This window comes from Tiliqua scincoides, chromosome 2, assembly GCF_035046505.1.
Source record: "Tiliqua scincoides isolate rTilSci1 chromosome 2, rTilSci1.hap2, whole genome shotgun sequence".
Classification (NCBI taxonomy): Eukaryota; Metazoa; Chordata; class Lepidosauria; order Squamata; family Scincidae; genus Tiliqua; species Tiliqua scincoides.
This window is the reverse complement of record NC_089822.1, coordinates 210,409,263-210,535,732: the sequence shown is the minus strand read 5'-3', so window position 1 is coordinate 210,535,732 and position 126,470 is coordinate 210,409,263. Positions and strand designations below refer to the sequence as shown.

The 126,470-nt window shown below is 41.9% G+C and overlaps 1 protein-coding gene and 1 pseudogene across 1 annotated transcript; both read right to left on the bottom strand.

The window, feature by feature from the left end:
- Nucleotides 1-11,494: 11,494 nt before the first annotated feature.
- PRKCD (protein kinase C delta) lies at nt 11,495-107,956 on the bottom strand. Its single transcript, XM_066613518.1, has 18 exons — nt 107,882-107,956; nt 48,369-48,505; nt 44,443-44,642; nt 42,131-42,191; nt 35,236-35,392; nt 32,958-32,989; nt 32,424-32,509; nt 29,896-30,025; nt 29,374-29,474; nt 27,114-27,210; nt 26,063-26,184; nt 24,771-24,944; nt 23,014-23,105; nt 20,799-20,861; nt 16,451-16,589; nt 15,528-15,716; nt 14,819-14,947; nt 11,495-12,753 (listed from the first exon to the last, which is right to left on the bottom strand). The coding sequence occupies exons 2-18, from the start codon at nt 48,481-48,483 to the stop codon at nt 12,595-12,597; spliced, it is 2,046 nt and encodes a 681-aa protein (XP_066469615.1). The 5' UTR covers nt 48,484-48,505; nt 107,882-107,956; the 3' UTR covers nt 11,495-12,594.
- LOC136638935 (uncharacterized) lies at nt 55,725-57,036 on the bottom strand (annotated as a pseudogene).
- Nucleotides 107,957-126,470: the final 18,514 nt, after the last annotated feature.

The following is a 126,470-nucleotide window of genomic DNA, read 5'->3' as shown; positions in this document are numbered from 1 at the left end:
TCCACAGTTCCCCCAGATCTGGTTTGTACCAATTGGAAGTTGGTTACAGCTGGGGCCTTGTACTCAGGCCTAGCAACATGGCTGCAAGCAGAAGCTTTCCTTATTCAGAGGTTACCTGATCACCAATATTCACTTTCCTATCAGATCACCTACCTCACAGGATTGTTGTGAAGACAAAAGGAGAAGAGGGATTATGTATACAACTCTGAGCTCTGAGGAGGGGTGGTGCAAAAATAAAAAAAAATAAAAATTAGTGTAGTCACTATTGTTGCCACATGCCTGCATGGTGGAATGTTTGCCCATGAGCCACGTGCAGAACACCAGTCTCTTGTATATGAATATTCATTATCAAGTGAACAGCTAGGATTAGGTGGCAAGCTTAAGCCTCACAACTTCTGGACAAGCAAGGTGGTACTGGATTGTGCTGGGCTGAACGACTGTGGGGAGCATAACATCCAGGACATCTTACAGTCCACAGACCTTCAAAGTGCTTAGATATGAGCGAAGATAGGTATAAGTGAAGGATAAGTCCTGTGCTTAGTACCAAGACTAGTCACGTGAAGAATTCTGGGCATGTGCTGAGTGCCTTTCACTCTGTAATAAACCAGTGGTTCCCAAATTTTTTAGCATTGGGAGCTGCTTTTTAAAATGACACTCTTATCAGGACCTATCTAGATTTACAAGACTAAGAAAAGGAGATCTAGAAAGAAATATTATTTACTTACAAGTAGTAATTTTTTTTACAAAAAAATCTATTTCTCATAATGAAGCAGCCCTAATGAACTTCAATTAATGTTTTCCTTCCTTTCCCACTTTTCTCCCCAGAAACAGCATAATATCTTCTGATTTTTTGGAATTCTATATTAGGGGGAAATCAACTAAGTGACATTTATTTCCCTAGTTTTACACATGCTTGCAAACTGCAGGAATTGAGCTCTTTGTAGGGTAATTAACTGATTTTTGAATAGCTTGGGGCAATTTGTTATCTGATCTTTCCATTACTTGTGTTTACATCAGAGGCTCTATCCAGCTCTTTGTGACCCACCATAAATTGGGTCACAACCCACCAGTGGGTCCTGAACCACAGTTTGGGAACCACTGCAATAAACACACAGTCTTACCCTATCAGTCTGGACAGTTCTTAATAGGGAAAGCATAGGTTAATAAGGATAGTATCTGTATAAATAACAGAAGCTCCACATACCCCATGTTTTCATTTCAAAAGAATTTTGTATTCTTTGTGCTCATCCAGTATTTAAACAGGGGTGCCAATTTTGTTTTTCAGAATTTAAAAATTGCTGGCAAAATGTGAGATCAAGGTTCCATAGAAAAGATATAGAAATATATTGTGTAGCTTGAATAAGGTATTGTTGGATAGATAACATAACATAATATAATATAATAACAGGTATTTATATACCGCCTTTCTTGGTCTTTATTCAAGGCGGTTTACATAGGCAGGCTTTATTAAATCCCTTATTAAATAGGAATTTTTACAATTTGAAAGAAGGTTCTTTCTTTCAAGAACCACTACATTCAGGTGTTTCATTCCGATCTGGCTTCACATTCTGGCCTCCATCCTCCCACGCTCAGAGCAGATGGAATTGCTCGGCTTCAGCTTGCCAGCTGCTCCAAGGTCGCACGGTGCCGGTGGCCTCGAACTGGCGACCTTGTGGATGTTATCTTCAGGCAGATGGAGGCTCTACCCTCTAGACCAGACCTCCTGCCCATTCTAGTGCCGTGCTCATCTCTTGCCCTGCCATCCTCCTGCTTTCCTTCCCATTCTTTTAAAACTTGAGCTCAGGTGCTGTTTTCTGCTGTCCCTTCACTGAGTGGCCGTAACCCCCCCCCCCAGCACGTTCCCTGGAGCTTCATAGGTTACCCCAGGGGTGCCCAATACGTCGATCGCGATCTACCGGTTGATCGCGAGGCAAAATGAGTCGATCGCACGACTTTATTCAATTCCTGCATGAAGATCATTAAGTGCAAGTACCGTTCCACCATGACTGATGAACATTTGGAAGTGTGCTTGAGGCTGGCTGTCAGCAGCTAGTGTCCGAACTATGCATTCTTGGCTGATTCACTTCAGTGCAAGTCATCAAAGTAAACTCAAGTAATTACAAAAAATGTTTATGGTTAATTATGTTGTGTTTTGCAATATTGGCTCATGTGGTTATGCAAGGTACACCAACATACATTGTACACATAAATGTTATATGTTATGATGGCGTGAACATTGTAAAAAAACTTTGGTAGATCTCCAGGCCTTGCTGGGTTTCAAAGTTGCTCTCGAGCCAAAAAAGTGTGAGCACCCCTGGGTTACCCTGAAACACTCCTGGTCCACCAGGATACAGTAGAGGGAGACACTCTGCTCCCCAACCTGCATTGTCTAAATTGTCCAAACCCCTTAATATATTTTAACTAGGAAAGAGAAACACTAAAGCAGTGGTTCTCAAACTTCCTTGTGGCCATTGGCCATGGCTCCCCATTGCAACACTTCACCTCAGTTACCCCCAAATGGGGATGAAGGTGTTATACACTGGAAACAAAAAAAAGCTGCCAGCAGTCTGAGGCTGCAATCCTAACCACACTTACCTGAGAGTAAGCCCCATTGAACAAAATAGGACTTACTGCTGAGTAGACCTGGTTAGGACTGTGCCATGAGTTTGTTAGCAGCACACCTGGAGGGTTTTGGAAAGGGAGGGGGGAAGAAGTGATGAATTTGCTGGGGGAGGGGAAGACTTTGTTTTGTGTGCATCTGCTCCTTGCAAACTGAGACCCAGAGACTGTTTGGCTGCAATCCTAACCTCACTTTCCTGGGAGTAAGTCCCATTGAACACAATAGGACTTACTTCTGAGTAGACGTAGCTAGGATTGTGCTTTTTGTCTTACAGTAGCAGCTAACATGGGAAGTAACCCCCCCCCTCCTCAAAAGGAGGCAGGAGGAAAAAGGAGGATGGCTGAAAAGGAATGGGTGTTTTTATTTTTTAATCAATTTTTGGAGACAGCTTGACTGATCAAGAGTGGCTTTTTTTCTTTTTTGAAGGGGGAGGAAAAAGAGAAAGGTGAGGCTCCTTGGTTAACCTGACACAGACCCCAAGCCTATGTAGGTCTACTCAGAAGTAGGTCCCATTTGAGTCAATGGGGCTTACTCCCAGGAAAGTGGATAGGATTGCAGCCACACCCAGCAAGATTACAACTCACCCCCGAAGTAGATGGGGGCTGCTCACACATATACACCCCAACATGCAGCTGCCACCCCTGTTCCCCCCAGGCAAGACGGAGGGATGCAGGCTGGGCATTTGAACATCCCTCCCCAAGAGCAGGCTGGGCTCCCTCTTTCCCAAGTGCTGCTCTCTCTAGGTCAGGTTTCCCTCCCAGTTTGAAGCCTGCCAGGAGCGCGCCCTGTGCTGATGAGATGCAGCACCTCTGAGCTGCCCAGCCAGCCTTCTCTCCCCCCTCCCCCCACCACGCTTCACATGCCCTCCCCACCTCACACTGCCTCACCCACCTCATTCTCAGCCTCGGAAAAGCAGCACGTGCAGCTGAGCTGAGCAAAGCAGGGCATGTGTGGCCACCTCTCTCCCCAGATGCCTGGCAACGCCCCTGGAGGCTAGCCACACCTCACTAGGGAGACAGAACACACAGATTGAATACCTCAGCAGGAAAGGATAGCTTTGCCTTCCAGTGCATGTTTGGGGTGGCAATTTGTGTTAGTGAATGAAGTTCTGGTGGCTTATTCTAAATATTTGTATAGCTTTGGGTAGAGCACAGGGCAGAGAACCATGTATTTTATCAATGGGCTGTATCAATGGAAGCTTAGTATATACAGGTTGAGTCTCATTATTCACAAGGGTTCTGTTCCCAGGACTCACCTGGAAAATGCACTAAAGCAAATCAATCTAAAAAACAAGTGCTCAGGTGATTTAAAAAATAGCCTTGCTGACATTTTGAAATGCACCCAGAGGCACTCAGTCTCTCTCCAGGCACTTGGACTTCACTAGGAGGCAGTAATCCCTCCTTCAGCAGGAGTGCAGTGAGGGGGAAAGAATGGAGGAGGTGATAATAACTGCCATTGAAGCCAGAGAGAGAACAATTGATGGATTGTCAGCCAGCTGCCCTCCCTGGCATTAATGAGGCTATTGTTAAAGGACTTTTCCTTTAATTTAAAGGGTACTTCTCATCACGTTGAGAAAGAAAAATCTGTGGAAAATTAGGTTATTCCTGTAATCAATTGCATGACTGTCTCTCTAGTTGGCAACCTTCAGTCTCGAAAGACTGGTATCGCGCTCTGAAAGGTGGTTCTGGAACAGCGTCTAGAGTGGCTGAAAAGGCCAATTCGGGAGTGACAATCCCTTCCACACCGGGATCAAGTGCAGTCTGTCCCTGGCCTGTCTCCCTGGCTATGGGCCTTTCTTCTTTGCCTCTTAGCCTCAGACTGTTGGCCAAGTGTCTCTTCAAACTGGGAAAGGCCATGTTGCACAGCCTGCCTCCAAGCGGGCCGCTCAGAGGCCAGGGTTTCCCACTTGTTGAGGTCCACTCCTAAGGCCTTCAGATCCCTCTTGCAGATGTCCTTGTATCGCAGCTGTGGTCTACCTGTAGGGCGCTTTCCTTGCACGAGTTCTCCATAGAGGAGATCCTTTGGGATCCGGCCATCATCCATTCTCACAACATGACCGAGCCAACGCAGGCGTCTGTTTCAGTAGTGCATACATGCTAGGGATTCCAGCACGTTCCAGGACTGTGTTGTTTGAAACTTTGTCCTGCCAGGTGATGCCGAGAATACGTCGGAGGCAGCGCATGTGGAAAGCATTCAGTTTCCTCTCCTGTTGTGAGTGAAGAGTCCATGACTCGCTGCAGTACAGAAGTGTACTCAGGACGCAAGCTCTGTAGACCTGGATCTTGGTATGTTCCGTCAGCTTCTTGTTGGACCAGACTCTCTTTGTGAGTCTGGAAAACGTGGTAGCTGCTTTACCGATGCATTTGTTTAGCTCGGTATCGAGAGAAAGAGTGTCGGAGATCGTTGAGCCAAGGTACACAAAGTCATGGACAACCTCCAGTTCATGTGCAGAGATTGTAATGCAGGGAGGTGAGTCCACATCCTGAACCATGACCTGTGTTTTCTTCAGGCTGATTGTCAGTCCAAAGTCTTGGCAGGCCTTGCTAAAACGATCCATGAGCTGCTGGAGATCTTTGGCAGAGTGGGTAGTGATAGCTGCATCGTCGGCAAAGAGGAAGTCACGCAGACATTTCAGCTGGACTTTGGACTTTGCTCTCAGTCTGGAGAGGTTGAAGAGCTTTCCATCTGATCTGGTCCGGAGATAGATGCCTTCTGTTGTAGTTCCAAAGGCCTGCTTCAGCAGGACAGCGAAGAAGATCCCAAACAAGGTTGGTGCAAGAACACAGCCCTGCTGTGTTCCATCGGCGCAGCTGATGGAACGCTGGGTGCAGCACTACTCTGAGCTATATTCCAGAGAAAATGTAGTCACCGAAGAAGCGCTGAACAACATTGAGTGCCTGCCTGTGCTGGAGGAGCTTGACAGTGAACCAACCCTAGAAGAACTTCACGTGGCCCTGGACTCCCTTGCCTTTGGCAAGGCACCTGGAAAAGACAGCATCCCTGCTGAAGTCCTAAAGTGCTGCAAAGAGATCATCGTCACTGAGCTGCATGAAATCCTTTGTCTCTGCTGGAGAGAAGGTGGAGTACCTCAAGACATGAGGGATGCAAACATCATCACGCTGTACAAGAACAAAGGCGACAGGGGTGACTGCAACAACTACCATGGCATCTCTCTCCTTAGCGTTGTAGGAAAGTTGTTTGCCCGAGTTGCACTAAAGAGGCTCCAGGTACTTTCAGAGAGCGTTTATCCAGAATCGCAGTGTGGATTCCAAGCCAACAGGTCCACCACTGATATGGTATTCTCCCTTAGACAACTGCAGGAGAAATGCAGGGAACAACGACAGCCACTCTTTATAGCCTTCATAGATCTCACGAAGGCTTTCGACCTAGTCAGCAGGGATGGCCTCTTCAAGATTCTCCCCAAGATTGGATGTCCACCCAGGCTCCTCAGCATCATCAGATCCTTCCACAAGGACATGAAGGGCACTGTTGTCTTTGATGGCTCCACATCACACCCCTTTGACATCCGAAGCGGCGTGAAGCAGGGCTGTGTTCTTGCACCAACCTTGTTTGGGACTGTCTCTCTAAAACAGTAAAAAGCAGTTTTTTAAACTGATTTGAAAGGGATGCATTTTTCTCCTCCAGGGATCAGCACATTCCTCCTCATTTGCAGGGATCATTCATGCTGAATCAAATCCATATATTAAAAATCCATGTATAACATGGTTGGACCTGTATATTCTTATAAACATTTTAGTTATTAGCAGATTTATATACTGCTTTTCCAGAGGTAACAAAACATGGTGCCCAGTTATGTTGCATGTATGTAAACGTTGAATGAGGGCTTCAGAGAGGTGGTTGTGGGAGACACCGTTCATTTATACCAGGAGTGTCACACTCCTTTTATACAGTGGGCCCAATAGAATTCCTGATGCCTGCTGAGGGCTGGAAGTGATGTCATTAAACAGGTCAAAACCACAAATAAGCACACTGTTCTCATTAGCTGAACATGACAGAAAATACACAAATCTTGATCATATTTCAAGATATGGGAGAGCTCAATTAGCAGGTGGGCCACCCTTTCAGCAGTGACACCTCAGCATTGCTTTAGCAGCTGAGATCCCGAGGGCCAGATAAAAAGCTTCTGCCAGCTGCATCTGCCCTCCAGGACTTATGTTTGACACCCCTGATCTATACTGTCTGATGGTTCTCCATTTGTAAGGAAGCTTTTCCTCCTTAGCACAAACACTTCCATCTTCTGTGCACAGACCAAGTTCTAGCCTGCTAAATCGACTATATTTAATAAGCACTGTAGTTTGCCTTGCTGTCCACCAGGTGGCACTTAAACAGAACTAGTGCAAATCAAAAAGTCAATCATGAAGCTATTTGCTCTTTGTTAAGCTGGTGTACTCCAGTGGCCTGAGGCAAAAATGGCCAATAACTATAGTTAAAAATCTTTCATCTCTAGAGACAGACCAGAACAGACTGCTCCATTAGGAGAGCCAGTGCTAATGGGTTATACTTGTGATGAATCTAGCATACATTACTACACAAGCCATACTTAAGTTTTGCTTCATTAGGACTCTAATCCTGGCAGTGTCTTCTTGCAGTCCCATTGTTTTGACCAGGGCAGTATTATGTACTTTATCAACAGCGGCAAAAACAAGAAGGATCTTATGATTTGTGCACAGTTGCTCGCTTTGGAATGAGTTTGGCATAATGCTACAATACTGAAAATTATTAAATGATTGACACTTCATACATCTTGCCTGTGCAAGCTTGAGCTTTCAGAACACAGTAGAAGGCTGATTTCCTGGGTTTTTGTAATCGTTGGGATACTTCGAGGTGGAGATCCCATCCCCGGCTAGACTAGAAACAGCTGTAATTGCCCCTTTGTGGAAATGGGTAGCTTTGGGGTCTAAATATGCAAATATTAGATATCAGTAGCTATAACCTCAGACACATCTGGAACATGATGAGGTAGAAATATAAACTTGACCCTTACGCCCATGCTAAATTAACACTATGGTCTAACCCTGAACTAAAGATCCAAAAAGAACCTTTTTTTTTGAACGAGTGGGCCAATAATACAGTTATGTCTTTAAATCAACTTATTGATAATAATAAGTTTTCTACATTTATGACATATATGGATTATCTGATTCAGCCAAATGGCAATATATACAACTGTGTTATGTTAGCTTCTAAATATGGCCCCGCAGTGGTATCCCCCTCACAATCTCTACCTCTTTTGGAGATACTTTTAGAATCATATACAAAGAAGTCAGTTGAAATATTTGATGTTATTAAATAAATATGATTCACAGGTGCTTAGAGATAAGTGGAATGAAGAATTAAATTGTCCCAGTCTATATGAACAATGGAGGATGGTGGTGGAAAACATTACAACCCTATCTATGGATCTCAGATTTCGCTTAGTCCAACAAAAAGTTTTCAGGGTGTATTGGACCCCTCAGAGGTTGTATAATAAGAGGTTGTATAATAAAGGCCTTATTATGGAGCCTAGATGATGGCGCTTTGGATCATCTGAAGCAACCAATTGTGGGCAATTGTGTAATTGTGGGCTTTTGGTTTGAAAATGAGATACATACTGTGTTACAACAACACTGAAATTCACTGATACATATGTGATATTAAATTATATACCTGCAGTCTGGAAGGTGAATAAATGGTAACAGAAATGGACTCTATATGCCCTTACGATAGCTAAAACATTGATTTAATAGAGAATGTTTCGCTTGATCTTAGCCAAAAAGCTGAGAAGTATCACTAGAAGGATCAATGCCCACTCACAATAAATCAAGAGAAAATCTATTGAACCTGTTGTCTTTTGAGCATATGGCTATCGACGGCAATCATTATTAGATGTATTTGAAAATATTTGGCAGCCATTCATTAGTAGATTTGGCATTAAGTACTACCTTGATAAGTACATTTTTTTTGTTCTTTTCTCTTTTTCCTCTCTTTTTTTGGGTTGTGTGCTTCTGTTGGGTGTCTTGATACACATTTCTGTGTTAGTTTATACATGCTTATATGTATTTTTGTCAAAAAAATGAGAAAGTAATTAAAAACATGGTAAAAGAAAATTATTCTGAGGAAGTTCAACCTACTGAGGTCCTAATGATTAAAGCAGAGTTGGTTCTATTCAGTCTGGCATTTAAATTTCAACTGTTTTTGCTTTTAGGTTTTTATTCGTTGTATGAAGATAGGAAATACTGTATGTAACTTTTTAAAAAATTGATTTTAGTAGCATTATATTCCTTTACTGTCTTCCTCCCAAAGGGTAGAAAGGAAACATCTTGCTTATCCATAACTTATCCTCTAGTGAGACTAGAGGCAATTTTGACCTAGCTGATGCCTATCTGGGGTTAGGTATATAGTGTAGAAAGGGGACATTCCCTGCATGACCGTGTGTATGTCCTATTCAGAAATGAACGGCTATGCAATTGTGTGTGTGTGTGGGGGGGGAAGGGAATGGTGGGAAGCAGAAGCTCTTTAAGCCAGTGTTTCTCAAATGTTTTTGCACCGGGACCCACTTTTTAGAATGACAATCTGTTGGGACCCACCAGATGTGATGTCATGGCAGTGACATCATCAAGCAGGAAAATTTAACACCACCATACAACAAAATCAAATCAAATTAAGTAAATGAAAAGTTTGCAGTAAGTATAAATTTTACAATATATAAAATAAAGAACCCTCTAAATACTCCCAAGCAGTTACGGATTTAAAAATTCCCTAAGCATCCCAAAGGCTGCATCCTGTCCTCACTTACCCAGGAGTAGGACCCCTTGACTATCATTATTAAAAGCGTACACAGAGTAACCTGTTAAAAGTACAGATCTGTAACATTTCCCCAAATTCAGCAGCATAGCATGATAGCATCAAGTCTAATATACTAAAAATACACATTAAAATGGATGGGGATCCACATGAAATTGGTTCATGACCCACAGTTTGAGAAACACTGCTCTAAGCAATTCTTATTGTAGGTGCTTGCTCATTTCAGGAATTTTAACAAACCTTGTAGTTAATGCATTTCACTATCAGGCAAATATTTGCTTCAGCATAATGTTTTTCACAGTCCTTTGTGGTATTGCTACATAGTATTAAAACTTCCAGGGTATATTCATAAGGGAACATGGGTGTTTTGAGTGAATTGTCTGTTTTTGCTGTAGTTAATAATATAAAGAAAAGTGAGCAAAAGGAATTTACTGCATTTAATAAAATGTTAGTATTTAAACAGTGATATGTGTAGAATCTAGTGTTAAAGCCCAACTCTCCACAGTATTAAGGGTCCATTCATTTCAGTGAATGTAGGCACCACTAAGCTGCAATTCCACTTCTGTGGGCTTCAAGAAATGTCATAATAAATGCATTGCTGGTTGTATTACCTTGTGATAAGGAAGGCTGTTAAACTGAGTAGCATCACCAGTTGGAATTCATAATAATCCATTTTTCAGCTAATAAGGGAATTAGTCATAACATGAATGTTTCTGCAAATAGGCAATAAACTGGCCATGCGCTGCAGATAAAGACATAGAATTGACTTGAAACTAGCAGAATCATGATGTGCTTCAGAAGGCAGTCAGACTGCCTGTTTCTGGTACTTCATTAATGCTAATTAGATAGGGATCAGTAAAATAAATGATAGAAGTAGTAATGAAACTGAAATGTTAATGTTGTTGCTTTCAGCTGTAATGCCAGAAGAAGTCTAATATGTTCAGAGATAGTAATGATAGTGGAAGATTCACACATTGTTGTTACCCAGCATGTTGCCCTAGGGGACATCTCTTGTTATATGAGCTGAGTGGGGAAACACAAAAGTCCCCTTTAGAATCCTATTAAACTTCCTAATTGCATGGAATAACTGTAGTCAGCTGCACTCCAGGGCCTGCTAAACATGCCTAATAACTGTAAACTAGCAAAACCTGTGTTTAACTTTGTATATTTCCTCATTTACAAATACTGTACATAGTAATAGTAACAGTTGTAGGAATGGAAACTACTTCCTAAGAATTGTGCTCTTGTATGCTGAAGTACAAGTCTGATTCTCCAGCCAGAGTGTCTTATGTTGATGCCTAGAGAATAAATATTTTTTTAGTAACCTATGAAACCTAGAATATGGGAGAGAAGTCTTGCAGTGAGTTGGAACTTAACTTTATCCAGCATCGTGTGACTTTTTCAGCTACTGAAATGAAAACAGACTTTAGATATTTTAAGCTGAAACCTGGTAACTTCTATCTTAAAGTATACCCATGTGTCAACAACTATTACCTAACCTAAACATACTGTACAGCTTAAGATTAACTGTTAAGCTCTTTCTGAAGAATCACCTAAGCAATTTAAGTTGAACAAGACCAGGACTTTAACAACAACAAAAATCGTTATCTCAGGGGTCGACCCCTTCAATCTGTTTGTATGCTTACTAGCCTCAAGCATATGTAAACCTTGAGGATTTCACATTTGTGTAGTTGTGGATTCCATGCCTTACCATCTTCTTGGGCTAGGAAGTAGGAAGAGGACAGAGGCCTACAATGGCAAAACTATAATCCACTGTAGCCAACCAAAGATGCAAAGCCTTATGTAGAGCAGTATAGACTTCATCGTGCCTCCCTCATTCTGCAGCACTCAGCCAAGTTATAGTAGCTAAATCAATGTTTGAGCACCCCTGATCTAAAGGCTAGGATACCCATTCCTGCTAGTTCCTTTGCTGTGGAAGAGACTGCATATCTGTAATACCTAAGCCTTTTGCACCCAGCTAGTGAGAAGCTGAAGGAAATCAGGCAAAATAGGGAGGAATAGAGTTTCACTGAAGAACAGATTCATTTTTATTTAAACTAAATTCTCTTCCTCATTACACATGACTAATCAAACAACAATTTAGGAGTAATGCACTTTTTACAAGGTTTCTTTCTTCCCCCACCTGTTTCAACTTCCTGTGCATATTGCAGACTTGGGTGTCTACAACAGTTAAATATAAGTTGTCAAGATACAATATAACAGTTAACAGTCATCTTTTCCATAGAAGGTGAATATTTACATGTTCCTACATAAACCACTTTTTCTCCCATAAGTGGTAATAAACCTTTGACCTGACCTGAAACAAAACTGGATTCATACCAATACATACATTAGAATTCCCTGTAAAGAACCTGATGCAGTGAGATGAGATTGTCCTACAACCCAAGATTTGTCAGGTAACTGTCATTCTTCATTAAAGATATGCAGCCTGATTCTTGTACTCAGAAGCAAGTCCTGTTGAGTTTAATGGGGTTCCTATTACATAAGCTTAAAATCACACACTAACATTTTGAGGTTGATAATAGTCTAACAAGGAGAAGGCACATTCCTTTTTAAAAACTACAAGACTTCTGGAGTTTAATATGGGTCTATTCACAAATAAAACAGGTGCACTACTGAATAAGTTGTAAACTTAATGGAGTCAGGCCCCGTAAAGCACCATATCAAGTAATGGCATTTTTATTAAAAAGAATAGTAACTGATGCTCAAAATAACTGAATAAAAATTCAAGTTACTTCATCTGATGTTGCAAAAGAATTGGTGAGCTGTTCCACTTTATTTAAAAGATGCCCCTAAATGAGCTCTCTTTCACCTCTTGAGCAAAAATATACAACGTGTGTGTGTGTGTGTGCATATCCCCAACAGATAACTACAGTACTTTCAAGTAACCAGACAAACAATTTACATTTTTCCCTGCTAGAGAGAAAATTATTTACACATGATTCACAAGGATGCTGATAAACCCAACCATGCAAGATAAAGCTACTGCCAACTGCTGAAGAATTAGCCGTATAACATAACTAGACAGTACCAAGTATTATTCAGAGTGAAGGCAAAGAGATGATGGTATCCTTTGATCACATTTCACATGGAGTGGTTGAAAGCTTCCATTTACAGCTGTATCTCAAGAGTTCTATTGTGCTGAAGAACTATTTCTCCAAGATCTTTTCAAATTTAGGATTGGTAAAAGAGAATCCAGCAAATGCAGACTGATCCATAGAGTCCATCAAATTTTTGTCACTGTAGGATAGTTTAGGCTTCTCACTTAAAAACTCTCTGTCAAAGTTGTTGTAATCACTTGCTGATTTCTGTATGAGAAGCAGAAAGTCAAAGTTAGTTGAATTAGCATTGAACAGTCTATACCAAGGGTCTCAAACTCTGGCCTGGGGGCCAGATGCAGCCCGTGGCCAGCCTCTATCTGGCCCGTGGCCAGCCTCTGGCCCAGCTGACCAAATACAATCGGAGTTGTGCTTGTGGGGTGGGGGAATGGGGGTCCATTTAAGAGTATGCCTTATTTCTTGGGCTGAGTTGGTGCTTGGAGAAATCCTGGGCATTTGAGCATATTGATTCATTTAAATTCGATCTATAATGTATTTATATAAATTTTATATTTAATTTTTTTTCAGCCCTTGATACTATGCCAGATATTTGATGTGGCCCTTCAGCTGAAAAGTTTAGAGACCCCTGGTCTCTACTATTGTCCAGAAGAACTGGCAGGTAAACCAAAGTTTTTGAATACAGGGAGCTCACACAGACAACCATAATATCCCAGGTTTAGTTTGGTTGTCCTCATCATCCTGCCAAATAAGGAGAAATGTGCCACACCTCAGGTGGTGATTGTGTGGTAATTATCCATTTAAAAAATCTTGTTACTTGAATCTTCCTGACCTCTCTCAAGTCTGTGAAATTTCTTGCCATAGGAAGCTGTGATGGTGCCTGGCCTATTTGGCTTTAAAAGGAGACTGGGCAGATTTATGGAGAAGTCCATCAGAAGTTACAAGTCATTATAACAGTATACAATCTCCATGTTTTAGAGCAGGGGTGCCCAAACCCTGGCCCTGGGGCCACTTGCGACCCTCAGGGACTCCCAATCTGGCCTGTAGGGAGTCTCCAATCTCCAATGAGACTCTGGCCTTCCTGAGACTTGTGTTGGATCAATGCAGGCTGCAGCAACTGCTCTCAGCATGAGGGCAACTGTTTGACCTCTCGCGTGAGCTGTGGGACGAGGGCACCTTGCTATTTCAAGTCTGTGATGCAGCAGCGGCAGCAAATAAAAGGTCGGCCTTGTTTTGTGCAAGGCCTTTTATAGGCCTCGAGCTACTGCCAGAGTTTGATTCATTCATATAAGTTCCTCCTCTAATATTTTCATTTATGTCAATTTATTCAAATTTGAAGTGTACAGTGGTGCCTCGCAAGACGAATGCCTAGCACACTGAAAAACTCGCAAGACGAAAGCGTTTTTGCGATTTTTCTGGTGACTCGCAAGACGAATTTTTCTATGGCCATGCTTCGCAAGATGAATTTTTAAAATTAAAAAGTTGAAGTTTTGTGCTTGAAATTTTTGAAATCCTCTGTACAGTATGTATGCCTTTAAATAGCACTTAATAAAAACTTTGTAAACCAAATTGACTTTGTTCTGACTTTTTTTGCCCATAGGAATGCATTAATTAAATTTCAATGCATTCCTATGGGAAACCGCGTTCGCAAGATGAAATTTTCGCAATACGAAACGACTTGCGGAACGAATTAATTTCGTCTTGCGAGGCACCATTGTACATTAATTTTTTTTTTCCTGGCCCACAACACAGTGTCAGAAAAATGATGTGGCCCACTTGCCAAGCAGTTTGGACACCCCTGTTTTAGAGCAATGGTCTCCAAACTGATTTGCCAGTTGCAACCTTACCTGGCAATGCACTTTGTTTATGTCAATTATATTACTTTTCAGAAGGGCACCACAATTGAGGAATTCCATCCTTGGATATATGTTTCAGGCCTCCACCCCATCTACTTTTATATGAATCCTGAAGACATTTTATTGTGATTTATTTAACTAACTTTTGAATGACTGCTGGTTTTCATTCTGGTTTCAGTTGAGTTTACCCTGTTTTCCAAATGTTTCTTGCCTTTAAATTTTTTTTATTTTAAAGAGTTTGTTTTTATTGTCTTTATGAAATGGTATGAAAAGTGGTATACAAATAAGTTAAACTTTTTCTCAGCCTAACTACCAATTTCACAGGGACATTCTGAGGATACGCATGGAGTGATTACATTAGAGGTTCCCTAAGCTATAAGGAGGAAAGGTAGGATACAAATACAGCAGACATCAGAATTGTACATTCTGCTGAGCAGGAAAGAGATTCAGAGGCTACATACCACTTTTGGTTTGAAAGGGGGCTCCATTTCCCTCTTCTCTAGTGCAGGCCAATTAATTGTTTTGAAGAACGAATGATCTCTGATGTTTCCAATTACTCCCAACCGCTTTGCTGGATCTCGTTCAAACAACTACAAAATATAAACACACAGCCTAATCCAGTTACTTTGCCTTCAAACTGCAACATTTTTGGCAGAAACTGACATTGTAAAATGAAAGTGTTGATGTGTTTTATAGAACTGTGGGTCAAAGGCTATCACTAAATTGCAACACAGAATTCTAGAACAGAAGCAGGCATTATCAGAAATAAATTTACCATGCTCTCTTCTCTTCCAGAAGCAGCCCTTACTGCTGCTACTTACATGGGGCATGGGAGACCCTACTTATGGGCAGCAGTTGCAAAAGCCATTTTGGTGGGGGGCGGGCGGATGGGGAGAGGATGTGCATTCATCAATCGCAGCTCATGAACCACTGTGCACATTAGATGCCATTCCAAAACTGCATGAGACAATACAGCATGGATAGACAAGAACAAGACCCTTCAGTTGTTTAGCTAATTTGTCTTGGTTCCATTTCACAATGCAATTTCTCTTTGAGTAACAGCAGTTTTGGGGAAACAGATTATTAGGTTTAGATATTATTCTTTAATAGTTTTTATTTTCCCTCTCCAGTAATTAACTGAAAACATGATTAGCCTTAGCCAGTGTGTACCTTCTCTAATAAATCCTTAGATTCCTTGGTAATCCAGCGTGGGTAATGAGGTATGTCTACTCGAATCGACTCAAATAACTCATCTTCATCATCACCATGGAAAGGTGATTGTCCAATAAGCATCTCGTACAACAAGACTCCAAATGACCACCAGTCAACAGAAAATGTATATTTCAGGCCTTGCAAAATCTATTGTCAATATGAGAAGAGAAAACATGTAAAATGCAAAGAGATTTTTTTTGTTACTTGGTTTCTTTAACCAAGCCAAAATCTTGATTTGTACTTTCCTCATTTAAAGCAACTAGGAGTGGACAATGGGTGACATCCAGAGCAATGCCTTTGTGAACAGAAGCACACTTGGTGGATGTATGCGTCCTCTCAGAATGGAAGGAAAGTTCTGCTCACTGAAAGGGAGTAGGCCTCCCACTATTTTTTTGAACTGCGATGGCATCTGAATCTCTCCTGATTCACAAACAGTATTTTATTTGTGATTTTAAAATACTGACAGGAAAATTAAAGAGTCGGTATAGAAATAATGTTTGTACAGTTTATGTTCTATATTAGCAGGTTAATTCCATGTTCTTGGATATGTAGATACATTCAATTCAATACAGTGTACTAAGCTATTAAATTCTTACATTACCAGTGAAGGAATTATGGTGTGATTTGGCATGTTACAAGAGATGTGAGTGAATGCTAAAATGTTTGTGCATATCTGCTTCAAACCTATTACATGCTTGGGAAAAGACTTTTTAAGGATTTAAATGCCATTGAGAAACACTGCAGAGGATACAACTGCACCCAGTCTTGCAACACATTTTATCATGCACATGTGGTCTTTGGGGGGGGGGAAAAATGTATTATGGGTTGGACACAAGTATGTGCTAATTTTTTATAGTTCCCAGTTCTCTTGCATCCCTCACCTCAGGCGCGATGTAGTCTGGAGTCCCACAGAAAGTTGTTGCTTTGTTCTCTCCAAACACATTCTCTTTACACATTCCAAAATCTGCTATTTTGATGTGACCTTCCCTATCAAGCATCACATTGTCTAGTTTGAGGTCTCTGTGGAAAAAGTAAAAACAAATACAGTACATCATTTATTCAAAAACAATCATACAAAATGCTCATGTTACTGTAGTAACTGCATCCCTTGGTTGTTTGTTTTCAGTTTTGTGGGATCCTTTCAGAATTACCATGCCATTCATGCCAAGATTCTACAAGAACACAGAAGAGACTAAAGCTGGCAGAAAAGTTGGAGTTGGCAGAAAAATAAATGAACACTTTGTACAATATGGCTTTACTGAAAATTAAAGCAGACTCAGGCATGCCAAAAATATGATTGATTAAAACATGAACTCCAGAAAGAAATATAAATTATTACTTTTGAAGCTGAACATACTGAATCCTTAGTGTACTGACTGAATGAGGGATGCAGTGAGACGCCCTTGAAGTACACCAAAGTCTTCTAAATATTGCAGGTTGTGTTACAAACTGAAGTAGTATTAAGGTAGATCTGTATCAACTCTATGTGCCCTGGTGGCCTAGCACAGGGGTGCCCAAACCCTGGCCCGGGGGCCATTTGTGGCCCTCGGGAGCTCCCAATCAGGCCTTCAGGAAGCCCCCAGTTTCCAATGAACCTCTGGCCTTCTAGAGACTTGCTGGAGCCCATGCTGGCCAGATGCAACTGCTCTCAGCATGAGGACAACTATTTGACTTCTCATCAGAGCTGTGGGACGAGGGCTCCCTCCACTACTTGCTGTTTCACGTCTGTGATGCAGCAGTGGCAGTGAAGGAAAGGTTGGTCTTGCTTTGTGCAAGGCCTTTTATAGGCCTTGAGCTACTGCAAGACCTTCATTCATTAATATAAGTTCCATCTCTAATAAATTAATTTATGTAAATTTATTCAAATTTTAAATTTAAATTAATTCTTTTTTCCCCCAGCCCCTGACACAGTGTCAGAGAGATGATGTGGCCCTCCTGCCAAAATGTTTGGACAGCCCTGGCTAGCACCTTGTTGCTTTCAGCCAGTTCAGATATATTAGTGAGGATTTTTAACACTTCAGCTATGATAGCTGATTGCATTTTACAATTAAAACATAGATTTAGCTATAAACATTTGACAGTAGCTTATCTCGCCAGTAGTGGGTACTTTTAAACACACTGAGATTCATGAAAGTCACAGGACTTACAGCCCAATCCTGAGCTGCTGAGCACCCAGAGGAGCTGCAATGCCAAAATGGCTGTGCCGCATCCTATGCACAACTGGGCAACTGCCAGCGTCTACTCAGGGGAAAGGCCCAAGCCGCACAATGGAGCTACTCATGTCCGTGCCACCAAAATACCTGGTGCAGAGTTGAGAGGCCTTGTGTCAGGCCAGGAAGCCCAACAAGGGGTTCTGGATCAGGGGGAGCACTGATCTGCCGGTCCCGCCACCTCCCTCCTCTGCCCCAGAATGCCTCCCCCCCGACTAATCTCTCTGCTGCCTGGAGCTTGTCCTTTACTCCATGTGCCAGGCCTCCAACTGCTGCTGGCTGAGGGTGGACAGGCACTGAGCCGGCGTCAGCACTGACTTGGTGCTGAATGTTACGGGCATGCCTTGCAGCATGTTTGTGACACTCAGCACCGATAGAGGATTGGTGCAGTGAGCTCAGGACTGAACTCTTAGCCAAAAATTGTGCCACAATTTTTAAGCCTGTTGAAGGGCAGTAAAAGAACAATGCATGTAACCAAAGAAAACAATGTTTTCTCCATCCCTCCCCACACCCTCAATTTTCAAATCTTATACCTGAATTTAAGACCTTGATATAAAACATTTAACTATACAGGCATGCCCCTGTATCTGCGGTTGTTCATTCTGGAACCCCTGCTGACAGCTGAATCCACATAAATGAAGGAATGCCCCACCACCCTCCAGAGGTGAGGGGGCTGAGTTCCATTTGGGAGAGTGTTTTGAGGCCTGCAGAGGCCCACCAGTGGTCTCTGCTGGCCTCTGACTCTAGAGTGCAAAAAACATGACTTCTAGTTCTACAAAAAAACTGGTCACATTTTTTTCCACTCCAAGAGCCATTCTGAGGCCCACAAAGGCCATGGTGGATGCGTGCAGCCTTTGTGGGGCTCAGAACACACTCTCGAGACAAAGGGAGCAGAACTCCCCTTGCCTCAGAGGGGGTGTGCAGACCCAGTCTGTGGATAAGTTAAACTGTGGATACAGGATCTGCAAATATGGGGCCCTCCTATATAGGAGACAAATATTTCTCCATTCTCTGGTTATTTTTGCATTTTTAATAGAAATGCTGCGTTTAACCTGTTAAGCTTTTTTAAAAACTAAGTCTAACTGAACAGTAGTGTTTGAAAAGAGTTTAAAAACTAAGATGTATAAGCTGCAGGTGGCAAACACCATTTTAGATGAACCCCTTTTCAAATAATGCTATAATCATATGTAAATGTACTCAGATTTAATCAGTTAAAACTTGCACAATGATTCAACTAAGATTTCTTCAAATGGGTGGTAGCATTAATCTTTAACAACTTTGTATTCAGAAGCGCACAGCGAATTGAAAGGCTGCCAACAGCTTTGTTACTGGCCAGCAATGACCTCACTGGAGTCAATATTTCATATGACATCAAGAAATTCTTTCCCTGCTGGTAGCAGGCTTCCCAACAGCAGCTATAATTGCCAAGAATCACGGCAATCAAGAAATGTAGAGAAAGGATTTTTGCTGAAGCACATAATGCAATTCTCTGTTCAAGTTTAAAGCCCCTCCTTCACTTATCCAGTGTTGTAGAAATAGAAAATGAACAATTCCTCAGAAGTAAGCACACTGAGCTAGTTAATTTGTTAAAGATTTCTCCAATCCCATTCAATTCACCAGTGCAATTCACCAGTGCACGGCACGGTGCAGCCGTGCCAATGGGGCATGTGTTGCATTTGCGGGGGGGGGGGAGCACACACAGAGGCCTTCTCAAGGTAAGGGAATGTTTGTTCCCTTAATTTAGGGGCTGCATTGTGGAAAGCTGGATAGGATTGGGCCCTAGAATGCACATCTTGAAGATGTGCCTTACTTTCAGTTTTAGAAAAATGTGCATTAATTTAACAAAAGTCCTTAGTAAAAAAAATAAATGAATCTGTAATAAATAAAATACTTATTAAAAAAAAAATTCCACCTGTATGTATAATAATGATAGCCAATGGGACTTACTCCTGGGTAAGTGTGGGTAGGAATGCAGCCTGGGATTGTTAAAAATTTTCCTGCTTGATGATGTCACTTCCAGTCATGACATCACTTCTGGTGGGTCCTGACAGATTTTCATTCTAAAAAGTGGGTCCCAGTGCTAAGTGTGTGAGAACCACTGCTTTAAAGGATTGATTAAAATAGGAATTTTGAAGAATCCCCATTTCTGGCATAGACCACTGACTTTCGCCAGGACTTTTTCAATGTTCTTGAATGTTTGATATGTTAAACTATCAAAAGGAGATATTGAAGGGATGGTTTAAGAGGACCCACAAACTGCAAACAAAAGGATATTCTCTATACTTCCAACCAAAATACAGCATTTCAGTCATTCATTAGATGATTTTGAAATCTGGTCAATTTATACACAGCAGTTACAGATTGGTTCTATCATATATTGATTTTACAAATTAACAGAATTTCCAAACTTTTTAGCCCTCATATTATAAAAGCAAAAGCCAAAAACTTCAGTCAGAAAAGAAGTTGATGCAGTTTGTTTATCTAATGTTTTTCCAGAACAGATGATGATTGAACTTTGGCCTACAGTATCCCAAGTCACTTTTGCATACTGCAAACAGAATTAATTTGAACTTGTAACGTGCACCTTTCTTTAACTTGTTACTGAAGGCTAATAACTTTTGCTACAGAGCTTTCAACAAGAGGTCAACCAGAAGAAATGCTGGCCTAAATACTATCAATCTCCTGTGCCACTGGAATGAAGACAAAGTGTCTCAGTCTTGGGCTGGGGGCTTGGCAATTACAAATGTGAAACAAAGATTCTTCTGTATAATGTAAATAACATTTCTTTATTCTGGTTGCCAGGGAGAAAAACATAAGAAAACAATTACAGACTGGTCTCAAGTGCTTACTGAATTGCCTCTTTTCAACACCTTTAGAATAAAATCAAAATTCTAATAGAGACCAGTTTCTTCTAAAACACTCTACTTGCAGGTTAATCACAGAATCCACTAATTCATCATCAAGCCATAACTTCTGTTATATTTTATAAGATTCTCAACCAAGGTCAATCTGCACTCACCTATAAATAATGCCTTTGCTGTGAAGAAACTGTAAGCCACACAGTATTTCAGCTCCATAAAACCTGAAACAGAGCAAAAGCACTTTAAAATATCAATGAAGGCTTAATTTAAGCCTGCTTTTCCCCTACTCATTAAATGCTGGAAAACCTCTCTGACATCCTATGAAACAGGTTGGAAAAGGCTATCCCCAAACCAGCCCCATCACAATTTTTCCACTTCTCCAAATTAACACAACAATGATTAAAAGCCCACTCCAGTCCCTTCAAGCCCTTACTCACATAATCCTCCTTTGATTTCATGCCCCCTTCAGCTGAAGGATTTTAGCTCCCCCTAACCTTTTCTTTTTATTCCTTTTGTTTTATGTAGTAAAAAACACAATCTACTTATTGTATGTAGCCATTTAGTTATTTGATTTTTCTCTGTAAACCGCTTTGTGAACTTTTAGTTGAAAAGCAGTATATAAATACTGTTAATTAATTAATTAATCAATTAATTAATTATACAAATATGATTTCATTTAGCTGAAGGAAAAAAATGTTCCTGAAATGTTTTAGGTCAAGGAGTTAAACTGTCCTGGAAACAGAAATATTTTAGAGATCAAATTAAAATCCTACCCAGGTTTGAGAGGGTAAGAGTCAGAACTGAATTCTATTCTTTTGCTTCTGGGCTAACTTAACTTGAAAGTAGCAACGGCCTTCGTCCTACTGTATACTGTTTTTCAAAATTCTTAGATAAGAGGCCCTCTCTCTAGCCTCTACCAATTTACCAGCTATGCGGAATATCACTGATACAAAGAGCTAGTGTAGCTTAGTGGCTAAGAGACCGAGCAGCAAATCAGGCTTCCCCAGTTTAATGTCTCTTCAGCCATGAATATGCATTTGGTAGGCTTAGGCAAGCTATTACCTCTCAACTTCAGCTCTCTACCTGCAAAATGGGGATACTACTACTTACATTACAGGGTTGTTTTAAGGGCAACAACATGATAATATACGTGAAATGCTTTGCACTATATAAAAACAGTAAGTATTAGACATACACAACTCAGAGCAGACATATCAACTCGCACATTAAACCTTACAGCTATGCCTGGAGGGCTAATTTACCTGAGTGATTCGAAGACAAAGCCAGGACCTACTCAAAGGCTTCATCCACACATGTGTTGCTTCATGATTCCTGGTAAGCCTTTTAACTTACTTTGGACTCTCTCTCATTTGGAAATTTCATAACACTAAAAGGATGGAGTTGCCAGTAGCCAAAGAAAACAAATGAGGTGGAAGCCCTTTTACATGTGTACTGATGGCTCCACATTAAATAACGAGCATAGCCAGTACTTTGGACAGAGGTAAAATTAAAGCCCCAGACTGTTCTTTCACCATCCTGCCTTCAACATACAATGAGAAAAATTCCTGTCTTATACCCTAGAGAACTACTGCCAGTCAGCGTTAGCAATACTGAGCCCAGTGGACCAATGGTTTTGACAAGACAGGTTTCCATGGACCTATAAATCTAGAGAACAGAAGTAGAGAAATGTTTCAGCACAGAAAAGTGTTTGCTGATCAGCTAGCAAAAGTATGAAACTTGCAAATTTGAATATAAAGTATTTCTGACATGAAAAGATGACCAGATGGCAGTACTGGGCTATTATAAAATCAGGAAAAAGACACTGCATGTGCATGTACATTTGTAACACATTTTGTAACCCTAAGATATAGAAATAAGGGTTAGAAGACGTGTTTAAACAGAAACAAGTACTTTATGCATTTTACCAGTGTATCCCTCTTCTCAGGATACACCTATATATTTACTCTTATGAGAAAAAACACAATTCTTTTGCAGTAAAAACAGTATGTTATTATTACACTTCTTCAGTGCAGGCAATTTTTGGAATGTTCATCCAGGCAAGCAAGATGTATGGACATAAAGGCCTTAATTTTTTTTAACCCACAAAATAAATTTGAATTCATTCTTCTGTACTGCTTGCAGCTTTCTTAAAATAAGTCTCTTCTTTGAGTTTCATTTACTGTCCTTGGTTTCTTAACAAAACCAAGCAAGATACAGTACTTCATTCTTTACCACTTGTAATTCTGTGCTATGAAAACATCCAATCCCACAGAATGTGATAAACGTAGCTGAGGCATCCCACTTTAAGCAATTCGGCTAGTGCAAGCAAGTCTTAGGACTGAGCAAACACAAATTTATGTTACCAATACTTACGTAGCTCTGAAGAGTTCAAAACGCCCCTTGTCCTGGATGTGGAACATTAGATCTCCACCATTAAGAAACTCCATAACAAAGAACAAATGATCCTATGTACAAACAGGAGAGAACATGATATTAAGTCACAGATATAAGTAGCCACAGCACAAATGTGTTATTCTTCAAGTGTCCAGTCACATATTTTTAACTCAGACTGAAAAACTTTCCAAACAGCATCAGGCACAAAGAAAGATTCCTCTCTTCTAAAACCATATCTTACTCTCACACATCAGTTCCCTCTCAGTTTTATTTTATTCTGTAAAGATGCTGCATTGCACAGACTCCCCTGCTGCCCCATCCCATCTGAAAAGAGGGCGGGAGGAGGTTGGAGGGACTGCGAGAGAGCAGGGACAGAAGCGGCAAGAGGGAGGAGTATGATGTACAACAGCTGCAAGGCTTACCAGAATGACCCAATCCTTGGCAGCTCTGCTTGGAAGTAGTACTACTGTAGCTGGTCATTCAATGAGGCTCCTCCCTCCCAAGTAGCAATGGAGCTTACAACAGCCATTCTATGCACTTGGCAAGTGTGATCGCTACAATCTGCCTCCCTCCCCCTCCCTGGGCTTCTGCAGCCAATCATAAGGCAAGAAACCCCTTGGATTCCTCCTCTTGCCCTCCCTCAGCCAAAGATCCAATGACCATCTGTTCCTTCCTTCTTATCAGATACCAGCTTCCACCTCCCCCTCCACCTTCTGCAAAAGCAAACACTAACCCTTCCCTGCCTCCCAACTGGAACTCTCTGCTGCTCATCAGGTCAGAATGATGGGGCCATGAAATTCTTCACACTGTGAAAACAGTAAGCAAGCACACCCAGACACAGGTAGACTCGAGTCTGAATGCGTGGGGACGAGTGCTGAGTCAGGGTGACCCTGACTCTAGTGTTTTTCAGAGCCTACAACATGAAAATACTGCTTTCTTCAGAGCAGGGGTGCCCAAACCCCGGCCCTGGGGCCACTTGTGGCCCTCGAGGACTCCCAATGCAGCCCTCAGGGAGCCCCCAGTCTCCAATGAGCCTCTGGCCCTCTGGAGACTTGCTGGAGCCCATGCTGGTCTGATGCAACTGCTCTCAGCGTGACGGCCAACTGTTTGACCTCTCGCATGAACTGTGGGACCAGGGCTCCCTCCACTGCTTGCTATTTCACATCTGTGATGCACCAGTGGCAGCAAAGGAAAGGCTGTCCTTGCTTTGTGCAAGGCCTCTTATAGGCCTTGAACTATTGCAAGACCTTCATTCATTCATATAAGTTCCATCTCTAATATGTTCATTTACGTAAGTTTATTCAAATTTGAAATGTAAATTAGTTCTCTCCCCCCCCTCCCCGCCTGGCACAGTGGCATCATCTCAGAGATGATGTGGCCCTCCTGCCAAAACGTTTGGACACCCCTGCTTCAGAGCAACAAGATCTGGTAGGATCAGGAGATAAAAAGACACTGTATGTAGAATAATAAACTTTCATTTCACTCTGTTCACAGAGTACTGTACTGGCATCTCCTATTTGAGATTCCTGTACAATAAATATTTGTCAGTTGCTACATGAGTGTATTCTCTATCCACTATGGATTTGTTACCAGATTTTGTAGACATACAAATGGACAGGAAATTTGGAAGGGGACAGAATTATAGAAGAATATGCTAAACAAAAATATGGACCAATTGAAATTAGTAATTCACTTCACTTTGTTTTATCTAAAGTGAATTAAGGATTGTTTTGTACCTTAGTCTGGAATGTACAGTACAGGTGGGTAAGAAATGGATTTTCCCAGGCAAGTGCCAAGACCCGTTTTTCCACCATGGTGCATTCCACATCATCGTCAATTAGGACTACATCCTTTTTCAAAGCCTTAATAGCAAAATATTCATTCTTCCCTTTCAATTCAGCAAGCAGTACCTGTAAAATAGAGGATTATTTTGAGATAGTAACAAGCAAGGTTGAGTTAGGTAATTTCAGATTATAAAAACTCCAAATTTGTCCCTTTTTGTGACACTGGCATATACTTTGAGTTCCAACAGCATGATATCTAGCTCCTAAGTTAACAGATAGTCATTCTGAAGGGTATAGCCACACACGTATTCATTAAACATAGTAAAGGACACTGTAGAATTCTGAAAGCTGACATTTATTGTGGCATAAGCTTTCATTGACTTGAAACAATTTCAAGTGATGTCCACAGCCCATTAACTGTACTAATGATACAAGTCTATGATATTTCTATGCAAAATCCAACTGTAAAAAATATAAGAGCAGGGTGACCCATTCATAAGCAGTCACATATGATATTTTTCTAGCTATATGGTGCTAAATTTAATACCTGCAATGGCTAAATTAGTTGCTAGAAAGAGAAATAAGGAGAGATAACATATGGAGAAAAGCAGCCAGGTTCCCTTTGAATTTGTGTTTCCATCCCAGAAGTCAGAAAATTATGACCTCAAAGCAAACAAACTTTTATCTTCTGGTATAACCAATTATACCTTTCTTCTTGTTTCTTTTGTCCATCTAGAGCAGGGGTGTCAAACATAAGGCCTGGGGGCCGGATACGGCCCGCAGAATCTTTTTATCCAGCCCTCAGAGGCTGATCACTGCTTAGATTTTACTGCTGTAAGGGCAGTCCACATGAAAATTGGCTCTCCCATATCTTGAATGATGACATCACTTTCTGTGTAATGACATCACTTCCGGCCATCAGCAGGCATCATGAATGCTTCTGCAGCCCTTGGTATGAAACTAGTTTGATACCCCTGATCTAGAGGCAATATGGTAAAAGGACAAGATGAAGCTACCACCAGATTCAAACATTCTTCTCCCTTCTGCAGACTGACCTTGGAAGAGAGAATGCATCTTTCCTTCTTCCCTTGATGGGGTCTTAAGACAGCTGCTGCCACCACATGTCCCACTTCCATGGTGGCCTGGAGAACCATGCGACCTACCCACTCCCCCATTACAGCAATTTAACTTGCAAACAGTGAGCCATTAAAACGGAAAAGAAAAGCTTTTGCCAGTCTACCTACCTTTCCAAAGCTTCCTTTACCAAGAACTTTGTGGAAGATAAAACTGTCTATGTTGAACTTCCTCCTACTGGCTGGTCGTGATGGTGATCTTCCTTCCCAGAGCTTATCATATTCATTATTATCTGCAAAAGCAAACACTAGTGTTTTTATTTATTTATTTTTAATTACAACTACAAAACTTCTCACAACTCCAGTGACCCACTATTTTAATTTTGACCAAGTGCCAACCACACCAGCAATCTTTCCATAATACAGTTTCTACTGTGTATATGCACTGGACCATGTATGCACACATGTGTGCATGAAACTATAAATACAAAAGTGAAAAATTGAGTTGTAAAAAGAAGCTTTCTTATACCAATATAGAGTGAGTTCTGAACCAGACTTCTCTAACTGAAGTTTGGGGATCTTGTTGCACTTTTTCCTGTAAGGATTATGCTTTTCAGCTGTGATGTGGAATCCCATTAGGGGGCATGGAATACATGGAGGGTGTGTGTGATACACTTGGGGAGAAATTGTGGGAAACAATGCTTCAATTACAGGTAGACTGGATGGGATCTAGGCCCCTTACCTTTTGTGACCATCCTGTTTCAGAGGGATATTGGAGCAGGGAAGGCAGAATTTGGCTGTGATGGGAGGGATGGTCTGGAATGGCATGCAAATTTCATTAATTATCTTTCTATCCATAATTTAAGCATTGGGAAGAATCCTGTTCTCTCCCACTACCAAAAACCTGATTGGATTGAATACTTTGTTTTTCAAAGCACACCACCATTTGAGTGGGCACAGTGACACCCACAACACTGTTCATACATCAAGAATCTAATATACCAAATCAATCCATGAGCTCAGAATATAATATTTGAATTGATTCAGTACAAACCAATTTATTATGGAAATTGTTTTGTGTAAGGAGATAATTTCTAATAGATTATTTTGTGAAATGAAGCAACAGAATATTCCATCTCTTGTAATGTTGACTAAATGGATACATCATTATTGGGGCTATCCATCCACAATTTTAAAAAATACAATAAGATTTATTTCTCACCTGTTGTGTCTCCACCCATGGCTTTGGGTTTCTTATCAAAATCTTGATAAATACCAACACTTTCTACTGACCCAGATTCAGATTTTCTGGAAGATTTCTGAACAGAAATGACATACACACAAGATTATTTTGGCACTGAACAGCAGCTATTTTTCACACTACGATGTTCAAACTTCTATAGTTAGTACATTGGTACTAAATAAGTATTAGTATATTCTTTGGTACTAGGAAAAAAGTTATCCCATGTAATATGGAGCACATTTCTATATTTGTGTCTTTGGAAATAACTCAGAAGGTATTAAAGTTATCTTTTTTCCCCGACCTCATCATATTTATCACAAGGACTCTACAGAATTAGTTTCTATATTGTGTAAAGATATAATGAAACAATATGAATAATTTACAAAAAAATTAAGCAGGTGCTGCCTGTGGCACGTATGTTTCACACCAGAAGCATGTGCATCATTTTGATCTTATCGCTGTATAAGCAAATAGCAAATTTGTCTATAAGGCTTATCACATTAACAATTCATGATTTAAAAAACTGCTAGATGAAATTCATGCTTGTGAAACTTAACAATTTTGTCACTCTGGACTATGAAAGGTTATTCCACATCACCTCTACTAAGTTTATTCAAAGTCATAACTTGGAAATATACTGCTATTGGACTGCAACAAAATGGACTGTTTTGTTTTTTACAGCAAAAACTGGGAGTTCTAAAAATCTAATAGATTAAAAGTGTATACTAAATTTGAACTTCTACTCCATTATGTATAGATATACTTGCAGTCAATGCGCCAGAGTATTGCACTTTCTGACTATGAGTTGTATCTTAATGCTAAAGCAAAAGGACTTCTCCCCCCTCTTACCCATAGCACATCTAACAGCATCCAAAATCCACTCCAGAGAGTCAGGGGATCTTTCAGAACAGTATGGGATATGAAATTGCAAGAGAGATTCACAGCATGAATTTGTAAGCTTCTGGTGAGTCTCTTAAATGTGTATTGGTGGAGGGGAAATCAGCTCTCCCTTACACAGGCAGAAGTGCCTTTCTTTTGTGCAAATCAATGTTAGGATGCAAAGTCATAATGCAATTATATAATGCAATTATATTGCAATTATAATGCAATAATAAAGCCATTCACTTAAAGGGAAGTTGCATTAAAAAAACAAAAAACTTCATTCCAAGAATGCATAAAAGTTCAACCCAGATTGTTACTGAGATGTAGAGGGTGGTATCTAAAGAAAGTTAGACATGACAAAGCATCACTGAAATCAGTGAGGAAAGTTAGATGTGACTCACAGCCCAATCCTGAGCTGCCCAGAGTGCCCAGCTTTGGCAGTACCGAAAACAGCTGCCTCTGCATCTTACATGTATTGGGCTGCCGCAGGCGCTGCCTTGGGAGAAGGGGACTTTCGTTCTAATCTCTCGGGTAAGGGAAACAGTCCCACAATGGGGCTATTCAAGTTACCGCCGACCAAAAGGTCGGTGGTAAGGTAAAGGTGTACGTGTAGGGCACCGAACCCTACATGAATGGACAGGATCCAGTGGAATGGTGCTCCACTGGACGCGCCTCTCTGCCTTCCCGCTCCCTCCCCCCAGCACGCCTCCGCCTGTCCTCTCCATGCCCCCGGCCACCTCCCCCCTCCACGTCACACCTTCTCCTTGCCTCTGCCCCACCCCTGCTTTCCTCTTCATGGCTTGGCAGTTCATGAGACCGCAGAGCAGCGGAGGCCGGGCACTCGCCCCGCGCTCGCCCAGTGCCAGCCAGTGCTGGGCTAGCACAGGTGGTAGCCCGGCAGTAAGCCTTGAAAACATGCCTTACAGCACATCTGCAACAGTGCACCCTGGCGGAAAGCCGGAGCGACAAGCTCAGGATTGGACTCTAAGTTAAGTCCCAGAAATTTCAATGGGACTTCAACATGACTAACCTTCTTTGATACAAAATTAATATAGATAATACAGTTAAGAGACAATACGGATGATCACTTACTAAGTGATGATTACCATAATGTAGAAGTAATAAACTCAGAAATCTGGTTCACACCAGATTTGTATTATTTTGCCAAGCAAAACAGAAAATCTTTATATAGGAGGCATAGAATTGTGGTAATCAGTGCTAAGATTAGTCCTACCATTTAGCAAGATAATATAGATATGGTTACCAAATGATTACAGCAATAGTGCTGCAAGTTTTCATGTGGTAATTAAAATTAGGAAGGGAAATATAGTATAATAGTAGTACCAACCAGACATACCAGACTAACTTGAGTTAAAGCTTCTGCCAATAGTTTCTGATTGATTCCACATAGATTTGCCACTTTCATTTGACATTTATGGTGCACATTCATTCCACACTCTAAGAAATAAATTAACAGCATTAGTAGGAATGAACACAGATTATAAGCATCATTACTAACTCTTTTATTTTCAGTAGGACTGCACTGATAGAATGTGAGTACTGTAATTCACTGAATGAGATCTGAACAAAATATAAAATTTATCTTTCCTCTCCTTACTCTCAATATTAAAAAGGAGCAAATTGCTCCTAAAATGAAAAACAGCAGAATAGCACTTGGTTTGCAGACCATACATCTCTGTTCCACTTTGAATACATTTGATAGATCAGGTACCCACCTCAGCCTGAGAAGTGTGTGGAAAATTTAGAAAATAGCTATGTAAAGAACTGTAAACATAGAACTCAGCCCTTCCCTTCATAAGTCACCCAAGCATTGCTCTTTTGTCCATAGTCAGTAGTAGTTCAGAAAAACAGACAGTACCTTCACACTTTAATCCTTGTTTAACTAGTCCCCAGAGAAGACTACCACAATGATCGCAAAAGGTAGGGCTCATGTAGTTATACACTTTGAATCTGTGAGGCATATCGATATGAAAGCGCTCCTTCTGAAACTGCAGGTTTTATACAAAAAAAGTAAAACAAATGTTTAGAATTCCTTCACTCATGTGCATGTTAACCAGTGCAAAGTTAAATTTAATATATGTGATCATTCACAGGGTTCAAAAGAATTCAAATCATGTACGAGAGGAAAGTAGAAAAATTACTATTTCTTTATCTAATACAGTAATACCGCTTAACACTGAGAATATGTTCTTGGAAAACACAATGCTGTTTGAAACAGCATTACAAAAAGTATTTATAATACTGTTCTAATGTAGATGTGTTCACAATGCTGTACTAGGCTGAGCCTGCAGCATAACTGACCCCCTGCTGTCACTCCTCCTACATGGCATCTCATGGAAGGTGATAGGATGAGCCAGGTCATGACTCATCCTTGGAACTGCAGAGGGATGTGTCCCTCTTGTTGAATAGGCATCTACCCACAGTTTCTTATCCCAAAGCATTTCCTGATAGCAAACAATTGGCCTCATGCTATTTGCAGCTCCCATTGGCTAAAAAGTACAGCTCAGATATTTTTAAGTTTTGAAGTTTTATGGATTTTAACTTTTTTAAATACTGGAAAATTTAATTCTAGGATGAAGACTTGTGTAACAAAACAATGTTATAGGAAGCAACTTTCTAAGAGGTAATACTGTACTCAGCGTACAGACTTGAGATGAGTAACAAGCATACATACGTATCTAATTAAAATAATTTTGACACATTAGCCACATCTTTGAACCCATCATCCATATTAGTATAACCCTTATTCGCCAAATAAGTGTCAAAATTATTTTTCAAAGTAAAGAAGCTACTAGTCCCATTGGATCTGGGAGACTATGAAATGCAGGTATAATTTATTCAGGTAATAGAATTCAGTTTTTCACTGGCACAGAAATTGGAATTTTGAGTGCAAAGTGTATAAAGCTCTTCCCATTTGGGACAGCAGATAAGGACACCCACATGTTCCCTATTGCCTTAGTATGCTGCTCATATATTGATCTAAAGAAGGTGCTGGTATCTGATCTTCGATCATGATGTGCTCTATGTTATTAAGACTTTGTTCCAAAAACCATTTTAATACTGACATTCAAAAGAAATAAACCTCAAGGTACTAATAAGACCCTGATAAATGATACACATTAGAATGGAAGTTTCAAACTTCACATAACTTTCTATCCCTTCCCAAACTTAGAGCTCAGCTAGAGCTCAGTCAAAATAAGCAATTCAGTTTTGGTTTTGCAGTCATTAAAAGTCACCTCTGCTTTTCATTATGCTTTTGAGTGTCCCCTCAACATTTCATCTACTTCATCTGTGTATTTTTTTTTTTTTTTGCACAAAAACCTGCAGCAGCAGATTTGTATTGCTCTAAGAACTGCAGGGAATTCAATGGCTTATAGGCACTCCCTGCATATTTTCTGTAACCCTCCAATAGCTACCCAAGTAAGGGCCCAATCCTATCCAATTTTCCAGTGCAGCTCTGCCAATGGGCCATGCACGGCATCCTGTGGTGGGAAAGTAGTCACAGAGGCTTTCTCAAGGCGTGGGAACATTTGTTCCCTTACCTTGGGGCTGGCGTTGTGGTTGCAACAACAACAACAGTATTTATATACCGCTTTTCAACAAAAAGTTCACAAAGTGGTTTACAGAGAAAATCATAAATCTAATGGCTCCAGTGCTGCACAGTCAGAATGGGCCCTAAGACTCCTGCCTTAGGACTCAATCCAATCCAATTTTCCAGTGCCGTTGCAGCTGTGTCAATGGGTTGTGTGCTGCATCCTTTGGTGGGGAGGCAGTCACAGAGGGCTCTTCAAGGTAAGAGAACATTTGTTCCCTTACCACAGGGCTGCACTGCGGCTGCACCAGTGCTGAAAAGTTGGATAGGATTAGGCCCTCAGCCCTCTCTTAGCCCCTAACAATAATAATGGTGGGGAAGGTTTACACAGTATCTAAAATACACTTGTGTCTAACCTTTAACTCATCTGGTTCAGATAACTTCCTGAAGCATGGTCATCTAAATTAACCACATTTTAGAGGCTTTTAAGTCCATTCCGTCTGAGCTCTGATTAGTGCCCAGAGCTTGGACAAAAAAAAATATAACATTTTTGTATGATTTGCTTAGTTGCATTCTTGTTGAAGGAGTAACTTTCATCAAGCAAGTTTTCACATGAAAAACAATTTGATACATGACATCTATCCCTGCTGTCTTATTCCTTTGCTTCTTCTATTCTTCTCTCTCCTTATGAAAGTCAAAATAAAGTATATTAGGATAACTTGCCTCTTAGAAATCAAATATTTTGCACACTTAAAGGTAAATAAGAACACTCAATTTGCATATGTAAATATGTGGTTTCCTTGAACACTAATTTTTTTTTTTGCCATTGAATACATAATGATATTATTGCTTACCATTGTGTCTCTGCTGTTTGCGGCAGTGCCAGTACATCTCCCAATAATTTTATCGATGCATTTTTTGTGAATAGCAGCATTGCATTCTTCAGAAGAGCAATTATAGAAAAACACAATTAGATTTATTTTCCAAACATGAAATGTAACACGGTTTGCATGTTATAATCTCAAATTTAAAATGAAATGTTGCTAGTTCAGAGAACAGAGGAAGCTACATTGGTTCTCTTCCACTTTCATTGAGCATTTTTATTATTTATAATTTGCTTACTTCACTGACAATAATGCTTTATAAAGCTTTTATTATTAGAATCATACTTTGAGTAGGGATAATGAATCACACTATATTTGTTAGTAGCAGGAGATACTTCATTGGTTTGCTGCAACATATTAGCATGGCAATGCTTGCACCTGAAAACTGAAGCCCAAACCTATGAACATACATCAGCTGCAGCAGTGGCAAAACAACAGCTCAAACCACATCAGCTGAAGTCTCACACTACTTAATAATAAAAAATTTAAAGGCGACAAACTTACGTCTACATTTGTATCCCTGCTTGTTGAGCCCCCTGTAAAAGAGAGAAGGGTAAATGTAAGCAATAAAAAAGTCAGACTCCATACAAGTCAATATATCAGCTCAAAATCTTTGACACAATGCTGCTTTTCTTCCCATGAAATCTTTATCTTTCTTCCTTTAAACTGAAGTTCAGTTTTGAAAGTGACATCAATACTCAGCCCCACATGGAAAAAAATTAAATTCACTTCATGTAAGAAGGAAGTAATATTGGTAGATGACCCTAGATCTCTTAAACCAGTGGTTCCCGAAGTCCTACTTGGACATTGAGACCAGTGTGAGTTGTTGCAACAGTGGGATGGGAGTGGCCCCAACAGCGCCGCAGCAATTTCAGTGCTGCAAGAACCCAGGAACATCCCCATGTACCTGGGGGTGTCCTGCAGCCTCCCAGAGGACCTGGAGGCTTGCAGCTGCCTCCACCACTCTCCATGCAGCTGCAGCGAGTTCTGTTCTGCTCTTGGAGCTTACTACCAGTTTACATGATCACAAACCACACATGAGCAACAAGAGCAGAATGAAGCTTGCTGCTGCCGTGCGGAGAGTCATGGAGGAGGCTGCAAGCCTCCAGGACCCCCCAGGAAGCTGCAGGACACCTCCAGAAACGTAGAAATGTCCCTGGGTCCCTGCAGCCCCACTACTGCTGCAGTGCTATCAGGGACCCAATCCTGGGCCACTCCCCTTAAGGAGTTTTGGTTCCTAATGGTGGGCTACGACACACATTTTGGCAACCACTGTCATAGACCAATGGGTTAATGAGTCACAGGCAGGGCTACATTATTCTTGCAGGAGGAGAAAGTTTGCAGCATGGGAGCACTTCAGGACATGACACTCATTTTCGAACCATGAGTACTGTCCAGGAATATATTATTCACATCCAAGGCACCAGAAGATAGGGCCAACCAACCTTCTTACCTATAACCTTGATTGACTACATTTATATTATACTTTTCTTCCATCATTGAACTCAAGGAAGCGTACATGGAATTTCCAGGTAACCACCCATCCAGGCACTGACCAGACCCACACCTACTTAGTTTCAGGAGTGTGGCAGTATCATGGACTCAGACCATGGACTATTCTATCTCAATCTGCCTTGGAGATTATTTAGAAGCTTCAGCCAATACAAAATGTTTCCATATCTGTTGGTTGGATCTGGAAAACAGATACAGACAACCAATTCAGATTCAATTTATTAGCTAACAGGATCTGAACCAATTCATGGTTTTGCTGTTAAAGCTATGAATGGTCTGCATCTAACAAATATAAGTGTGCCTCTCCCTAGAAGGAAGATCCTGCACCCATTATGAACTATAATCTTGATTTAGTTTCTTAAAGACAGGCAACTAGTCTTTTCTGCAGTAGACACATAGAAAAGAAAATTGCAGGAACTGGTGTCCCAATGTATTTTGACAGTATCTTAATTATAGGAAAATAATACACCTGTAAAAGCAATCAAAAGAAAGCATTAGGCATATTACAATATGCAAGCAATCAAATTTCTTATAACCACACACATACTACAAGACAACTAATTTAAAAACTATCCAAACACTTCAATATATAAAAAGTATCAAAATGCATTGGGAATACCATCTTTGCAGCTCTCTTTTTTATGTTTGTGCTTTTATGTTTTTGTACAATTGTGTATGCATGCTGCTTTTTTTTTTTTTACAGTTGATCTTTTTGTTTGTTGCTACCATTTTGTTGCTCTTTTCTGCAGTGCAGATCCTTGCCTAAAGAAGCCTACCTAAATCCTGTAGACCTTCAGGAAGGCTGCCAAAATCTTCCTCATCAGGTCCTTCAAGAGATAGAGTGAAATTATTCTAGAGAAGAGTTAACTGCACATTAGGTTTTTGGGTGTGTGTGTGTGAATTATATACAAAGATTGCTTTAAAGAAAGCAATGATAAAGAAAGCCATTATTTATTAGTTTCCACACTAAACAGCAGAAACCAAGGTTAGAAATATCTAAATAAATCCAATACCCAATGTCTAGAATAATCACCAAGGCAGAAGATGCTGTAAAAGGCTCCTTCCTGTTCTAACAATGGCATAACATGGAACATAAAGGGATGAAATAACTGATGGACTTCAAAACAGCTTCCTTCACATCTAAACTCCAGAATAATTGCTTTGAATTTCTTCAGTTCCAGACTGAAACCAGAGCTTACTCTCTCTCTCTCTCTCTCTCTCTCTCTCTCTCTCTCTCACACACACACACACACACACACACTTTCCTTACCAGACAAAATCTCTACAGACAGAGCAAAATGTAAGCTGTCCAAAGAAGGTGGCAATAAACTCATGGTTTTTGATGTAGTGGATTTTGGCCTGCTTGATTGCACCTCTTCTGTTTATAGTCACAGTTCCCTCATCTTCCCTCATTGATTGTTTGGAATCTGGAAGTAATGACATGGAGAGAAATTGTGGAAGGAATAGTTGTTTCACTCTATAGTGATATGTATGAAAACCATTTGTTCTTTTCCCTTCCCACTCCTGAGACTTTTATTATAGTTCTTTATTGCTGTTGGAGTAATCTGAAATCCACAGGAACAAACAAGGACATATACAGGCTCAGTGAAACTCAAAAACTCAGTAAAACCCAAAAACATGGGATGTAGGCCAGACACCCTAACTGCAAACAAAGTCTAAGAGAAAATACTATACATAGCAATGACAAGCACAACTACGGCATAAATGACCCAAGTTATGTTAAAGAACTGTAAACTGAACAAAAATTTTTTTAAAAGCAAACTCTCCCCATCATGCTTATCACAAAATTTCAGATGTTAGAACACTATAATATATTAAGATGCAACAGATAATTGCTTAACATGTTGTTAATGCTACTTTTCCAGCATTTTTTCTTCAGAAACAGGTATTTGCTTAATCAGTGTTAATCATCTAGGACAGCCATTTTCAACCACTGTGCCGTGGCACACTAGTGTGCCGTGAGTGGTCCACAGGTGTGCCACTGGTATTTGGGGAAGGTCATTTATTAGTAGGGCCAATGGAAGTTGTGAGCCTCCCCCTCCCCACCACTGGCAGCATGGTGTACCTTGTCAATTGTCAAAAACCTGGTGGTGTGCCTTGACCATTTTTTATGCCTTGACAGTGTGTCCTGAGGTGGAAAAGGTTGAAAATCACTGATCTAGGACAGGGGTCTCCAAACCCCGGCCCAGGGGCCAGATGCGACCTGCAGCAAGCCTCTTTCCGGCACGCGGCCAACCTCTTGTCCCCAGAAAGCCTCTGGCCCACTCAACTGAACATGACCAGAACTGCGCTCTGATTGTGTCTGGAGGGTGTTCTGAGGGCCAGAGAGGTTGAATGAATGAGCCCATTCATTCATTTATTCACTCATCTAAGTTCTATCTCCAATTTATTTATTTAAATTTTATATTCAAATTTTTTTTCTGGCCCTCCAGACCACGCCAGATATTTGATGTGGCCCTCTGGCCAAAAGGTTTGGAGACCCCTGATCTAGGAGGATAAAATTACTAGTATTTACCTCTCAGCCCAACTTTTCAAGTTCAAGACATAAAAGATGGTAATACTGCAGTGTAGTGGGTTCTCTAAGGGCGCAATCCTAACCCCTTATGTCAGTGCTTTCCAGCACTGACATAAGGGCAATGCAGCTCCGAGGTAAGGGAACAAACATTCCCTTACTTTGATAAGGTCTCCATGAATGACACTCAACTGCAGGATGCAGCACATGTCCCATGTATGGCAGTGCTGGAAAGCGGTGACATAAGGGGTTAGGATTGTGCCCTAAGTAAATGAAAACACACTACACTGAAGCAATATCACCGTTTAAATCTTGCTAATTTCAAAGCCCCCTGACTTCAAAATATCCTTAAGTGCTTGTCAAACTATACTTAATGACATACAAAAGAGGGAGCCAAACTGTGTTTCAGAAACCACCTGCAGTTAGTGGCATAGTTGGCTCCCATAACTTGTGATGTCATCCCCCTGGAAGTGCCCGAGCTGGAAGTAATTGTAGTGAAACATTGACATCACTACCAATTACTTCTGGGTTATGGTGTGCGCAAAGCAGTTGTGTGCTGCTCTAAGCGGCTGATGGCTTTTCTTTTTTTTCCTCAAAAAGGGGGGGGGAAGGCAAAAAAGCCTTTGGCCATTCAGAGTGATGCACAACCACTCCGAGTGCCTGGTTTGACACCCTTCAAGGTGTGGTACCCAGGGCCCTGTATGCCCCTGGATCTGCCTTAGCTATGCCACTGCTTGCAATTTCCATATTTTATTTATTTACAAATTTAGGTGAGGTGGGATCCCGAGGCCACCGAGCAGAGGGCGCACCACCGGCCCGTCTCGCCCGCCCCGTCAGGGAGGTGGAGCATGAATTTTTTTTTTTTACATATTTATATCCTGCTTTATTTCCCTAGTAGATATTCAAAGCAACTTACAAAGAGTCAATATAAAATACAATATAAAAATGTAAATATAAATATTAACAGTTCCTAAAAACAGTATACAATCTAAAAATCTCATTAAAAGACAGGAGCAAAGAATAGAAAACCAGCATGCACTAAAAACACAAACCCATAAAACTTATGCACAAGAGTCTTAAATATCTGTATTAAAAAGCCCGAAACTCAGAAGGCAAGAGTAAAAAGAAATGTCTTTAAGCCACATGGTTCATTTTCAATGGGCAAAAATACAAGAGAAATGTGAGATGGAAGCAAGGAAGAAATTGACATTGTAGGGACCTGGAAGACTCAGCTGGGGCTGTTACAGAGAGAGAAGCAGCATCAATAAAGTGGGGTGCTGGGAAAGAAGAACTGACAAAGAGGATAGTTGACCAAAAACAAAACAAAACACTAGTAAAAAATACAGTTCTCAGTCAAATGAAGATTTTTGAATATGGCTCATAGCATGTGAAACTAGAAAATGGCCTTTTATAAAATCTTTCTGAAATATCATTGCTTCATAATATAACAATTGAACATAACATTTAAAATAAGTTGTAGGTCAAGTGATACACTATTCCAAAATAAATGACAGGTATTACAAACCGTTGAAACAAATGCTAGCAGCCATAAGAACTGCAGCAATAATTGCTACATTCAAAACAGTTGCTTTTGGGTGAATAATAATAATGGTTCACTTCCACACTGAACTGCTGCATCTACCAAGTGTATTTCACTGCACCTTTCATTTTACTGTAAGCGTATCTCAATCACATTAGGAAAGTGGCATATTTCAATAGAGCTACATGCTACTTTCAACAGGAACTAATGGTTAGCACCATGTACTACCACTTTCCTTATTCAGTGACTCATGCATGGCCATGAGTTTTCTGGATGCCAAAAAAGATCCATGAGGAGGACAGGAAAGAATTCTTCTATACCAGGACCCCAGCAATGCACAAACTTAATTTTTGAAAAAGACCTCAGGCTCCCCACAAAAACAAAATGACAGAGGGTTCCAATGGTCAGCGTTTCCTCTCTGAATGCTGAGTTCATGCATCAACTTCCAGTTCGGCTGCAGGGCAAATGGCTTTGTACTTGCTTCCCTTTAGCCTGGGGGGAGAAAGTTGAGGCTTTCAACTTTCTCATAAAAAAAACTTCCTTGCATTTTAGAAAGTCAACTCTTCTCAAGTAAAGAGATAGACAAGAATTTTTTCAGTGGACTCCACACACACACAAAAGTAACAATAAAGATAAGGCTACTTTTACACAACCCACAATTATTTGTTTTGTTTTGTATAGCCACTTTTTCATACTTTACTTTGCAAATTCCTTCACAGCACCCCTTGAAAATGGATAGAGACAAGCATGAAAAAGTTGTGTTCAGCTGAAACAGAGTAGCAGCATTCCCCCCCTTTTCCCCAAAATCCAATTTTCCCTATCTGCATAAAGAAGCAATAGAATCTCACTCAGACCTCTTGGATAGTTCTCACTGAAATTACTAGGTGCCCTGAGGAAGTGGAGGACCACTGCAATTCATCCCATTCACCACTGGAGCAAACACTCCAGGATTAGGCAACAACTTTTTAGACATCCCTCTCAAAGTTATATATATATATATCCATTAAGCATTCTTCACAAAATATACACAGAAACACACACATTTGGATAACTGAATATATGGACAATCTTTCCCGTTCCCTGAAAAAGTTAAATCGCTCAATGCAACTTTTAAAAAGTTGTCCTCTACTGAACTATCAATTTTTCAAAGAAAGATTGACAAACCCCTTCTTTTTGAAGCTGATGTCAGCAACATGGTAATTCAAAGTCCAGAAAGAGAAAGTTATTCCAGCTGCCTTCAGAGCTACTTTAACACATAGAGGAGTTATGCGATGTTAAAGTAAACCATCCACCATGGTGCTAAGTTCTGTGACTGGATAAGGTCAATAACTTCATTTAAATAAACAAAGACCTCTGCAACCAGACCTGCTTTTTATAACCACCAATTATATACAATTGAAAAATGGGAAACCCATTTGTGGAACCCCAGTTCTAGTGTATGCCGACAGTACAGCTTGTACCTTGTAAATAGTATTTATTTCTACCCTTCCAGGAATATCTTTTCTGTCTGCTTAAAAAAAGAACAGTTTTAGGACCAGTCATGTTGGACATTCAAGTAGATGAAATCACACCACTTAGGTCTGTAATGTGGAGAATAAAAAACCTGAGCGCTTTGGCTGGAGATGGAAGCAGCCAGAGGTGCTTCTGCAGCATGTTGCAACTCACTAGGAAGTACTCCCTGTGGAAGTAGAGGCAGTCAAGGAACAGATCTTCAGTCAATATGTCACTAGCCTGGAGTGACATGACATTTGTAATTGTATTATAGCATGAGTTGGGCGACACATAACTTTCTCTGACCTAAACTTCGGGGATTAAGATTAACTCTCAACTTCTACAAAGCACTAAATAACTTAGATAAGAAAATTGTATCATGCTTAAATAAATCTTAAATTATAAAATATAATTATATATAATTATAATTTAATTATTTATATTTTATTTTATATATATATATATATATATATATATATATATATATATATATATATATATATATATATATAAAATATTATTTATTTTTATAATTATAATATCAATCACAATCGACCTTTATTAGGCATAGATATAATTATAATATATAGTTATATATATAACTGAGCGATTATATATAATAATTGGGCAGGAGGTCTGGTCTAGAAGGTAGAGCCTCCATTAGCCCGAAGATAACATCAGAAGGTTGCCAGTTTGAGGACACCAGCAGCTCCCTGAACGGCTGGGAATGGCAAGACCTTGAAGTAGCTGACAAGCCCAGCTGAGTGATTCCACCTGCTCTTGGTGTGAGCAAGAAGCGTTTTGGCTGCCCTCCATGTGAGGGATGGAGCTGCCTGTCAGCCTGCGTGGGAGAACTGGAGGCCAGAAGTGAGACCAAACCAGGAAGATCCATTCTGAAATGTTGTTGGTTCTTGAAAGAGAGAACCTCTATGATTGTAAAAATCCCCTTGAGGGATTTAGAAATACCTGCCTATGTAAACCGCCTTGAATAAAGTTGGAGGAGTAATTCGATGACCAGAAAGGTGGTATATAAATACCTAGTTATTATTATTATTATATAATTATAGTTATATAAATTATAAAATAAATAATCTTATTTAAGTTAAATCTTAAGTCTTAAATAACTTCTTAAAATTTTCAATGTACAACTCCCTGCTCTGCCCTTTGACTAAAACCAAACTTATAATTCATTATTAAATACGAAGGCACAGTTGTAGTTTTAAATTATTTAAGTTGCTGGGCAACATACTGTTTGAAATTGCTGAAAACAGATCTTAAACTGAATTGCTGAAAACTAAGGAAACATCCAGCAAGTATTTAATTTTAGTTTACTGATTTACTCTCCAGGATCATGTCACTAAGGGGGTGAGAGAGATACATAGGGTTGCAGGATGTTGCAGGAGGTGTAGGGAGTCCCACACATCCCTCCATAGGACTTCCCAAGGCTTGGAATATTCAAAACAAGTGATTACAAAGCACCTCCTGGAAACTGGAAGTGCTTTGCGCTTGCTTTTATTGAACGTTCCAAGCTTCGAGGAGCCCTGTGGAGGGCTGCGCGGGGTTCCCTGCACCTCCTGCAACTTCCTGCAGCCCTGTGTGAGTAAAACGATTCCTCTCACACACACACCCCTTAGCAGTGTGATCCTGGGGATTGCATTGCTGCCCTTGCCCCTTTCCCCATCCCTTAAAGGGACGGGGGAGAACCTTTACACAAACTGGTGGGTCATGACCCACCAGTTTGAGAACCACTGATATAGATGACACAGGGAAGTGAGGGCAACACAGCTTAGTAGAACAGCACATGTTTGAATAGTTTCAGGCATGGATTTCTTCCAATTCTACCTGGAGATTCCTAGAACTGAAACTAAATTTCAGTTCTTGTAACATTTCCCCATCCCTTTAAGGGGCAGGGTAAGAGGAGAGGCAGGGAAGCGATCCCAGGAATCGTGTCCCTGAGGGGTTGCTTTCACTTACTTGGACTCAATAAGGACTGCTGGAGGATGCAGGAGGTGCGGGGAGCTTAGCACAGCCCTCCACAGGACTCCATGAGGTTTGGAATCTTAAAACGGAGCAACTGCAAAGCACTTCCCATTTGCAGGAGGTGCATTGAAATCACTCTGTTTCAAGATTCCAAGCCTCGGGGAACCCTGCTGAGGGCTGCACTGGGCTCCCTGCACCGCCTGCATCCTCCAGAAGTCCTTATTCAGTCCAAGTAAGTGTAAGCATCCCCCTTTGTCCCCCTTAGGGACACAATCCTTGGGATCACTTCCCTGCCGTTGCCCCTCCCCACAGAGACTTATTGAGGGAGTAAAGCTCCCTCAGGGTTTGAGAATCACTGTACTCTACTATAGACACTATAGCATTTTGGTGGAATTGGAATTATTCAAGATTTCAAATTCTATGTAGAGGAAGAAAATACACACAAAGCTTTCAGTTTGGTTACCAAGAGCACACGTGGTATAAATACAAGGATCAGAACATCACCATTTCCTGAAAATACAGAATTGAAGAATTTGTCACTTCCACTGTGTCCCAAATTATGTGAGGTTATTTGCTATGTGCTGGAAACAAATAGTAATAATTTAAAAAAAAAAATCTTACCTCCATCTTCTAGAAAATATTGCACAGCCATCAATACCTTCCCTTGAGGTTGCAAATCAAGCTAAGATGAAAGAAAAACCAATGGATTACATGTTTGTTATAGTAAATCCCTCTAATCATTTCTTCCTACATGGCATGAAGCCATTTCTGCCCAACGTTATACGCAGCAGGCACCAAATGTGTACAGCTGTGGGTCAGATAAAAATGGGTTAAAGTGTACTCTAGGTAAAAGCTCGAGTTAAGGAACAGATAGCTTTCCTTCTCTGAGACTACTTTTGCAATGGTCAATTGGAAACTAGCTACAAGAACAAATGTAGGAAAGCCAGTGGGCTTGCACATTTTCTCTTTCTTCCTCCTCATGCACAAAAAGCAAACCATGGTTTTCTCCTGGTTCCAAGTTTGTATGTAATTCAGTGTTTTATTCTCAAAGAGAAAACTGGAGGTTTCATTCACTTCTCATGCACAAAAGGGAAAGAGGGGAAGAACATGAGCTCTTGGCTCTTATTATCACAGAGGGAAGCCATGGTTTCCTTTTTTGTTTGAACTGAGCCATAAAGAACAATGTTAATACTCTAAAGCAGGGGTCTCAAAACATTTTGGCCAGAGGGCCACATCAAATATCTGGCGTGGTGTGGAGGGCCGGGAAAAAAATTAAAATATAAAATTGAAAAAAATTAGAGATGGAACTTAGATGAGTAAATGAATGAACGAATGGGCTCATTCCTCTCTGGCTCAACCTCTCTGGCCCTCAGAACACCCTCTAGACACAATCAGAGCACAGTTCTGGTCATGTTCAGCTGAGTGGGCTAGAGGCTTTTAGAGGACAAGTGGTTGGCTGTGGGCTGGAAAGAGGCTTGCTGTGGGCTGCATCTGGCCCCCAGGTCGGGGTTTGGAGACCCCTGCTCTAAAGCAGCGATTTTCAACCTTTTTCATCTCGTGGCACACCGACAAGGCACTAAAATGGTCAAGGCACACCATCAGGTTTTTGACAATTGACAAGGCACACAAGGCTGCCAGTGGGGGGCTCACATCCCCATTGGCCCTTCCCCCAAATTCCTGTGGCACACCTGTGGACCACTCATGGCACACCAGTGTGCCATGGCACAGTGGTTGAAAATGGTTGCTCTAAAGCTTCTCAAAACATTAGAGATAAACACAACTAACTTCATGCGTCATAGGTGCCTAACATATGCGTACCCTATAAGGATTGTCTGGTGACATGGTTCCATAGCTTTTAACATCAACCCAAATATCACAGGTTCTATTTCTTTACCAGCCTGTACAAAAGAGTTTATGACAAACTGAAGATAACACTCACTATTGACAAAAATTCAGTTTTGATCAAAGGAACAGTCTAATTTATTGGCCCTTCAACTTGTCTATGGTACGGTTTGGACAGGTACGGTATGGTTTCAACTGTCTACGGTACGGTTTGGACAGGATTGGAAATCACAAAAATGGTTAAGCCCCATGTTAAGTTTTTCTTTCATAATACACAGTACAGATCAGCTTACAGTCTCATTAGTTTGAGTATTTTCCTGGCCTTGTCAGTGGCAGACAATTATATATAGCAGAAGTAGAGGAAATTGACAGGATAAAGATGTCAGGCAATGAGGCAGTTAGAACTACACACTGCTGAGGAAGATAAAAGAACTAAACATGGGCTGTCACATTCAGCAGCATTCTCATGTTTTCGCATTAGGTTTGGATAGGGGTGTGTTCTACCACTACCAAAATGTCACATGCCCAGCAGCATCAGAGTACAGGAAAAAGATTATAAAGGTTATGAATTATATCATACAATCTCTCTTAATTGCTGTTAAAGGTGATAAAACAGTAGCTTAGTTGGCAGGTTTGTTTTTATTTGAGTGAAATAAACAGCTTCTTTCTCCTCCCATTTATATTCTGCCTTTTAATTCCAAGAATTTCTAAGGCAGGTGTCAAGTGGACTCAAAAACAGCAAACAACAACAGAGTTTGTTATAAATATAGTACAAAATCTACAATAACAGTGATAAAACACAAGCATCACCATTAAAAGCTTGTACAAAGTAAACCATTCAGCATGGTACTTAAAATTTAGCAATGTACCAGCCAAATACCTTTGGAAAGGGAATTTCATAAATACAGCACCTGTTTTGAGGAAGTTCTATCTCTGTATATCAACCACCCTGCCTCTGAAGGCTGGGGTAACCAGAGATGGGCCTCTGAGGACAATCTTGATGAATGGGCAGGTTTCTATAAGATCAGATAGTCCTTTATGACAAACTGGTCCTAGAAAGAAAACTGTAACTCTTACGGCATCATACTCACCCAGAATTCTGCTTTTCCATTGCCTTTCTTACATCTTTCAGCCAAAACAGATACACCTACAGTCACCTCAGATAATGGGTCTTCAGCTGCCTTCATGAGAACAATCTGAATCACACGCCCCTCATAAATGTGGGCATCAAAGGAGGTTTTCCAATCTGGATACATAGTAGGTTTCTTTTGAACCAGCGTTTTCCCTCTCTCTAGAATGCCAGGAGAAAAGTTACCATGATTAATATTAATTTCACCACTTTTTAAAACATCAGGACACTGAACATCATTGTACTAAATCAGGGCAAGAGGTGATGTTGATGCTTAGAGCAGCTGTTCCCAAAGTGACAGGTTGCAACCCACCATGGGAACTGGAAATGGGTCATTCCCTGTTAAGATGGTGGTCCAGAAACAGGTGCCCTGATGGTGGCACAGTGATTGTGGCACCACGGGGACCCAGGATCTTGTACCCTGGGACCGGGGGGGGGAACCATTGTGCTGGCTTCAGGGAGAGTCTTGGAGGCTTGCAGTCACCTTTTGTGCCAATCAGTAATCGAAGTGCACTTCCTGTTTTCATGCAAATTCCAAGCAGCAGGGAGGCACGCAGAGAGGGCTGCAAGCCTCCTAAACCCTTCTTGAAGCCATAACCCCCCACGTAAGGGTACTAGCCCCTGGGTCCCCGTAGTGCTGCAACTGCTGTGGTGCCATCAGGACAGCTGCCTGTTTCAGTCCCTGCCCCCATCAAGACTTACTGCAATCCCAAAGTCTGAGTAGGAACCGCTGGTTTAGAGTATGTTATAATTATATATCATTGCTGCAAATATAATTTTAATACAAAAACATTATTTTAATATAGGTCAGCACATGTTTCAATCTCATTAAGTGAACCAGTGAGTTCTCTGCCAGTCAACACATATTTGCATAATTTGGTTCTATAAGTTGGAGCTAAAATTAATCAACCTTTCATATTAAAAAACCGATTTAATGAAATGTGCAGAAAAGTCAAACGATAGTCCCGATTAAGACCACCTGTTAGCTTTTGAAAGAATGTGAAGTCCTAATAATCCTATGCAAGATTGGTCTGGAAGTTTTGCAACATGGTGGAAGAAACTTCTGCTGTTGCAAAATGGATGCAGAAGGAGCACAGAGCACTTCAGCAGCAGCCATTTTGAGAGGAGGCAGTGCTCCCCATCTGTGATTAGACCTGTCTACGGATACTGGGCTGGGTAAGACCAGGAGGGGAAGTAAGACCAGGTAAGGAGGGGGCTAGGAGGCTGCAGGAAAGGATGGATCTGTCGGCAATGGTGCACACTGGATCCCATCCCCTTTTTGCAGCCTTCTTGCCCCCTTCCTCTCCTTGGACTTGCACCAGCTCAAGAGGTGGTACAGGTCCGAGGTGACCACCTGCAGAGTTGGAAGCTTATGGAGGGGTAAGATGATTAAAATCCTCTTTCCCCTCTGAAGTCTCCTAATCTGCCCCCTCCCTGCCTGGATAGAGCATGCTCCTTTTGGCACAGCTGCAACAGCAGGGGGTGGGGAAGTATAGGACTGGGCTCTTATTTCAGTTAAAGTGAATAGCACAACAGTAAGGCCCATGGACGGAGTTATTAGGCTCTTAATATCTAAAAATGTTTCTAACATGGAATTTCAGTTCATAATTGAGTTTATGTTGATCCAGCAGCTGTTTCTCAATGTGACGAACTGTCCAAACAGTAGTAAGAAATAGCACCTTTGTTTGTCTTTATAAGGCAAGGTCTGCCAAAATCAACATTATAAATTAGTTTTTTGACAAGCAAGTTGAAGTTAGCTTGCTAAATAAGTTCCTCAAATGTTCACAAGTAGCCACCTGAGGAGGTTCTACATTCTTCAGACTTCTGTTTTATCTCCTGTACCAGTGTCAAAAAGCTTTTACCTGGATTCAAATGTTTCCATTCATGAAAGCCAATTCCATCTCCTTTCTTCTCCATAATTCTACAGTGGCAATGGGTAGTCATTGTTTGTAAACCAATGTTATAGCAGGATAAATATACAAACACCACAATATTCAGCCAGACTGTCAATATTCAGCCAGACTCTTGGACATAATAGGTCAGAACAGGACATGTAACAATACTTGATTGCCACTGAAGCTTTTGTATTGAATCTGTTTGGTCTGAACAAGTGGACTCAATTTGATGTTCTTTCTGCCAGTCTTCCCTTGCTTTTACCTCTCCTTGGTAAGCCTTGCCTTACTCTCTGCACTCACTCTCACTGACCTGGCAGAAGCCAATTCGATCAGCAATTGGGCTCTTACACCAAGAAGAAACTAGCATTATTCCCAGATGTTCTGTATCTAATGATTTTGAAGGAAACCCTCATTAATTTAATCATGAGTTATCCCGACTCAGGGCCTAATCTTATCCAATTTTCCAGTGCCTATTTAGCCCTGAGGTAAGGGAACAAACATTCCCTTACCTTGAGGAGGTCTCTGTGACTGCCTCCTCTCACTGCAGAATGCAGTGCATGCTCATTGGCATGGCTGCATATCAGTACTGAAAAGTTGGATAGGACTGGGCCCTTAGTGTATAAGCAGAATATAGTCACCCCTCTAAACATCTCAGAAATTATTCCATTAAAACTGAATTACACCAGCACAGAGAACCAAAGACAGATGGCTCTTAAATTATTATATAACTTATTACAGAAGAAATTCAATATGCTTATCAGTCATCCCCTATCACAGACTATAGTTATATATGTTTTACGCAAATCATAACATTAATACATAAAACATTCAATATTGTGGAATGGCTTTTTGTACAGAGATCTAAAAGGGATCAGTGTAAGCCTATACATCCTCATTCAAAGTATAACACACAGATGGTTCTTCCCTCTTGCACTCATCAACAATCTTTTTGTAAACAAAGAATGATAGTTCCAGCTAGCTGGAACCATGAGGCATTTCCTACAAAAGACAGTATCTTTGAAAGCATTCAAAAGTTAGAAACTAAGGTCAAACTGCTCTCTTCGCATGACAAAGCTGAAACACAGTTCCTGAACAGACTTGCTAATTTGTCTTCTGAATAATAGATTATGACAATATAATAAACTATTAGGAAACAGAACAGTCTTCTAATAACTGGGCAGTGAAGTCTACTAGAACATGTAATAAACTGTACAAAAGGAATTATGCAGGGCCTGCCCAGCAATGAGGTGGGTTGAAAACTTTGCTTTAGGAAGTGGACAAAGAGGCAACAAAGAAGGTGGAAGGTACCCTATACCCTTGTACCCATTTGCCATCTCCCTTGGACTGCTGCTTGCCATACAACTGGCTCCCAGCATTCCTTCCATTTTGTTGTCAGAAGTAAGCTTTCCTCACCCTCAGAAAGCTCATGTGAAGAGGATGTGACTGCCAGGTAGGTACCTTCTCCCCACTGACACCATCAATGGTGAGTATGATAGTATGAGAGAGAGTTGGTGCATACAAGTTGGGGGGAGGGGGGTAACATTTCACCATTTAACCAATTTTTGTGTGAAGTTTCACACTTAGAATAATGCAACAATATCACATTAATCAGATTTTTTTTACATTATACTAGACTGCTTGCTTGCAAAAAAGCATACACATTTAAAGTCTTGTTTATACACATATGGGGTACTTTTATAGTTCTTTCTTCAGTTTAAATGACTCACATGCAGATGGCTGTGTTAAACTACAGGTTTAATATAATAGCTACCCTTTTCCCACTCTCTCCTGTACTGAGATAAAAATGAATGACTCGCAGCTCATCAGACTACAAACTGCATGCCTTGAAATCCTAAGGTTGAATTTTCATGCACACTTACAAGTACAGTCCACGCAACTCTGTGGCACTTACTGCCCAGTAAACATAATTAAGATTGAACTATAAGTCCTGCAGTGAAGCTCTCCATTACATAAACTGAATCAATTTTCTTACCTGTGGTCATGGCCTCTTTCATTTTTATTGCACAGAAAGGCTGTAGTTGCTCCCCTTGGTTCTGCACAGGACCCAGCTCAAATGAATTGAACGATATTCGTAAGAAGGGAGCCATAGCTCACAGCACAACTGTGAACCTATACAAGAAAGAGGAAAGGGGGAAAAAAAGGCAAACTTAATGTTAAACATTGGCCTGGGTCAACACAATAAAACCACAAAGGGCCTCCATGAATACTGCTTTAAACTAGTATCAGAAATTTTTTTATACACACCCACTGATCAGGCAAACCTTTTAGGAAACCACTTAAGAAAATGTTTTTCTTTGTAGCATAGCTGTCATTGGATGCATGACAGTATTAAACTGAATGGATAGTTTCTGGTTCTACATTCTCAGATAGCCAGCTTACATAACAGATTTTCTAAACTTGTTTATGAAATTAAGCTCTGTGTATGGGAGTCTCATTCAGTTAGACCAGGAAGAATTTCAGTTCATTTGATCAAAGCCACATACACACCCCTAACACAGATATCTTTAGACTATAAAATAGCAAGACAACACTATCTTATGCCTTTAAATGGTGCAAAAGTGAAGAAGCCTCTACCTACATTTTTTTTTTAAAAGGAAGACTTGAAATTAAAGCACTGACTTACTTTTTCCACTATCGAGGTATCAACTTAAAACCTGGCCAGTAACAGGGGAGGAATTCTTCTGGTCGATATTGTTTTTCAACTTCAGTAAAAAAAGCTGTCCATAAAACATATCCTTTCAAGAACTACTAATGCATGATCGTTGTGTACAGGATACTTTTTAAAAATTTCAACATAGTTGAATAACTGTGGAGTTTCCCTCTCTCAACCCCTCCCACCTCTATAGGCCACTGAAATGCAGACATCATTCTGAGTTGGATATTGGTTGATTTATGTCTAAATTTTCATATCACAACAAAATCTGAACAATGCCACTTGGTGATAAGGCATGTAACGTATATAGTGCTCGACAATTTTGATAGTATTCAGAAGTCATTAAATATTTAGTAATATTGATTACTAGGAATATGTTGCAGATTGTTACATTGAATATTAATAAATTCACAAATGAAATAGCTTTGGACCTAGACAGATAGGCTCCTTTAAATTTGTCCCTTTGGGGAAAGTTAATATTTTAAATGTATTAAAATTTAAGTTAATATTTTTATTTTAATGAATATCATTCCTCACATTATATAAATACTACATGCAATTCCTTTATAAATACACCATACAGATATATAAATTTTATATTTTGTTTAGGAAAATTTTGTGGGTTTCTTCCCCACCAAGAATTTCTTAAAGAGGGTGCAACTTCCATATATTGAAGGAAGACTAGAATTTCCATATCTCAGTTATATCATCAGGCATACTTTCTAACCTCCATTAATTATTGGGATCACTTTTCAAGTTCTGCTTGCATTAGCGACTTGAGTTCTTCAACAGAGAGATTTGCACACCCCAAGCAATGAATCCTACACAGCAATTTTAAACACTAAAACATGTCACTGACCCCTCAAGGCTGCTAGCTGTTACAACAGCACAGCTACACTAGTGCTAAGATGGCATGTGATTCACTATCAACAGGCAATGCTTAGAAGAGATATTTTTATTAAGAGCCCTATGCCAATGTACTTAAATGCAATTTTTAGAAAAAACCATTGTGAACAGCTTAACGATCATGAAAACTTCTTCAAATCATTAAATATGCCTTCATATTTGTCTGCTTGCTCCTCTACCTCATTCCACTAGCCCCTCCTAAATTGAATAATTTACAGCGCAATCCTGAAATTGAGTTAGGCTGGCGTCCCTTGCGCTAGCATAGGAGGGCTGCGAGTCTAGGTGCGTGAAGGCACAACAGCCTGTGGAGACTGATAACAAGCCTCCGTGCTGATGGAGATACCGAGTCTTGCATTGGCCGTGTTCGGCCGACACAAGACTCTGGGTTGGGCGGGGAGGAGGTGTTCCAGAGCAGGGGAAGTGTGGGCAGTGGGCAGCCCCAGGGGTGGGTGGGTGGGGGGACTGGGGCCTAGCAGTTATGCCAGATCCCAACCCCCGTTCCAGGGGAGCTTGGAGTGGCGTCAAGCTGCTCCACTCTCGTGAAACCTCAGGAGGTGGTGCAAGTTTGAGGAGACCCATAGGGGCCAGGGTGCCTTACCTAAAGGTAATGGGAAAAGTTTCCCCTTACCTCTCTGGCTAAGTCACTTTGGGCCCCTATCCTGCACTGGATACAGCGCAAGCCTCTTGGCTTGCCTGTTCCGGCACAGGATAAGATTGCGCCCTTAGTCAATATTCCTTTTGGAATAGGCAACATAATACATTTCAAAGAACCCTACACAGAAAGAAAAATGCGTGTCCTGTTTATAATTGAGATCCAATATCAAGAATCTTTATCAACTATACAATTTATACTTTAAAAAAATCTTACTCTCTTGCATTATTTGATATAACTGTTGATTTTCTAGATCTCCCCACTTGCATCGAGCGAGCTAGAAATCCCCAATTTATTTAAATCCAGTAGTAGTGATGCTACTTAATTTAGAACAGATTTCAGTTCATACTTCTTAGTAATTAGTAGTGAAACTAAACCCGTGCAGCTATGGTTAAATGCAACCTTTTTATCACTTCCTGTTTTGTTCAGCTACAAGTTTTACTTATATAGTAGTAACATTAACCCATTTCTGCCCAGCCCACAAGTGTACACACTTAATCCCTGTTGCATATATGCAGCCTTGGGCAGAAATGGCTTATACAACAGCTGTGTGGTGATAGAATGTAGCTGAGAGTTGCCAATTCAAACTGGGGGGAAAAAGAAGGAAATAAAGTAAAATGTTTTGTAGGGCTGACACAAGGAAGATTGGACACTATACTAGGGGATACAGAAGAAGAAAAAAGGAGGGTTCATTGGTTAATTAAAAAATAGTTAAAAGTAATGGAATCAAATATTAAAAGGGTAAATAAACACCCATAATACCATTTAGGGCAGGAGGTCTGGTCTAGAAGGTTGAGCCTCCATTTGCCTGAAGATAACATCCAAAGGTCGCCAGTTCGAAGCCACCGGCACCGTGCGACCTTGAAGCAGCTGACAAGCTGAGCCGAGTTATTCCATCTGCTCTGAGCATGGGAGGATGGAGGCCAGAATGTGCGGCCAGATCAAGAAAGAAACATCTGGTTGTTGTGGTTTCTTGAAAGATAGAACCTTTCAAATTGTAAAAATCCCTACGGGGATTTAAATTGCCTGCCCATGTAAACCGCCTTGAATAAAGTCCGAGGAGAAATCTGAGGACATAGAAAGGCGGTATATAAATACCTGTATTATATTGTATTGTATTGTATTGTATTTAAACCCTCTTAATTACTGAAATATTGCACACACTGGCAAGAACTAGGCCAAACGTTACCATTCTTCATATTTAAAGATGCAGGTTTTATTCCTATTTAAGACCTATCTTCTTATTCTTCTTCTGCGTTTGTCCCATGTGGTCGTGAGGTTCGGTATTTCAGATTGAAGTCGCCATTTCTCTTGGTCATGGGCTTGGACTGGATGTAGGCAGGTGATATTCATGTCACCGTACAGCCAGTGCTACTTTGGTTGGCCCTTCAGTCATTCGCTGGTGACCTCCAACTGAAGGCCCTTTTGTGCTAGCTTATCGCTGTTGGCACACAGAACATGACTGTACATTGAAGGAGGGCTTCTCTCAACTTGTTGGCAATGGGAGCGATGCCGTACTGTTGCCGGATGTCGTCACTGTGGACATGGTCAAAACGAGTGATACCATTGATCCAACACAGCATCTTTGTGTCCATGATGCCTAGGTGACTTTCAGTTTCTTTTGTCGTCAGCCAGCATTCTGCTCTGCTCAGATGACCATCCAGTAGATCTTTGACTTGAGATGGTCGCTGATCTTCTTGTCACAAAGGACACTAGTTATCCTGTGCCACTTGACTAAGTTGCGTTTACTAGCGCAGTGGTCTCGTGACTCAGGGTGTCATTGGCAGCGATTGTTGAGCCAAGGTATCAGAATGTCTCAGCACAAGGCAGGTTGATGCTGTTTACACAGATTGTCCCGAGCTCATTGGGGTTTGTCATCATCTACTCCACCTTCTTGACGTCGAGGTGGAGGCTAAACAATGTGAGATGGTCACTCAAAACTTGTGCTTGCTGCTCAAGGTCTTGCCTGGTTGTGGGATGCGAGAAGAACGTCATCTGCATAGAGACGTGTCCGTGATGCCACAGATCACAGGTGATGACATCTATCATCATGATAACAGCAGCGGAGAGAGCACTGAACCTTGGTGGATGCCAACGGTAATGTGGAAGTCTTTCAGTGTTCCAGCGACAGCCTGCATACAACTCTTCGGATCCTTGTACAAGAGGTTCGGCCATCAAACAAGATCTTCTGGCACTTCTTGGCTACACAGTGTATACCAGATGAAGTCATGTGGCATGCGATCAAACATCTTTTCAAGGTCGATGAAGGCAATGTGCTTTTTTTGCTATTGCAAAAACCTCCTGATTGCAAAAGCTCCTGATTTTAGAAATGGGCCATGTCAGAATGCCAGATGCAAGGGAGGGCACCAGGATGCAGGTCTCTTGTTATCTGGTGTGCTCCCTAGGGCATTTGGTGGGACTGCTGTGAGATACAGGAAGCTGGACTAGATGGGCCTATGGCCTGATCCATTGGGGCTGTTCTTATGTTCTTATGCTTTTCTTGGTGCTTTTTGAGCAGGAGATGGGAAGCGTGCACTGCGTCTGTTGTGCTGCAACCACTAACAAATCTTGCTTGGTTCGTCAAGAGCTGAATGACGTCGTGGATACAGCGGTCGACGATCCTATTGAAGATTTTCATTATGTGAGGGAGGAGGTGGATCAGCCAGTAATTTGCTCAGTCAGCAGGGCTGCCTTTGCTCTTTGGGATGGTTGTGCTGTGTTGCCAGTCGGCAGGGGTCTTCTGCTTGGCAGTGATCTGGTTGAAGAAGCACGTGAGCCAATCGACCAGGTTCCAGCAACACGATTTCCAGAGCTCGGCGGCAATGTCATCAGGACCCATCGCCTTGACCGGCTTCATTTGTTTCAGTGCCTCTGTGACTTCTTCAGGTACAAGTGGCTGAACAGGTCCATGAGTGGCGATTGTTTGAGAAAGTGGTGGGTGCGGGAATTCTTCTGTGGGGATCTACTGGAAGTGCGTACGCCACCATTCGTTGCCTCTGATTGCTAATCAGTTGCCCTCTCTTGTTTTTTATGCCTCAAAACTTTGATATCCTTGGTTTGGCAGTGCCGTATCTTGGCAAGCCAGTAGATGTCGTGCTCACCCTAACGCAGGCGTGCTCAAAACGTCGATCGCGATCGACCGGTAGCTCGCGAAGCAAAATCCGGTCGATCGCGCTCCGAGCCTCCCATCCGCCATGTTGAAAGGGGCGGGAAAGAGCCCAGGAGCTTCCCGATTGGCCTGCCATCGCATCTGGGACACTCGCGGCGCCGGGCCAATCGGGAAGCTCCGGGGCTCTTTCCCACCCCTTTCAACATGGCGGGCCAATGAAATTCAATGAAGGGCGGGAAAGAGCCCCGGAGCGCCCCCCAGCCCCGCGCTGCCGCCGTAGCTCCCCCTGCCTGGCTCCCTCCCGCCCCACTGACGCGGCCGCTGATGCGGGCTTGGTGGGCGAGGCAGGAGGAGAGCTAGCTAGCTAGCTGGCTGGCTGGGGGGCGGAGGAGCGAGCGGCGGAGCCAAGCCGCAGTGGCAGCCGGGCGGGGGGGAGGGACGGACGGACAGGCGGCCGCGGAGGAGGGAGGGGAGGACAAGGGGCTGCCTGCTCGCCTGGGCGATGGAGCCCCGGCCCTCCCCGCAGCTCCCCCGGAGATAGCCTTCAGCTGAGGAACCTCCGTCCCGCTCGCCCCCCCAGGATGCGGGCATCACTCTGCGAGGGAGGTGGAGGAGGAGACTCCCGCGCAGCAGCACCCCGTGAGCCCAGTAGGGGGCCCCCCCGCTTTACAACAATAATTATAAAAGAGTTCTCTCCGTCATGACACAATCTCAATTACCATCAGGGCAAGAGGAGAAGCAACACAGAAGTTTGCTTGGCCTCAACATTACCAAACCATGGAAAAACACGGCTGCCTGCAACGTCACTCTCTCCAAACTCTTGCCTATCTGGTCAAAGCAGTGAGAGGTCAGAATTCATCTGTCTCCAAGATCACCTCACCTCTAAGTCAGTTGTGCAAAAACACTGATTTCTGATAAAGTACCAAGTGAACAGAGACACCTTCATGCAGCAGTTTTCTGATGCGTGATTCAATAGCATCTATACTGGAGGCAGTGCTACTGCTGAGGCCGGTAAGCCGGGCGGGGGGCATCGGGCCCCCTCCTCCCCTCGCCGCCGCCTCCGTCCCCCTCCCGCCCAGCATCCGCGGGCGGCCTCGCTCCCTTCCCAGCCCCCAGCTGCATCTCGCTCTCCTTGGGCGCCGGGCGCTGCAAGGCTGCGGCCGGCGGGAGGACGAGCGCCGCCTGGCCGCTACTCCTTACCTGGGAGTAGCCCCGTTGACTCGGATGGGGCTTGCTTCTCAGTAGATCTGCCTCTGAGGCTGTGGTCCTCTCCTCACTTACCCGGGAGTAAGCCCCATTGACTAGCATGGGACTTACTTCTGAGGAGACACCATAGGGTTGGGCTCTGAGGTTGCAATTCTGTCCACATTTACACAGGAGTAAGCCCCACTGACTCTAATGGAACTTACTTCTGAGCAGACATGCATAAGGTTGACCCCAACACGTCTAATTCTGTTATGGCAAATGCTCTTATTGTAAAAAAAAACTCTGGTAGATCTCCAGGCCTTGCTGAGTTTCCAAGTAGCTCTCGAGCCAAAAAAGTCTGAGCACCCCTGCCCTAACGTATGTTAAGTTTCTTTTGTTTACTTTGCAGAAGCAAGGAAGTTGAGTGATTTTCTTATCCAGGGCATCCATATTTGAGGGGACCCATCAGCAAAGGCCACCTGTGGATCCCCAATCCCACCTACATTTGCTATTTTATAGTTCCTGGCTCTTTTTAAGGCTGGCTTGAATCTGTTTTTCTTTTTTTTCTTTTTTTAAGAACTTGTTTATTATTTTAATTACAGTGTTGAACTCAAGACAACACTTAACACAAAATTTTAAAAGACTTCCACTTATCTCTACTACAGACTTACAAACATACATAATATCTTTTATAATATTTGATGCAATAAAGATTAAACTTAATATTAGATCTCATTTATATCTAACTCTTCTATTCAATCTCCAAACCCACAGGTATATAATTCATTACAATCTAAGCTCTGCAGGAAAATCACAAATGGCTTCAAATCACGTATGTCAACTTCTTGTAGACATTGTCATAGTGTGCGGCTTTCGCGGATGCAACAGCTTTCTTTGCTTCACGATGAGCTTCCCGGTACTTCTGCCAGTTGGCAGGCATCTTGCTGTTGAGGAAGACATGGTAGAGCCGCTTTTTTTCTTGCACCTTTGCACTGACGTCATTGGTCCAGAGCCGGGTGTCTCAGTCAATTTGGCGTCTGCCAGGCTTTGTCACACTAAGTGTTACGCGTGCGGACTTGCTAATGGCGTGTCACATTTTGCCTCGTTTCTTCAACGGTCATGGCTGACAGCTGAATGCGTACGACGAGTTCGGTCTCCTCCTGTATACACCAACACTTGATGTATGTGATTCTGCTGCGCTCCTGACGTTGCTGTTTTGGCGGCTTGATGTGTAACTTAGCAATGAGTGGGGGATGTTGAGTTGCGACTGTTTCGAACAGGATTGCTTTGGTGTCAAGGACCGTCTTCAGATCGTGGGGACGTATGAGGATGAAGTCTTATCTGCGATGGCATGCTGCTGCTGCAGTAGGTCGCATGGTGTGAAGGCCTTTTCTGGAACCAGCTGCTGGCGATGACGAGGTTCTGGGCATTGGCAAAGTCGAGGACTCTTTCGCCATCACTGCTACGGTTGCCAAATCTGTGGCTGCCATGGCTACTATAGCCATCTGCTGTTTCGCCAACATAGCTGTTATGGTCACCAGCAATAACGATGTAGTCCGCTGCAGGAACCTCTTTGACTTTCTCGTCAAGCAGCTGCCAGAAGGCATCCTTTGCACTGTCGGTGCAGCCAGTCTGCAGTGGAGAAGTAGTGAACATACTGCTTTGCCACAACAAGTACGATCTTCATGAGGCGATCATCGTGATGTCCAACCTCTGTGACTGTGTCACGAAGTCGCCTTGAAACAACAGTGCCAATGCTGTTGTGAGGCTTTGGGCTGCTGTGATAAATGACCTTGTAGCCATCACCAATAGGCTGCAACGTCAAGCCACTCCAGCGGCTTTAGATCTATATTAATATTCATTTCCTACAGGCCAGTTCCTACTTCCTTCTGACCTTTCCTACAAGTCAGTTCCTACTTGATAAGTTAATGGGAACTTAACAGAAAGATTAGTGTGAATCTACTAGATCTACCTTAGCCAGAAGAAGTTAATAGTGAGTAATGAAATTGCCAGCAGATGGAATAGCATCCAGTCAACATTGTGACTCACCAATAATGGTACAAAAAAAGGTTGCACTGTACTTGTCCAAACTTTTCTGATCCAAAGTAATGCCAGGCCTTCAACTGAATGTACATGTTTTATGTACTTTTTTGTTTAATTTCATGAGGATGAAATAACCAGAGTCCTTTGTTTCATCCAATGCAACAGCAGAGTACAAAAACTGTTCGTGCCACAAAGTGCTTCAAGCACAGCAATCAATTGTTAAAAACAATTTTATCCTAACCTGCTGTGGAGTAGCACTATGCTGTCTGAAATTCTTTCCACTTGCAGAAAGAGAAAGTTGCACTTATGCAAGGACCTCTTCTATTAACGGAAGGATTCTGAGTAACTGGAAGAAACTTCTGATGACAGAACATCGCACTGCCGAAGATGTTATGAAAAGGAGCTCTGATGCAGCTTAACTAAGATGTTCACTTCACTTCTATATGTATGCCTGCCCCACCTCTTTATGTTATGCAAACAACAGAGAAACTCACAATAGTATGTGGGTACTAGAAACGACACAAACCTGAGCAACAGGCTCTTAACTATTGTTGCTGCTACTGAAGAATACAGCAGTGGGAGTTCTTGGCAAAGAGGCCTGTTGAAGTGTTCCAACAATACAACAGAGGGATGAGAAAGGAAGACCAATCTTTTCCCCCATCACAAAATCAGAAACCCAGAGTTGTGCAAACAAATGCAGACATGTTCAGTGGGGTTTTCCCATCTGCCTGCTTCTCACTTCAGTCTCCTGCACCCCTGAAAAGTCTCTCCAGAAGGTTAGTGAAACTTCTGAACTTCGTGACATAGGGCAAAATTCCCCCTGAAGTTTTTCAGAAATTTCCGGGCCTTAAATGTAGTTCAGTTTCTTGACTAAATCTGCACAATGGGCTTTTATTTAAACACAAGCTTATGTTGATATACGCAGCGCTAATCATATAATAAAATTCCAAGACAACCTATTTCCCCCAAATGTAACAGAATGTTTTCTTAAACATTTGTATGTTTTCAAATAATATTTTGTTCTGTAATGTCTCAAAATCGAATGTGAGAAGCATGAAATATTTTTAGAGAACTTGTGAGTTGTTTCTTTTATGTCTCTTAATATATTTTATTATCAAACACCCAAATCAAGTTTCTATTTCCCTGTGTCTCACAACAGCAACACATTCAAACTTCAAAGGAACAAGATTATAAAAAATATTTTCTCACGCTGCACTTCTAAGCAACAAGAATTTGACCCTTGTCAGGTAACTCTCATGTGTTTGTTTGGGCAAAATGTTTACTTTAAACCTAGTCTAATCGTTCATATAACTCTGGCTTCAACTGCATGAAATAAACTTCTTTATTACAAGAGAAACCTAGGAAAAAATAAAATTATAACATATCTGTGATGTGGGGTGTGGGGGTTGAAAGTGAGGCAGTAACACACTGCCAGTGTTCTTCAAAAAGTGCTGCCACTGCTGCTAAAGTTGTGAGTGCGCAAACATTCACAACCCATGTGTTCTGAATGGCTGAAGCATGAGGGTTGCAACTGTTTGCATGACCACAGTTACAGCAGTGGCACTTTTCAGAGAACTCCAGTGGGGTATTGCCTCACCTTCCACCCCTACACCGCTTGTCCCTGACATATACAGTACACTGAATACTATATTCAATCCTATCTGTAGGTGTCAGCTATTCCATTCCACCAATACATAGTGTATTGTGTCTATTGGTGGAATGGAACAGCTGACACCTACAGATCAGGATGTGGTATTATCTCTTTCAGGACATATATTCAAATACACAACAATTCCTCAACAACTTAGTTAAAATGTTGTACAGATTTTATAATGCTCAAATTCTTCTATAGAGAAATGAACCATTTTTCATTATTACAGTCACACTTATTCCATATTGTTCATTCATTATTGTGTCTCTCAAAGGCTTATGCAACACTGTAACTTTGAGCTAGATCTACCAGTGATATAACCTGTACTTTGCTACAGCCTCTTGTTTCCTCTGTTCCAAATACCTATGGACTAATATAGGAGACCAATGAGCAGAAATGATGGGTGGTCACACCACAATACAGCAAACAACAAAGGAGATTCTCTCAAAAGTGCCAGAAAATTAACGATGCTTAAGCCAGAATAAAGTTGGTGTTCACTTTGGGGAAAGAACATGGATGAAATTTGAAATATGGCTATACTGTTAATTGGAAATGGTCAAAACAACAAAGTGACAAAAATCAAGAGGAAGGAAGCCAAGGTGTCCATGTATAAGTGAGGAGGTAAGTTCTCCCCTGAGAATAGTGAATTTATTAAAGTGTTGGTTTAAAAGATGTGCCACATCTTGAAACTTGCTCCTTTATTATTGCAAACCAAGTCATGTCACTTCTCCATACCTTGGCTTAAGTTCCTGGTCTCTCTCTCTGCCTGTTCTAGACCCTTCAATTCATCAAAGACCTGTTTTCCCCAGGGAAACACTCCCCACACATTGCTCCTGTGTCACTGCCTTGCATCTCCCTCCCTCTTTCCAGAAACAGTGCTTGACAACCTAGTGCCATTTTAAAGGCAACATAACCACCTGAATCATTGATGCCTAATTAATTGATTGTATTCTCATTCTTTATTTTCCCTCCCTTCAGTTGTAAGTTTATCCACCTAATTAAAAAATACTGTTCATACATCTATATCTATCATCTTTTGCAAATGCTAAGGTCTTTTGAAGCGCACCATGAGCCAATGGTCAAGTTCTCAAGAATGCATGCATTTTGTTACTCATGTACGTGGGCTTCCACATGTCACTAAGCTAGTTTGGTAACAGACAGTAGCTGCAGCATGTTACACTTAAGCTAGTGCAATATCTGATCCCAGGAAAGGCATTCTAGGCCATCAGTCCCATAATAGTTTAAACTCTCTGCTTCTGCTCATGCATGGAGCAAATAACTAGTCTACTGATAACTGTTTCACCAGATATTGGAAATAGAATTGATTCATTTTAAAAGCAGCATATCACTGTTACAAAACACTTGAGAGTGAACATTGGTCAAAACTAGCAAATCAAAATACCCAAAGAACTGCTCTTTAGAACTCTGTGAAAATGAAAATACAATTCATTTTACTACCCACATTAAAAAGCATAGCATCACAGAGACTGAAATTTCACAGGCAAATTTCATATTTCAGGCGTATTGTCATAGGGACACAAGGAAAACACTTTCACTTTGCAAAAAGAACAAAGAACATACTTATTCTTAGGATGCTATAGCACTAACAGCTTGCACCAGAAGGCCTGTGCTGTATCCAGAGCAAGATTGGGGCCAGAAGTGGCTCAAACAGAGAAAAGGGGAAACACCTTCCCCTTACCCCTGGGTAAGCCACCATGGCCCCAATGGGTCTCCTCAGACATGTGCCACCTCCTGAGGTGCCACAAGTCAGAGGAGAACAGAGTGGCTTCAAGCTGCTACACGCTGCTTGCAGGGTTGGGATCCGGCATAACAGCTGGGTCCCAGCCCCGCCTCCTGCTTCCCGCCCGCCCACGGGACTGCCCTTCACCCGTTCGCCTCCCACCCAGAACACCTCCCTCCCATCTGCCCCCCCAGACCCCTGTGTCGGCTGAGCTTAGCCAATGCAACCCTCCCACCCCAAGTCAGTGTGGAGGCTGGATGCAGTCCCTGTGGGCCAGCACAATTCCCTGCGCTGACCCAGCTGACGAGGCACAAAAATGCTTTACGGCACTTTTGTGACCCTCCTGGGCCAGTGCAAGGGACTTGCACTGGCCTAGGGTGCAGTCAGGACTGCATCCTTAGTCAAACAACAGAAGCTGTACTCATGTTGTACGTAATTACTGCTGTGGTGAACCATACAGCCCTAACCACTAAGGATTTTGAGGTTTGGTTTTCTGGTCAATATATCTAATTATTCCACTTCAAAAGGTGATGGTAGAATAGTTAAGGTTATAATATTTCTTGTAATAGTACTACAAATCATAGAATTCACGTAGCTGCCAGTTGTCCTCAGACTGGACATGGTGAAAATGAGCTTCTGAAGCATTCTTGTGCTAACATCCCACTGAAGATGATCAACATTATAGCAACACTTAGTGGCAAAATGAGCTCCTTGCAATTTGGACATTATATTTTTAAAAGAATGTAAATTCAACATAAACTTCAGAAATAAAGAAGCACCTAAACAGAAGCTATCAATCTAATTTTTTTTTTTTTTAAAGAGCAAACTGGCAGAATGGTGGAACGCAAGAGTGTATACAAAAAACCAAGGAGCTCTTATGAACTCTTCTTTTTCTTCCATTTACAGTGTTGGTATCATTTTTTAAATATAATGTATTTCAGATTTTGTTTACTTAAGAATGATTACCTGAAAGCACAGGTCAAATGAAATATATTTTATTGCTTTGCAATTTGCTCTGAATAGCATATATTTTCTTTCCAGAAGCAGATCAATTTATTTTGGCCATAGATTTCAATTCCTGAAATGTGAAAAAAAATGTTTTTATGAACTGACCTTTCCCACTCCCACCCTTGTACATGTGCCAGCAAACACAAGACTGTTCTGGGAAACACTAAGAACACCTGGAAGTTGAATACTGTGTATCAAATACTGCTCCCATTGGCACTGCCCTTTTTCCTTGTCAGAAGTATGCAGACTACATTTTGCATGTCACATCATTGACATGTCACATCCAATGACACTAGCTGCTCTCTTAACAGTGGCTGATTTCTTCAGTAATAGCACCAATTCAGGTGAGAGTAAACTAAGAAGCTTGCAGCAGCCCGTGTGATTCTGCTCATGTCATCTCCTTGGATAGTGGCCATAATAGCTTAACTTTTCTACCCAACACTTCATTTATCATTTTCCAGATTCATTTCCATTGCCCAGAAGAAGTGTAGAATCCAGTTGCATTAATAAGTTCGAGATAGGAGACAAATGTGTCTTGTTTCCTTTATCCTGTTTTTGCAATCTTTGCTTTGAATCACTGTCTCCCTTTATAAGGCACCGGAATCCTATCAGTGTTTAGCAGATAAATGTATTAACTGAAACCAAGCATGCCTTAGGGTCCCTGCAGTTCTTATTTGTGCCTGTGTCAGCATTCTAAATAAATAAGTCATCAGTAAAGTATTTCATTCTTCCCCGGAGTAAATGAGAAAACAATTACTATGAATTTACTTTCTTCAAGTCTTTCATTATTTTAAATAAACAGTAGCTTCCATTTTTTTAATGACAGATGTGTATTTACGCAACTTGTGTCCAAAGCCCTCTGTGAAATACAGTGGTGCCTCGCAAGACGAAATTAATTCGTTCCGCAAGTTGTTTCGTATTGCGAAAATTTCGTCTTGCGAAGCACGGTTTCCCATAGGAATGCATTGAAATTTAATTAATGCGTTCCTATGGGCAAAAAAAGTCAGAACAAAGTCAAATTTGGTTTACAAAGTGTTTATTAAGTGCTCTTTAAAGGCATACATACTGTACAGAGGATTTCAAAAATTTCAAGCACAAAACTTCAACTTTTTAATTTTAAAAATTCGTCTTGCGAAGCACGGCCATAGGAAAAATTCATCTTGCGAAGCACGGTATAGAAAAATTCGTCTTGCGAGTCACCAGAAAAAATCGCAAAAATGCTTTCGTCTTGCGAGTTTTTCGGTGTGCGAGACATTCGTCTTGCGAGGCACCACTGTACATTCTTAAATGGAATATAAAAATGTTAAGTAACATCATTCTTTACCTGATATATCATGCATGTGTTTTTGTCTGTTAGAGCATTAGAAAACTAATGACTAAAATATTTAAGGTACTGGTATACTATAAAATTGAACTTTGCTTCATTGAAGTTTTGGCAAAGTAATGGTCTAATACAGGAGTGGCCAACCTGCAGCACGTGTACACAAGGTGGACACTTTCCGACTTGCACACACAAAATTGCCGTATATTTTTGGAAAAAACCTATTTAAATAGCAACAAAGAAAGCACCACAACAGTTTATGCTTTGCTTTATTTCTTTGCTACGTCTTACACAGCAGGTCCTCAAGTTTCCAACACTGCAGTGGGTGCACTCATGGTGGTCATACCTACTCTGCTTAATATGCTCTGGTTGGAAAACAGAAAGGCAAGAAAAGAATGATGGACAGGGGAGAAAGTCAATAGGGTAGATGCTAGCTGCATTATGCTGACTAGCAAGTCACTTGCTTACCCAAGAAGGCCTAGGATGGGTTGTGGAAGTGGTGGGGGGGGGGGGCTGAGCAGAGATGGCTGATGAATCAGCAAAGCTCAGGTGGCCCAGCAGGATGAATATACCATCTTCAGGGAAATCATCCACAAAGAGATCCTGGCTAAGATCATCTTTGAGGACAAGACAGTAAACAGGCAGAAGGGGGCTGGGCTGGGCTGGGCTGTTCAGAAGGGCAATGAACACACCTTCAGAATGGGTCTTACAGGGTCAGACTAAAGGTTCATGCAGGCCACCTTTCCGACCCCATCAGCAGTTGTGCTGTCTTTGGAAGGCTCCAAAAAGGAAACAGCACTCCTGTGTTTCTTGCTCCATAACTTCTGGCACTCAGAGATATACTGCCCTTGAACTTGGAGGCTCTATTTAGCTATCATGGTAATAGCTAAAAGCAACGTTAAGGTAGAATGGCAACATTCAAGATTCTCTACATAAAAAGTGGCACGTGGCGTGCTACAGGTTGGTCACCCCTGGTCTAATATAATCACTATAAAATAAAAATATCTGAAATATGTGCAAAGATGTGCAGCAGCAACTACATCCAGTATTTCCACTTGTCCCCTAGCAGTCACCCTTTTTAAAAAAATAGTCAGGATAGAAAGCACTCTCCCTTCATGTCAGAAACCAGATCAGAGAAACAGAAGTTATTTCTTCTTTCTCCTTTACCTTTCCCTGAAAAATTCAGTCCATTTGTAGGTTTGGATAACCTGAAGTTATCTACACCACATTCAAACAGTGTTCTCTCCATGATGTATCAATTACATACAGGGCTAGCCCAATCATGAGGTTGATTGGACCTGATGCCTCAGGCCCAGTGGGGGGGGGGGGCGGGGGGGCAGCAGGCTGACAGAAATGCTTGCACCTGCCTGCCGCCTCACTTGGCAGGTCCAAGCAATTGCCCCATCCTCAAGTTAAGGATGGGATAGGAAGGCTTAGTTCCTTGTGTGAAGCCTGAAGGTATGCTGTCACATTTTGTAGAGTGCCACGTTACAATGCACAGTGGAGGAACTGTAGGCTCCACACAAGGGGGATGAAGTAAATGTGCACTGGTGGGGTGCATGGTAGCATTTGGGGATGAGTTTAGGCAGCTGATTGGCTTGGACACTCCCCCATGCTTTTTAAGCCTGCATATATGCAACAGGGAACAAATGTGTACACCTGTGGGCCACACAGAAATGGGTTAAACTCCCACAAAGAAATACGAACTGCTTTGGGGGAGGAGGAAGAAAACCAGCGAGTCATGAATCAGCATCACCACCTCCACTTACTAAGGTTCTTAAGGCTAAACTGTTTAACTCAATATGAGTCAATTTGGACCTCTTAGAATGGCATACAAATGATTAGATAAATAAAATGTGCATTATTATAATCCATATAGAAGCTAAAAGGAATATATGAGATCTGATGCCTGTACTAGACTAGGTTACAGGGTAGGCACATATTGGTGGTTTCACTTAGGAAGAAAAAAAACAAAAACACAGATGAAGTGAGAAGCTATTTTGCATACTAAGGCAAGAACCCGGCCTCTCATTCTTTGTAAAATCTGTTCATGAACATAATCATCACTCCTGCCTTCCTATCTTAATTTGAGCTTCACAAGGAGCCCTTTGTGTATACCAAATTTCATGTATTTACAATTTAGAATACTGCACCAGTGCACTATTATTCAGGCCAGCAAGTCAGTAGGTGGCAGTCTTTCCACTGAAAGTAACTGATCCCTGGAAGATAAAATAGTACTGTACTGTACACAAAGCATCCATGAAGTTCCAGTTTGTTTCCTGCTCATAGTCAAGTTCCTGTCATTACACTATGTCTTGCCAGGTGTCCTGTTCATTTTAAGCCAGATCATAACACACATCTTTCGTAATGTGCTTTGATGTTCTGGAACGTTCAGGTAACCTAAAGGGCCATTTCGATAGATGCTTACTGTAAATGCGCAAACGTTTGTTAAAAAAAATCATAACTTCTTTTCACTTTAATGTAAAAAAAGTTCAGAAATAGGCAAATTTAGAAGTATAATACTTAAAGTAAGTATGTAAAGAAGTATTCAAAAAAGTAAAATACACATTTAGAAGTATAATAATAAAATGGTAAAGTATTAAATGAAAAATTACAATCAAGTTTTGGTTACTGTTAACCATTTCTTGCCTACACAATCCTTCAGATCCTTCAGGTCTGTTATTTGCATTTTTTCAGGGCCAGTCCACCCAACAAGCTCACTGATCACCTCAAGTAGCAGATTGGTGGAAATTAGGTACAACTCCATTGGCAGGACATGAGAAAGCAGTGCATTGTTCAAGAGGCAGATAACTCAAAGGCTATGTGTTTCATGCTTTTGCCCTCTGTGACCCATGGAGTGTGTCCCTCCATCCAACGAGCGGAATGTCCCTCCAGGAGCTATGGCAGTCACATAAAGTCAATTATGCAGTGAGCTTACACACACACACACGGCACACACGGGAGAGCTCTATGATTCCCTGCTCCAAAATTCTTCTGTATTTTGTACTTCTGCTAACAAGAGATATACATGATTGTAAACTGTAAGTGAAATTATTTCTCTTTGAAATCTTTCTATTGTCTCTGTTCCTGTTAGTAGTAGCAAACTAGCAGAAGTGACTGGGGAGTAACTGGAAAAAGGATCATTTGCTATGTGACTCTGTTTAATTTACACCAATAGATCCCTTTTTACAACAGAAAGAACCCTCTTCTGCCCACTCAGTTGCCTCTACTGCACCCCTTTTTCAAGCCCACATGTGGGAGCAGTGGAGAGTAGCCCTTCCAGTAACCCAGCTGGATGTGTGGAATGGGCCAGGAGGGTGGAAAAGATTTGGGGTGGAATGGGAGGAGGTCGGGGGGGGGGGTTGGAGGCGGGAGGGGGTAACACACAGCACAAGCGACTTGCGCCGAATGCTATTCCCTCTGGAGCAAGTAGACATGCCCTCTTTGTCTGACCGGACTTGCACCAGCTAAAAGAACTAGTACAGGCCTGGGGAGACCCGTTGGTGGTCAAGGGTCTCACAGAGGAGTAAGGGAAGATATTTTCCCTTTTCCCTCATGGGCTTCCTGATCACCCCACCACCACCATAGCATAGCAACATAGTCTGTTTTGGCATGCCTGCATGCTAAGGTGGGGAAAAGGATAGGATTGGGCTGTTTGCTTTGTATCCATGTTCCTGAAGTCCTATCTCAGGGCCAATGATGTATTGAGTTAAACCTTCCCCCCCAAAAAAAATTTAAATGGAAACTGCAGTGAGAATACAATCAGGATTATAGCATGGGGCCTTTAATACTTTGGCCATGGCATGGTCCTGATAATTTCTCTCTGCTCCCCAATGCTATTAGCACCAATGAATGCCTCCTTCCTGGGACAGGCAGAAGTTGGAGGGCAGCGTGATCAGAAATATGATAGCGCCCAAAGGTTTTAAAAAAACAACACACCCTTTTCCCACACTGCAGTCCTGACCATTGTCTGCCACCATGTCTGCAATTTAAAATGAAGGGGGAACAAGACAAAAACCTATACTGTGTGTTTAACTGTAGTTTGACCCTCAAAAAAAATCATCCTTTTCAGCAATGAGCCTAAGAGTGAAGAATTAGCAGTCCTAAGCTTTGCATGTCAATGTGCTTGCCTTCTTTGAAAAAGAAAGCTCTCAGGAGCCTACTATAGAACTGTAATGAAAAGCCTTCATGGAATTTACAACACACTGCACAACATCATGGAAAGAAAGGTGACAGAACTGCTTGTGCAGAACTCTGCTTTTGCAAAGTCAGGCTAGATCTTCTTGTAAATAGATGAAGATTTATGTTGAAATGGAAGTTTCCTGTTTAATACCCGTTTAGCCAGACAGCCTTATTTTTGAAATCCTACAGGACAATCCCATGCAAGCATACTCAAAAGTAAACCCCATTGTGTTCAGTAGGGTTTACTCCCAAGAAAGCATGTACAGGATTGCAGCCATGGTCCAATACAATACTCATCAATATGAATTAATGGCAAAGCTAACTGCTAATCATATTGAAAATGAGTTATCAACCACAAACACCGGTAAGCAGGGTGGGAGATGGGTTGCCTCACACTTTACATTTGACAAGTGCAAATAATGTGTAATATAGTGGTGCTCAAACTTTTCAGTTTATATACTTTTCAGTTTATTCTTTTCAGTGAATTCAGTAATATCTCAAACTTCAGTAATATTTTCAAACTTTTCAGCTCAATACCCACTTTTTAGAATGGCAAGCTGCCCAGGACCCACTAGAAGTGACATCATGGCTGGGAGTGATATCATCAAGCAAATTAAAATAAATAAATTGCAAATAATTAAATTAAAGGTAAAATAAATTATTAAATAACGTAGATGAGGTGGGGAATCCAACCCTGTTTCACAAAGTGAATTATCTCTGTAGCTTGCGTACAATAATCTCAATCCCCCACCCCCCCAAAAAATCACTAAGATTTTTAGTCCTACCCAATGCCCAGTTCAATTCAAGTTCTTATATTTAAACCAATTCAGTGTGATTTGGGATGAAATCAGTTTTAAATCCAGCACAGTTTTTGTTTGGACTAGACTGATAGTCAAAGCTTCCCTCCAAACAGCATTAAAACCCCAGAGTGATCATGAGAGGAAATTCGGCTGCACTGGTGGGGGGGGGGGGGGAGACAGGGAAGAGTTTGGACTATCAGGACTTGCCTAGCTTTGCAAGTCTAAAAAAAGAACCAGGGGACATCCACTAAAATTGAGTGTTGGGCGGGTTAGGACAGACAAAAGAAAATATTTCTTTACTCAGCGTGTGGTCGGTCTGTGGAACTCCTTGCCACAGGATGTGGTGCTGGCGTCTAGCCTAGATGCCTTTAAAAGGGGATTGGACGAGTTTCTGGAGGAAAAATCCATTATGGGGTACAAGCCATGATGTGTATGCGCAACCTCCTAATTTTAGGAATGGGTTAAGTCAGAATGCCAGATGTAGGGGAGAGCACCAGGATGAGGTCTCTTGTTATCTGATGTGCTCCTTGGGGCATTTGGTGGGCCGCTGTGAGATACAGGAAGCTGGACTAGATGGGCCTATGGCCTGATCCAGTGGGGCTGTTCTTATGTTCTTATGTTATGAAAAAAATTCATCTTACCAGCTGAAGCCACTGTTTTTATCGTTTTTGGGGAACTGCCTCCTGTAGTATTTGGTGAACTACACTTTATCAGAACTGGACCTGATAGTGGCCATGCATTTCCCTTTGCCTGACCTTCAACACCAGCCATGACATGCTTGTTTACTCACAAGTAAACACAACCATGAAGCTTAGTTTCATGTTCCATAGGGCTCAATACATTTGTTAGCATGGAGGGAGGGACTTCGTTCTCAGGTGTTTTGGAGAGTGCTGCGATCATCAGATTGGGACCATTCTGGTGGCATTGGATTCCTCTCAGCCTGCCCTTTGCAACAAACCAGGGCACATTCTCCTACTCACGAGTAAACACAATATGGCTCAGTTTCACTTTCTACAGGGCTTCATGCATTTGCCTTCTCAGCTAAAGCTTCATGACCCACCACAAATTATGTTGAATCCAGCAAGTGGGTCGTGACCCCTGGTTTGAGAAACCCTGGCATAATACATTTCCAACCTTGTTATACATGGATTTGACTCAACACGAGTGGTCACTGCAAATGAGAAGGAATGTGCTGATCCCCAGCAAAAGGGAAAAAATGCATACCATTAAAATCATAATTTTAAAAACAGCTTTTCTTACTGTTGTGGAGAGACAGTCATGCAAGTGATCATTACATTCTTCAGCTGAGTCAGGCAAAGGCAGGGGGTCCTTTGCATTTCTAATTGCTGACTGTCTCTCTACAACAGTAAGAAAAGCTGTTTTTAAACCATTATTGTAAAGGGGCGCACTTCTTAATTTTTTTAAACTGCTTTTAAAACATTTTATGGTATCAGCAGGGAGGCCCAAATCAAACTCCTGTGGATGTTGAGGCAAGACCTTATTCCATTAGCAGCAATGCAGGAGCAAGAAACCTGGAAGTGGTTCTTTAAATCTATTTCTCTACTTTTAAAAAATTTTTTTTTATCCACTGAGGGTTCTGGAACGGAATCGTAGTGGATAATGAGGGATGACCTGTATATGCAAGTTATATGTGTGTATAATACAGATTAATGCATCAGAGAACTGGAATTGTCTTGGTTCACGTTCACAATGCGGAAAGTACATTTGCTGCCAAGGAACTGGTGAAGTATCCTCTAGGAAAAGGCATATCATACCAACTGGACAACTCCTTGCAATCTTCCTATGGATCCACCTTGCAAACAAGAATGTAAGTAAACCGAAATAGAGGTAGGCTATTTTTAAAAGTATGTTAAGAAAATCTTACCGGATGTGAGAGATGAAACATTATTTTTCCTTTCCTACAAAATTATATCTATGGAGGACCAAGCTACACTTTCGTGATCCGCTTTCCACAATATCGGTCCATTTGGCAGTCATTCTTCCATTTACACAAAGAACAAACATAACAACTGGAGCAAATATCTCCACTGACAGTTTAGACCAGGGGTGTCCAAACTTTTTGGCAAGAGGGCCACATCATCTCTCTGACACTGTGTCAGCGGTCGGGAGGGGGAAAATAATTTACATTTCAAATTTGAATAAATTTAAATAAATGAATATATTAGAGATTGAACTTACATGAATGAATGAAGGGCTTGCAATAGCTCAAGGCCTATAAAATGCCTTGCACAAAGCAAGGTCAGCCTTTCCTTTGCTGTTGCTGCTGCATCACAGATGTGAAACAGCAAGCAGTGGAGGAAGCCCTCATCCCACAGCTCACACGAGTGGTTGAACAGTTGACTGAGAGCTGAGAGCAGCTGCATCAGGCAGTGTGGGCTCTGGCAAGTCTCCGAAGGGCCAGAGGCTCATTGGAGACTGGGGGCTCCCTGAGGGCCAGATTGGGAGTCCTCAAGGGCCACAAGTGGCCCAGGGCTGGGGTTTGGGCACCCCTGGTTTAGACTGAGTAGCAACTCTCTTGGAATTTTCATAGCAGCAACACAAAACATTTTAACATGGTGAAACACTGCAACATAATTAACACTGAAGCCCCTTCCTAACCAACAGTGGGGTTTTGAAAATGTTTGCATATTGTGCTTAGCAGAGATGCAGCATATACCCCCATGTAAGTGTTGTTTTTTAAAACATATTTTGAACAACCAACACTTTCTCGCACAAAATGTTATTCAAAATGCAACTGACTGTTAGGAGCCACAAGAGAAGAATTTTCTGCTTGCCATTTCCTTTTATTTAGTGTTTTTCTCCCTTTTCTTTATTGGCACAGTTAAAACAAACAAAATACTGAATTTAGAGCAGCCAGGCAAGGCCTTATGGCTTGTTTTATTACATTTCAGTGTGTAACCAAGGGTTCTGTAACAACTCTCACAGTATTCCAGGAAACATCAGTGGATATCAGCACAACAGTTTACTGGAATGACTCTATGTGTAAAAATTTATTCATGACATTCTCTTGCGTTATTTGCAAGGGGAAGAAAATAGGTTATTTTAATCACTGCACCTAGAAAGCATACAAGCAGTGTTCAGATCCCTATTCAAGGTATATAGAAAAAAGCACTGATGTTATCCATATCTGCCTGGAAAACAAGTTTATTTCAACACTTCAATGATAACATATTGAAAGCAGTGCACTTGATGGGCGAGTTACTATTTACTTTTGGATCCAACAATTATAGTCATAACTGAAAACAAGAACTTTTATGTGCACATCAGGATTTTCAATTTACTCCTCCTAGCTCTTTGCCAATTTTTGAACCATGAAGAAGTGATTCAAATTCTGATGCCTGGAGGGGATATGCTGTGTGGGTGGAAGGAGAAAGTGCAAAGTCCCAATGTGTGCTTACACCACTCTGTGTGCAACTAGGAGGGTTGTAGATTGTCGTCTTTAAGTTTCGTTTGACACACAGGGTAGCATCCAGACTAGTTTCTACTTCTGCAGTGGGCAGTTCCCTTTGTGAGAAGGAGGAGCTTTCCATTTGTGCAGGTGGTCCTTGCATGAGTAGAAGAGGTTCTTGTGTTCACAAAGGGAGCCCCCAACTGTGTTCTCATAAGTCAAAATGTTGACCATAACAAAATCTCAAAACAGACAACTGGGAACAGTAACCCACAAATACAGTTGCTCCCCATTTTGGAACGAGCAGTGAATTTTGTTCTTGAGATTAGTGTTTGGAAGTGAAATCTCCTAATTTCCTGGAGTCAGGTTGTGCTCTGGAGGCATTCCCAAGTATTGTACTTTGACATTGCATAAGTGGATATGATCTTCCAGCCCCCCCCCCCCCAGATTTGCAACCTGGGAAGAAAGGATGTGGCTAGCCCATGATTGCCAGTCTTTGGAAATGGCAGTCTTAATGCCTTAAAGACACAGAGCAACATTGATAAGCTGTGCTTCTAAGGTGATAAGGCTACCTCCAAATTATATTAATCTTGGATTAACCTTAGCCCTCACCTCTACTTGCTGCTGGGTTGAGGCAGAAAAAAATTGCAGCTGATCTTTAGAGGTACATTGGGCACCTCCAAAGCTCACCAAGATGTCAGAGACAATACAGTGTCCCAATGAGCAGACTTGACAATTTTGACTCACTACAAAGGCCAACCCAAATGTATGGACTCTGATTGGGAAACCAGTTCTCAAATACTGAACAGTATGAATAATAATCATAAAATGCAAGGGATTGTATAGCCACTAACAAGGCTGTGTACAGGAATGGAAGATTGTAATTATCCCATTAGGCCAGATTTCTTCAATTCTGGCTCAGTGTTTTGTTATAAAGCTTAATAGATCCCGCTCCTTAAAGCTATGTTATCCAACTCCATGCAACCTACGGGCTATTCTCTTTCCATCTCCATCTGGTTTTGGCTGACCAGTTGGGAGCAGGAACCCTGAATAGTTCTCTAAAAAGTTTTTTGCTTAGACTACAGGACATTGAAAGACAGGATATCTATACAGCAGCAGGCAAGGTTTGCTGTCCTTCTCACCTACAGTTACCAACTGTTTTTGGACATAACTCCAGATATCTATATTTAATTGAAGATCCCCAGGTTCATTATGCTTATATACTTGCATGATGCAATGTATTTCTGTTGAAGGAGCTGTATGCTAGATTGTGTAGGGTGGTGGTTGATAGATGCTGTAACTGTAATCCAGAGGATACTGGATCTTTGGTACATATTGTATTTTATTATCCTTGGTATGATGATTTATGCATTGCTTTTTTGAATACTGACCAGCTATTCAGGGACCGGTGATTATGTAATTTTGTGTTTTGTGTTCTGTGATGATGCAATTTTGTGTGCTTTCTACTTCTGACAAGTCAATTATTACCCAATTTGTTGATTATCTCTATGCTATCATCCAGAGATGCAATGTTCAACCTGTTGCTTCTCATAAAGCTGTTAATATATGAGTTTGCGGGAACCCCCATGCTAGGGGCAGGGCATTTTTTCTCTTTGTTTGCTTATTTGTATTTATGTTTATGCCTCATAGAGGTTAATGAAATGAAATGAAAAATAACCCCATTATATAGAACAAGAACATTCCAATTCAGATTATGAAATGCTGCAATTATTTTTGTTTGATTCTATTACTACCTTGGGATACGTCATCCAAGTAATTGACACATTTAAAGGTTGATAACAGAATTTTACGTAATGAAAGCCTTGTAGCTTCTGTTGAAGATTTTGTAAATACAACACACTTCATTCACAGCAATGCATAAACAGCTGCACTCCATTTATATATTCAAGGTTATCAGTTCAGTATTCACATGATCTGTGGATACTGAATATCATGATGAATGACTTTTCATGAATTCAATAGTAAATTGAAGTTGTTCTATTCCCACACACATTTTCTCTGTACTATGTTCGTGCAAAGTATAAAGGAATGCTGGATGGTTCATCCAAGATGAATAATCAGCTAAGAGGTAAAACAGAAATAGAGAAATAAATATTTGTGTAGATGGGATTTCTCTGTATTCCCATCGGAATAGCCAGCTTTTACAACGTTTAATAAGAGTTTGCCCTATTTCCATATTGCCTTTGACTGAATTATAGAACATATATAAATCTTGCATTGTTTTTCCCTTTTAAGATAAACTATAGCATTAATTAATGTCCATGCAAAAACTGCAAGTCACTTGCAAGAGGCAAGTGACTTTCTTAGCACTAAATGGCTTTCCCACATCATTTAAGCTAGTATTCACTCTCAAAGTCACATTAAAGTTAAACAAAAATATTTACAGCAGAATCAAGCAATGTTATGGCTTGGATCCAAACAGCATATAGGAGGAGGTATTTCCCGTTTCTTCCCCCTCTCACTCAGTTGCAGCCTCCCACAATGTAACACTGTCTCCTATTCTGGAAGGTCCAGGATTCTGAAGAGTGTTGCAAGGGATGAAAGGACCTGAAGCAGCAGGGGATGAGAACAGGAAAACCCCATTTCATGAGCGGAAATCTGCCTGCAGTCATTTGGATCCAAGCCAACAGTGTGCAAGTATGATGTACAGACTTTTATTAGAAGGGGGAAAGTGTTGCAGTAATAATACTGAAATAATGCGTTTCCATATTGCCAGTTCTTTAAACAGTATACTATGCAAATAATGATTAGTCAATAAAGTATTTCAGTAATAAGAAAAAGAACATATCACCACCTATGGCAAAAGAAATGTAAGAAAGTGATACAGGAGGCCAAGCGAGACTATGAGGAACGCATGGCCAGCAACATTAAGGGGAATAACAAAAGCTTCTTCAAATATGTTAGAAGCAGGAAACCTGCCAGAGAAGCGGTTGGTCCTCTGGATGGTGAGGGAGGGAAAGGGGAGAAAAAAGGAGACTTAGAGATGGCAGAGAAATTGAATGAGTTCTTTGCATCTGTCTTCACGGCAGAAGACCTTGGGCAAATACCACTGCCCGAACAGCCCCTCCTGATCAAGGAATTAAGTCAGCTAGAGGTTGAAAGACAAGATGTTTCAGACCTCATTGATAAATTAAAGATCAGTTAGTCACCAGGCCCGGATGGCATCAAGCCAAGAGTTATTAAGGAATTAAAGAACGAAGTTGCTGATCTCTTGACAAAAGTATTGAACTTGTCCCTCAAAATGGCTACAGTGCCAGAGGATTGGAGGATAGCAAATGTCATACCAATCTTTAAAAAGGGAAAGGGGGGGACCCAGGAAACTATAGGCCGGTCAGCCTAACATCTATACCGGGTAAGATGGTGGAATGCCTCATCAAAGATAGAATCTCAAAACACACAGACCAACAGGCCTTGCTGAGGGAGAATCAGCAAGTCTTGTAAGTCTTGCCTCACAAACCTTTTAGAATTCTTCGAAAAGGTCAACAGGCATGTGGATGCGGGAGAACCCGTGGACATTATATATCTGGACTTTCAGAAGGCATCTGATACGATCCCTCACCAAAGGCTACTGAAAAAAATCCACAGTCAGGGAATTAGAGGGCAGGTCATCTCCTGGATTGAGACCTGGTTGAAGACCAGGAAACAGAGAGTGGGTGTCAATGGGCAAGTTTCACAATGGAGAGTGGTGAAAAGTGGTGTGCCCCAAGGATCTGTCCTGGGACCGGTGCTTTTCAACCTCTTCATAAATGACCTGGAGACAGGGGTGAGCAGTGAGGTGGCAAAGTTTGCAGACGACATCAAACTTTTCCAAGTGGTGAAGATCAGAAGTGATTGTGAGGAGCTCCAGAAGGATCTCTCCAAACTGGCAGAATGGGCAGCAAAATGGCAGATGCGTTTCAATGTAAGCAACTGTAAAGTCATGCACATTGGGGCAAAAAATCAAAACTTCTCATATAGGCTAATGGGTTCTGAGCTATCTGTGACAGATCAGGACAGAGATCTTGGGGTGGTGGTGGACACCTTGACGAAAGTGTCGACCCAATGTGCGGCAGCAGTAAAGAAAGCCAATTCTATGCTTGGGATCATTAGAAAAGGTATTGCGAAAAGGTATTAGAAAAGGTATAGAAAAGGTAAAGGTCGCCACATCTCAAAAAAGGCATAGCGGAAATGGGAAAGGTGCAAAAGAGAGCGACTAAGATGATTACTGGGCTGGGGCACCTTCCTTATGAGGAAAGGCTATGGCGTTTGGGCCTCTTCAGCCTAGAAAAGAGGCGCCTGAGGGGGGACATGATTGGGACATACAAAATTATGCATGGGAAGGATAAAGTGGATAGAGAGATGCTCTTTACACTCTCACATAACACCAGAACCAGGGGACATCCACTGAAATTGAGTGTTGGGCAGGTTAGGACAGACAAAAGAAAGTATTTCTTTACTCAGCGTGTGGTCAGTCGGTGGAACTCCTTGCCACAGGATATGGTGATGGCGTCTGGCCTGGACGCCTTTAAAAGGGGATTGGACAAGTTTCTGGAGGAAAAATCCATTATGGGTTACAAGCCATGATGTGTATGTGCAACCTCCTGATTTTAGAAATGGGCCAGAATATGTTTTAGAAATATGTCAGAATGCCAATGCAAGGGAGGGCACCAGGATGCAGATCTCTTGTTATCTTGTGTGCTCCCTAGGACATTTGGTGGGCCACTGTGAGAAACAGGACTTGGACTAGATGGGCCTATAGCCTGATCCAGTGGGGCTGTTCTTGTGTTCTATCTGTAATATTATTTCTCTATTGCAGACTATTTGCAGATGATACTACAGTGGTGGGGCTTGTTAGCGGGAATGATGAGTCTGCTTATAGGAAGGAGGTACAGGAGTTGTTCTTGTGGTGCAAAGAAAATAATCTCTCATTTAACATCAAAAAATCTAAAGAACTTATAATTGACTTCCGGAAAAAGAGGGATGTACACACACCATTATACTCGTACATAAATGGTGAGGAGATAGAGAGGGTTGCTAGTTTCAAATTCCTAGGTATTTACATCACAGAGGACCTCTCATGGTCTATTAACACCAGCATGTTGATAAAAAAGGCACAAAAGCAGTTATATTTTCTGAGGAAGCTTGGGAGGTTAAATTTGTCACAGTAGCTGCATGTGTCTTACTATCGTTGCACCATTGAGAGTGTCTTAGCCTATGATATCTTGATGTGGTATGGAAATTGCTCTGCAGGGGACAAAAAAGCTCTGCAGAGAATTATTAAGATCGCGCAGCACATCATCAACCTTCATCTACCAGCTTTGGAGGACATCTATACATCTCGCTGTCTGTAGAAGTCACATAGTATTCTGAGACCCCCCTTCCATCCGGCGCATAAGTTCTTTGAACTGTTGCCTTCAGGTAGACGATACAGAACTATTAGAGCAGCACCACACGATTCCTGAACAGTTTTTATCCCACAGCCATAATTACGTTGAATAAGGCAATATAGTTGTTACCATGCTCCTGGGCATTATGGTCTGTTATACTGTTTTTATATTATGATGCATGTTGTATAGAATGTGTGGGTGAGTGTGTAGAGTGTGATTGTTGGAATTGTAGTATATATTTATGCTTGTATCTCAAAGGTGCATAAATTTTGTTTGTGTTGTAGCACAATGACAATAAAGTTACTACTACTACTACTATTGGCAATATCTTTTTCCAGGTGAAGTTTTTTTAACCTAAAAATTTAACTCTGTTTTCTTAAGAATGCACCAACTATTTAGAGAAATAGCTTTCCATATATCCAAAGCAGGAAGTATTAAAGGGAGTGAACTTTATAGGAACACAATCTTAGTGAGGGCAAAGTCATAGTTTCTTACGAAAAGAATAAACTTCCACACTTCTTAAAAGACATGCTGTGTAGCAAGAATCCTATGTAAATTTACTTGGAACAGAAAGGAATTGTCAAAGTTAGAAAGCAGGGATCAATGATTTGAGAAACAGGTTTTAAAAGGCACACTAGAATTCTTGTTCTCATTTCTCAACAAATAATATTAATCCATGCTACAAAAATATCTAAGAAAGTCATAGTAGGACAATAACGATGTTCACAACTGGGCAATCAGAGCCAGATGGAAACCCCCATGCACAAACACAGAATGAGAAGATATAGGCCATCAGTTTTTTTCCCCTCTCTTTTTTATTTTTAGCAGAAATGTATTCCAGTTCTCAAGGTAGAAATGAATTTAAAAGCATTACTGTCCATCAGCCTTCACTGACCAACAGTGCAATCCTACATTGAGCTTCTGCCAGTGCAGCAGCCCCTGCACTGGCTGAAGATGTTGTGAATGTGGCGTAAAGCCTGCCCCCCTTCCAAGGTTGTATCCAGGGGCCCAGCTACTGGCGGAAGGTACACCACTGAGCTGTGCATGGGCTGGGAAAGGGTAATAAGATGGTGGCCCAGAGGCAGAGAGAGTGCGTGATGGGGCAGGATTAGTGAATGCCTCCTCTGCTGTAATCTAACTCCCTCCCAGTCCAGCTTGCATTACACTGGGCTGCTTGTACTTCCACCAGCCACATAGCTGGTGGAGATTCAAACTGCCCCATAGGGCAGGCTGGGGTGTTACTAGGGGTAAGGAGACAAATATTCCCTTATCCTGAGAAGACCTCCAGCTGCCACCTAACCTACACTGGATACAGTGCAGACCATTCAGCCTGGCTGCATGAACACAGATTGAGATTGGGCTGTGATTTAAAGGGGAATTTTTCTCTGGGCTGTTGCTCTGGCAACACTGTCCAAGTAGCTAGTTAAAAAAAAGGAACTCTTATCAGATACAACTAAAAACGAAACACTATACATTTAGCTTTGCACAGGTACATTAATAACATCTTAAACGACAGATTTTTATATCCACTGGTCCCTTTATATACCTATGGGAAGTACCGTGATCCTACCTATAGTTCCTGACTAAGGTTATAAAATTGCTTTTTCTATTTATTTCCTACAGCTCCTCATTCAACATTATAATTTTTACACTATGTTTATACTTTTGGAAAGATATTATATAGGTGCCTTTGCAAAAGAGCTCGTACACATGCAAAAATCACAAAACTATTATGCCAACCTTAAATATTTTGAAAGGATTGGCTTGAAGTGTTTCAAAAGATGACAAAGGATGCAAGTTAATACCTTCTTTAATGTTGCTTCCTTTAGTGCTGCTTTGTTGCAGTACTCTTTGTATTGGATTCGACTGGCAGCTACTGCAGTCAATGGGAGCAATGTATTAGGGCTAGCATGGACAAATCAGCACCAGCATCCTACTTTAATGGTATCTCCTGTAACCCAATTTCACACAACAATTAAATTTGCAGGAATGTATCTCCTGTGTTATTGGAGGTACTCCTGCATTGGGTTGATGCAGATCTAACTAGGGGAAATCACTTATCCAAAGATTGGAATCTGGCTGCAGTGCTTCTTAGAAAACCCTAATTGTGTGGAATATATATGCCTTGTAGTCTCATGCAGCTGTTGCAATGCGAAAATTCATGTTCTAATATAAATATTTCTGGTTCTTTTCTATATTAGTGTTCAGAAATGAGTGACAAGTTATTTGCCATGACAAATTATCTAATGCCAGTTAGGTCATTAACCTTCCAGTTCACTATCATCTCACAATTTGTTCTAAGAGAAGGATAAAAATGAAATTTTGTTCTGTTTTCTTAAAACACCAAAATTGACTTAGAAGTGTTTTTCCTTGACAAATCTATAAACCTCTGAACTCAGTCATATTATTTATTTTTTTTACTTTCAGAATTGTTTTGGAATTAACTGTTCAAACAGTTTGTGGAAGCGTATAATTACATTTATTTCCCTGAACGTATCTGTTCCCCATTGGCACAATGAGTTCTTTTTTCCTTTCCTCCTTATATTTTACTCCCTGTAATGTCAACAAATTTACATTTTTTGACCATGTAATGTTAAAATTATGTTTTAATGCCTTGCTTGATGTTTTTATTTGTTGTGATACATTGTATTTGTTTATAAAGCTTTGTAAGCCACCTTGGACATTTGCTTCAGTATGGGAAAGGCATAAATCTCTTCAAACAAACAAAAACAAGCAAACAAACAAAAACAAACTTCCACTTTTCTCCCAAAGGCACCCAAAGCGGATTACAACAAATATTAAAATTGAGACAATATCAAATGATAAAATTCAAAATAAATGTTGGTAGCACATAAGTATTAAAAATATAAACACATTAAAAACAGCTAGCAGAAGACAGAGCACATAACACAATCAATAACATAATAAAAGGACCAATAAAACACGCAGGCACCAGGGACTAAAGAGTACAGTCAGATGGCATGCTGAAAAAGAATGATTTTAACCACACTAGAAGGCTTCTAAAATAAGAGCTCTTTTTAAGCCAAAGGGAGGGAATTCTATATTGTAAGTGCCACTACTGAGAAGGCTCTATTTCGACCACCCTGTTTACCTCAGTAAATTAAGGCATATCTAAAATGACTCTCTCTGAAGACTGCAGAGGCTAAACTGGATTATAAGGGAGAAGGCAGTCTCTCAAATACACACAACCCAAGCCATAAAGGGCTCTAAGCTATTTCTGCCCAATGTTGCACATACGCAAGAGGGATCAGAGATGGGCTGGGCAAAAATGGATTAAAGGTCAAAATCAGCACCTTGACTTGTGCCCAGAATCAAACCAGCATCCAGGGCAGCCACTGAAGTAGTGGTCCAAAAGAGTAAAATCACGAACCCACAGCAACCACTCAAAATATATATCTCCATTCTTTAGTTTCAGAATAAATCCATTTTTTCTTGTATTGCAAGGAAAATATTACATTTTTGCATCATCACATTTTGGTTTGCAAAACTAATCATGTGAAAATTATTGGCTGAATGAGAAGAAAAAAGCAAACTAGCATGGAGGAAATCAAAACACACTAAATACTTCCAGCTAATAGCCTACAAATCAAATAGAATGACCACTTTCCCATCTTGCTTTACTTTCTCATGCCCATGTTGAAAAGTGAATTAAAGTAGATTTGAAACATGTAGGAATAGCACATGGAGGAAGATTTTAGAATATACTGAAACAACAAACCAAAAGGATTTCCATTCTGCCTGTTCTACTAATGCAAGGCTGGTCTTATGACCTGGTTAGATTTTATGTTGTCTTCTTCCTTTTCCCTCATCAGACTGGTCTACTTTCTTTTGTTGGTAGTTTTTAATGTCTGATTTTTAATATATTTGTTCTTGGTCAATATACAATTTGGTTTACAATTGTCTTTTCCCCTTGACAGGATACCAATATAATTTATACCTTACTAATAATTAACTAACTGCATATTAATAAAAGAATACTATTGCTAACTATTGTTTTATTTACTGTTGGTATTAATATTTATATATTGTGATTAGAATTTTAAAAAAATAAAAATTACATGTAGAGAAGTTGTTTTGCTGGATTTATTCCATGTCCAGCTTTCTAAGGCCATACAATGTACCCAGTGAGTTATGTAGTTTAGCTGGATGAACTTTTTTCAAATTTGTGAGTTATGTTTTAAAAGCACATAGTACAACCCCTTCTCTTTGTCAGACTGTACGTCAGTGGTTTTCAACCTTTTTTGTCTCATGGCACACTGAAAAGATTCTAAAATTGTCAAGGCACAACATCTGTTTTTTCACAATTGACAAGGCACACCATGCTGTTGGTGGGGGGCTCATATCCCCCAATGACCTACTAATAAATGACCCTCACCCAGACTTCTGTGGCACACCTACCAGCACACTAGTGTGCCAGGACACAGTGGTTGAAAATGGCTGCTGTAAGTGGTGTCTAAAACATGGGAGGATTAAACAGATCTTTCATCTACAGTTGAAATGGTGCAATCTTGATAAAGGGATATTGCACCTTAATCTTGCATGTTTGAACTGATCCTGAGAGGGGGTATGGGGAAAAAGATATTATGCTAGGAATGGATTCACTTAGGGCCCAATTCTATCCAATTTTCCCACACCTGTGCAGCTGTGCCAATGGGACATGCACTGCATCTTGTTGTGGGGTAGCGGTCACAGAGGCCTCCTTTAGGTATGGGAACATTTGTTCCCTTACCTTGGGGCTGCATTGTGACTGCACCAGTGCTGGAAAATTGGATAGGATTGGGCCCTTAGATACTCTTCCTCCTATCTATCTTCTTCATCTATGCTAAATACGCAGTGCTCTCTCATTCCATTTTTCAACAGAACAAAAAGGCAAATTAAAATGTAATATGTTCAAGCTACCTCTGGCTGCCCAGTCCAAATACTGGCTTGAATCCAGAGCAGTCCATGTTATTCTTTGCTCATTGCATGCTGGTCTTCTGTTGTTTCGTCCACATGACAGCTCCCTGTGCACCTTGAAAACCTACTTGTTCTGGAAAGGTATGAGATGTGGGACAAGGCACTGCGGCGAGAATAAGTGGAAATCATGTCTCCCCCTTGGTAAGTAGAAGTGCCTTCTACTTCCTTGAAAAGCACTGCATCTCAGCCAACAATTGCTTCCCAGCCCTATCCTGCTGCTCTTTGGCTAGTATTTTTTCACTCTGAACTTTTAAGCACTTTTCAATCTTTGGTCAGGATATCGTTTGGAAGTCATTTTAGTTTCTCAAGGGGCAAAGAGACAGTACACCCCAAAGGAAGAACTACAGGTGGGTCCTCTTTTTCTTCAGATTTTGAACCACTGCAGGTCCCAAACCCATGGCTAAGGACCCACTTAGTCTCCCAGATACACACAGAAACTTGTTCCACTTGCGTCCAGGAGCCTTTCTGAGGCCCATGGAGGCTGTGTGCAGCCTTCCCAGGCCTCAGAACACACTTTGGATGTAACTGAAGTGAAGCTCCAGTTGCACTCTGAGGTCCAGGTGCCCTGATGCACAGATTTCATTATCCTCATGTCAGGAACCCCCACAAATGCCACTATCACCTGTATATAGGTTGAGACTAATTATTTGCTTGGGTTCCGTTCCAAGTACTCATGTGGATGGCAAAAAATGCACTATAGCAAATCAATTTAAAAAAACAAAGTTTCTTTGCTCCAGTGATTTAAAAACAGCCTTGCTGACCTTTGTGATGTAAGATAAGAGCCATTAAGAAGACAATCCATCAACCACTCCTTCTCCAAGAGCTTAGAAAATTTCACTCAGCCCCTCCCTTCACCAATGCAAAGCAATCACCTTTCTTTCATGTGCTCAGGGGGGAAGGGCCACTGGAGAGAGAAGGACTGATGGATTGTCAGCCAGCTGCCCCCCCCTCTCTCATTAAGGAGGCTATTGTTAAAGGACTGTTCAGTTTTTTAAACTGATTTTAAAGGGGTGCATTTTCCCCTTCTCCAGGGATCAGCACATTCCTTCTCATTTGCAGGGGCCATTCATGTTCAGTCAAATAAAAAATCCGTGTATAAATAGGCTGGACCTGTAGTGGAGTATTTGAGACACTAAATGATTCTTTTTTTATCTCCTTAGAACTGCCTACCATATGCAACAGAAGAGGAAAGTGCAATCCATCAAAGGAGGAAGTCAGACCATGTTTTTCAACCAATTGTGTTAAAATCTGGTATAATAGCTACTTTCTGGAAAAGCTAGTAAAGGAAACATAAATTGGTACTGTATATTGCTAGGGTTAGAGGTTATCTGCAAAGCTATAAAAATCCTTGTCCAATCTCAGCTGTGAACCTGTTACTTTGGAGTACTTCAAAGCCCAATCCTATATTTTGAGATATGCAGACATGTGCTGGTGTATGTCCACGTATACTGGTACAACAGTGGCCCCACCAGTGCAGATGTCTGGTGCAATGCCATGCCAACATAGCTCAGACACCAATACACTTTCATTGGTGAAGAGGCCAAAATGAGGAGATTGGAGTGTGACATGGGAAGTCAGCTGTGGGAGGGACAAGGAGGAGTTGGCGTGTACCATCTCCTAATCTCCTTGAGATGGGCATGTCCTTGATGCCAGAAAACACTATGCCAATAATAGAGCTGGCATAGGAAGGAGTAAACCCATAGAGAACAATGAGGAAGGGAAAAATCCATAAAATTGTGCCTCTTACCACCCCCACCCACTTTCCTACAATTGAGCATAGGATATAGTCTATACCTAGCAGCCAATCACAGCACACCAACTTCAGTATATAAGTTCATGCCCAGGAGACTACAGGAAGATGATTCAGTATGGGGCAATACTTCTCAGTCTCCTTACTGTTTTCACTTAGAGCATACAGAGGAGAACTCTGGTGATAGTAGATATAGTGAAAAGGCAGTTGGCACACTGCACAAGCTACCTCTTAAACCTCAAACATGGTTGCTTTATTTCAGAATTCTTATTGAAAAGACCGTGACCCAGGACTTCACAGAGATGCACCCGAACCTCTACATCACCACTCCAACAGGGGATGTTAGGACAGTACTCACTGTACAGGTAAGCAAAGGCAGGAGAGAATCCTATGCCACAACACATTGAAACTATACTCTGTCTCATCACTTTACTCCTGCAGGACTGACCCTTCAGGATTGTCAAATGCATCTTTGCTACAAACTGGGTTGCTTAACCATCCCTCCCTTTTACAACACCTAAGAGCAGGGTGTGTCTGCACTCACTTGATGAATGTCATCAGTCCCTTGATGAATGCCACAGACTATACTATTGGTACTGTTGGTCAAACACTTATGAAATACCTTTTGTTTTTCAGGACTGCTTCACTGCACAAGGAGCACACATACCTCAAGGGAAGCTCACAGCCTGCTAGATTGCTGACCTACTTGTTCCAGTCAGGCCTCTGCAGTTTTGTAAACTCCATAGTAGACCGTGAATCAACTTGTGCAGCCAAACCTCCCAGACACCTGCTCATTTACTATCTGCTGGATAACTTACAATGACACTATAGCCCTGCTGGGAGAAGATGGTTGGCAACTCCACTTATGTATTTCTCTTTCAGGTACTGCTGTATCACCGATACTGTTCAACAAAAACTTTGACTGGATCACACTTATTGTTACTTTGATAAAGGCCAGGGATACATTCTTCTTTATATTTCTCGCTTCTAGCCCCAGAGTGATGGGCCTCTGCACTTAGAGTCTACAGCATCCTCATTCTGTGACTCCTTGGGTTCCACTGGTGGTGAAACACAAATTGTAAACCCTTCTGTTTCCTACTGCGTGGTCACCGAGGCAGTTACAGTGGGACAGAAATGGAAACAGACTGTCAACCAAGGTGGCAGGTATCAGTGGTGGTGCAAAAGGCATGGGATGTGTGGGTGTGGCTAGCTGGCTGAGCCACTTCAGGAGGCAACCTGAGTCTCGTGAAAGTTCAATTATATCCAGCAGCATAGCTAATGATCATGTAGCCCAGCTCAAAATGATGCCCTGAAAGTGACATCACACCTGGGCTTTTAAAAAAGTGAAAACAAGGAAAACCTGTCTCCTCCCCCCAGTAGGGAGGGGACCTACTTGCTCTGCTGCCTCCCCCCCCCAGTCAGTGGCATAGCTAAGGCATCTATCTGCCACCTGGGATCAAAGAAGATTTTGTAGCCCCCTCCCCACAACAAAATCAAATTTAATTAAGTAAAGAGACACTGCTGGGGTGAAGGAGGACTGTTACTCTCCCCCTGCTAAATGTAAGAGGAGCACCACTTGATTATAAGACATGGAAACGAGAACTGACTGATAGTAACACCTTATTGGTTCCATGCTGTATCATAACACCACCTCACTTGCTCTCAGAACAGTCTCATAGGTCAGTTTTAAGTAAGCCATTTCTGCTCAACATTGCATATATGCAACAGGGACCAAATGTGTACCCCTGTGGGCCAGGCAAAAATGGGTTAAGAAAATCCACTTTTTGTTCTAGGAGGCAGTTGTGTCTTCATTTTCTGGTTAATTGGCCATAACTTTTGATAGAATACAGATGTTCCACTGTGGTTTCTTTCATTGCTTTCTGCATCTTTCATTGCTTTCTGCATTAAATTACCTTTCCTATGATATATAACATGGTATTATTCGTACATACCAAGGTTTTCACAATTTTGGCCACCAGAGTCAAGCTCAACTTGTTGCCACCCTAAAGCTTGTTGCCCTGTACAATTGCTACCTCCTGCACCCCCTTAGCTATGCCGCTGGCCTGCTTCCCCCTCCTCCTCTGTCACTGTCATGGACATTTCTGACCAGTAATGCAAAACATTAGCACCTCCTTGCTCATTAGGGTAAGTCCCCTAGCTGGGCTCAAACCTGTCTTATCTGGTTCCCAGCCTGCATTTTTGTTCCGTGATCTACCAGCATCCTGCTCTGCCAGAGTGCTGTTGCGACTCCCCTTGTGAAGGACTGGGATGCTTCTGCCTCACAGAGACTTGAGCCTTTGCAATGGAGCAACTTGTGCCTTTGTTTTACATTGCTGTCCTCTTCTACCCTTGCCCTGTCATGGTCAAAAAGGTATTCCTTGGATATGTGTGTTTGCATGAGTCGCATAATGGGCCTAAATCCTGGTGCTGGGATTCTTAAGAGCCCTGCTTCTGCCTCTGCGCTGCCTGAACCACAGTAGCTCCTGTAGGGGGTGCTGTGGCATCCTTATGTCATATCTGTGTCTGCATGGTATCCTTGGAGCATCTTCCCATGGATGGTGGTAGCGACTGTTGTGTTCCTCATTTCAACTGGGAGAGGCACCACTCCAGAAGCAGTCGCTAACTGACCCTGCTCCTGCCCCTTGCTCCATTCACCCTGGTGGTGCTTCTCAGGTCATCAATATTGGGGCCACTAGTTATGTGCAGTGATTTACCCCTTGCAAACATCAGGCTGTCACTTCATGACTAAAGGGCTGTGTTGGGGTTTCTTAGGATAATGAGGACATTACTGGGAGGGCTGTGCCAGTGTGGAGTTGCCTGGGCTGTACTTTGCCCCTCCGTGATTTGTGCTGGAGGGACAAATCACAGATGTTGTGATTTGAATACGACAGATGTTGCACTGTGTTCATATATTGTTAGTACGGCATCAGAATAGGATTGGGCCAGAAGTCTCCTCCCCGATCTGTCCCCTCCCCCACAAAACAAACGCCTATAGAAAGGTTGAATGGTAATACATGGAGCCAACCAACATACTCAAGCATGTAAGAGAATGAAACACAATCCTGCTTTGGGAAAGAGAGTCTCTGCTCCAACTCATATGTTGATATAAACAGGTCTCTCAGGCACTCTACTCCTTTGTGGAGTAAGGTGTGACCACTAAAATTAACAGGTTGGATCCTATCAAGTTTATGTGAAAGAAAGTTTACATCAGTGAACTTCCTTCTTCCCCAGGGGAAAAATCCTCTCTTAAGGTCAGGATTATGCTTTGGAATGGGGTGGGGGGGCTGCAACTGAAATTCTCAGAAAGCAGGTGAAAAGTTGGCTCCTGCACTGCAAGCATTAACTTTGCGCAAGGTGTCTCCACAAGATTTCTAAGAAATCCTTGCCTACAGCCCTCATGTACTTCATCTCACTCTCCTAACTCCGAGCAGGGGCTTTGCAGCAGAGCTGGGAGTTGGTGTAGAGTGGGAGACAGAACTTTCCTGTACCTGTTCTTAGGATGGAAACCAAAGAAATTAGCATGCCTATTATTAGAATCCATGGGGCTTGTTTTTAGATTTTTTTTTAATTATGTGCAAATGTTTTAATTATTGTTTTTAATTGCTATTTTTGTATTGTTGTACAATACAAACAATATTGTATTTTAAATTGTTGTAAGCCGCCTTGTGTGCCCATGGAGCAAAAAGGCGGGGTATAAATTAACAAAATAAATAAATAACTCAGAAAAAACCCCATAACTTTCATTTACCAAAGTGCTCATTACAACTGGAAAACTACTAGTCCTATATGTCAAGGTGCCCAAACCCCAGCCCGGGGGCCACTTGCTGCCCTCGGGGACTCCCAATCTAGCCCGCAGGGAGCCCCCAGTCTCCAATGAGCCTCTGGCCCTCTGGAGACTTGCTGGAGCCCGTGCTGGCCCGACACAACTGTTCTCAGCGCAAGGATGACTATTCGACCTCTTGCATGAAATGTGGGACTAGGGCTCTTTCCACTACTTGCTGTTTCATGTCTGTGACACAGCAGCAGCAGCTAAGGAAAGGCTGGCCTTGCTTTGTGCAAGGCCTTGAACTACTGCAAGACCGTCATTCATTCGTATAAGTTCTATATCTAATATATTCATTTATGTAAATTTATTCAAATTATAAATGTAAATTCTTTTTTTCCCTGGTCCCCAACACAGTGTCAGGGAGATGATGTGGTCCTCCTGCCAAAATGTTTGGACACCCCTGCTATATGTCAAATGGGGAGGCAAAGCCCCAGACATGACAAAGACTCTTTCATATGTAGAAAATGCAGCAAGTACAAAGCAGCTACTTTGAAAAGGATCACTATTCAGCATTCCAGAATATCTCAAATGACCAGATTTTAAAAGAATGTTCTTCCTTCATATATTCATTAACTTGTTCCTACTAATCAAGCCTTTAATGCCAAGATCTGCAAAAGAAATATCTGCTACTATTTTATTCATTTAAATATTAAATATAAATTGAGATTTTTTAAAAATTATGAATCTTATTAGAATATATATGATATTGACTTCTACTTATCACTGGTCACGTTAGAGCACTTTGACAAGCTCCTCCTGCCTTTTCCTATGTACAATTGTGCTTTGCAGTACTTTGCTAAAATGCCAGCTTCCCAAGAAGCTCCTATGCTCAACATAGCTGTGAAAACTGGAAGAACAAATTAACTACAGAGAGTTCTGCTGAATCAGTGGTCTAACAAGTGCTAGAAGTTCTCAAAAACCCATTGAGGTGGCATCAGTTTATACTCTGCTTTCCAATGCCTCCCCCAATGACCAAATGGAAATTCTGTAGACTGAGGAATTGTAGTTCTTTTCTGATAAATTGTTTTAAAACAATAAACAGTCCATTTCCATTGAAACATGGCTTTCTAATAAAGTACAATATACACAATGGAAAAGCTGTTCGTTTCCAGTGGATTCGACTAGACTGCAAGAAAATCTAACTGCATAAACATAAGCAGTAAGCATCTGGACTATATACACTTACTCTGGGAAGAATTACAGAAATGGACCAAACCTGTGCAAGGTTTGTAGCAGAATTAGCCCCCCTAACACTATATGTAACCTTGGAAGCAGGGCATGAAGTGCCTTCGTCTGAGGATGAACTCCATGTCATTTCGTCTGAGACCCAATTTTAATTACCTACAATATAGGTAAAGACGCGGGGGGGGGGAGCAAACAGTTACCTAGGTTGTATACAGATTCAATAAAACCATTATTTCCCAAAACTTATGCCTTCCGACATTTTTTAGCATTTTTGCAATATGCCTTCTTAAAACATGAATAAGTATGTTTGTCAGGGTATGAGCATTTGCTAATTAAAAATGTATTTATCAAGGTGTTTCAAGTTGCAATCATCATTCTGGCTTCCAGTTTCTAATATCTCTGTGTTGATGTATGTTCTGTTTCTATTTAGAGTACAGAGCATCACACGTTATCCAGGGGGGTTCCATTCCAGGAACCCCTGTGGATAAGGAAACCCAAAGATGATGAAATTAGTGGGTTTTGGAGGCCCTGTAATCCTCTGGAGTTGATGGGAGCTGCAATTTTGTAACCTCCAGAGGTCATTCTGATATCCTCCTTGGCCCTCAGTACACCTTTTGAAGACTTTGGGAGGCTTTAGGTCACTTCCAGTTTTTCCAAAAAAAAATCCAGAAGGGACATTTTAAGGTCTTAGGCCCTCAGGGGGCCCACTGTACTTGCAAATCTCCTACTCATGTAACTCACTGGTTTGAAAACTGTTGCTGCTTCTCATGTAAAAGCTCAGCATTTATCAAATGAATGTAAACATTAATGCTCATTATGTTTGTAACTGGAAACTCAGATTTGTCTCCTTGTACATTTCAATGTCCATTTCTAAACACTAGCTTGGGTTTGCATGGAGCTGTCATAATCATGTTTGCTGCAATGTCTGTGTTATGGTTCTACTTCTATTCTATAAAATTACAAGTATAAAATTGTACAAAACAAAGGTTTCTTCTCTGCAGCATACCTATAATTTAGTTTTCGTCAATTATGCCCCTTCCTATCTCTGCATGAGCCTGCAAATTTAGTCTTGATAAGTAATAAGTGTACATTCGGTGCTATTTGGTTACTGCACATTAGCTGGGTTCAGAAATAATGGAAAACATAGTTCCACATCAACGGGATTTTGTCCCATTCTACCTTCTTCTCTGTAGCTAAGGCAAAAAGACAAGCCACCTAGAAGAATGCTGAAACCCATTTTTTCCACCCAAATAAAGGGGGGATGATGACATTCAGCACTCTAGTCTCTCATTAGTGCACAACTTCACCACTACAGTGACTTCCTATTGATGCATGCCCGCAGCTAAACCACAATCAAGGGCGGAAGTATCAAACTAATTTCATACAGCAGGGCAAATAGAATTCATGGCACCTGGTGAGGGTTGGAAGTAACATCATTAAGTAGATGCTGACCAGAAATAAGCACTTGGTTCTCAAGTACAAATTCATTAGCTGCGAGTGACAGAAGAGAAAATATGCAGATCTTGATTATAATTTCAGGATATGGGAAAGCCCAATTATCATGCTGGATGAGTCCAATTATCACGTTGGTCACCCTTTAAATGGAGTTGCTTCTGCTGAGGCATCACTTAGCAGCAGCAGCTGAAAAGTGCTCTGCAAAGTAATGCTTCAGCCAAAAGGGTGGACCTTGTGATAACTGGGCTGTTCCAGCACCTTGGCCCCATCTCATTCAGTTACACTTCTTGGTCTGCCTTTCTCCCACAGCGTTCCTTGCCTTATGAGGCCTCATTCCGTCTCTCCCTCCCAGAGCTTCACCAGAAGCAGCACTGGTGAAAGGACAACACTGGGAAAGCCCAATTTTCACACGGAGTTGATAAAGAGCTTCTATGGGCCATATCTGGCCCTCAGGCCTTATGTTTGATACCCTTGATGTAGAGATTGGGAACAAGTCTGCAAGAAAGCCAACACACTTGAGTATGTCTAGTAATTCCTGACAAACTCTTTCCTTGTAATTTGGCCATGGTAGGTACTTGATCACCAAGGTACTAAATTGATTGGATTCCCAGTTCAAATAATAATTGAGTCATTCAAACGGTGAGCTGGAACCAGTGAGTGGCTTGCTCTTTATGAAATTTGAAATCAGGTACGAAAATCAGTGAGGATCATGAACCGAGGGCCCAATCCTATCCAACTTCCCAGTGTCAATGCAGCCCCAAGGTAAGGGAACAGATGTTCCCTTACCTTGAGGAGGTCTCTGTGACTATCCCCCACCAACACAGGATACAGCACACTGTGCTAGAAAGTTGGACAGCATTGGGCCCTAATAGCTGTCTACACACAGAATCCTAACCACTCAAAATGCATTTAATGGTAAACATTCAAAATTTTTGACAAGTAAAATTGATAACTTTTGATACTTTAAGACAGTATTGTACTCAGTAATGAGGATGATCATATAGGCATGTATATCACTAGCTGTAAGTATCTTCAACATCTTTTCCCCTAACTGTTATTACACTATTTCCTAGAATAAATATATATTGCCTGCATCCACATCAATTTCTCCACTTCTTTTTACCTCTTTGAACAACCCATGGATTCTGCAGTTGCCTTTCACAGAGGAATAGTCAGATAATGTATTCCTATGGAATGCAATGGTCTGATATGACTCTTAATTACTATGATGACAACAGTTCTGATATAGCGTTGCACAAATGCAATGTAATGGAAGCTTCACTGGGGAGAAATCTGTCTCAAGCTGGAACTCAAGTCTTTTGTTGAATACACTCCTTAATATTTCTCCACCTTCTCTCATATTCTCCACCTTCTCACAGTTCACAGTGACAAGAAATGTCATTTGCTACCAAATAAAATGAATGACAACAGTGAATACATTTCAGGATAATGGTTAATATGAAGACTTATTTTTTAGTAGCTAAGCTGTAAAGCATCCAAACTTGCTGCTGAAGTACAAAGACTGCCTCACACATTTCTTTCAACTGTTTTCTTACAGGCACACGCAGAACATTTTACAAGTGTAATTACAGATACATGCACAAGTTTCAGCTAGCATTTATTTTTCCTGTTAATTGATGGAGAAATATAATTTAAGAGTCTATTGAATTTATTCATTTATATTTATTACTTTACTAGCCTTCATGCTGAAGGCAAAGGACTGGAAGATTGTCCTCATTAGTCCTACTTTAACAGCAGCCAACTGAGGGTAAGTGAGCCATTCCAATCAATCCATGACTGAGCAGGGATTTGAAAGAATGTTGCCAAGGTAAAGTATTCTTATTGACCAGACCTGCCTAAAGCAAGCAGTCCTCCATGACAACTTACATATGCTATTAGCTGTTCTAGGCTGCAACCTTAGGCAAGCTTTTCAGCAAATGATTTATTTCCTGGTAATGCATTAATGACTAGGGTGTTACTGAAAACTAAAAAATGAATTAGCTCTATTTATAATGTATCATAAAAAAGAAATTGGTATTCCTTTTAAGAGTACTCTAATGGTAAAAAAAATCAAAAGGAATAAATGTTTCTAAAGAAAAGTACTTGTGGGTTTTTTAAAAGTCATAATATAAGATTATATGCTCAGTATAGAATAATGATTAAGTAAATAAGTGCAGTTAAAGCCACAGTTAACTGGTAACAAATGAAGTCTGCTACTAGTTTTTCTTCATAATTATCAATGAAAATTGGATTGAAGCTTGAAATTTGGAATTAAAAGCAGCTATGGTTCTATGATTAACATTGCTCTAAATTTTCCAGTCAACATCTGTGAATATTTGCACACAACTTATGCCATAGCTTCCTATTCTACATGTTTGCCAATTTTTTTACTAGCATTTGTGACAATATTTCAAGTAGCTACTTCAAAGCTGTGGTAAGTTCTCTAAACATCTAGAAACAAACACTGCAATTCACTATTTGGCTGGAATTTTATAAAAGTCTTTAGGCAGGTGCATCAGCTGTGGTCACACCTGAGTCAATCGGACCTAACCACAGTGGTCCATGCTTTGATGACGTCAATACTTGACTACTACAAAGCATGATACATGGGGCTACCCTTAAAGCCTGTCCAGAAGTTGCAGTTCGTACAGACTGTGGTAGTCTGTGTAGTCTTGGGAGCTAGGTGATTTGACTCAGCCTGTCTGCTGCTCCTGCAGCAGTACTGGCAGCGGATCAGTTTCCAAACCAAATTCAACGTGCTTTATAGGAAGAGAACTAGGCTATCTGAGAAACAGGATTCTCTCATAAGAACTAACCCAGCCCTTATGGACCCTGCTGGGACTGCTGCCTCTGATGGAGGCAAGACTGACAGCAGTGAGGAAGGCCTTCTATGTGGCAACAGCTTTATGATGGAATTCCCTCCTAGTATGATTAAGAATTTTTCCCTCCCCGATGACTTACCTCCTTGTGAAGGCTGAAGACTTTCCTTTTTCACCTGGACTTCTCTTATTAATTAATTGCTTTCGTACTTTGTGCTTCTACTCTGTATATTTTATTGCATTATTCTTTGTTTATTTTATGATTATTGCATTTTATATTTCATTCCTAACATTGTGTTTTACAGGTTTGGCTTTATATTGTACATCAGCTTAAGTGAACATAAGAACATAAGAACAGCCCCACTGGATCAGGCCATGGCCCATCTAGTCCAGCTTCCTGTATCTCACAGCGGCCCACCAAATGCCCCAGGGAGCACACCAGATAACAAGAGACCTCATCCTGGTGCCCTCCCTTGCATCTGGCATTCTGACATAGCCCATTTCTAAAATCAGGAGGTTGCGCATACACATCATGGCTTGTACCCCGTAATGGATTTTTCCTCCAGAAACTTGTCCAATCCCCTTTTAAAGGCGTCCAGGCCAGACACCATCACCACATCCTGTGGCAAGGAGTTCCACAGACCAACCACACGCTGAGTAAAGAAATATTTTCTTTTGTCTGTTCTAACTCTCCCAACACTCAATTTTGATGTCCCCTGGTTCTCCATTTTTCTGGAAGAGTGAGATATCAATCATTTAAATAAATGTCAGTAGCGGCTTATTATAACAATTATAACAATTAACAACTGGACTATAGTGGTTAAAGTGTCCAACTCAGACTAGAGAACCTAGGAAGCCTGGGCTAGTCACTCTCAGTCTAATCTACTTTACAAGGTTGTTTTGGGAATAAAGCAATATAAAGTAGTGGAGCGGAAAAGGAGAACCATGCCATCCTGAGTTCCTTGCAGAAAAGGAAAAAAAATACTAAAACCTAAGAAACAAAAACCTTCAGAGACTACTTCTTGTAAATGATTAGAATAAGCTATACCTGTGGTTCTCACACATTTAGCTCCAGCACTCACTTTTTAGAATGAGAATCTGTCGGGACCCAACAGAAGTGATGTCATGACTGGAAGTGACAGCATCAAACAGGAAAATTTTTTACAATCCTAGGCTGCAATTCTACCCACACTTACCCATGAATAAGTCCCATCTACTGTCATTGTTAAAAGAATATTCATAGTAGCTTGCTAAAAATACAGGTCTGTAACATTTCTGCAAATGGAGTCACATACCATGGTAGTATCAAGTCTATAATCTATTACAAATAAAATATTGAAATGAATGGGGACCCACCTGAAATTGGTTCATGACCCACTTAGTGGGTCCTGATCCACAGTTTGAGAAACACTGAGCTAGACAGATAAAATACAAGTGAAATGCACTTACAGTAAATATGAAGATCTAATTTGATGTAATGAGATGGTCAAATAGACCATTATTTTTGTTATTTAACAAAACTAAACTTCTCAACAACTACATTATACACTAACTGTTCAGGCACAATAATCTATTCTAACATCCCATCACCAGCCATTTAATACACAGCCATTTGAAAAACAACTATTTTCCCCTCAGTTTCATAATTAAGTCAAAAATAAACAGAAGAGTAGGTTAGATTTAAAACACATACATGAACAAAACAAAAAACTGCACACCACTTTATACCTTTAATGTTAAGTTTACTTGAGAAAAGTCTCAATTTCATTTTAATCATATGACCTATCATGGCTGCATCATCACTTATAATTGCCTCTTTGGGCATAATCCTTCTTGCACAGGAAGGCTGCCCAAGGACATTAGCAAATCCCTGGTTTTGACTATTTGTTGCATGTGTCTGCTGACACCACAATTAGTCATAACAGAAAATCAGCACCTTCCACCTGACTGCTGGCGGTGACATACAAACTGAAGAGGAAAGAACTGGGTTTTTCTGCCCACATCATGTCGTTGAAGCTTGCAACTCTGGATAACTTATGTTTTGATCACAAGTTCTGTTATCTCTTTATTTTAAAGTGCCACTCTCGTTTCTCATTTCATTTCTTTATCTCAGCTGCCCCCACTGGGAGGGGGAAAAAGACTTTGCCTAAGTTTCAACTGACAGCATTAAAGTTAGGTTACTAATTAACAGCAGACTTGAAGGGTTTTTAGATACAATTTACATTAAAGAGGGTAAAGGGGCAAGTATAAAATAGTTGCTATTACTTGTAATGGAAGGATACCAGTAATCTTGCTGGGTTTTTCTAGCATTCATAAACATAATCAAAAGACAGGTGGGGAAACCAGACAATTTAATAGAAGCAATACTTGGTATTGTACCTATTCTTAATTAGCAACATGACAGTACATGAAACTTCAATTTTTCTAAAACATGGGTTTCCAAATAATGCAATGCCATTAAGTCCTGTTGATCAAGGATGTTTATATGAAACAGAGTGTTCTAACTTCCTTACTCATGATTTCTAGACTTTTTATTTAAGTATTTAGCATTGTGTTTAACACTAAACATTCAGTGTGATTATACTGAGGTTAGCATAGCAGAAAACATTTTTTTTAATTAGCATTTTATATGCTTCTACAATTTTTGAATGTGTTTAAATCTGCATCCTAAAGTCAAAACACACTAGATGCTAAAAGCATCATTAGAGCATCCTCCCTTCCCCACGCCACATTAAAATAGCTATTGCAATGGTTGGCCATGATTAGAACTGGGACAATGACACACCAGGAGGGGAAGTTCAGCCTTTTCCTCTTGCACAACAATCTTTACGAACCTTCCCTCCACCTCAAAGCTGCTATTAGCCTCAAGAAGAAGTTCCCATAGTGGAATACACATATTCCTTTCTGAATGGCAATAAGTATCTGAATGCCTTAGCTACCCTTCAGGAAGGTTACCTGGTGCACCCAGAGAGGCACTTAGTTGACTCTTGCCTTCATAACTTTCCAGTGCCAGTGTAAGGACTAGCATGGGAAGTAACTTTTTATTCACTTGCTATGTACACAATTCTCAAAGAATTCTTCAGAGGTATTCTGACTCCACTGCACCTAGAGTAGAAAAGCTTGCCATTGGAGTAGTCAATTTTACTGGTGGCTAAAACTCTAAGAAGCCACAATATTAAAAAAAAAAAAAAGCTAAGGAGTTAAAAGAAATAAATTAATGAATTTTTATTGCACTAACTATAGCAGGTTAGTTGCAAGTGGGTTGCAAAGCTTTAGCTGATAGCTGAGCATGCAAATGTATGGAGCCCCATGAAACGAAGTGATATTTTTCAGCCCTCCAAGAGCTTTACAAGGCCTTTGGAGGATTGGGGAGGCTCTGTGCAGCCTCCCTGGGCCTCTGGAAGACAGGAGATGGCCACCCAGCCAGTGGGGGGGGGGTAGCAGCTTGTCATTGTGGCCTCAGGACGTCCCAGGGCCAGGATCACCACTGAATGAATTACAGGGTATAACTGAAGCAGTGCCAGGGTTGAACAGGTTCTTAAGCACACGGGGGGGGGGGGGGGATCATCCAGGTTTGATCTGCCTTAGGTAGTCTGTCAACACTTATTCATTACACCAAACAAGTTCTCATATGCATACAGCAATCTTCTTACTGCAATTCATGCAAACTGTGTAGAAAATAGTGAACTGTAATTCTGTTCTAGAGGGCTCACTGTTGAATACAGTGTTTCATTTGCTTTTGGACACAAAGCAAGAGTACACTAACACTTCCCCAATAGACACCTCTTTCCAATTTGTATGACTGCGAAATATACGTTTGATACATTAAAACACAAGAATCATCACACAGCATCAAAACAATTAAGAATGAGGATAGCGTAGTGGTGCTGGCATTAGACTTAGATCTGGAAGATCCAGGTTCAAATTCCAGCTCAACCATGAAGTTTCCTGGGTGAATTTGTGCCAGTCACCATCTCTCAGCCTCATAACCTCACAGGATTGTTGAGAGGACAAAAAGAGGGAAGGAATCATGTATACCATCTTGATCTCCTTGGAGGAAGGGCAATATAAAAAATGTGGAAAATAAATAAAATAGCTAAGGATTCAAATGAAGCTGCCACTTATTTGAACCCTGTAGCCTCTCTCCAGTGCTATGTGTATACAGCAATCTTGTTACCAAGAGTTCAGTCAGAGCCTATCAGAAAATTTCCAAGAGTTGAACGGGGCTTACTGTATGGTACTTGAAATGCTGCTATGGTAGCATCACAAGTGTTAGAGCAGTGACAGACAAAGCGGGCACCATCTGTAAGAGGCTGGAAGTGTACAGGGGGAACTAGGGTGACATGCCCCCCTGCTGTGCTTTGGGTGTCTCCCAGGTCCTCTTTGGGGGGGGGGGGAGAGCATTCATTGCTTAAAGTGGCAACTGCTGCTATGTTGGGCTCACCTGTCTTTCCTTGCCTCCATTTGTCTCAGAAATTGAGCCACTCTGGGAACAGGATGGATGTAGCACACAGATGCAGAGGCAACACAATGATGTAGGGGGTAAAATTTCTGCATCACCATGAAGCTCAGCCCCATGTGCCAAGAGGCTTCAGGACACCACTGTGTCAGAGTGGAAAGGCAGGAGGGAGAGCAAGATAGAGACTTTTCTGGCTTCCTGTCACCTTTAGCAGCCAGATAAGTGAGTGGGTAGATAGGTAGTTCTTTTCTAGCAAGGATTACAATCTAAAATGAATGGAGGTGGCGCAGATAAATGGCCCAATTCAGAATATTGGTATAAGTTTTGAGTGTACAAAACCCATATTCTGAACTGGGTCAATATCAAGTTTGTCTTAAAATGGTAAGAGAATACCTTTGTGGTTTTGGTCCATGTATGTTTACTTAGAACTGAGTTTCATTAAGTTCCATAGGTCTTGCTCTCAAGTAACATAAGACTGCAGCTTTAAATTCAAACTTTGCCATATATTAAAGGCCTCAAGTTTCACAGTTCTACAAACCATTTACTTATTTGTTTTGGATGAGTAATTTTTCTTGAACATTTTTGAGTGAGATGATGGAGAAAAGTCCTAGCTCCAGCTGGATAAAGAGTCCTGTGTAATTCAAAAGCTTGCACACTACTTTTTGAAAACTAGATCTCCATACAAGAAATACTTTACCGACCCTTTAAATATTGTCAAAATGAACCCACATTGCTAGTTCATTTTCATCTCTCAGTATTGTGATTTATTAGGATCAAATCTTATCAGTATTTATTTATCTGTTTATGAGTATAAAAGTCAGAGTTCAGGAATTTGATTTGCCTGGCCTTGAAGTTGCTGTAAAAGGAATTGCTTTTAAGTTTCATTCTTTTTGCTTGCTTGGGAAGATTCAGTTGTTTAAACATGCTGCTTAGAATATAAAGGGCAGGCTGCATCATCAAAAGGTCTGTTGAAAAAATGCAACCATTTTAGTGTATTGGAATGTGTGGAGCAATTTTGGCTTGAATGTCTTCTGTATGGCAGAGCTGATCCATTTGTATGAGTGTAGTATGTGTGTGTGCTGGTCTCACAGCTTGTTAGTACTCGGATTGAGTTTATAGACATTCTTATAGTCCAATCCTACACAGAATTAGGCATGCTTAATCCCACTGATTTCAATGGACTTAAGCATGCCAAATACTACACAGAATTAGGCCATAATTAGGTGGTTTGCTTGACCTGCCTTGTGATGTGCAGGATCACTGCACATCATATTAGTGCATTTTCCCTAAACATATAGACCAGCATTTCTCAACCAGTGGCACTCATACTATTGGGGGTACTTGAGGTGATGTCCAGTAGTATGCACGGGACCCCCAGACCCCCTGCTGTCTGCAGTGAGACTAGCAGTATAACGAAACAAGCAGCAAGAGGAGGCTTGGTGCTCAGAGCTCCAGAATTCACTTGTCATGCACTCAGAAAAGCCCCCCACCTGCCCAGAACCTCTTACTGGTGTTTGTTGCATCACATCTGGCCTCCCAATCCAGAAGTAACTGGAGATAGCATCATCACCAGTTACTTCCAATAGGTAACCGTGCAAAGTGGTAAATTGGGGGACAAATGTTGAGAAATGCTGATATAGACTATTTGAGGAACACAACAAGAAAGAAAAGACTGTTATTTATCTCAAGGAGTCAACCATATTGAACTGGAACAGACATCTTACAACTTGATGTCATAACTATGATTGGTAATCCAAAGCACCCTATAGACCAGCGGTTTTCAACCGCTGTGACCGAGGCTGCCTCAGGTGTGCCACAGGATCAGAGGAGGCAGACAGCAGCTGCGTGCTCTGGTGTGGGAGAAGCGGCTGCTTTGAGCTTCCTGCGGCAGGCAGCACAAGCAAGGGAGCAGCCAGGGAAGGGGCTGGTCACACGCAGCAGCTGAAGAGTCAGCTTGGAACTTGCTCCTGCTACTGAGCACGACTCAGGCTGCAACCTGATTTTCACTCTCCTGGGAGTAAGCCCCGTCGGCTACTATGGGGCTTACTTCTGAGTAGACACGCAGAGGGTTGGGCACGAAGGAGGTTGTTGGCTGCCTGCATGCTGATTGGCCAACAAGAGAAGCCTGGAGGAGCCAGGAGGTGGGAGCTGCGGAGTGAGTGAGAAGAGGGAACCAGAAGCAGGCAAGCAGGTACATAGCGAGCGAGTGCTGAGGCCCCCAACCAAAGGTTTCAGGGTCCCTGAAAGTCCCTTTTCCTTGCCAGTTTGCCTGCAACTCCCCAAAATGACCCTCCCTGCACTTTGGGGCTTTTAGAGGAAGGGCGCTGGGCCACAATCCTATCTATACTTTCCTGGGAGTAATTGACTATAATGGGGCTTACTTCTGAGCAGGTATGCATAGGATTGGGCTCTGGGGGTGCTACCCATTCACACTTACCTAGGAGTTACAGTTAGCAACTCTTTTACTGTCCCTCCCCTCACTTGTCAGCACCTTCCAAAGACACAGAATCACTGCCTCACATTCTCTCTCTCTCTCTCTCTCCCCCACCCCCAGTTTAATCCTGCACTTGTTTCAATCATGTCACCTCATTGCCCCTCACCCACATTTTCCACTATGTGATCAACCTGCCCTGTCTTTGCCAACACTTTCTGGCACTTTTGATAAGAATTTGAACATAGAATTTTTCCTCCTTTTCAGAAACCACATATACTTCCCTCTCCATGCTTCTTGTCAATTTTTTTGGCATGTAATGATTTAATTGTATTAATTTTATTAATTCAAGATTAACTGCAATGTCATAATTTAATGTAAGTAAAAAACTGGTAGTGTGCCTTGACAATTTTAGTGCCTTGTCAGTGTGCCGCAGGTTGAAAAAGATTGAAAATGACTGCTATAGGCTCACTCACATGCATTTCATTTTCAGATCAAACCATGGTTAGAGCAATGTCTACATCATATTTTGCTAAAGAAGATTCAATCAGAACAGAGTTTGTAAATTTGTTTCTAACATTGGTTTCCAACCAATGATATGCATACAGGGGGGCCCCATATTCACAGGGGATACCCGAGGGCTTCCCCAGGCCTCCTAATGCCTTATAAGGCATTAAAAATTTCACATCTGGTTTCCACGGAGAAACCAGAATTTGCGTTTTTTACACTGTTGGGCTCAGTCTAAGCCCAGCAGAGACTGCAGACAGACATTCACAGCCTCTGTTCAGCTCAGAGGACCCTCAAGAGGCAAAGGGAGAAGAATTCCCCTCCGTTCTGGAGGGTGCAGGGAGGTGTTCACCCGTATCCGTGGTTTCACTCAACCATGGGAGGGGGGGGTTCCCTGCAGATATGGGCACATACCTGTATTTACAGTTAGCAGGCCTGAAGAAAGGGGGTGGGAGCCAAATCCACAGGGTCTTGTCTAGAGCTGTTCTGAGTGTGTGGCCTCTTTAGAATGATGCCTGGAGTAGTTTTTCAACAACTTCCAGTTAAACCAGCAGTTGTCGAAAAATCCCTGCAGGTGGCTTTCTGAGCCTTGGAGATGTCACACATCACCACACACGGCCAAGGCTCAGAAAACCTCCCAGATGCAACCAGAATGAGATCTGGGAGGTCTGCAGGTGGGCAATCTGGGGGTTCGGCATCCACAGTGAAGTGCATCTGCAGAGAAAGATGCCCCACCTGTATTTTGTCATAAATTTGTTTCATATGGTTTCATATGACCTGTGCACCCTGGAAGCTTGGGCCATCAGGATTTAGCCCTCCCTCTCTTCAGGCCTGGATATACTACTAAGCATTTTGAGCTAAGTAACTGTTTTTTCTCAGAAAGAAACTGTGAGATGGAGGAGCCAGTACGGTTCTTTCCAGTCTCCCAACTGGGAAGGAAGTTAAGCAATGTTATGTTTGCACCATGTCTTGGCAAGTACTTGATCTCCATATCTTCACCTGTCCCTTCATATCTATATAGCCATTTGTGTTTTAAAAAAAAGAAGTGAAAAATTAGAGAACTTTATTAAAGCTTCCCAATCTTCCTTTCCCTGAAGGCAATTTTTTATTCAGTAGATATGACCAACTAACTGACAATTTATAAGAATGCCATAACTATATAATGTTCTTTATGTATAATGAGAAATCTAAGCTATTTCTCACCACTCCTTCAGTTTCTTTTGAAAACATCATTCCTATCCACCCAGATACTTTCTTGAAAATATGGCATTGTATATGTTCACTGGATGAATTTGGAAGTTTAGCACAATTCAGTCCTGTGCTTCTTTACCTCTCCTATGTGCAGCAACCATATATTCTTTTACTGTGAATGGGCACTGAACACTACCTCATAAACTTTGTTTTCCTGTTTTGATAGTTTAGCAGCTTCCTACCTGTTTAAAATAACATAATCATAATGCAGTTTGTACAAACAGCAAAACATCTGAGTGCAGTACTTTATGTATGGTTAGAATGGTCATTAAGCCAACTAGACCAGTTGCTCCTAATTAAGCCCCATTCCAAGGGGCCCTTACACTAGAGTAATCTACTCTAGTCTTGTATACAATTTTATATTACAATGTGCTTAGATCCATTTGGACCATTTACTCATATGCACATGAGGAATTGCATAGACATGACATTGACCAATACATTGGATCCCTCACACAATTGTTTTCCCCCATGTGTGCATGTTATTTGTATTTTTAAAAAGGACTGCTGGTAACAATTTCAATCACTATTAATCACAGTATAATCACTTCATGAAAACAAGCTAAATATGCCCAAGAAAGTGCCCTTGCATAAACTATTCCACAATACATTACTGAGCTTTGTGGTAAACAAACTGCATAGTATTTCAAACGCAACGTAACTAAAATACCTAAAATCAAGTTTCTATTTATGCTAACCTGCCCCCAAATTTTGCTTGAGAAAGCTGGTGTTTATAGTAGCCAACCAATAACATTCACATGGAAAGTGCTGTATATGGGCATGGTTAGCAGCTATAATTACCCTACATGAAAATTGTGTTTGTTGCTCAATGCATATAACTGCATGTAAAATTCAAGGTACTTGAGAGAATACGAGTCTCATCCATCATTGGGTCAGAGTTCTTTTTCCAAATCTATAAACCAAGGGTACAGCAGACACTTTGTCTTCTTCAACTATTCACAAATTATTTTGCTTCAAAGGGGTGGGAGTGACTTCTTTGAATTCTTCATACCTTCATAAACAGTAGTTGGCACTGCAACATCAAGAAAGAATATGCAAAAATAGTGGCAAAAGTAATTCACAAAACCTGAGAACCTAAGACTAAGCTGAAAAGTTCTTTTGATCGACTTAAGCCAGTAGTATTCAGATTGGGGCGTCACGACACCCCAGCCTAAGGGCCCTGGCCTCTGCCCCCTTAAGGAGAACAGCGCTGCAGGGACTTGGATGTACTCACCAGTCCCTGCAGCAGGCTTTCCAGCGTGCTGGGAGCCCTGCACAAGCGCCTGCAGGGCTCCCCAGCTGGTTCGAAGTGAAAGTGGAGTGATCATGCACCCACATGCTGAGGGCAGGGCTTCCCAAACCCCAGGATGATGCTGCAGGGACTGGTGAGTACATCCCAGTCCCTGCAGCTCCCCCGAGTGGCGCAATCCTGAGGATCACGTCACTGCCTTCCCCCTGCCTCCCTTCCCCCCCTTGCAAGAACTTACTGCGCTTTTCAAACTCCCAGAGAGTTTGAAAACCGCAGGACTTAAGCGGATGAAATGGATCCACGAGAAGCTCGGGGCTAGGGAAAAAAAGCTTTAGATTCCTATATGGTTGGCCAACTAGGTAGCTGGGTTTTTTTTGTCTTCGTTCCAGCCCTGGATATTTCACTGGGTCCATTGATATTATTAAAAATGCTTATATGCTGCTTTTGAACAAATGTTCATAAAATAGTAATGTAACAAAATAAACGATCAATTGTTCAACTCAGTAAGATAGCAGAATGTATCATATATACCAGTAAGAGCAACAGTGGGCAGAATACTAAATGTATCTTTATAGATTAATTAATTATCACTTGTCTACTTCCTAAAACATTCACCCAAGTTTTAAAGTCATTTCAACAACTGTCTATTCCTAAAATGGGTCAAGATAGATAGCTAAAGTTAGTTTACTTTATGGAAGTACCTTGATGAAAGATATCAGTTGCAAGTGTTCTAATCTTCCAAACTCATGCAATCTTTTAGAGTTGGCTTACTAGCTTCCACTTAAAAACACACAGACATTCCAAAAACACCCTAGGGAACTTGTACCAATGTTAGACTGTTCTACTTTTTTTCCTAATTTGCAATTTAAATCTCACTTGTGGAGTTTATATATTCCTAGTTTATATTCTTTTAGATTGGACATAGTATTTCATTTGAGGGCCTGGTGATAAAGTAATATTGTTAAATAGCTTGCTTTTACCAATACAGTGAACCTCTTACAGACCAAGTTTTAATATGCCAGAAGTCCGCTAAATCCAAATGCATTTAAAGGTCAAAGGAGATGTGCATGTGTAAATAGTGTATCAGTAGTTTTCAACAGAGCAGAAATGTCTGTTTTCTGATGTCTGTTATATTGAAGGTTCATTTTATACTGCAAAGCTTCCTAACAATGCAATCTCAGGCATGTTTACTCAGAAGGAGCTTATTCACTGTATGTGTGTGCTCATGTGTTTACAACACCTCTGGAGTTTAGCTCTTCCCTCCTTCAAGGAATAGTAGCCCTTGGAGAAATGCACCAGAGTCAAAGTCATACTCAGTAGCTTGGCAGGGGCAACATGGAGGGTTGGTAAAGATGAAAAGTGCTGATGTAAACTGCACTTATAACTTTTACAAAATGTTTGATGAATTTCCTCATTAAATATCAGCAATATTATCAAACTAGTAAGTTAAAAAAACATGATGGAGAGGAATATTCCTCTCATCCCATCAAACTTAACTGTTAAGATTTAACAAAAGCTTTGATTAAACATACCATGATATTTGAAAACCTTTTCATACCCTAATTCATTCTTAAAGTCCTCAAAAAGTACCACTGTCATCATGAGTAACTGACATTATATTTCACATTTGAAAAAATCATTTGTGGCATTCCGATAACAGGCATTTGCAGGAAACGAACAGGAAATGTGACACTTGCACATGTAAAAGTGTGCTAACGCTTGAGTAGATAAAGGGCACTACATGGGCTTCTTCCTTGTAAAAAGGCTGAGCTGTTGCTACTATAACTTTTAAATTCTTGAAGACAAACCAAAAGCATTTCTTCAATACAAGAAAAATTATTGCTCACCTTTTAGCACAATAGCTTAATTATAAATAAGAAAACAAAATTTATTCATAGGGCAGTTATGTGCATTTTTTCCTTGGGTTAAGACCCACTGAATACATAGGATTGCACTTACAGGTTTCAGAATAAAAACAATTTCAGTTTGGAAAAAAGTATCCTTTTGGTTTTGGATACTGCACATACTGTCACAGCAGGCTCTATTTCAGAAGAACCTTCCTGGTCTATACAGAAGCAGGAATGCCTCTTCTAAAATAGTAGCTGCCAACTATGGGTTTGGTAAGTACTTTAAAGATTTTTAATTTATGCCTGATACTCTTTAACTAGGGCACTTTTTAATTACCAAAAATATTTTTAATTAAATTAAATTAATTTACTAATAACTGCAGTACTACTTGGGCTGCAATCCTATCCACACTTACCTGGGAGTAAGCCCCATTGACTATAATGGGGTTTACTTCTGAGTAGACATGACTAGGATTGGGCACTTAGTCATAAACAAGGTCAACACTAAACATTTTTTCCTCCTTAGTAAAATATTAAAATGGACTCCTCTGCCATATTAATACCCAACAGTTAGCATTTTTGGTCCCATGTCCACCGTACTTCCCATTTCATCTTTTCTGTTCCTCCAAGTTAACCCTCGTCTCCAGAGAAGCTCCCTGCTCTTTATCCCATATAGTTGCTGCTAGGAAAAATTGTTTGGTTTCCTTTACCTAATTCCCTAATATTGGGGCTGGCTCCTTAAACTAAACATTCATCAGCCCAGGAGCTAGGAATGCACAGCTGTTCATTAGAAATAAAGAAAAGTAATTGAAAAATACTTGCCAAGCACAATATACAACCTTAGTGACACCCTTTCCCCAGTGCTAACACATATTTAGACTTGGGGTACCACATAAAAGGATTAAAGCAAATTAAGGAGAATTTAATGTTTAATGGGTAAGAACATCAAGCCTTATTTGCTTTGTTAGTACAGTACTATTGAAGACAATTTGGCTACTCATGAACAAAAACTGGACTGAACTAAAGCTGTAAACCTACATTTGCAAAACCCGCTGAACACAAGGGGACCTATTTCCAAAGAGACTTGCATAGGATCGCACTATAAATTACTAGTACTGTACAGCATTCCCACAGGTGTACACATTTAGTCCCAGTTGGTATATGCAACATTGGGCAGAAATGCTTAAACCTGCATTAAGACACCAGTTACCTTAGCAGAATCATTGGATACAATTCAATCTGGTTTACAGAGCCTAACAAATACAAACAACAGTCACCAAAATGCAAACATGTGTTCTTTTCACTTCAGCCACACCAAAACTGTGCTTATCATAGGAATCTCTGAACTTCTCCATTGCATACACAAAAAGAGAAATTGAAACAAATTACATGTTGCTGTGCCCTCCCATCCAGACAGAAGGGACTTACAGCTGATTTCAAGATAGGCAGGTTGCATCAATTCGTAGTACTTCCAGAGCTTTATGAGCTAAATTATTAACTCACCCTGATGAGTTCTCCAGACACAGCTTGCTATACTTCCTGGAACTAATTTGATGACCTAGAGACTAACACACACATTTAGTTCTCTACCACCACTCTACTACCTCTAACATCACTCTACCCGTTCATTTAGAAATGTAATTGCTACTGTGACAGGAAAAAGCACATTGAGTGAATTGAGCAAACTGAGCAACTTTTTTCTGTTACAAAAATCCATCCTTGAAAAAGCCACAGTATTTGCACTAGTATATCTAGTGGCTGAGTTGAAGCATGGGCACAACATGTAGGAATTCATGGTGTACTGGCACAAGAGTATTAAATCCTTTGAGTCTGGTTACTATAATATGCACCAAAGTGGTGGTACTGCATAGTGTGGAGTACAGTACGTGTATAGCTGTACTATACCAAGTGTACAGTACTATACCAAGAAACCTGCTCACTACTGGTGTCTGTCTGCAACAGCAGAAGAGAGCCCAGCAATGCTGTTGTAGTACCGTGGTTATCACCATTATTGTTAACAATGATCACTGAGTTGGAACAGAACAAATGGTCATCTAGTTTCTCTCCCATTTACAAGAGTTCACTCATTCATCACTTAAAACCAAAAGTGTCAAACAGAACAGGTGCACTACAGAAACACACATGCAAACTCAGCAAATAACTTGAGAGTGACTAATACAAGCAAACAATCATATGCTGCATGGAAAGGCAAACAACCCCTCTGACCTGCCTCAGACTCACCTTGGCATCTCAGGGGCTCCAGCTGCTGAACAAGCCAGCAGGGCTGCACAGGGAGGACACCCCTGCCAAAGGAGCCTCCATGCCCACTGAGAGAACACGAAAGGAAGGTGGACCCAGAGTGAGGTAATTCCCTCCCTACCTGACCTTCTGAGCCCCCAGAGACCTAGGGAGAACCCCTGACAGGGACCTCTCTGACTAGGGATGTGCCACCAGATGAGGCAAGAGGGGCATCCCAATAACCTCCATTCCAAACAAAAAAAACAACACACATGGACATCAACCAAGCTAGGGGCCCAATCCTAGCCAACTTTCCAGCACCAGTGCAGCTGCAGTGCAGCCCAGAGGTAAAGGAACAAGTGCTCCCATACCTTGAGGAGACATCTGTGACTGCCTCCACACCACAGGATGCAGTGCACACCCCATTGGCAGGCTGCACAGACACTGGGAAATCAGATAGGATTGGGCCCTAAGTCTCTAGCTGCAAGTGAGGATGGCGTCATCAGGTCCTTATGAGCTGAAGCATCTGCACAGTGGTCACAGGACCCAGGGAATCCTGTGCTGATGTGTGCCCAAAAGTTGCTGACAGATCTCCATCCAGGAATCCTGGACAGTGGCTTTGCCTTTCTACCAAGACCAAAAGATGAGCACAACACAGGGAGCTGCAAAGAAGAAAGCACACCTCGTGCCAAGCCCCCCCCCCCCGACTCAGCCACAGTTCGGTGGCCACAATCTTGGCAGAGAAAACGGAGGCTTTTCAAACGAGGAAGTCCTGGTGGAGCCAGCCGTCCGGCAGACACTGGCCTCAGCAGCAGCTCCGGTGTAGCCCACAGTTGTGCAACGCCAGCAGGCACGACCTGTCCCGAGGACTGCAAAGGGGAAGCAGGAAGGAGGGAAGGGGCAGCCCGCCCAGAGCCGCTCTCTCCAATGGTGTCACCCAGCCCAAGGCGAGGGGCGGCAGCCCGGCTCGCTCTTCCGAGGGAGGAGCGCGAGCGAGATGGGCAGCCCCGTCGCCGCCGAGAGGGGACCGCGGGGAGGAGGCGCTGCGCCCTCCAGACAGGCGCCGAAAGTTGGAAGCAGAGAGATGCTCGGCTGCTAGCCTAGCCACACTTTCCTGGGAGGAAGCCCCACTGACTACAATGGAACTTACCTCTGAGTAGACCTGCCTAAGACGGGGCTCTCGGTCTGCAAGCCTAGCCACACTTTCCAGGGAGTAAGCCCCACTGACTACAATGGGACTGACTTCTGAGTAGACAGGCACAGGCTGGGGCTCTCAGCCAGGCAGCCCCGGAAGGCGGCGAGGGAGAGAGCGAGAGAAGAGGCAGAGCCAGTGCAGCTTCCTCATTCACCCAGGGGCCCGGCGGGGCAGGAACTACTGGTGCTCAGTGGGGAGCACAAGCCCTCCGCAAGGGGAGCTTCCCGGCAGGCCAGTGGAGCCACTCACCCGTGCGCCCCAAGGGTCCTCCTGAGCAGGAAGCGCGGAAACGTCCTGGGCGCCGCAAGGCGGAGAAGGCTGTCCTGCAAAGTGAATGCCCGTCGAGTGCAGCTGCTGCCTCCGCCTCGGGACCGCCCTCCCCTCGCGGGCTCGCACCTCCCCTCTCCTCCCTCCCCCCCTGAGCGCGCTCCGCCTAGGCTCTCCCGGACGCGCTCACCTGCAGCTGGTGGCGCGCGCCGCCTTCTCGCCTGTCCCTGGCAGAGTAGGGCGGGAGTTTCCCGGGTCAGAGTCTGCCCCAGTCCTGGCCAGCTCCAGTGGGTGCAGCTGCAATGCAGCCCTGAGATGAGGCAACCAAGGCTCCCTGACTGCCCCCCAACTGCAGGATGCGGCTCATGCCCCACTGGCACAGCTGTGTCAGAGCTGCAAAGTTGGTTCGGATTTGGGCCTCAGTGAGTTGGCCTTGCTGTGGTGCACTCGCCACCAGCACCTCGCCTTGAATGGCGCCAGTGTTGTTCGAGGAGGGTGGAGATGTGGAAGTCATCTGCAGGGGGTCAAGCTTGGCCAGAGAGGCTGGCCTGTGGGAAACAACGGTCTCCGCTTTCTTCCCCATCCATCCCGCCATGTTACTTATTAAAACTGAAAGACTGCTGGTCTGGAGTCCACCACCTCTCACAAAGAACTGCTGTTTCCTTGGGGGTTTCCTCATTTGTGGCCTATTTGATGGCTGCAATGATAACGGAGGCAAAATAGTAGGATTCTGTGTCAATATCCATGCCAAGTTAAGCCATTTCTGCCCAACGTTGCATATATGCAACAGGGATAAAATGTGTACACTGTAGGCTGGGCAGAAACGGGTTAAGGTGCTTTTAGAGCAGGGGTGCCCGAACCCCAGCCCGGGGGCCACTTGTGGCCCTTGGGGACTCCCAATCTGGCCCTCAGGAGCCCCCAGTCTCCAATGAGCCTCTGGCCCTCCAGAGACTTGCTGGAGCCTGAATGCAACTGCTGTCAGTGTGAGGGGAACTGTTTGACCTCTCATGTGAGCTGTGGGACAAGGGCTCCCTCCACTGCTTGCTGTTTCACATGTTGCTGATGCAGCAGTGGCAGCAAAGGAAAGGCCGGCCTTGTTTTGTGCAAGTCCTCTTATAGGCCTTGTGCTATTGCAAGACCTTTTTTCATTCATATAAGGTCCATCTCTAATACGTATATTCATTAATGTAAATTTATATAAATTTGAAATGTAAATTAATTCTTTTTTTTTCCTGGCCCCTGACACAGTGTCAGAGAGATGATGTGGCCCTCCTGCCAAAAAGTTTGGATACACCTGTTTTAGAGCTTTGGAATAAGTGGTCTCCTGGTTGCTCTGCTGAAATATCTTGCTGCCAAATCCTTTGTACTTGCTTCATGTCTGCAGCTGCTTTGCCCACCACCCACACCCATCTTTCCTGTTTTCTTCTTCATCTCTGCTCATTCTTGTGTCTCTGTGGTGTTGACCGAATCAAAAGACCTGGTGGCTGCATTTGAGAAACCAGATGTTTTGGGAAAATTCCTTGTGCAATAAGAAGTCAAACATGAGACTGTGTTCAGCCATGTGGACTAACATAACCCAACATAGATGAAATAGATACAGTATGTGTACTGTATCTATTTGTATACTGTATGATGTATACAATAGGGAGGATACAGTACATTGGACATTTTGCTATGTCTTTCATCTATTTCTCTTAGACATTAAAAATATTTTTATTTAAAAATACAGGTGCACCAATGGAACTGACCTCCAGTGAGACAAGTTTGGGGGCTTCCTCTGCCTCCCTCAGCTCACTGGTACAGGCTGCCTCTATCAAGCCGGGAACTAGCCAGGCTACTATACATGCCCTGCTGCTTCTCAGGAACCATTGCCAGCTGGCCCAAATGGATGACCTGGTGAGAATGCCTTGGGGGCTGTAAGCCCAATGGTCTCCTGCTCCAACTTTATGTACTACTTCTCCTTGGGTCTTACAGTGACCCAAGCTCTAGCGAGAAGGTATTCTGCTTATCATCCCTTATGAAGTGACTGGTTCCCTGCTAGGGCAGCTGGAGCCCCCCAAAATCTCTGTCCTCTATGACACTGGCTGCCCAGGAGCCTGCTTTGGCCACCCACATGCCTGTGAGATGGCTGTGGGGATGGTAATGGCTGTGCCAGTCAGGGAACCAGTGTTCAGGGGCCCTCTCACTGCCACATGCCTGTGGTCAAGGGGGAATTGGGGACAGCCAACCATGATGAGCCTGAAGCCCTCCCCCAATGCTCTCCATCCCAGGATACCTGGTGCAGTGGTGAGTCCTTTGGTGATTGAGGCCACCAGGACATGCAACCACATGGCCACTCTTGATTGCAGGCCTCCAGAGGTGTTTGGGATGCTTTAGCTGCTCAAAGATTACCTATCGTTCCAGACGCAGGAGCCATTACCCTGGGATGCTCCTTTGAGATTCTTTGTTTGAAGTGCCATTTCCAAAAAGCCGTATTGCTCTGTCTTCATATCTAGGGCCTACTAAAGACAAATGAATCCAAGCAAATTGTCCTGCGAAGACTGCTCACTGATTAACTGAACCCAGTGTCTCATTAAAGGGATGGGAAGGAATTGCTATGCAGTTTCTCCTTAATCAGGTAACCCCTGGTGATACACTGCAGACATCCGCCAATACGTCGACCCCACAGATAAGTCAGGTTTTGCGCCAACAATAATGGAATTTTCTATGACCCTTGGATAAGTCAGGGGGTTAAACTTAGGGGGGTGTCTGACTATAGTTTTGTCTGATTTTACCTGAGGCCAGATCCTGAAAAATAACCTTCCACTAATTGTTACCTAAGAACTGTAGTTCTAATTTATTAAAAACATAGTAAAAGATCATAAGATACATTTTTATTCTTTTTTAAATTCTGGTCTTCACTACCTTTTTGTAAACACTTTCAGAGTAAGTGCACTGTAAACTACATACCAGTAAAACAGTGGTTCCCAGCCTGGGATTCATGTACTCCCAGGGATACTCAACAGGACCTTTAGGGGTAATTGAAAAAGAATGAAATAATGGCAGAAAAAGGCAGGCTTCAGAATGCCTTGCAAGGACGAGCAAGGCAGGAAGGGAGGTAGCTAGTTGGCTGTGAAAGCCCCACCAATAGCCAGTGAATAGTAGCCTGGGAAGGAGGGTCCCATCCTGGTGTTTCAAAAAACAGACCTGCAAAGCAGTACCAGGCTGCAGCAGAAGGAAGGAGAATAAAAGGTTAACTTTGGCTGGAATGTCCCTGGAAACTAACTATAGCAACTAAGGAGGTGCCTGCCTGAGCAGAAACTGTTCAGCATTGAAAGGCTCTGCCCTCTGATTGACCCAGAGATAAGGGGAAGTGAGAATTGGAGCTTGAATACTTGGCAAAAATTTCACTTACTATACATGAGTATCTGTACTATACTTGAGTATCTATTACTTGAGTAATCATCAGGCCTAGGTGATAAAAGGGAGGAAGGGTAGTATAGTTGTGCCTCAGCATCTGTGGGGGTTCTGTTCTTGGAAGCCCATGGATATTGAATCCTGCAGATAATCCAATCTTCAGATTTGACACTTCAGACCTGCCAAATGCGACTGGAGCTGTGCTCCAGTTACATTTGGAGGGTCCAGGTCTGGCCAAATCCGTGGGTTTGGTTAGTTAAAACTGCAGTTAGTTAAAACCGCAAGTCCTGAATCTGCATATAGGGAGGCACGTCCTGTCTTCCTGTGACAACATAACAGCTAGCAAGAGGGATATATTTATGGCTAGATAAATTTAGGAAATTATGTTTTGTTTGCTCTTTCCACCACAAGATGACCTGTATGTTTCCCCTTGTAGGGAGAGTGTTGTGGGGAGTGTTGTGTGCTTTGCCTTTTAATTACCTTTTAACTACCTGGCTCCCCTTGGTGGGCATTATTTGTTACTGCATCCAGTGTTGTCAAGCTATCTCTTCACAATCATCCAGCCAAGTGCAGTCATTTTCACCAGGCTTCTTGTTGTACTTCTTCCCCATTTTGTTTTAACTTCCCCATTTAAATTCCTTTCTTTTGGGGTTTTAATAAACTGGTTATATTTTGGCATTTTGCTTGCCTAATTCCTATTAATTGGTAATTGAGTTGGTTGCCCTGTCTCTGGAACTACTTGGGTTCACTATTGCAATTTGGTTTCAAACAAGAACTATTAGGTTCTGTGCTTTCCTAAGGGGGACGTTCTCCAAAATGACCCCTGCCTGTCATTCCATTGTCTTTCCCCCTATATATGCAAATAGAGGCTTCTTCTAGATGCTTGATGGTCTTGGGAGTGAAAGCTCCCATTTGTTGATGGAAGAGCATGTGGGAGACAGACATTTGGCCATGAGAGTTGAACTGTCAGTGTCTTCTGTCTTCCATTCCACTCAACAAGGTACAACCCCAGGAGCCATCACAGGGGCTTATTCAAGTGGTAGGGGGGCTCACAAAGGGTAGTTTGCTAAGGTGTCCTGCAGACATGGAACTGGTCCTGGGTGTCTGTACATCAGCAGTACCCTTCGCTGCTAATACTCCATGTGCTTTATTTAGAAACTGCAGCATACATACCCTCCTCTTGTAGCCTGAGTTATACATACATAACTTCAGAGTGTTACTTCATCAGGAGTGAGGTAGGGAGAAGAGTTGAAACAAACCCATCATGAGAAGAGGGACATGGAAGTAGGGCCTGGCTGAATTCTCAGTGCAAGACCAGGGAGTAGTATATGGAGTGACTAGGGCTGCAATCTGTCCACCCTTTCCTGGGAATAAGCCCGACTGAATACACTAGAACTTACTTCTGAGTAGACCTGCATAGGATTATGCTGTAGGTCCTCTACGGCTTGAAGAAGAGTCCAGAGCTGGACTGTTGTCCAGGGTGCTTAAGTTTCTAGAGCTGGGGTGTCCAAAGTTTTTGGCAGGAGGGCCACATCATCTCTCTGACACTGTGTCAGGGGCTGGGGAAAAAAAGAATTAATTTACATGTAAAATTTGAATATATTTACATAAGTATACATAAATGAATATATTAAAGATGAACTTCTATGAATGAATGAAGGTCTTGCAATAGCTCAAGGCCTATAAAAGGCCTTGCACAAAGCAAGGCTAGCCTTTCCTTTGCTGCTGCTACTGCATCACAGATGTGAAACAGCAAGCAGTGGAGAAAGCCCTCATCCCACAGCTCACGCAAGAGGTCAAACAGTCACCCTCACGCTGAGAGCGGTTGCATCGGGCCAGTGTGGGCTCCAACAAATCAGGGATTTGTTGTCAGGGATTGTGTCCCCAGGATTGCGCCAGTCAGGGGGGCTGCCCAAGCCCCTGCAGCTTCCTGGAGGTGCGGGGAGCCCAGAGCAACCTGCAGCAGGGCTCCCTGCAGCAATGAAAGTAGATGCGGAGCGATCGCGCTCCACTTCTGCTTGAGTGGAGGCGGGGCACGATCGCTCCACATCTACTTCCGCTGCTGTGGGGAGCCCTGCTGTGGGTCGCACCGGGCTCCCTGCACCCCCGGGAGGCTGCAGGGAATGTGTACCCAAGCGCCTACAGCCCCCCTGAGCGGCGCAATCGTGGGGATCGCGCTGCTGCCTCACCCCGCCCCTGCTGTCTCCCCCTTCCCACCCACGCAAGAACTTAGTGGCTCTCAAACTCTCCCAGAGAGTTTGAGAACCACTGCCTTAGAGAGTTAGTTCATAGAGTACTTCACCTACTGTCTCTGATGCATTGCTCAGCTTTGTGCACTACCCAGAGAAGGCTCAAGTGAATGATGGTTTGGGGAAGTACAGATGTGGAGGGAGAAGTTCTGTCTTCCTCCTCAGGAAACAAAGCACATGGGCTGTTGGTGGACAGACACCCAGCTGGGTGGAAGACTTGCTTTGTGGCCTTCAATTCATGGGGCTGGTGGCAGCAACATCTTGGATGTGTGGTTTTGATGTTATCTCAGGGTGGGGAGAAGCTGAGATTCTCAGAGATGGATATGGTCCTTGTCAGTGCTAGCCTGGGGATTGGCACAGCTGCTTATTTTCTTATGCTCTCTCTTCTCTTTTTTTAAATTTGCTTTCAGTGATTTTTTTTTTTAAGTTGCAGCGGTATTTTATTTCTTTGCTATTTTTACTCATTTAGCAAGTAAGCTAATGTCTCCATTGCCTTGGCCTTATGCAAAGTGGCTGTATGCAAACCTAAAGTATATTTTTATGTTTTTTAAAAAAATTGTATCCACCCAGTGGCGTCACTAGGGTTCATGTCACCTGGTGCGGGATGCCAGTGCGTCACCCCCCATGCAGTGGGCAGGGCAATACTCCAGGTGGTGGGTATGGTAATGTACCATCACTTCGCCCCCACTGGTTTTTTGGCTGTACCTTTTGATAGAACAAATATAGAACACATTCTGCATGAAATTACGCATTGATTGATATATAACATGATGGTATTATTCTTCCAAATTATGATTTTAGTGATTTTGGTCACTAGTGGTGTCACACTCCCCCCCCCAGGTGTCAACTTACTAACACCTTATTGCAGCAGTTCTCAAACTTTTAGCACTGGGACCCACTTTTTAGAATGACAGTCTGTCCAAGTCCCACCAGAAGTGATGTCATGGTGGAAGTGACATCATCAGGCAAATTAAAATAAATAAGTATAAATAATTAACATAAAACAAATAATTAAATAAGCAGTGCTTATAAGCAGGCTGGTGGAATCCAGCCCTGTTCCACCAAGTGAATTTCCTCTGTAGCCTGTCTGCAATAACACCCCCTCCAAAATCAGTAAGGTTTTCAGCTCTACCCAGTGCCCAGTTCAATTTAAGAACTTCTGTTTCAACCAGATCATTGTCAGGATCCACCTGGCTTTGCCTTCAGAGAGGGCTGAAGTCCCAGTACTCCTGGGCCAGGGAGGTGTAGATCCTGCCATCATGAATCCAACCTTCTTGCTGAGCCATCAGGTAAGCTGGGCACTTTGCCCCCATCTATTTTTTGGCATGGGAGGCAAGCTTCCATTAAAGGGAAGTCAGGGAGCAGCTGGCCCAAAGGACCTGCCACTAGGTAATGAAATCCACTGGGGTGGCTGAGGGGTGCATCATATTTTCTGTCTGCTGTTGTGCCTGTTCGACTGTCAATAAATTGGGATTGTATAAACTAAGCACCTGTTTTTCCCATATCCTACTTGTAAGAGATGCCTCTGATGCCTCTGTCTCATTGATCTCAAAAGGACTTACTTCTGAGTAGATATGCCTAGGCTTACAGTGTCAATTAAACTGGAGATGGATGAACTACTTCTCCCTTTTTGAATGTCTCTGGCAAGGCTGAGAACCTCTGAACTGAAGTCTTCAAAATACAGAAGAGTGGCTATAATGTTGAATAAGTTACTGATGGCTGCAAAAGTGGTGTAATCAACATAATAGTAGTGAGGTGGGGACTAATTGCTGATAGCAGCTGTTTTTGCATGTTGTATAATTAGAAGAGAAATAGCTGGAAGCTTGTTAAGGTTTAGAACATAAGAATATATCAATAGTTACTAAAGGTGGAGGCTAACAACATAATCTCATATGTATTTTTCCATGGAATAGTGGCACATTTAGTTTGGGCCTCTGAGGATCGTGCTTGTGCAGAAATGGCAAGCTGTACAGTGAAGATATTGAGTAACTCAGTGAAAACAAACTGGGAATGTGTGAAGCTGCATTCCCAGGAAACTGTCTCTAAATGAGAGGTGCCTTATCTCAGTAGTCAGGAATAAGCTTTGCATATAGAAGGTCCTGAAATCTCCAGATAACAGGATATTGGGAGCCACTAGGAGTCAAAGGGGACAACACAGATCATAAGCCTAACTAGGTGTCAGGTTGCCTCACCTGTTATGATGAAAATCCCTATTTTTTTTTTTTTTGCCTATTTCCCCCTTGTATTTACCCTGCTAAACCTCCCAGAGACTTAGTCCTAAGGATCCTGAGCCCTGTGTGGAACCATGTGGTGTGACATGGGACTCTCCGATTCTGTGGCAGCTCCAGAGCTGCCGTAGAATCAGGTAGGCCCATTGTAGGGCTGCTTCCTTAACTCAGGGAAAGGAGATGAAAGTCCTCTTCCCCCAAGGAGCCAATGGTGATTGCCTGGTTGCACACTGGATACCATAGCAGCCGCACGCACCAAGCAGCTCAGGATTGGGCTGTCAATGCCTTTCTTCTAAGTAAAATAAATACCATTTTCAAACACCTCTAGCTATTGCTTTGTCCGAGGTGGCCCTTCTCATGAGTCAGCCATCAGGGATTTGAACGTATCTGTTGATTCAGCAGCCAACCTCTGTTCCCGTTGACCTAACATTCACCAACCCTGATTTTTAAATTGCAATATTGAATGTTCAATTGTGTGCTGATTCTTGGGATATTATTCTCATATAATGCCTTAACAAATGACTGGTAACATAACATAGAACTTATGTCCAATCCTATGTCTGTCTACTCAGAAGTAAGTCCCGTTATAATCAATGGAGCATACTCCCAGGAATTTGTGGACAGGATTGCAGCCCCAGTCATACTTTCAAATGGATAAAAAAAGCTGGTCTGAAATAGGAACATTCTCAAAACATAACACCACTGGCAGAATACAGTAATGATATTATATAAAATTTGGATTTTAATTTCAAAATCCTGTGCATTTTCAAGTCCTCAGGTGAAACATGGAATGAGTCACTGGATTTTACAAAAGGCATTTCTGCACAAGCATGTATAATGGCTCCCTGAGTTATGGACATTCAAGTGATAGACATTTTGGTTGGGGCTATTGTGCATTCACAGTACCTCCTTTGGTGGTGCTTTCACACTGGCATGATAGTGCTGGACTGGTAAGAGCCAGATGTTTTGAGCTATGTATGCTTCAGCTTATGTACAGATCCTTGGGACCTAACTACTGTAGTATGCGTGTAGGGGACTTATGGCCCATGTCTAATAGGGACTTACACTGCTGAAACTAGCATTCTAGAACCCTCCATACCCCTCACTGGTGGCAGGTTTGTTAGCAGTGTGCAACTTGATCACTCAGGGGACCCTGGCAATGGGCTTGATGGCCATGGAAAGGATTGGCTGACTCTCCAGAGGGACTTGGTAGACACCAGTCCAGGGGTAGCAGTACTACTTCTAGACAATTATGTACCAGTTAGGAAATTACTTTGGACTCTACTAAATACAGCATATCAGTTGACCCTTGCAGCTTTTTGTAATGAAGATCAGATTGTTCAATTCATAGCAAATGTTGCAGCTTTGGCTGGTACTTGCATACTACTCACCTCAAAATTGCCACCTTTCCCAATAAAAAGAAAGTGGCTGCCACAGCCTGGATTTTCTTTCTGCTCACTTTAGTGGAGTGGAGTGCTGAGTGGAGTTCCTCCACTGATGTAGGTAGAGGGAACAGTGGGCAGGCACAGGGTGGAAGGCACTGCTCATCAGATACATCACCTCTTCCAATTTGATGCTCAACTTCAAGACTTTGTCTACTGTGTGCTTCCTGAATAGAGAGAAGCAATGGTACTCAAGCGCCATGCTTGTTGCCTGGGGGAAAGCAGTATAGAAATCTCCAAAATAAATAAAATACTCAAGTTTCCCTTTCTTTGGATGGAAGAAACTTACAGCACTGTTGTACTATTTTGTAACATTTGCTTTATGTATCAGTGTAAAAGTAGATCACCTAGTAGGTACTCCTACAAGATATAAAATCCACTACCATACATTAGACCCCAGAGGAAGGCCCTTCATCACTCATTCATTCCATCCCTCCCCTCTTCCGATATTGGGGAAAACTCTTAAACAGTTAGCTCCCATGAAGAGGCACCAGCATTTTGAGCTATAGCCTAACCAAATTATTTATATTTTATATATGGTTAGGCTACAGCTCAGAATATCATCATCTAGTTGGATAATTCCACACTGCACTAAATCTTGATATCTTTATTACAGGGTACTATAATATAAGTAGCAGATGCTGTCACTTCCAATGTTCAAAACTTGCTGGCCACCCTCCGTTTTGATCTGAATGGCAGCTTGTATTATGGTTTGTTTTTTTAAATTTACTATCTCATTTTTCTTTCAGTAATGGCAGAGAATAGCTATTCTTTATTGAATTGGATCAATAATGTTCAGTTAAAATCAGAAAACTCACTTAACAATGACACAATTTCACTACCTATGATTGTGGTGTGAATAGCTCAATTATTAATTTCAGAATGTGCCTTGGAGAAAAATGTGGCAATGATATCCTGTCATATCCATTAAAATCTGTCACTGATCCAGATTCAGAATAATTGCCTGTGATCAGAATGCAAATATATTTTTTTCTCTTCAACACCATTACACTGAAAGCAGGAGAAGTCAGAGATGCCTGTGGTTTTGCCTCATAGAAAGAAGGAAAGAATGAAATTCTAATATATGACAGGTCAGTACTTCTGTCTTTGTTTTGGTTGTGCTAATTTTCTGTTGTGTACAGGTCAGTGCAACATATGGTGTGCACAGATGATGAAAGTAGTAGTTGACTCTACTTGTTCCCTGAGTTTGCTTTGGTTCATGGGAGAAAGAACCCCAAGGGGGAAAGTCTGTCCTGAAGCCCACCCCCTCCTTCTGAAGCTCCTTCTGTTGCTGCTGCCTGTTCACCTGAAGAAGTGATTTACCTGTCCCCTCCCTCTCAGCAGCCAGAGTAGGGCAAGGGACTGGGCAGTGGCAACAGGGAGTAAGAGGGAGGAGGAGTCCTGCTTAGACTCCCCCCACCCAAAATGTGGCACTAAATTAACAACCTGAGATTAATTTCAGTGCTATCTCTTATCCCTTTTTTCACTCACTGTGCAAGGCAGATAAATAGCCTGCAAAGCTGGTATAGAATGATAAAATGAAGTATACCTGATGTAAATTAGGGAGTGTGAGTAATACAGGTTCTGTGCCCCTGTCCTATATCCATCTCATTTTGTACAAAGGGTGCCCTTGTTTTCCATTTGTTCCCTGTATTTGAATCTGGTGCTATTCATAACTGTGGTAATTTAAAACTGCTGTAGACTACGGATTTTTCCAAAACAAGTAGGGATAGGACAGCTGGGATTCTGGTTTGAAAGAGCTCCCAGCATTTGAGCTGAAAGCAACATGGAGTAATATGTCTGAAAAACACACTTCCAGGTAACACATTTTAATGCTTCATAAATACATGAATGCTACATTGAGAAGTGTTTGAGGACACCATGAAAAATATTCTGGTGGCACATATGATAAGAATCAGGATCTGTCACTCATTTGTGTTTTGTTTTGTTTTTAAACTGTCTAGGATTGAAAAGAGCTGAACTGTAAATCAGTTCTTACCTTTCCACTGACAGGTGTCTTTCAAAGTCTCTGTATTTCTTGTTACAACTTAGTGCTTAGCCTGCTGTGCTTGTTGTGGAAATGAGATAAAATACTGTACAAATGTAATCCCTGTTTCCACAAGTGGGAAGCAGCCAGGTCCACATGAAGGCAGTGGATACCTGCTGGAGCAGGTAAGCCTGCATAGGAATTGGGAGGGAGGTGGGAAGGGGCAATAGAAACAGAAGATGATGGTGCAGGAAGGAGTGATCAGGCCTGGGGGGGGGGGCAAGTTTGGCATCAGTGGTGCCTGCCAAATCCGAACTCCCTTTCCAGGTCAACACAGACTTCCACCAGCTATAGAGGTGGTGCAGGTGCAAGTTGACCCATGGTGGCAGCTGGGGCTTACCCCAGGGCAGGAGAACAAATGTTACCTTACCTTCAGAGGCCTCCTGAGGCCAAAACTCTACCATGGATGCAGCAGAGGTGGCGTTGGTGCTGCTGCATTGCCCTGCAGGGAGTTATGATTGGGCTGTAAATCTTGTAACCTCTAGCCTTCAATAGAAGACCTTAAGTAGACCAACTCCCCCCTTCCAGTTTTCAAGGGTTTTACCCCAATTGCCATCTTGAGTATTCTTTGGCTCCTTGATGCCAATGAGGATGCTTAGGCATTATCTGGGATATGTGCATGTTATTTCCTTTTTCCAAAAAATTGCACTTATTTTATGCTTCAGTCAGATAACAAAGGATGCGTAATTAGTTGAATTCCCTTTGAACTTTTAAATTTGCAATTCTAATTTGCTTTACTGCTGATTTTTGAAATAAGAACATAAGAACAGCCCCACTGGATCAGGCCATAGGCCCATCTAGTCCAGCTTCCTGTATCTCACAGCGGCCCACCAAATGCCCCGGGGAGCACACCAGATAACAAGAGACCTCATCCTGGTGCCCTCCCCTACATCTGGCATTCTGACTTAACCCATTCCTAAAATCAGGAGGTTGCGCATACACATCATGGCTTGTACCCCATAATGGATTTTTCCTCCAGAAACTTGTCCAATCCCCTTTTAAAGGCGTCTAGGCTAGACGCCAGCACCACATCCTGTGGCAAGGAGTTCCACAGACCGACCACGCGCTGAGTAAAGAAATATTTTCTTTTGTCTGTCCTAACCCGCCCAACACTCAATTTGAGTGGATGTCCCCTGGTTCTGGTATTATGTGAGAGTGTAAAGAGCATCTCCCTATCCACTCTGTCCATTCCCTGCATAATTTTGTATGTCTCAAATGTTACAGTGTTGAGAATTGGGGTGGGAAAAGATTTGCTAGTTTTCCATTTCAGGTTTAGCTGAAATTAAGCAGGGGTTTTATAATTGTTGTGTGAAAGCCAACATGTTCCTTTCCTTGTGAAATGTACTATTTTGCATTGCTTAGTTTAAGGTCTAAGGTGCACTCCCTCATCACAATCCCTCCAATGGATCTACTCTTGATTAACGGTTATATAAGTATTGCAATTCAAGAAAAAAGTTCTTATGCAAGAGTAAATACTGCAGAAGAAAGAGCAATAGTGTTTAACAAAGAGCACTCTGTTCTTCTAAATCCCACCAAGAAATGAACAGAGTACAACATCTTTTCATTCATTTTTCTGTGGATGTCACATAATTGTATGTTTTGATACCACCCAAGCACACAGCACAACCTTTGTCTACAGTTGTATATGATTCTATTACCGATACAAGTGCACTTGATCCTATTCCTCATCTGGGAACTCAACCTGAATTATTACATGAAGTGGTTGTAGAACTACACAACCAATGAAGTGGTTGTAGAAAGGGTTGTAGACCCTTTACGGCTCGGGTCCGGGGTATTTGAGGGACCACCTCCTTCCTTACAATCCTGCCCAGGCTCTTAGATCATCTGGGGAGGGTCCTTTTGACTGTGCCGCCACCAAGAGAGGTGAGAGGGGCGGCAGCCAGGAAGAGGGCCTTCTCGGTGGTGGCCCCCGAACTTTGGAATACCCTCCCCTTAGAATTGAGAACTGCTCCCTCTTTGCTAACATTTCGGCGTGGATTGAAGACCTTTGTATTTCAAAAACCTTTTAATTGTTGACAGGCTGGCTGGCTCTCTTGCTTTTTATATGAGGATCCACAGGGTTTGTTGTTTTAATTATTTTTAATTATTCGTAAATTGTTTTAATTATTGTTTTTAATGTTGTATTTTTAATTGCTGTAAGCTGCCTTATGTGCCCTTTGGGCATAAAGGCGATATAAATAAATAAATAAATTACAAACCCACCCAGTGAGGTGAAGAAACAGATTGTTAAAGCCAAATTGATACCCAGGGGTTCTTTACCCCAGGAGAAGCCCACAATTCAGAGCAACAGAATGCCATCTTACCCCATATAGCCAGGTTTGTCAGGTCAGATGCATTCTAAAACGTGAGATTCCTGAGGGAGTGCCTGAAAATGTCATAAGGGACTGGTAATGTCATAAGAGTGCCAAACCTTGGAAAATGGGAGGAGGGGAATGGGGTATTGCTCTCAAAATAACCTGAAATTTGCCACCAGTCAACCTGACAGAAAAGGAAAAAGCTGGAGGGTCATGGCAAATTGGCAATCCTATCTATAGCTCCCTGCTCAATATATGCCAATATATAATCAGTTTTCTAGAGCTCATCTTAGATCAGGGGTGCTCAAACTTTCAACTTTAGGGAAAAGTTGACAAGCTACACCTGCTGAAATTCTCTCTTCTATACACTTGTTAAAGGTCCAGCATCCCTAAAGTTGAAAGTTTGAGCACCCCTGTCTTAGATGATACTTCTCTTTCAGACCTTGGGTGGTTGGCCTGTCCTTGATCATCTAAAGGCACAATCCTAACCAGGTCTACTCAGAAGTAAGTCATATTTTGTTCACTGGGGCTTACTCTCAGGAAAGTGTGGTTAGGATTGCAGCCTTAAACAGCTACTCACCAGTAACAGCAGATCACCAAACAGAGACCCAGACACCATTTCTGTCCCTGTATATCCTCAGACTTTTGTATGGCAACCTTCAGTCTCGAAAGACTATGGTATCGCGCTCTGAAAGGTGGTTCTGGCACAGCGTCTAGTGTGGCTGAAAAGGCCAATCCGGGAGTGACAATCCCTTCCACACCGGGAGCAAGTGCAGTCTGTCCCTGGTCTGTCTCCCTAGCTATGGGCCTTCCTTCTTTGCCTCTTTGCCTCAGACTGCTGGCCAAGTGTCTCTTCAAACTGGGAAAGGCCATGCTGCACAGCCTGCCTCCAAGCGGGCCACTCAGAGGCCAGGGTTTCCCACTTGTTGAGGTCCATCCCTAAGGCATTCAGATCCCTCTTGCAGATGTCCTTGTATCGCAGCTGTGGTCTACCTGTAGGGCGCTTTCCTTGCACGAGTTCTCCATAGAGGAGATCCTTTGGAATCCGGCCATCATCCATTCTCACGACATGACCGAGCCAACGCAGGCGTCTCTGTTTCAGCAGTGAATACATGCTAGGGATTCCAGCACGTTCCAGGACTGTGTTGTTTGGAACTTTGTCCTGCCAGGTGATGCTGAGGATGTGTCGGAGGCAGCGCATGTGGAAAGCGCTCAGTTTCCTCTCCTGTTGTGAGTTGTGAGTCCTCTCCATGACTCGCTGCAGTACAGAAGTGTACTCAGGACGCAAGCTCTGTAGACCTGAATCTTGGTATATTCTGTCAGCTTCTTGTTGGACCAGACTCTCTTTGTGAGTCTGTAAAATGTGGTAGCTGCTTTACCGATGCACTTGTTTAGCTCGGTATCGAGAGAAAGAGTGTCGGAGATCGTTGAGCCAAGGTACACAAAGTCATGGACAACCTCCAGTTCATGCGCAGAGATTGTAATGCAGGGAGGTGAGTCCACATCCTGAACCATGACCTGTGTTTTCTTCAGGCTGATTGTCAGTCCAAAATCTTGGCAGGCCTTGCTAAAACGATCCATGAGCTGCTGGAGATCTTTGGCAGAGTGGGTAGTGACAGCTGCATCGTCAGCAAAGAGGAAGTCACGCAGGCATTTCAGCTGGACTTTGGACTTTGCTCTCAGTCTGGAGAGGTTGAAGAGCTTTCCGTCTGATCTGGTCCGGAGATAGATGCCTTCTGTTGCAGTTCCAAAGGCATGCTTCAGCAGGACAGCGAAGAAAATCCCAAACAAGGTTGGCGCAAGAACACAGCCCTGCTTCACTCCGCTTCGGATGTCAAAAGGGTCTGATGTGGAGCCATCGAAGACAACAGTGCCCTTCATGTCCCAACAGTGCCCTACATCCTCAGACTATACTGTTACAAAACCTAGTAGCGTCAGTCATACCATAGGGGCTCATTCACCTGGTAATTTTCCAACTCCAAAACAATATATACCATTGCTGCCCTTCTGCTCCCTACACAGGACAAAACAGGTCAGCCACTATATAAAGGGAATAAATGGGCAGAAATCCAACATAAAAAATGGCTGCAATCAGAAACCAGTGAGGGAACATTTCACAGTCTACTATGAAACTCTCTACTACTGACCTCAGAGTTGCCAGACTTTAAGAAAATGACTTCATGTAGAGCCTTCAGCATGAAATTGCTGAACTAGAATTTATCAACAAATCATATTAAATTCAGATCTAAACAGGAGTGTGAGCTTCTTTCATACTACAGGAATAAAATTAGCATAGCATAGCTAGAAAAATAATTTCACCACCAGTAACTGTGCCAACTGAGAAGAAATTTTATGCATTTGGTGAAGTGGGCTCTTATCCACAAAAAAAGTATGCTGCAATAAATCTATTACTTTTTGGGGTGTACCACAAGATTTGTTTTTGGCTGTAATAGACTAACACAGCTACCCATCCACAGGTAACCTGCTTCAGGACAATAAACATGAGGAAATTCTCAGTTGATTATTTTTGCCATACTGTTTCTGTTAGAACTTCCTTGTTTGCGTAGGCAATGACTAAGGTGGCCTTGTTCATTCAGCTTTAGTCATTCTGGGAATTCTTTCCTCATTGGCTTGCTTTTTGTTTTCTTGCATAATAGTTTTGCTTTCATATTGAAGTTATTGTTTGATCAGTTTTGCTGATTAGTATAATGTCAGTATCAGCAATGTGGTATCAGCAGAGCAAAGTATAACAGGAGGTAACGCACGAATACTCCCATAAGCAGTGAGCAATTTATTAGTAGCAATTTGCTTTGTTTCACCTGAGGATCTCAAACCACATCACAAGCAAGGAATCAAATAAGCATTAATTTTTTAAAGCCATAATATAGCTCCTGAGGCTGCTGGTAACCTGGAGTAATTATTTGGTATCAGGCAAGGCTAGGCAATGCAAAGATTATGGGTCATATACAAGCTGGCCTTAATCCATGAAGTCTTGTGCTGCCACTCAGTGGAAACTGATGACAGGGTACTTGTTCCACATGGGAGGATAAGAAAGAGAAGGCCCTTTTTGCAGACCTTACTGAAAAAATTGGGCACTGGGGCCTCTCTGGATTTAATATGTCTTTCTTCAATTTCATTTTGAGCTGTTTCCTGAAATGCTGCCAGCCTAGCTGATTAAAGAAACAGGAGCACTGAAATATGGAGCTGAGCTAGATTCTTTGAACTAATTTATATGTGTGGTTCCTCATAACAGTATCCCTATAATACTGCTGGTCACACCATCACTCGTAATTTGTCCTGGGGCTCTGGTGACTGTACAAGCCTTCTGCATAGACAAAGCTAGGCTGTCACTTGTTTGCTGGAACTGTGTCAAAGAAACCACTTACAGCTTATAATTTAAGTGCTAAAACTGGGATCTGCCCAAGTGCTCCTGGCTAGAACCATCCCCAGATTTTGAGTGGCTTAAGGAAGTTTTGTAAGCAGCATCGCACCACAAATAGAAAGCAACTCTATTTCAGATTTGGCCTTTTTTTACACACAGCAGGGCTTTGAAAAACTTTTCAAAGTTTTTTGAAAAACTTTGATGTTTTGAAAAACGTTTTTGGCCATAATGGAGAAGCAGATATTTTTGCAAAGCAAGCAAGTGGCGAGGGAATACATTATCTTTTGAACAAGTTTGACTAATGACCATTTGCCCTATAGAGACTGTTCTTTTCTGTGGTCAGGTGCTGTCTACAGCACATCTGCCAGCCTCAGAATGACTGCACCATGTGGTTAAAGGTTTCTTAATTTGTACATTTTTATCTGAGAATATTGAACAAAAGTGTCAAAGAAGCCAATGGGTGGAACTACACAACAGTTCCACATTCTGAAAATACATACATCTCTGCAGTTTCAAGACTGTTTTTAATTTGAGTTTTCCAGACATTTAAGGAAGGACCAAGTGACTTAACTAAATGAAAGGATTATAAACAGTGGGAAGGTCATATTAGTTGGAAAACACATTTGGAAGAACTCTAGGTATGTATAAAGTGCTGCATGTGGTGCGTGCGAATGACCAGATTAGTTTTCGGGACCTGATCTTGAATAGCTTCATCCTTCTCTGCTGCTTTAGAAAGATACAAGTATTGGAACAACTTTACAAAATTCTTTATGCGTGGCTGGGAAAACTCAGAATTAAAGGTCTCTGCAGAACCCAGCTAAGTTCAAGCAAATGAATTGGGCAGAAACTAGCTAAGAACAAGCAACTAGCTAGAGAAGTACTGATGTGTTGACTGATTGCTAAATAAACAGTGGTAGGAGAAACTTGGAATGAAATTTCTGACACTTGGCAGTAGCTCTGCGTCATTCAGCAATCTGGATTCAGCACACTTTTACAAAGTGTTATTTTTAGAACTTTCAGGAGGGGCGTGCCTCCAGTCATGCAAGGATGAGTAAAGTTTAGGAAGCTTTCAGTGGAGCTATAAATACAAAGTGCACTATTTCAGTAGTAAGAGTAGTACCTGTGGGGAGAGGGGAGAGAGAGAGAGAAAACTAATAAGAGTAATTCTTCAGTTAGGCACATATAAAACAGATTAATGGCATAAGTTTTAAAGCACACTGGCTGCAATCCTAACCACACTTTCCTGAGAGTAAGCCCCATTAAACAAAATAGGACTTACTTCTGAGTAGACCTGGTTAGGATTGTGCCCACTGTTTGAGAAGTAATTCCAGCTTTAAAAAAAATGCATCCAAGGCAAGGGCTAGCCAGAAAGAACTTCTTTTGAAAAAGTAGATACGAGTTCTTAAATCTAAAATTTAGAATTTCAAAATTAATTGGATATCAGTGACCACTGTAGAAGTATGTGTATTGTAACATGTCTCTAGTCACTGCAGCTTTATTAAACAGATAAAG

Excerpts from the sequence above, each read along its gene's own strand:
- PRKCD (XM_066613518.1), bottom strand. The coding sequence starts at position 48,483 with ATGGCTCCCTTCTTACGAATATCGTTCAATTCATTTGAGCTGGGTCCT. Across the intron at positions 23,106-24,770 it reads ACTGTACATTCCAGACTAAG|GATCATTTGTTCTTTGTTAT; the intron begins GTACAAAACAAT and ends GTTTGTACATAG. Across the intron at positions 16,590-20,798 it reads AGCAAAGGCATTATTTATAG|AGACCTCAAACTAGACAATG; the intron begins GTGAGTGCAGAT and ends CTTTTTCCACAG.